Source organism: Oreochromis niloticus, linkage group LG5, assembly GCF_001858045.2.
Source record: "Oreochromis niloticus isolate F11D_XX linkage group LG5, O_niloticus_UMD_NMBU, whole genome shotgun sequence".
Lineage (NCBI taxonomy): Eukaryota > Metazoa > Chordata > Actinopteri > Cichliformes > Cichlidae > Oreochromis > Oreochromis niloticus.
In genome coordinates this window covers 23,356,035-23,498,914 of record NC_031970.2, presented here as the reverse complement: position 1 = coordinate 23,498,914, position 142,880 = coordinate 23,356,035, and the positions used below count along the sequence as shown (strand labels likewise).

At 40.7% G+C, this 142,880-nt stretch overlaps 9 protein-coding genes and 3 long non-coding RNA genes across 17 annotated transcripts; 9 read left to right on the top strand and 3 right to left on the bottom strand.

Annotated features, from left to right (window-relative positions):
* Positions 1-11,112: 11,112 nt before the first annotated feature.
* Positions 11,113-13,842, top strand: LOC102082008 (poly(U)-specific endoribonuclease). The gene is made up of 9 exons (XM_019358934.2): positions 11,113-11,259; positions 11,370-11,492; positions 11,603-11,722; positions 12,431-12,590; positions 12,678-12,883; positions 12,993-13,106; positions 13,196-13,302; positions 13,394-13,536; positions 13,616-13,842. Exons 1-9 carry the CDS (start codon positions 11,211-11,213, stop codon positions 13,728-13,730), a joined length of 1,137 nt encoding a protein of 378 aa, XP_019214479.1. The 5' UTR covers positions 11,113-11,210; the 3' UTR covers positions 13,731-13,842.
* LOC100709579 (elongation factor Ts, mitochondrial) lies at positions 13,707-19,005 on the bottom strand. Its single transcript, XM_019358937.2, has 6 exons — positions 18,844-19,005; positions 18,425-18,577; positions 18,192-18,320; positions 17,951-18,073; positions 16,691-16,772; positions 13,707-15,008 (listed from the first exon to the last, which is right to left on the bottom strand). Exons 1-6 carry the CDS (start codon positions 18,889-18,891, stop codon positions 14,617-14,619), a joined length of 927 nt encoding a protein of 308 aa, XP_019214482.1. The 5' UTR covers positions 18,892-19,005; the 3' UTR covers positions 13,707-14,616.
* An 8,025-nt stretch (positions 19,006-27,030) lies between these two features.
* Positions 27,031-30,300, top strand: LOC100702610 (poly(U)-specific endoribonuclease). The gene is made up of 7 exons (XM_005469502.4): positions 27,031-27,184; positions 28,773-28,932; positions 29,020-29,225; positions 29,335-29,448; positions 29,538-29,644; positions 29,740-29,882; positions 29,962-30,300. Exons 1-7 carry the CDS (start codon positions 27,136-27,138, stop codon positions 30,074-30,076), a joined length of 894 nt encoding a protein of 297 aa, XP_005469559.2. The 5' UTR covers positions 27,031-27,135; the 3' UTR covers positions 30,077-30,300.
* A 3,450-nt stretch (positions 30,301-33,750) lies between these two features.
* Positions 33,751-38,116, top strand: LOC100702340 (neurogenic differentiation factor 4). 2 transcript variants are annotated; one of them, XM_005469503.4, is made up of 2 exons: positions 33,751-34,307; positions 36,337-38,116. In XM_005469503.4, the coding sequence occupies exon 2, from the start codon at positions 36,343-36,345 to the stop codon at positions 37,330-37,332; it is 990 nt and encodes a 329-aa protein (XP_005469560.1). In that variant the 5' UTR covers positions 33,751-34,307; positions 36,337-36,342; the 3' UTR covers positions 37,333-38,116. The 2 variants fall into 2 exon arrangements, with proteins under 2 accessions (XP_005469560.1, XP_005469561.1); XM_005469504.3 differs by having other exon boundaries at positions 34,296-34,352.
* A 7,311-nt stretch (positions 38,117-45,427) lies between these two features.
* On the top strand, positions 45,428-73,598 carry LOC100702076 (zinc finger protein 385A). Of its 2 annotated transcripts, none has more exons than XM_013269222.3 (8): positions 45,428-45,919; positions 61,279-61,424; positions 65,177-65,287; positions 70,197-70,377; positions 70,545-70,874; positions 71,365-71,552; positions 71,636-71,722; positions 71,841-73,598. In XM_013269222.3, the coding sequence occupies exons 1-8, from the start codon at positions 45,907-45,909 to the stop codon at positions 72,072-72,074; spliced, it is 1,290 nt and encodes a 429-aa protein (XP_013124676.1). In that variant the 5' UTR covers positions 45,428-45,906; the 3' UTR covers positions 72,075-73,598. The 2 variants fall into 2 exon arrangements, with proteins under 2 accessions (XP_013124676.1, XP_013124677.1); XM_013269223.3 differs by lacking the exon at positions 45,428-45,919 and adding an exon at positions 49,714-50,143.
* Positions 73,599-73,667: 69 nt separating this feature from the next.
* Positions 73,668-77,313, top strand: LOC100701805 (G-protein coupled receptor 84-like). The gene is made up of 2 exons (XM_003441309.5): positions 73,668-73,737; positions 74,282-77,313. The coding sequence occupies exon 2, from the start codon at positions 74,293-74,295 to the stop codon at positions 75,484-75,486; it is 1,194 nt and encodes a 397-aa protein (XP_003441357.1). The 5' UTR covers positions 73,668-73,737; positions 74,282-74,292; the 3' UTR covers positions 75,487-77,313.
* Positions 77,314-82,464: 5,151 nt separating this feature from the next.
* On the top strand, positions 82,465-85,015 carry gpr84 (G protein-coupled receptor 84). The gene is made up of 2 exons (XM_003441308.5): positions 82,465-82,755; positions 83,545-85,015. The coding sequence occupies exon 2, from the start codon at positions 83,556-83,558 to the stop codon at positions 84,777-84,779; it is 1,224 nt and encodes a 407-aa protein (XP_003441356.2). The 5' UTR covers positions 82,465-82,755; positions 83,545-83,555; the 3' UTR covers positions 84,780-85,015.
* A 785-nt stretch (positions 85,016-85,800) lies between these two features.
* LOC112846935 (uncharacterized) lies at positions 85,801-91,828 on the top strand. The gene is made up of 2 exons (XR_003220156.1): positions 85,801-86,108; positions 91,626-91,828. It is a non-coding gene; the product is annotated as an uncharacterized LOC112846935 (long non-coding RNA).
* On the bottom strand, positions 88,078-104,403 carry stat2 (signal transducer and activator of transcription 2). Of its 3 annotated transcripts, none has more exons than XM_019358931.2 (24): positions 104,232-104,403; positions 97,040-97,171; positions 96,806-96,950; positions 96,306-96,401; positions 95,623-95,715; positions 95,386-95,464; positions 95,148-95,227; positions 94,902-95,053; positions 94,633-94,791; positions 94,444-94,533; positions 93,633-93,692; positions 93,475-93,495; positions 93,291-93,384; positions 92,990-93,037; positions 92,810-92,893; positions 92,558-92,656; positions 92,299-92,434; positions 92,046-92,098; positions 91,760-91,845; positions 90,999-91,135; positions 90,700-90,888; positions 90,563-90,617; positions 90,266-90,357; positions 88,078-88,880 (listed from the first exon to the last, which is right to left on the bottom strand). In XM_019358931.2, exons 2-24 carry the CDS (start codon positions 97,168-97,170, stop codon positions 88,651-88,653), a joined length of 2,409 nt encoding a protein of 802 aa, XP_019214476.1. In that variant the 5' UTR covers position 97,171; positions 104,232-104,403; the 3' UTR covers positions 88,078-88,650. The 3 variants fall into 3 exon arrangements, with proteins under 3 accessions (XP_019214476.1, XP_003441521.1, XP_025763106.1); XM_003441473.5 differs by lacking the exon at positions 104,232-104,403 and adding an exon at positions 97,514-97,672 and having other exon boundaries at positions 88,170-88,880; XM_025907321.1 differs by lacking the exons at positions 90,266-90,357; positions 104,232-104,403 and adding an exon at positions 97,514-97,673 and having other exon boundaries at positions 88,696-88,880.
* Positions 97,844-117,643, top strand: LOC102080359 (uncharacterized). Of its 2 annotated transcripts, none has more exons than XR_003220155.1 (6): positions 97,844-98,501; positions 115,737-115,857; positions 115,994-116,087; positions 116,232-116,276; positions 116,766-116,838; positions 116,937-117,599. It is a non-coding gene; the product is annotated as an uncharacterized LOC102080359 (long non-coding RNA). The 2 variants fall into 2 exon arrangements; XR_269234.3 differs by lacking the exon at positions 97,844-98,501 and adding an exon at positions 112,167-112,251 and having other exon boundaries at positions 116,937-117,643.
* Positions 117,164-126,255, bottom strand: LOC100700985 (glycoprotein-N-acetylgalactosamine 3-beta-galactosyltransferase 1-B). Its single transcript, XM_019358933.2, has 4 exons — positions 125,702-126,255; positions 125,304-125,574; positions 122,313-122,977; positions 117,164-119,986 (listed from the first exon to the last, which is right to left on the bottom strand). The coding sequence occupies exons 2-4, from the start codon at positions 125,527-125,529 to the stop codon at positions 119,687-119,689; spliced, it is 1,191 nt and encodes a 396-aa protein (XP_019214478.1). The 5' UTR covers positions 125,530-125,574; positions 125,702-126,255; the 3' UTR covers positions 117,164-119,686.
* A 5,902-nt stretch (positions 126,256-132,157) lies between these two features.
* On the top strand, positions 132,158-139,225 carry LOC106097947 (uncharacterized). The gene is made up of 5 exons (XR_003220283.1): positions 132,158-133,104; positions 133,271-133,330; positions 133,421-133,511; positions 133,678-133,835; positions 136,044-139,225. It is a non-coding gene; the product is annotated as an uncharacterized LOC106097947 (long non-coding RNA).
* The last annotated feature ends 3,655 nt before the right edge of the window (positions 139,226-142,880 follow it).

Below are 142,880 nucleotides of genomic sequence, written 5' to 3'. Positions count from 1 at the left end.
CATCAGCAAACAAAGACCTCCCAATACCCTCAGGAACATCAGAAAAAACATCATCGATCATTATAACAAAAAGCAGGGGACTAATCGCACTGCCCTGTGGTGTCCCATTCTCAACCGTGCACTGACTAGAAATTGTAGACCCAATTCGCACTTGGATCTTCCTACCAGATAAAAAGTCTTGGATCCAATTGAATGCCCTGCCACCAATACCCAATTTGCGACATCTCTTGTTAATGTTCTGAATAAAAAGGTTAAGGACATCTTCACATCCTACAGAAGTGAGCAATCTTATGAAAGCTCAGAATGTCATTGACGTCCACGCTGTGGAAGGAAGCTGTCCAGGGACAAAAATGTTCAAGTGAATTGCTTATTGCACTTCTGCGCCACCTAGCGTACCAGAGGACAGCTGCTCTGTATTGTCAGAGCCAGCCCAAGGTTTTGAGGAGCCTTGGGCAGAATTTGATCTTTGGGCCCCCGTCCCCAGCTAGTCCTACTATTAACTTTTTTTTCATGCTTAATTATTTATGCATTATACATATTAGCATGTATATGCTAACTGCAGGACTGTTTTGACTGCACTGATTGGACTGTTTTTGAAGCTGCATCTGATAACTTACGACTTAACGCCCACTCACATCCTGGGCCATCTGACCTCAGGAATTCACATGACAAGGTGGGGCCAGGTTTCACAATGAGCTCACCCGAAACCTTGGCTGATTAGGTCCCACACCCGCTTTCACACCTTGGCGCATGTGATTAGAGGATCACCAGGGGTCCTTTGTCCCTCCTTGGGGGATACTCCCACTGGGTTTAAATCTGGGACTCTCGGCCATTTGACCTTAGAACTGAAGAAGCTTCTCGGATGAGAGGTGAAATGTCTTCAAGCAACTTAAAGAAGTCCAGACGCTTTTCTTTGCAAACTCCTTTGACTATGATGACCTGGATGAGCTCACGGACACTGTGACATCATACAACAGTTTTTGCGAAGACGTGTGTGTGCCAACAAAGACCTTTTGCACATACAACAACAATAAACCATGGTTCACTCCTAAACTCCAACATCTTCGTAAGGCCAAGGAGGACGCCTACAGAAGTGGTGACAGGGCCCTGTACAAGCAGGCCAGGAACACACTGACCAAGGAGATCAAAGAAGCTAAAAGGATCTACTCCCAGAAGCTGGAAGAACGGCTCTCAGCCAACGACCCTGCATCAGTGTGGAGGGGCCTGCAGGAAATCACCAGCTACAGACGCCCCCACCCACTGTTGAAGCAAACAAAGACTTGGCCAACGAGTTAAACACTTTCTACTGAAGGTTTGAGACGGACAGACTCCCACGCCTCACCCTCCCTCCCCAGAGACACTGCTTCAGACACTGACCCCCAACACACCTTCCACCTCTCCCCCCTTCACCCTCACCCTCTCCAATCCAGTCTCAACGACCACCCCCACCCTCCCCAATCCAGACCCAACGACCACCACCACCCTCCCCATTTCAGACTCAACGACCACCATCACCCTCTCCAATCCAGACTCAACGACCTCCATCACACCTCCCACCCCCCTTTCCTCCTCCCTGAAACTCAGAATACACACTGAGGATGTGAGCCGACTATTTCAGAAACAGAAGCCCAGGAAAGCCCCCGGACCAGACGGTGTCTCACCCTCCTGCCTCAAGACCTGTGCTGAACAGCTGGCTCCCATCTTCACTCGCATCTTCAACAGATCCCTGGAGCTGTGTGAAGTTCCATCCTGCTTCAAACGCTCCACCATCATCCCTGTTCCCAAGAAACCCACCATCACAGGACTGAATGACTACAGACCTGTCGCCTTGACGTCTGTGGTCATGAAATCCTTCGAACGACTGGTGTTAGCCCATCTGAAGGACATTACAGGCCACCATCTGGACCCTCTGCAGTTTGCCTACCGGGCAAACAGGTCGGTGGATGATGCAGTGAATATGGGGCTGCATTACATCCTGCAACACCTCGACCACCCGGGAACTTATGCCAGGATCCTGTTTGTGGACTTTAGTTCGGCTTTTAACACCATCGTGCCTGAACTTCTCTCTTCCAAACTCTCCCAGCTCAGCGTGTCTCCAGCTACCTGTCAGTGGATCACCAGCTTCCTGACAGACAGAAAGCAACAAGTGAGGCTGGGGGAGATCACCTCTGAAACTCGGTCCCTCAGTATTGGTGCCCCTCAAGGATGTGTCCTCTCACCACTACTGTTCTCCCTCTACACTAATGACTGCACCTCCAAGAACTCGGCTGTTAAACTCCTAAAGTTTGCAGATGACACCACCGTCATTGGCCTCATTCAGGATGGTGATGAGTCTGCATACCGGCAGGAAGTTGAGCGGCTGGTACTCTGGTGCAGTCAGCACAATCTGGAGCTGAACACTCTTAAAACTGTAGAGATGACAGTGGACTTCAGGAGACATCCCTCAACTCTGCCCCCCCCTCATCATGTCAGACAGCCCTGTGTCAACTGTGAAGATCACAGTACCACCATCTCCCAGGACCTGAAGTGGGAGACAAACATCAACTCCATCCTCAAAAAGACCCAGCAGAAGATGTACTTCCTGAGACAACTGGGGAAGTACAGTCTTCCACAGGAGCTGCTGATCCAGTTCTACACTGCGGTCATTGAGTCTGTCCTGTGCTCCTCCATCACAGTCTGGTATGGTGCAGCCACTAAACAGGACAGGAGCAGACTGCAGCGGACTGTACGGGCAGCAGAAAGGATCATCGGTGCCCCCCTGCCCTCCATCCAGGATCTGTACCTCTCAAGAACCAGGAAACGGGCAGGGAAAATCATCACAGACCCCTCACACCCTGGACACAGACTTTTTGACCTGCTGCCCTCTGGCAGACGGTACAGAAGCCTGCAGACCAGGACCACCCGACACAGGAACAGTTTCTTTCCCCTCGCCATCTCCCTCCTAAACAGTTGACCTGTCACACTGCTCCCACTCCCAGACTGCAACTGCACCTTATGTACATTCTGTAGTATTCATTCCACCTCATTTCATTTCTGTATTTTATGTATATAAGTTTAGATTAGTTATTTATAGTTGGTTTACACAGCTTTGTGTATGTATGTGTATGCATGTGTAATGTATATATAGACACGTGTGTGTGTGTGTGTTTTACATTGCTGTGCTTGAGAGCCACCATCTACCGGAACCAAATTCCTTGTATTTGTCTGCACATATACTTGGCCAATAAACACGATTCTGATTCTGATTCTGATATGAAATATATATTAGTAGTGTGAAAAGAGTTAAAATAAACCAGCAGGTTCAATATTTTTATTGTTTCTGAAATGTGCAAAAAGGGCAGAAGAGTCCCACAGAATTTAACATAGGCCTAAATGTTCAATTTTCATATAGTAATGAAAATGTAAAGACAGACAATATTAACTAAATCAATTAGAAACTAACTGACTAGAGAGCTAATAGTCCGTTATCAACCATGATGTCTGTGGTTTCCATTCAGCATCACCTAAACTTACCACACCTATACTGAAATAAAGGCTCAGTTGATGCTTCTGTTTAACAACAACATTGTTAGTGAATGTTAAAGATTAATAACTCATATACTGCTTTGTTGTTTATTATATGTATGCTGCTGTTACGCCTCAGTTTGTTTTATTTTGAGAGGGATAAATCCTTTTTGAGACAAGCTTGATGTAACTGACTTGTAAACACTTACAGTTTGCATGAATGTGACCTCAGCTCTGACTGTGAAAACGATAAAACTTTAAAGATGAAGGTTTTAGTCTGTTAACATATTTATCAAAATATTCCACTTTATTTTGTATTAATACATACAATAAGAGAGCTGGTTCTGTTTATAGTTTTCAGTCATGTGACCGACTCACTACACTGGCAGGTACAACATCATAGGAAAAACAAAAGATATAAAGAGAAATTACAAATTTTGGGGAATTGTGATCCATATTCTTTATTTAAAACTCCTGAAAGTGGCGATGTGTCTTCCAGAGCTCCAGTTTGGAGACATCTAGTGGTATTTTGTAAAGAATTGCTCACCTTACACTGCTGCCAGGATAAAAGTTTTCAAAGTGCAAACAGCTATGTATATTCTTGCTCTTGGGTAAATAATGCAGCACTGTGGGAGGTAAAAAAAATCAATAAAATTGTTCATGGTTAAAACAACATTAAGTGCTACATGTTACGGTTTGTTGACTTTGACATTTAAAGTGTAGGGCCAGAAAATTTCTGGAAGTTTTAGTTTGTCACATTAATGTCGTGTCATATCAGTTAAGTTAACCGAGTATTTTTACAATGTCAGCTAAATCATTCCTATAGTTTAAACGAACGCCACTGACAGGCGGGCTCGCTGTGGAGAAGCAGGGATTGGTGGGATTTTAACATGTAAAGTGAGTTTAGGAGAGATGTGCTTTTGTGTTGGTGCCATACTCTCTGCTGTTCTGGCTACTCTAAACATTGATTACTGCATCTGATAGCACAGCCTAAATGCAGTATCTTCCATTTAGGCCAAGTTAAACTGGAAGAGATTAAAAGAATGGCTGCACAGTGAAAGGATGGGTGGGCGTGTCCCAGTAGTTGTCATGTCACGTGAAAACTATGGATTGATCGATACTGAAAATGCAGGGTCTGTCAACAGAACACAAAGCAAACATTAAGCGCTCCCTATGTCACCACCTGATGACGTCCTCGCCAGTCACAGCTGCTTACTGCACTGCACAACTTGAAATTTCCCAAATGTGCTTGACTGCAGTGATAAACAACAGATTACTGACCATCGAAGCAAAATTCAAATGTCTGGCACAGCAGATGGTAAACAGTTTGTCTTTAGAAGCAGATCACGATCGAGTTTGTTTGGACACAGTGAACATAGTTAACGTATTAAACCACCTGAAAACACACCACAAACTGCAATCTAATGAATGCATGAAGGGCAAGAGCAACAATGCAGTGACTGCTGATGTGAATCGTCTGTCAACTCAGACATCCATAAAAGCTTCTGTTACCTCAGTGCAAAGTAAAAGCCTCAAATGTATTAACAAACTGTTATCTCAAATAGTATGGCTCTGAAAATTAGCTTAACCTAAGAGTCACATTCTTTTGCATGAACATTTTAAAGCTGAAAGAAAATTATATATAAAAACCAATCAATTGATTTTCAACACAATTCTTGCTCTTAATAAAGAGGATGCAATTAATTAATCCATAAGTTTGGAAATATCTTTGCAAGCGCAGATAAACATCAACAATAATTTAGTTTAGCTTGGAATATCAAGCTTAAGACTGCATTATTTTCTTCATTACATCAATGTAAATGTAATGCATATTGCAGCTTGCATATTAAAGACAAAAAACAGACAACCGAGTCTACAATTCCCAAGGGATCAGCAAAATTATGCAGTAGAAGACTGGAAAATGTTGCCTGGTCTGATGTGTCTTCCTGCTGTAAAATTTGGGTAGTAGGGTCATAATTTGGCATCCTGCCAGGTATAATGCTGTTGTTCACACTACACACTAGACAGCCAACAACTGCTCAGTAGTCACTGTATAATCTAATTAGTTCCCAGAACTAATTAGATTATAAAAAAACTATGCAAACTCGTTGCCTCAAAAAATTGAGTAAAGCACTTAAGATGGCTAAGTTGGGGCAACTTATTGATTTTGAGTATGCATTGTGTACTCGGTGACCTTTAGCGTGACAAATCAAAATATGCTCCCTTCATTAAAACTATTTTTCCACTATAAAATATTATTGTATTAAAGGAACTCAAAACTGTCTAATTTTTTTGTCCCTCGTTTCATCATTTTAAAACATTTTCAATATAAATATTCAAAATCGTGTTGAAAATTTGTCGATCAAATATAACGCTGCAGGCTATAGCACTATAGCACAGGCTACAACTATAACACTACAACATTTTATGTGTTTCTCAAAGGTTAAAAGCCCAAAGGCTAAACAGCAATTTTGTAGCACTTTCCAGAGTTTAAATTTTAAAAAATCAGGTTAATCTGGTTGAAAAAATATTCAAAAAATGTAAGTTCTATTTTTATTTGGCATGAACCCTCATGTGTACTTTAGGGGTAGGAAAATCAAACATTTACATGTCATCAGGCATCCCAAGAAAAATCCAAACCAGTGTTTGTTGCAGATTTAGTTTTCTTTGTAAGTGAACTTCGTTTCAAGGCATCGATTCTTTCAAACTGAATTTTTCCAGGCTTTAAATCATGATTGCACTCTCAGCCAGCGAGTGCATTTGAGCATGTGATCTCCACATGATGAGAGATACTGAAATGTGTAAGCTATTCTGGGTTATCTCACATAAACCCTGTGAAAAACAGCATCTGGTCATTCAGGTGGAAAAATCAGAGAGGGTCCCATCATAATGCATAAATGTACTTCAAATGACTTTGATGGAAATTACATTATTTTTCAAGGCAAATTCCATATATAAAAAAACAACTTATAACATATATGTTATGAGCTTTGATATTTTTTATGTGTTAAATCTCCGTGTGATAACCAAATGTAGTTTCCATTGAAGAGAAAAAAACTGGAGACCTTTATCGTTAAATAGATCAATAAATATTAAAAAAGGGATCAAATATGACTTTATTCATATAAATACATAATTAATTAAGATAACACCTCAAAAAGCACACTGGTGTGTTTTGCATAAAAGGTGCAATTGTGATGAAGTGACATGACTTATGGGTCTGGGTAATGTGAGTGCTGCTTTCGGATTGTTCGAGTGAATTTGTAATTCATTATTTTCTTTTAACCGCACACACACTTAAACAACATAAAGACCGCGTGCTCCTTCGTGGTATGCCTGGCATTCCTGATAGCACACAACTTACAACAATAACACAAAAGACTGCTTTCAAACAAGGTCTCACAGCTGGCGTGTCGGTGTATGCGTATGGACTGGTCCCAGCACCACACTCCATAAGGGAAGAAAACTTTAATAATCAATGTACAGCAGCTGTACTAACCAGCTCCACCTGGCACTGCTCCCTGAACTCCCTCAGCCACCTCTCTTTATACAGCTGAGGAAAACTACAGTCCACCACCACATAGACTCACTGGCTGACTTAGGTTGGGGAACCAGCCTGTTTTTGTGTTGCAGTACCAAGCTTCAAATAACAGCAAAACTCACAAGGTGTGTAATGTGTACCAGTCGTAGTGACAGTGGACTTGAGATAGTGAGCTCCAACTCATCACATGTTGACACTTCTTTACACGTCATTTTTCAACATGCAGGACAAATGTTTCAAAGAGATGTTGGCTCAAGCCATGGCCATTTTTTAACCTAACCAAGCAGTTTTCTTGCTTTTCTTCAGATACAAAAGTAATCACTGAGTGACAACAAAGTGGAAAGCATGAGCTCTTAATTTGTCATTCAAAACACCATCTCTCACTCTAACTTCTTATTTTTATTGAGCGTCATTTGCTAACAGGATAATTTGTTCCAATGTTGCAACAGTTGGTGTTTCAATCCAAAGGACACTTTGTTTGGAATGACATGAATCTTGAAAGCTGTGAAGCTAGATCCAGATGGAGCCAGTGGCTGGACTCCTTCATTCAGTGGAGTCACTGCAGTTTGACATGGTCTCAACAGAGGGTGGTACTAGTTTTCATTCTGCATACTAGTACTGCAGAACATTGGTCATCAACCAGATTGGCAGGAATAATTTTATGTTATCCATCAGTCCGTCCGTCCGTCAGGAACATGAGGTCCATGAGGTCAGGAGACTGCGAGTGGTTAACCCCAGGAAAGCTGCCGGCCCCGATGGCATCCCAAGGGCTGTGGTTAAAGCCTGCACAGACCAACTGGTAAATGGCCTGTATTTGTATAGCACTTTTCCAGTCCCTAAGGACCCCAAAGTGCTTTACACAACCAGTCATCCACCCATTCACACACTGGTGATGGCAAGCTACATTGTAGCCACAGCTGCCCTGGGGCACACTGACAGAGGCGAGGCTGCCGGACACTGGCGCCACCGGGCCCTCTGACCACCACCAGTAGGCAACGGGTGAAGTGTCTTGCCCAAGGACACAACGACCGAGACTGTCCAAGCCGGGGCTCGAACCGGCAACCTTCCGATTACAAGGCGAACTCCCAACTCTTGAGAGTTGGGAGAGTTGGGAGTGAGGATCACTGGTAGTGATCCTCACAAGGCTTTTCAACCTCTCCCTGACTCATGCAACATTTCCCACATGTCTGAAGGCCTCCACTATCATTCCCATCCCCAAAAAATGGTATAGACACCTCGATGACAACAGACCTATAGACGTCACGTCTCAGCACATCAGAGACAATCTACCCTACCCCTTCTACCCTCACCAGTTTGTTTACAGAACAAATCAGTCCACAGAGGATGCCATCACCATCACCCTTCACAGAGTGCTGAGCCATCTAAAGAACTGGCAGAGCTATGTGCAGATACTCTTTGTGGACTATAGCTCAGCGTTCAGGGCCCACAACTGAGAACAGGCTGCACAGAGAGTAATTAACACGGGGGCACACCAAGTTGTTCACAAGCCAGCCAAGATACAACTGCTCCAGCAACTTGTGGGTGTGCCACAGAAAGGCATCCTAATCAGGTGCCCAAACCACCTCAACCACCATCATGCTGCAGCCCATCAGAATCAATGGGGAGTGTCCAACTTCAAGTTCCTGGGTGTGCACATAGACACAGACCTCCAATGAAGCTCAACAACCTTGGCAGAAGTAAAGAAGGCCCAACAGTGTCTCCATTGTCTGAAAATCCTAAGAAAAATGGACCTGAAGAGGGAGCTGCTGACCGTCTTCTATCGTTGCTCCAAGTGTGCTGACATACTGCATCTCTGTATGGTTCTCCAGCTGCACGATGGCACACAAAAAGGCACTTCAGAGGGTCATTAATATGGCCCAAAAAATCATTGGACATTCTCTTCCCTCCCTGAAGGACCTGTACAGCACTCGCTGTCTCAAGAGGGCACGCAGCATCCTACAGGATAGCACACACCCAGGACACCGGGTGTTTAAGCTGGCAGAAGATTTAGGTTGGTGAGGTCGTGGACAAACAGACTCAAGGACAGCTTTTACAACAGGGCAGTACCCCTAATCATTAACAGTTGACCTGATTGGCTCCCTTCCTGGACTTTTTTTTTTTGGAGGGGAAATAATAATAATAATATCCAATAAACATTCACTTATTCTTTTATTTATATATTAAGTCATTCCTATTTTTTGCTCATACATTTCTTGCACTTTTAAGAAAATCTACTTTAAAGTTGTTGTGTTGTGTTGTGTTGTGTTGTGTTGTGTTGTGTTGTGTTGTGTTGTGTTGTGTTGTGTTGTTGTGTTGTGTTGTGCTTGGTGCCGATGTTGGACAGTTTCCAACTTCGTTGTACTATTGTACTCGGTATGACTGTGCAGTGACAATAAAGAGTTATCTTATCTTAACTGCCTACTTTCGATGTGGAGAAGCAATGGCTGTACTCTGCACCATTGCGAACGTATACATATAAGCATTTAATCTCCCGGTTTAAATTTCTATAAGTCCCACTTTTTTAACGGTGTAGTTAGCATTCATGTGAATTGAATGCAGTTTCCCTCTCAAGTTCAGGACATGATGCTGAAGTTTCCTTCAAGCACCTTGAGAACTTCTCTATAAGAACAAAACACAGTCCCCCCTACCACGTCCCCTTGGAGCTCAACCACCTCTAAAGGTGCTGTCAATTCATTACCGACTGTGTCATCAGCTGCTGACATACATATGTGTGCTGCTACTAGTGGGTTCCCATCATCAGGTTAACAACACTATTGTTTTCTCATTTTAATAGAATAGAATAGAATAGAATGCCTTTATTGTCACTATACAGTTGTACAATGAGATACAGAGCATCTCCTACTCAGTGTAAACATGCTGGGGGGAGGGGTACAGTTCTCCAGCGCTATGTACATATGGGCAGTATTAACATAGGGAAAAAGATATATATATATATATAAAATGTACAATATACAAGCCGTATTTAAAAAAAGGAAAAAGAAAAAAAGAGTAATAGTAATAAATAGTGTTATTTATATACAGTTGAGTTATTGCACATAGAATTGGTATAAATAGTGTTATGTATATACAGTTGAGTCAAAGGAGTTTGCAAAGAAAAGCGTCTGGACTTCTTTGAGTTGCTTGAAGACATTTCACCTCTCATCCGAGAAGCTTCTTCAGTTCTAAGGTCAAATGGTGGGGAGTCCCAGATTTAAACCCAGTGGGAGTATCCCCCCACAGAGGGACAAAAGGACCCCCTGATGATCCTCTAATCGCCTGAGCCAAGGTGTGAAATTGGGTGTGGGTCCCAATCAGCCAGGGTTTCGGGTGAGCTCATTGTGAAACCTGGCCCCACCTTATCATGCGAATTCCTGAGGTCAGATGGCCCAGGATGTGAGTGGGTGTTAAGGCATCTGGGGAGGGAACTCAAAACTTTTCTTTGCAAACTCCTTTGACTACAATGACCTGGATGACTGAGAACCTTCACAGACATATATACAGTTGAGGTATTGCACATAGAATTGGTATTGCACAGTGGTGGTCCATAGAGGAAGTGGGAAGTGGGGGGCTGTGTTATCGGTGCATGTGTGAGTTCAGGGTGGTTATCGCTTTGGGGAAGAAACTGTTTTTGAGTCTGTGGGTTTTTGTGCTGATGCACCTGTAGCGCTTCCCTGAGGGAAGCAGGCTGAACATGTTGAAACCAGGGTGGGAGCTGTCCTTGATAATGTTTGCTGCTCTGCTGAGGCAGCGGGAGGAATAAATGTCCATCAGGGAGGGGAGAGGGCAGCCGATGATCTTTTGTGCTGTCTTAAAAGCTGTGCCCTTCGGTGTGGTTGGGTATATTTAGCATTTTGGGATTACCCAAACAACAATAACCACAGACTCTTCTTTAAAAACGTGATGCACCTGCTGCCATATTGGTGCCTGCTGGTGTGGTCAAAATGTGTGTGTGGCCATCATGTTCCAACATGATACTACTTAGGAGAATTAAAGCTGAGTAACCTGTGCAGAGGTGCTCTGTCACTTAACTCCACCTCAAATGGTCCCTGAACCAGTATGCCCTACCTCTCTGATGGTAGTTGGGCAAAAACCACACCCCACTTTGATATAAAGGAAAGGCCATAGCAGTCAGTTCACCTAGATATCAGGCTGCTGCTAAGCCAAGATGAAGGTCCTTGCTGTCCTTGTACTCTGTGTGACCCTGGGTTTCAGCAGTAAATCATTTATTTTTTAACCCATCTTTGCATTTTTATTATGATCATATTACAGGCAGAACAAGGATGTCAGTGTGTTTATGACACCAGTCTGTCCGGTTTGTTTCCAGATACGCTGGACTCGTGTCAGGGACGATGTGGTTATGGAACAGACAGCAATTACTCGTGCCAGTGCAACCCAGCGTGTGAGCGCTACAATGACTGCTGCTCAGACTACGCTGCAATATGTAAAGGTATGTGACAGAAGCAGACTCTTGATGATATTTGATACCAAAAACATGTGCATTTGCCATTATTAGAGTTTGTGGTAAGCTATTAGTATCAGTATTTATTTTCCTTCTAGCTTCCACATCTTGTAAGGGCAGGTGTGGTGAGAGTTACAACTCTCAGAACGAGTGTCACTGTAACTCCCTGTGCCCCCAGTACAACAACTGCTGCAGCGACTACAACGAACTCTGTTACAGTAAGACCAAAATATGTGTTGTGCGTAGCTGACCGGACTAAACAACAAAATTTATTTGAATTATTTAAGTGTAACTGTGTTTTGACCACTTATATTTTAGAGTTAATTTTCTTTTATAAATCGACACATTCAGAGTCATGAAGCTTTTTATCATCATGTAGATGCACAATGAGAACTAATTTTCTTAATTTCTTTCTTTTGATTTATTCTAGTTGTAATGTAGTATTTTTATACTGTGCCATCCATCCATATTGTGCTTTTGCTACTTTTCTTACCGAAGGTAATCTAAACACTTTTTATTGGGTTGTGGTGCCAGTCGCTCATGGTCAAAGCTTTTTATTTGATTTTTTTTAGTATATGTCCAGCAGGTGTCAATGTTGGACTACTTCATATAATGAAAGGAGAAAGGTTCAGTTTGTTCGTTCTTTAACTGAATTTGTTGCCTCTATGTTGAGTATTACCCAGTGGTGGAAGATGTATTTTGATACATGAAAGTAGCAATACTAGAGTCTAAATATACTCCAGCTCTCATTGTGGAAAGCTGATGTTTTATGGTTTGTGTGGTGATCCAAACAGCAGTTTAAATGTGATGTCTGAATCAAGCAGAGTTAAAACACACTGTTTTTAACTTAACTTAGACTTATTTACTTTCCTGTTATCTGTACTGTGACGTCTGCAGTAACACACATATGTGCATGTATTTTGTAGATGCGGGTGGTGCGGTAACTGATGCAGAGATCAAGTCTATCTCTGAGAGACTTTATTCTCTGGACTCAAACAAGGCTTCAGCCTCAGTCTTGGTCATTGACCCTCAGGCTCTGGTGGCCAGCTCTCAGACCAGCTCTGAGACAGATCGCTCTTCGAAGCCGTGAGAAAAGCCCTTTTATCAGCACAGCAATCTCTCACTACATAGCAGTTTTTCTATGTTCTAAATCTTTTTTATTTCTGCTTTTAGCTTGTTCAGCTTCCTGAACGAGAATGTTCTCTTTTCCAAGCCCACCTACGCTGCTCTGCTGTCTGTGCTGGACAACTACAACAGGATGACTGGACAGGCGGAGAACTTCAGCTCTCAGCAGCTGGCTGAGCAGGACAAATTTGTCAGGGAAACCATGTCCAACACTCAGGTGGGACGGGAGCTGTTTGCTTTTCTCTACAACAAGGGTAACATATTTTTATGCATAATATTTCACCTTCACGCATCCTCGGCAATACTTGAAGGTTGGGTACGGTTATCCTCATGTGTTTTCAATGTCTGTGTTTATATCTTAAGGCATTTACAAATCAGAAGAAGACTTCATTCAGGACCTGAAGATGATGTGGTTTGGTCTGTACTCTCGCAACAACAACCAGCTGGACTCCAGCGGCTTTGAGCACATCTTTGCAGGTTCGGACAGAGCAGATTTCTTTTGAACATCTCATTTATTTGAAAACGTAGTTTCTTTTTTACTATTTTAAAACCACATTCTCTAACAGGAGAGATCAAGGGAGGAAAGGTCTCCGGTTTCCACAACTGGATCCGGTTTTATCTTCTTGAAAAAAGTGGAAAGCTAAACTACTACAGCCACAGCTTCAATGGGCCTGTAAGCACTGGCGATAAAATTCTAAAAGTACTCTTTTAGTTTACGAAGAGCACTGCATTCATTTTTTTCTTTTTTTCCACTCTTGCTTCAGTGGACTACATTCCCTGATGTCTTGGGGATGCAGTTCATGTGGGACGGCTACTACAAGCAGGTTGGCTCTGCGGTCATTGGCTGCAGCCCAGAATTTGACTTTGCCATTTACAGCCTCTGCTACATCACTCGTCCTGGAAAACAGTGAGTAAATGTTCACATCCTGTGACGCCTTATTGCACGTGGATCTGTTCTGATTTCTGCTATCTATCATCATCCTCAGGTGTCATCTGAGCGTGGGAGGGAGCACGCTCATTATTCAGACTTACACCTGGGATAATTCCTTCTACGGAGATGGGAAGAAGTTCATTGGCTCGGCCTATCCCGCAACCCCTTAGGGAGTGAAACTTCCCCCTAAACAATAAGCAAACTGCGGCGCTGCCTGCAAGTGTTTCATTACACTCATTATATAATTGTTTTGAAATCATTTTCCCAACAGTAGCACTTAAATTCAAGTCCCCAAATGAGAAGATGTAATGTGATGTAAATTTGTCTCAACATTCCCTGCATCCTGCAATAAAACAATACAGAGCAATAAATAAAAAAATACTTTATCTCCTAATGATGGTTCAGCCATCCGGGAGGGTCTCAGAGTAGAGCCACTGCTCCTGCACATTGAAAGAGGCCATTTGAGGTGGTTCGAGCATCTGACAAAGATGCCTCCTGGGCGAGGTGTTCCAGGCATGTCCCATCGGGAGAAGGCCCTGGGACAGACCCAGAACACGCTGGAGATAATATCTCTTGGCTGGTCTGGGAATGCCATGGTGTTCCCCCGGACAAGCTGGAGGTGGTGGGCTTCTCTTCTTAGGCTGCTGCCCCCGCGACCCGGCCCCGGATAAGCAGAAGAAGATAGATGGATGTAAGTTCAGTTAGGTTACAAAGCAAGAGGTTCGTCATATATAGAGATAATTTTTGATAATTTTTGAAAATAATTACTAAACCACTAAACCTTTTCATTAAAAAATTTATATTTATGTGTCAAAATACAGAACACAGAATAGTGTATAAAATTAAATACTAAGACAGGTTTTTCAGGAAAAAGATTTTATTGTTGGATTGGTCATTTCATCAGGTACCAGTGTTTGTGGGCGCACATACTCTTTCAAATTCATGATGCTGTGTGACTGTGATACCTCAGTCTTAGAGTACACAAAAACCTGAATTATATTCACACACAAAATAAAGACATGTCAAATTCAGCTGGATGAACAATTTCCCCTCTCTTCATTCTGCGTCTTCAGTCGTCTCGCCGCATTGAAATCGGACAAAGTCTAGCACTCGAGCCTGCTGACCTCTGAGGAACTGTGCCACAGTCCTGCTGGGGTCTGCCAGGAAGGTCTGAGGCAGCAGGCGTGTCTCACTTTCGCCACAGGGCAGGTCATCCATGTTACCCAGAGACAAAGGGGACTCTCCGACTATATGCTGTCCCAGTTTACGACCTAGCATTTCCTGCTCTCCTTCCTTTCCACCCTGAAATATGACCAGGGCTCCATAACGGCCCATGGCTACCTCGGTCTGGGTGCTGATGCCGCCGTGTACATATGAACCAATTTTCCACTCAGCAGGGATGCCCACCGTCACTGCCCGCTTCAAAGACATGTTCTCACCAAGGCGACCTGAGGAGCAAGAGGCACCAATATAAAACCGAAGCCTGCTGAAACAGACTGTTCATTTTCATGTTATTAAGCAACAATTCAAAAACTTGACAATTTCAAAATTTGTTCCGCTTATATTTCTATTTACATTTTTTGTTTCAAACCAAAACAGCTGTATTTATTCAACTTTCAGATAAGCACTCCTTCCTGACAATCTGACAGCACCTAAACATGTCAGCTTCACACTTGAATGAACAACCTAGCAACTTTTCTGCAAAACTTTAACTGCCTAATAACATCCAGCCTACTGCATCAATTTAACAGCCAAAGTCTGAATGTATCGAGTTGTAATATTTCATACACTGCTCAAGAAAAGTTAAAGGAACACTTTTTAATCAGAGTATAATATTGGTCTGGTCAGTGAAGTAGCAGAGGGGGTTGTTAATCAGTTTCAGCTGCTTGGTGTTAATTAAATTAACATGGTAATATGAGGCAATATCTGGACCCCTATAGAGGTTACACAGGTAGTCCAGCTCCTCTATGATGTAACATTCGTATGTGTCATTGTCAGAAGGATCGCTGTGTCTGCCAGAGAGCTGGCTAGAGCCGTAGAAGGTCCTTTAACCCATCAGCAGGACCTGTCTCTATGCTCCTTTGTGCAAGGAGGAATTTGTGCACTGCCAAAGCTACAACGGGCCACTGGTGTGAATGGTAATGTGTCTGAGCAGACAATCAGAGAGACTTCATGAGGGTGGCCTGAGGGCCTAATGTCCCCTAGCTGGCTCTATGTACCGTGGAACCCAGTTGGCATTTGCCATAGAATACCAGAATTGGCAGGTCCACCACTGGCACTGTGTACTTTTCACAGATTAGAACAGGTTCCCCCTGAGCATGTGTGACAGATGCAAAAGGATCTGTTGAAGCCGTGTAGAAGGTTATGCTGCCTACAACATTGTTCAGCATGATTGGTTTGGTGGTGGGTCAGTGGTGGTATATGAAGGCTAGGCAATGCCACCCTGACTCCCATTAGCTATCCTTGAAATCCTTGGACCCATTGTCAGTCCCTACACTGGTGCAGTGGATCCTGGGTTCATCCTAGTGCATGAAAATGGCCGATATCATGTTGCGAGAGTTAGCAGACAGTTCCTGGAAGATGAAGGATTTGATAGAGCTGACCGTCCCCCACACTTGCCTGATCTAAATCTAACAGAACACCTCTGGGACATTATGTTTCGGTCCATCTGACCCCACAAGTCAACACCTCAGACTGTCCAGGAGCTCAGTGACACTGTGGTCCAGATCTGGGAGGAGATCCCCCAGGACTAGTGAGTACCATTTTGAGTTGCTGCAATAAAATTTGGTAAGACAGACTACCCTGCCACATAATGTTTTCACTTTGATTTTAAGGGCATCTTTGAATTCAGGCCTCTGTAGGCTGATAATTTTCCTTTTCATCAAAGAATTTGGCATCCTTATAGATATATAGATACATAGATATCCAGCATGATCCCCCCACCCCATTGAGATCTGATGTGTTTTTAACATATTCCTTTATTTTTTTGAGCAGTCTAAATGTGTGTACCACATTTCTCTCCATCTTATATTTCTGTTAAGCTCAAGCATAAAACTGAAACGTCTGAATAACAGAAAACCATAATTTTAACAAATTGCAATGTTATATGACCCATGTGCAAAGTACTGACCTATAGTGAGAGCCACCTGATCAGCTAGTGAGGTTCCTTCACCCACGCTGAGTTTGCTTAAGTCATCGCTTGATAGGACACTCTGAAAAGAAAAGCCAGTTTGTTAGTGTAAGGACTGCTAAACAAGGCTAATGTGTAGTTTAGTGTTTCTTCAGGAGTGTCTAAGTGACTACAGCAGTGATTCCTAAAGTGTGGGCTGGGGCCCCCTGGTGGGCTATGAAAGTTCTGCAGGTGGGCCACAGTAATGACACAAATTCAGTTTGAAATTACTCACAAGTATGTACAGTCACCCATTTATATAAAATGTATTTATTTACACAAAAAGGGAATGTAAACTGGTAATGGGATGTGGTTACTTTGCAATATTATGCATTACTCTGACTTAAATTTACTGCTCTTGTATTAAAGTTGGTGTCCCAGTGGCAGGTGGGCCACCCATTAGCCTAATACTTTGCATATGACTGGGTAGCATCAAAAATTTATAGCCAGAGGCGTGTGAGGTTATTTATTTTTTTTTAAATACAATTGTTCTTAAAGAAAATGCAGCACTTTAGCTCATATTTTGATTAGAGTGAAGATTTAAGGTTGGACCATGCACTGGCTTCATTTCTGTGATCGGTTTGTTTCATTCCACCTTGGGTTGGACACATGATTATGCAGCTTCAGGTTGGCCTGGTCAAGAGGAACTATCTAATTAAGGAGATGGGTAACATCATCAGCGTTTCCCAGGTTCCCTGAAGCATCCTTGAAGGAAACTGCAATATTCTCTCATCTGGCATGTGTTGTAAGTGTTACTCTGTCAGCACTGACATGTATATAAACCCTGGTGTATCAAAAAGTTGTTGCACAAATCAGTTTTAAGAGTTCAAGTACTTGTGTGGCACAACAGGATGTTCAACACACCACAGTTTCAGTTTAAATGAACGACTAGCAGTGTTTGGTCATGGCTGTACACAGCTCACGTTTGCCTGAAGCGGCTTGACCAGTTGCCATGCTCATCCCTGTAGGTGCTCCATTGCTTGGTGTCATGTTGATGTACCTCATTGCTGATGTATTGTTGTGCGTTTTTTCTGGTTCATACCTACTCTATTTAAAACATTTTTATTATGTTTTGTCTGAAGGCCACATGCCAAATCATGTTTAGTTTAGACTTCACCTACCTCCAAGGTGCATAGAAGTCCATTGCTCTGCTTCCATTAACATTTATGAAATAAAAAATAACATTTATTTCTACTCCCAGGCCTCAGCATGCATCTTTACCTTCACATATCCCGGCTGACTTTGAGTTTTATTTCTGTGGTGGGCCAGGGTGGCAAATGTCACATCCTTAACCAGCTGCTGGAACTTCTCATTGCGTGCCACAAAGTCTGTCTCACAGTTCACCTGCATCAAAAAGAACAGAGAGACAAAAGACCAACTTGTTGAGAAAAAAAAAAAAAAAAAAGGGAGAAGAACTAGGAGGAGTAGGTAGGCTAGTGAATCCCCACACCAGTGGGCTTACCTCAACCATTACTGCAGCTTTGTCCCCCACAAACACGCCGATCAGGCCCTCTTTGGCTTTGCGACCTTCGAGCTTGTTTGCTTTGCTCCAGCCCTCCTTCTGGGCCTGCTCATGCAGCCATGTCTCTGCCTGAACATTTGCCAAATTACATTAAAAACAGTCCCACAGGTCATTAGTTTCAAAGACGTAACAATGCTGAACAGCACCTGACAGAGATTAGGAGAGGCCCTCACCTGTGCTACGTCATTATCGAACTTCTCCAGGGCTTTCTTACAGTTAATGAAAGTGTAGCCGGTGCTTTTCCGCAGTTTCATGAGGAGGGCTTTCTCTGCTGCCAGCAGCTGACATCCCGTGTGTAAAGACTGCACATGCTGGCCAACACTGACCTGAGAGACACAGATGAGAAGCACACACCACAACTTCAACAAGTCAGCCACATTTATGTCTTTGAGGACCAATCAGATGCCAGTTGTCACAGTAAACACCAGTTTATAGTAAATTTTGCTTCTGCTGTGGTATCAAGTGGCTATGAAATGAGAATGAATTAGCAAAGTTAACTCACTAAAGATGCCCCACAAACGCTGGAGGCTTAATCAGCGAGACAACCAAGACGAGTTTAAAGTTAAACGTCAATCCTGCGCTTACCGCTTACCTTTGCGACATCTCTTGTTAATGTTCTGCATAAAAAGGTTAAGAACATCTTCGCATCCAGCAGAAGTGAGCAATCTTATGAAAGCTCAGAATGTCATTGACGTCCACGCTGTGAAAGGAAGCCGTCCAGGGACAAAAATGTTTGTTTGCTTATTGCACTTCTGCGCCACCTAGCGTACCGGAGGACAGCTGCTCTGTATTGTCAGAGCCAGCCCAAGGTTTTGAGGAGCCTTGGGCAGAATTTGATTTTTGGGCCCTCGTTCCCAGCTAGTCCTACTATTAACTACATATTTTCCATGCTTAATTATTTATGCATTATACATATTAGCATGTATATGAAATATATATATATTAGTAGTGTGAAAAGAGTTAAAATAATTGAGCGGGTTCAGTATTTTTATTGTTTCTGAAATGTGCAAAAAGGGCAGAAGAGTCCCACAGAATTTAACATATTAACAATTTAACAAATGTTCAATTTTCATATAGTAATGAAAATGTAAAGACAGACTAGATTAGAAACTAACTGACTAGAGAGCTAATAGTAGGTTATCAACCATGATGTCTGTGGTTTCCATTCAGCATCACCTAAACTTACCACACCTATACTGAAATAAAGGCTCAGTTGATGCTTCTGTTTAACAACAACATTATTAGTGAATGTTAAAGACTAACAACTCATATATTGCTTTGTTGTTTATTATATGTATGCTGCTGTTACGCCTCAGTTTGTTTTATTTTGAGAGGGATAAATCCTTTTTTGAGACAAGCTTGATGTAACTGACTTGTAAACACTTACAGTTTGCATGAATGTGACCTCAGCTCTGACTGTGAAAATGATAAAACTTTAAAGATTAAGGTTTCAATCTTTTAACATATTTATCAAACTATTCCACTTTATTTTGTATTAATACATACAATAAGAGAGCTGGTTCTGTTCATAGTTTTCAGTCATGTGACCGACTCACTACACTGGCAGGTACAACATCATAGGAAAAACAAAAGATATGAAGAGAAATGACAAATTTTGGGGAATTGTGATCCATATTCTTTATTTAAAACTCCTGAAAATGGCGATGTGTCTTCCAGAGCTCCAGTTTGGTGACATCTAGTGGTCAGTTAAGTTAAGTATTTTTGCAATGTCAGCCAAATCATTCCTTCAGATTAAACAAGCCGCCACTGACAGGCGGGCTCGCTGTGGAGAAGCAGGGATTGGTGGGATTTTAACCTGTAAAGTGGGGTTAGGAGAGATGTGCTTTCGTGTTGGTGCCATACTCTCTGCTGTTCTGGCAGCTCTAAACATTGATTAATGGATTTGATAGCACAGTCTAAATGCCTAAATCCAACATCTCCCATTTAGGCCAAGTTAAACTGGAAAAGATTAAAAGAATGGCTGCACAGTGAAAGGACTGGTGGGCGTGTCCCAGTAGCTGTCATGTCACGTGAAAGCTATGGATTGACCGATACTGAAAATGCAGGGTCTGTCAACAGAACACAAAGCAAACATTAAGCGCTCCCTATGTCACCACCTGATGACGTCCTCGCCAGTCACAGCTGCTTACTGCACTGCACAAGCTGAATTTTCCCAAATGTGCTTGACTGCAGTGATAAACTACAGATAACAGAAGCAAAATTCAAATGTCTGGCACAGCAGACGGTGAACAGTTTGTCTCTAGAAGCAGATCACAATTGAGTTTGTTTGGACACAGTAAACGCATTAAACCACCTGAAAACGCACCACAAACTGCAATTTAATGAATGCATGAAGGGCAAGAGCAACAATCCAGTGACTGCTGATGTGAATCGTCTGTCAACTCAGACATCCATAAAAGCTTCTGTTACCTCAGTGCAAAGTAAAAGCCTCAAATGTATTAACAAACTGTTATCTCAAATAGTATGGCTCTGAAAATTAGCTTAACCTAAGAGTCACATTCTTTTGCATGAACATTTTAAAGCTGAAAGAAAATTATATACAAAAACCAATCAATTGATTTTCAACACAATTCTCTCTCTGCTCTTAATAAAGAGGATGCAATTAATTAATCCAAAAGTTTGGAAATATCTTTGCAAGTGCAGATAAACATCCAACAATAATTTAGTTTAGCTTGGAATATCAAGCTTAAGACTGCATTATTTTCTTCATTACATCAATGTAAATGTAATGCATATTGCAGCTTGCATATTAAAGACATCAGCTTTGTCCAAGTGTTCACTGGAAACATGTTATATTTGCAGAAAGAGACAAAAAGAACCAACTTTCATTCTACCTAACAGCAGCATGTTAAAAAGCATCAGATTAAATTAGGGTTATAATATGTGCAATGATAATATTCATTTTCTGTAAGTTTTCCTGTGACACTATGCAAAATTTAGAGATTTGGGCTGTTCATTCAGCCCACTCCTTAATCGTAAATTTCATGTAGACATTGAGTGTTCTAGGGATACGTCAGATGTTTTCTGGCAGAGGGTCCGTGCCATGCCCTCTGTTTGAAATACGCTTTAAAGCAACCACACATCAACACTACATATGAGTGGGTGAAGCATCTTTTTGCAGCCTGTTTTCTGTTTACCATCCGGGGCTGGAGGCCGGGAGGAGGAGCTGGCCGTCTGGCCATGTCTGCTTCAGGTCCTGGGGGTGTGGGGGTGGGGGTGTCCTCACACCCAGCATTAGACAATACATGGAGAAATCTTATGAACACCTTATGAAGTGCGCTCATGCACACAGGTACTTACAGACACACACTATCTTGGACTGTTGCTGGCTCTAAAAATATCTTGTATTATCAGTACTGTGTGCTGTTAAGTAACATTGCCACTGTTATTTATGCATATGTTGGTTTTTGCTGTGGTTTCTCTGCTGTTTTCTTTTTCTTTTTTTCTCAATGGGTGCTGAAGCATTTCTCCTCTCTCTCCCCTTCTCTCTCTTCTTCTCCTCTATTTTTCTCTCCTTGTGTTAACCATCTCTTGAACTTCACTTTCATCCCCCGGTGTTTTGCATTGTGATTATAAGAACCAAAATTTAAAAAAAAAAAATTGTAACAAGGCTCTAATGAAATATGACTATCAAGTGGACCATTATAGTATCTTATATACACTTGCTACAACCAAGCTATACAGGAGAAGAGCATCTCGTCAAAACTTGAAGCAGATGGGCTAGAGGAGCATAAGACCATAGAGGGTGCCACTCGTGTCTGATAAAAAAAAACAGACAACCGAGTCTACAATTCCCAAGGGATCAGCAAAATTATGCAGTAGAAGACTGGAAAATGTTGCCTGGTCTGACGTGTCTTCCTGCTGTAAAATTTGGGTAGTAGGGTCATAATTTGGCATCCTCCCAGGTATAAGGCTGTTATTCACACTAGACACTAGACAGCCAACAACTGCTCAGTAGTCACTGTATAATCTAATTAGTTCCCAGACCTTAAAAAAAAACTATGCAAACTCGTTGCCTCAAAAAATTGAGTAAAGCACTTAAGATGGCTAAGTTGGGGCAATTTATTGATTTTGAGTATGCATTGTGTACTCGGTGACCTTTAGCGTGACAAATCAAAATATGCTCCCTTCATTAAAACTATTTTTCCACTATAAAATATTATTGTATTAAAGGAACTCAAAACTGCCTAATTTTTTGTCCCTCATTTCATCATTTTGAAAATTTTCAATATAAATGTTCAAAATCGTGTTGAAAATTTGTCGATCAAACATAACGCTGCAGGCTATAGCACTATAGCACAGGCTACAACTATAACACTACAACATTTTATGTGTTTCTCAAAGGTTTAAAGCCCAAAGGCTAAACAGCAATTTTGTAGCACTTTCCAGAGTTTAAATTTTAAAAAATCAGGTTGATCTTTTTGAGAAAATATTCAAAAAATGTAAGTTCTATTTTTATTTGGCATGAACCCTCATGTGTACTTTAGGGGTAGGAAAATCAAACATTTACATGTCATCAGGCATCCCAAGAAAAATCCAAACCAGTGCTTGTTGCAGATTTAGTTTTCTTTGTAAGTGAACTTCGTTTCAAGGCATCGATTCTTTCAAAACTGAATTTTTCCAGGCTTTAAATCATGATTGCACTCTCAGCCAGCGAGTGCATTTGAGCATGTGATCTCCACATGATGAGAGATACTGAAATGTGTAAGCTATTCTGGGTTATCTCACATAAACCCTGTGAAAAACAGCATCTGGTCATTCAGGTGGAAAAATCAGAGAGGGTCCCATCATAATGCATAAATGTACTTCAAATGACTTTGATGGAAATTACATTATTTTTCAAGGCAAATTCCATATATAAAAAAACAACTTATAACATATATGTTATGAGCTTTGATATTTTTTATGTGTTAAAGCTCCGTGTGATAACCAAATGTAGTTTCCATTGAAGAGAAAAAAACTGGAGACCTTTATCGTTAAATAGATCAATAAATATTAAAAAAGGGATCCAAAAATGACTTTATTCATATAAATACATAATTAATTAAGATAACACCTCAAAAAGCACACTGGTGTGTTTTGCATAAAAGGTGCAATTGTGATGAAGTGACATGTCTTATGGGTCTGGGTAATGTGAGTGCTGCTTTCGGATTGTTCGAGTGAATTTGTAATTCATTATTTTCTTTTAACCGCACACACACTTAAACAACATAAAGACCGCGTGCTCCTTCGTGGTATGCCTGGCATTCCTGATAGCACACAACTTACAACAATAACACAAAAGACTGCTTTCAAACAAGGTCTCACAGCTGGCGTGTCGGTGTATGTGTATATATGGACTGGTCCCAGCGCCACACTCCATAAGGGAAGAAAACTTTAATAATCAATGCACAGCAGCTGTACTAACCAGCTCCACCTGGCACTGCTCCCTGAACTCCCTCAGCCACCTCTCTTTATACAGCTGAGGAAAACTACAGCCCACCACCACATAGACTCACTGGCTGACTTAGGTTGGGGAACCAGCCTGTTTTTGTGTTGCAGTACCAAGCTTCAAATAACAGCAAAACTCACAAGGTGTGTAATGTGTAATGCATCAGTCGTAGTGACAGTGTGACTTGAGATAGTGAGCTCCAACTCATCACATGTTGAGACTTCTTTACACGTCATTTTTCAACGTGCAGGACAAATGTTTCAAAGAGATGTTGGCTCAAACCATGGCCATTTTTTAACCTAACCAAGCAGTTTTCTTGCTTTTCTTCAGATACAAAAGTAATCACTGAGTGACAATAAAGTGGAAAGCATGAGCTCTTAATTTGTCATTCAAAACACCATCTCTCACTCTAACTTCTTATTTTTATTAAGCATCATTTGCTAACAGGATAATTTGTTCCAATGTTGCAACAGTTGGTGTTTCAATCCAAAGGACACTTTGTTTGGAATGACATGAATCTAAAAAGCCGTGAAGCTAGATCCAGATGGAGCCAGTGGCTGGACTCCTTCATGCAGTGGAGTCACTGCAGTTTGACATGGTCTCAACAGAGGGTGGTACTAGTTTTCATTCTGCATACTAGTACTGCAGAACATTGGTCATCAACCAGATTGGCTGTTATCCATCCATCCATCCATCCATCCATCCATCCATCCATCCATCCATCCATCCATCCATCCATCCATCCATCCATCAGAAACAATAGGTCAGGAGGAGACCGCGAGTGGTTAACCCCAGGAGAGCTGCCGGCCCTGATGGCATCCCAAGGGCTGTGGTTAAAGCCTGCAAAGACCAACTGGTAGTGATCCTCACAAGGCTTTTCAACCTCTCCCTGACTCATGCCACAGTTCCCACCTGTCTGAAGGCCTCCACTATCATTCCCGTCCCCCAAAAAACTGGTATAGACAGCCTCGATGACTGCAGACCTATAGACCTCACATCTGCAGTCATGTAGTGCTTCGAGCGGATAGTGTCAGTGTCAGCACATCAGAGACGATCTACCCTACCCCCTTGACCCTCACCAGTTTGCCTACAGAGCAAATCAGTCCATGGAGGATGCCATCACCATCACAGAGTGCTGAGCCATCTCGAGAACAGGGAGAGCTATGTGCAGATACTCTTTGTGGACTATAGCTCAGCGTTCAACACCATAATCCCAGACATCCTCACCAAAAAACTGGACCATCTTCATATTCCCCCTGTCACCTGCTCCTGGATCAAAGACTTCTTCACCAACCAGCCTCAATCAGACCTACTCGGTCCCCACCTCTCCCCTCCCCTGACACTCAGTACCAGATCTACTGCACACTTATGAGTGCACACCAACCCACCCAACAAATGTCATCGTCAAGTATGCTCTTTACATCATTGTGGTTGGGCTCATCTCTGATGGAGATGAGACAGTGTACAGGACGGAGGTAGAGAACTTGCCCCGCTGATGCTCAGAAAATAACCTGACGCTGAATGTCCTTAAAACAAAAGAGCTCAGGAGGCACAGGTAGGTCCACTCCCCCCTTATTATAAATTGAAAACAGGTGGAATCTGTCTCCAACTTCAGATTTCTGGGCACCCACATCTCCACCGATCTCACCTAGACCCACAACACCAAGATACAGCAGTGGCTGCACTTCCTCCGTGTCCTGAGGAAGAACAATCTGGACCAGAAGCTGCTGCTGGCCTTCTACCCCTCCTCAGTGGAGAGTGTGCTCTCCTACTGCCTGGGTGTTTGGTACGCAGGGCCCACAACTGAGAACAGGCTGCACAGAGAGTAATTAACACGGGGGCACACCAAGTTGTTCACAAGCCAGCCAAGATACAACCGCTCCAGCAACTTATGGGTGTGCCATAGAAAGGCATCCTAATCAGGTGCCCAAACCACCTCAACCACCACCATTCTGCAGCCCATCAGAATCAACATGAAGCGTGTGGAAAGGGTGTCCAGCTTCAAGTTCCTGGGTGTGCACATAGACACAGACCTCCAATGAAGCTCAAACACCTTGGCAGTAGTAAAGAAGACGTGACAGCGTGTCCACTTTCCGAAAATCCTCAGAAAAATGGACCTGAAGAAGGAGCTGCTGATTGTCTTCTGTCGTTGCTCCATTGAAAGTGTGCTGACATACTGCATCTCTGTATGGTTCTCCAGCTGCACCACGGCACACAAAAAGGCACTTCAGAGGGTCATTAATATGGCCCAAAAAATCATTGGCCATCCTCTTCCCTCCCTGAAGGACCTGTACAGCACTCGCTGTCTCAAGAGGGCACGCAGCATCCTACAATACTGACCAGGACACTGGGTGTTTAAGCTGCTGCCGTCTGGCAGGAGATTCAGGCTGCTGAGGTCCCGGACAAACAGACTGAAGGACAGCTTTTACAACAGGGCAATAGCCCTTTATCTATTTATCTAGCCATTCCTATTTTTTGCTCATAGCTTTCTTGCACTTTTAAAAAATTTAAAAGTTATTGTGTTTTGTTGTGTTTTGTTTTTTTTAGTTGTGCTTGGTGCCGACGTTGGACAGTTTCCGACTTCGTTGTACTATTGTACTAGGTATGACTGTGCAATGACTATAAAGAGTTATCTTATCTTAACTGCCTACTTTCAATGTGGAGAAGCAATGGCTGTACTCTGCATCATTGCGAATAAGACACAAGCATTTAATCTCCCGGTTTAAATTTCTATAAGTCCCACTATTTTAACGGTGTAGTTAGCATTCATGTGAATTGAATGCAGTTTCCCTCTCAAGTTCAGGACATGATGGTGAAGTTTCCTTCAAGCACCTTGAGAATTTCTCTATAAGAACAAAAATCCAGTGGAGGCCTGGAGCTCCAGCTGTGGGGAGGTGAGGGCACTTTAGTTTATGGGGTGCCACAGTCCCCCCTGCCATATCCCCTTGGAGCTCAACCACCTCTAAAGGTGCTGTCAATTCATTACCAACTTAGTCATCAGCTGCTGACATACATATGTGTGCTGCTACTAGTGGGTTCCCGTCATCAGGTTAACAACACTATTGTTTTCTCATTTTAAAAGCTGTGCCCTTCGGTGTGGTTGGGTATATTTAGCATTTTGGGATTACCCAAACAACAATAACCACAGACTCTTCTTTAAAAACGTGATGCACCTGCTGCCATATTGGTGCCTGCTGGTGTGGTCAAAATGTGTGTGTGGCCATCATGTTCCAACATGATACTACTTAGGAGAATTAAAGCTGAGTAACCTGTGCAGAGGTGCTCTGTCACTTAACTCCACCTCAAATGGTCCCTGAACCAGTATGCCCTACCTCTCTGATGGTAGTTGGGCAAAAACCACACCCCACTTTGATATAAAGGAAAGGCCATAACAGTCAGTTCACCTAGATATCAGGCTGCTGCTAAGCCAAGATGAAGGTCCTTGCTGTCCTTGTACTCTGTGTGACCCTGGGTTTCAGCAGTAAGTCATTTATTTTTTTTTTTCCCTTTTGTCTGCTACACTGCATTAAAAGGTAAAGGTACGCGACAGAACCAGACTCTTGATAATATTTTATACCAAAAACATGTGTATTTGCCATTATTAGAGTTTGTGGTAAGCTATTAGTATCAGTATTTATTTTCCTTCTAGCTTCCGCATCTTGTAAGGGCAGGTGTGGTGAGAGTTATAACTCTCAGAACAAGCGTCACTGTAACTCCCTGTGCCCCCAGTACAACGACTGTTGTAGCAACTACAACGAACTCTGTTACAGTAAGACCAAAATATGTGTCGTGCGTAGCTGACCCCACCTCACGTGCCAGACGGTGTCTCTCCACTACTAGCTGTTCAGTTTGCATTCTACAAAATCTTCCACTACCAGCCCCTGTGTTGCAGACACCTGGTTGCTTTCACACGGCTAACAAGTTCCAACAAGCAGCAAAACAGCCGGCTGTGGGGTCCTGCGTCGCAAAATCTGAATTTCTCAATCTGTCCTTTATGACAGTAACATCATAGCTGAATCACTAATTACATTTTAGGCAATTCTCCTTATTTTGTATATTACATTTAAGGGGATAATTTCCTTCATTAATTTGGGAGTTTTCGTTCCTAGTTAGATTTTAGTTTAAAATGATTAAATATATTTTAAAAAATACAATGAATTAATGCTGCAAACTAAGATGAAAAGAGTGTTTTAGAATGATTTAAATTTGTGGGGCTCTTTGAATTGATAAGGGTTCTACCAAAAGTGGATACTATGCTACTTTTATTAATTAATTTAACTTATTATCTGTCATAGATAAATAAATAAATAGCAAATTTTATCTCTGAAACTCTCATAATTCATCTCAACGCCCTATTATTTATCTTGGAGGGCCGACCTTTAGGTTGGGGACCTCTGGACTAAACAACAAACTTTATGTAAATTATTTAACTGTAACTGTGCTTTGACCACTTATATTTTAGAGTAAATTTTCTTTTATAAATTGACACATTCAGAGTCATGAAGATTTTTATCGTGATCCAGATGCAGAATGAGAACTAATTTTCTTTATAATTTCTTAATTTCTTTCTTTTGACATATTATAGTTGTAATGTAGTATTTTTATATTGTGCCATCCATCCAGCCATATTATGCTTTTGCTACTTTTTTTGCCTAAAATAATCTAAACACTTTTTATTGCCTTGTGGTGCCAGCCACTCATGGGCAAAGCTTTTTTTTTTCTTTTTTTTTTTAGTATATGTCCAGCAGGTGTCATTGTTGGGCTAGTCCATATAATGAACGGAGATTAAAAAGGCTCAGTTTGTTCTTTCCCTAACTGCATTTGTTGCCTCTATGTTGAGTATAACCCAGTGGTGGAAGATGTATTTTGATACTTGAAAGTAATACTAGAGTACAAATATACTCCAGTTCTCATTGTGGAAAGTTGATGTCTGATGTGATGTCTGACTCAAGCAGAGTTAAATTGGACTATTTCAGACACTGTTTTTAACTTAACTTAGACTTATTTACTTTCCTGTTATCTGTACTGTGACGTCTGCAGTAACACACATATGTGCATGTATTTTGTAGATGTGGGTGGTGCGGTAACTGATGCAGAGATCAAGTCTATCTCTGAGAGACTTTATTCTCTGGACTCAAACAAGGCTTCAGCCTCAGTCTTGGTCATTGACCCTCAGGCTCTGGTGGCCAGCTCTCAGACCAGCTCTGAGACAGATCGCTCTTCGAAGCCGTGAGAAAAGCCCTTTTATCAGCACAGCAATCTCTCACTACATAGCAGTTTTTCTATGTTCTAAATCTTTTTTATTTCTGCTTTTAGCTTGTTCAGCTTCCTGAACGAGAATGCTCTCTTTTCCAAGCCCACCTACGCTGCTCTGCTGTCTGTGCTGGACAACTACAACAGGATGACTGGACAGGCGGAGAACTTCAGCTCTCAGCAGCTGGCTGAGCAGGACAAATTTGTCAGGGAAACCATGTCCAACACTCAGGTGGGACGGGAGCTGTTTGCTTTTCTCTACAACAAGGGTAACATATTTTTATGCATAATATTTCACCTTCACGCATCCTCGGCAATACTTGAAGGTTGGGTACGGTTATCCTCATGTGTTTTCAATGTCTGTGTTTATATCTTAAGGCATTTACAAATCAGAAGAAGACTTCATTCAGGACCTGAAGATGATGTGGTTTGGTCTGTACTCTCGCAACAACAACCAGCTGGACTCCAGCGGCTTTGAGCACATCTTTGCAGGTTCGGACAGAGCAGATTTCTTTTGAACATCTCATTTATTTGAAAACGTAGTTTCTTTTTTACTATTTTAAAACCACATTCTCTAACAGGAGAGATCAAGGGAGGAAAGGTCTCCGGTTTCCACAACTGGATCCGGTTTTATCTTCTTGAAAAAAGTGGAAAGCTAAACTACTACAGCCACAGCTTCAATGGGCCTGTAAGCACTGGCGATAAAATTCTAAAAGTACTCTTTTAGTTTACGAAGAGCACTGCATTCATTTTTTCTTTTCTTTTTTTCCACTCTTGCTTCAGTGGACTACATTCCCTGATGTCTTGGGGATGCAGTTCATGTGGGACGGCTACTACAAGCAGGTTGGCTCTGCGGTCATTGGCTGCAGCCCAGAATTTGACTTTGCCATTTACAGCCTCTGCTACATCACTCGTCCTGGAAAACAGTGAGTAAATGTTCACATCCTGTGACACCTTATCGCACGTGGATCTGTTCTGATTTCTGCTATCTATCATCATCCTCAGGTGTCATCTGAGCGTGGGAGGGAGCACGCTCATTATTCAGACTTACACCTGGGATAATTCCTTCTACGGAGATGGGAAGAAGTTCATTGGCTCGGCCTATCCCGCAACCCCTTAGGGAGTGAAACTTCCCCCTAAACAATAAGCAAATTGCGGCGCTGCCTGCAAGTGTTTCATTACACTCATTATATAATTGTTTTGAAATCATTTTCCCAACAGTAGCACTTAAATTCAAGTCCCCAAATGAGAAGATGTAATGTGATGTAAATTTGTCTCAACAGTCCCTGCATCCTGCAATAAAACAATACAGAGCAATAAATAAAAAAATACTTTATCTCCTAATGATGGTTTCTTTCTGACTATCTAGTTGCATAAACAAAATGGTAAACCAGCAATTAATCTGCAGTGAAACCTTTCAGAGAAGTCTCTCGGAGCATGAGAATGTGGCGATCTCCCAGGGGCACGATCAAGCTGTGCCTAATGGGGCAAAAAATGGGCGTTTACACACCGTGAACGGGCACAACGCTGACACTAACCTTTCAGTCATAAGAGCGTGTGCACACTTGACACAATTGCTTATTGTCTTATGTAAGAGCAAAACAAAAAAAACGAAAACAAAATGCAGTCTTTTGCAGTATGAACTATAGAAACAAAGAGACATTAACAGATCTTGTTCTGCTTGACCTGCTCTGAACAGTAACCACCAGCTAAACCTGTTCTTATCAGCTGTCCATAAAGCTGCCTGTGTGTATAACTCCCCAGTGCGTGGGGTTAAGAATGTGTGTGTGTGTACGTGTCTGCGAGTGTGCGTGCGTTTCTGCCTTTATAAATGGATGTGTATGTGTGTGTCCAGCTGGTATGGGGGTTGATTTTACTCTTTCACTCATCTAGGGTGACTAACAGGATAAATTCTGGTCTGCCGACAGAACAGGGGGACACACTTGCTGCCCTGTTTAAAGAAAGTATTACAGGAGGTGGATCTGCCACTGATCCCATTGTCCACCAGTCTGTGTGCATTCATGCAAAACAAGAGCACAAGACCAGTCAGTCTGCAGGAAAACTCAGCCTTCAGCAATTCATCTGATTTAGGCCTCACATGCAGTCAAAGTGCTGCAGCAACATGACAATAAAGTTCGCCCAGGGAAGAATTTCTCTTGCTATTTTGTCAGACCATATTACATTTTCTTTGCTGGTGGCTCTGGAAATTAGAAGAGTAAATCTCCTCTCTTTTCACTCTGCCCTCTTTTTTAAGCCCCAGTGGAATCAAATTAAATCACAGTGGGGCAAATAAAAGGGGGAGAAAAAAAAAGATTCAATTGTTTCTTTTGTCACTCACACAACTTCATAATCAAATTATAGCTGGCCACCCGCCAGCGTGTCCTCGCATCTCCCTCAAATGGGCTTCTCCTGGCAGATCTCGTGAGCCACCTGACTTTTGTTTTGTAATTATATTATCCCGCTCTCTCTTTCGCGTGTTGCGGCTAATGGCTGAGCGGGCTAGCCCAGCTGCACACGCAGAAACAAAGCTGCTTATGGGGGCCAGACAATGGGCCTGTGGAAAAGGGACGCCTGAAGGCGGTCAGCCAATGAGCACGCTCAACAGGGGGCCAGCAGGGGTTTAGGAAAGGGTTAAGGGGGTTTAGGGTTCAGCCACAGGGAGAGAAGGAGGAGGAGGAGGAGGAGGAGGGGAGGGGCGTCTATTTTACCCAGTGGTGGGGTCCATCAGTGAGATGGTTAGTAGAAAGACACATGGTCACCATCACCCCTGTCTCCCCAGGGTCGATACTGGGCTGGAGGGAGGTTCAAGTTTGGCTTAGAAGACTGGCCATTTCTAAAGTTGATGGGGGACCATGAAATACAGAGCAACATTCATTCTCTGGCGTTGTTTTGTACGCTTTCCAAACAATTTGAAGACCGTATTGTTATTGCTGTTACCGGTGGTATAGATGTTGAAATGGATACTGACATGTGCAAAGTGAGAGATACAATCTCAGTGCACCGATACAACCTACGGCCATATCAAATTACATGCGAGGCTACTGCTCATATAGAGAAAAAAAACTTTTTGAATGCTACACATGGGCTCTATCCTCATCCCCAAACATGAGAACACACACAAACACAAACACACACAAACACACACTGTCTTCATGCTGTGGCGCTGGCATCTCTCTAAGGAATTCCAGTATGACAGATGGACAAAACCCACTTTCCCCACTGTCACACACAGAAACACTGGGGATTCAGAGGAAGGTCATGTTTGTGTGTGTACTGAAGTGAAGTTTTATCTGTCCTTCTTTTTTTTTATTATAACAAATTCCCGTCTCATACCTAGAGAAGGTGAGGAGTCCTCTGAGCATGCGAACATGCTGAGTGGGCTGAGCAGCCAGTGGAGAATAGATGAGCATCTGAGCCACAGACTGTTAAAATATGAGATATGTTCAAGCAAAGACCATCTGCAGCAGGACTTCATCATGTGTGGCCAGCACATAGGGATCAGGGGACATCATGGCATACATACGAGCACCACTTGTCAAACATAAAGATTGAATAAAAACTGCAAGTAGGTCGCATTTAAATAGAATTATTAACAGGCTAAGAGAGAGGTTTTTCAAGTTCGGATCAAAGCTCTAAGAAGAATAATGAATAAAATTTATTCTACTAGGTTGTTACAAAATGTTTTACAAGCATATGCAACGGGGACACGAGGCCTCAGCTATCATATTCCCCTGCCGGTTCCACTCTGGGGATGTAAGAGACCCAGCTCTGCTATTCCCATCTCAGGCTGCAGGTGTGGAATAGGACAGGAAAAGACGCAGGGGGAGGAGCATGGGGCAAGGTGGTCGACTTGGGAATGAATATAAAGTGAAAGCACATAGTTTGGAATTGCAGATTACCCTGTAAACTATGTTAAGGTCCCCTGTTAGAGCATGTGGTGCTGTTTTTGCATAGCATTCCCAATCTCACGCTCTCTCTTTTCTCCAGTTTAAAAAATGACAACAATCAGCAAGACAATTTGTCATCCCCACTTTTTGGAGAACTTTGGATGGTTATGAGCACGCGCCTATTTACATCTGGATTGCTAACACTTTCTTTCCTTGAAATAATCTGACTTTAAATCATTGTGTGAAATTTGCCACCTACTTGATGTTACCTGTATATTAGTCGAATAAAATGTAAAATGTACAGTCACAAGTGTTTTAGTTGTGATTCTTAGTCAGCTGAAAAGTTAATGTAATCTGTAAAATCATTATTAATCTAATCATTAGTGTACTTTTTATACAAGTAAATATTTTATAACAGCCGGTTATTCAAACAAATAAAAAGTACTGGGTACAAAGTCTTCATATTTCCTTGTCTTTAAGACTTTCAGCCACGTTTCATGGTCCTCATCACTTAACAGAGTGATGTGGCTGAAGCGCTCCTACAGCAGGTTCTGCGGTCAACAGTGAATAGAGCTGGCATTCATATAGTTTTTTTGTTTTTTGAGCAAATCAGAGTGAAAACTGTGTTGCAATTTGCTCAAACTACTGACATAAAAGTTCAATACAATAAAAAAATTACTGGACTTTTCAAATTCAAGGTTAACTTACAGCTATTGAATAATTCTGATAAGCGGAGACATTCATTCATTGTCAGTGAATGTGGGTTATGGTGCTAAGCCTCAATATTCAGACACCTATGTCCCGCAGAGAGGACGAGGGGGGCTGGAGCGAGTCTCGAAGTCACATTGCTCATTTAAGCGCACACCTCAGGAGACCAAACTTACCCCTTCTGGTCAGAGCGCCTCTCAGTTGAGGTGAACTTGTTTAACAGCCTCATCTCCACAGCGCAAAGGGCCGATGCTGGACGAGGGGAATGGCTCAAACACCTGCTCACACGCAACTCCGAGCTGTCACATACAGTTAGGCTCACGCGACCGAGCGCGTCTCCCCTCCGTTCACTGACATCATGCTGCGGATTTGGCGGCCGCCCTCGCGCCCCAACAAAGGCCCGGGCCTCCCCTGTTTGTCTCGACTATTTCAGTGAGCTTATGCACATCTCTCACACGCGCGCTCGCGTGCGCGCAAGTCTTTGAGCTCCAGGGGCTACAGCCACGGGCCGGCCACGCGCGAGCTGAAGCGCGTCAACAGGAATTGGATGGGAGTGGGAGGAGGAGGAGCTTTAACGTTGAGGTTAAAACCCGGAGCCCCCGCAGAGTGACCCGCACTGAGAGGCTGAACAGCTCCGCACAAGGAGACGCCACGGAACTTCAGCGCTGCTTGATGGACGGTGTGACCGAGCTGTGATCCGTGGAGAAAGGACAAATATCATCTGACAGACTTCCTGAGGCGGACACATCAGCACTGGTATGTTTCATAGCGCAGCCGAGAGAGACTCTGCAGGTCTCACATGTGAGTGAGTCAGTGTGGACACACTGTTTACACGTAATTTACATCTTACAGGCAACTTGTTTTCAGTTTAGAGAACCCGATTTTTTGGCATAGGGATTTTATTTTGAACTAAAGCAACTGCACGTAAAGTCAACAAGAAATTAATATATCTAATGAAAAAAGTACAAAAGGCTTATCTTAATGTACTTCAGCAATAGCTGCTTAGGCACGCAATTTGTGGGGAGACATTAATATTTCTGCTTTTGAAAATGTCTATTTGAATTCAGACTGAGCCCTCTGTCAGGCTACTGATCTGCGGGATGTCGATCTTTCATTTAATCCCATGGTCGTTGCTTCATCCACGGAGTAAATCCTGTGATGGCCCAGATTAAAGTCCTGTCGGTGACTTGCTGGGGCATTACCAGTTCACAAGTTGACCGGGATTACCCAAAGAACAAGAGAAGGGGAGAAGACGGGTAAAGCAGATAATACATATAGGGGGAAAATTTATGTAGCTATAAAGGCATTAAAAGCCATCACCTCGCTCTGCTGCTGTATAATGTTTTGACCAATCAGAAGTACATGAGGCTGAGGAACGCGCATCAGGAACTGTCCGGTGCTGAAACCGTCGGCCCGTTTGAGGAGTTATTTGTGCAAAAATAATGGTTTTAATGGTTATTGATGTTTATTCCTTGTGACTTAAGACTTGCATTCACTAACCCCAGGTTACAACGGCCATCAGACCCCTTAATTCACCCCTTAACCTTCCCTAACCTTAACATCTGATCGGACTTCGGAAAGAAGGCCTCAAACACAAAATAGATACAGTGAGTCGTATAATTTTTCTGGGAAGTAAGTTTAGTTATGTTTCTAGATGAAGAATCTTAAAATGCTGAAACCTACAGCCTATATAAAATACCACTTTTTTTATTTGTTCTAAAATAAAACTTCCTGCAGGAGGGCAAAACAGAGAAAATGGCTGTAAGGGGAAAAAGAACAGGAAAAGTATTTTTTCGCTAATCAAAAGATCTTACAGCAAAGAGAAGCAAACAGGGACAGAAAGACACTAGATTTTTATACTTGCTTAATTTCTTTCATTTAATTTGTAAACTTTTGATTTTTTATTTCCACTTCCGTTGGTGAGGTTTAGGAGATGATACTAAAATATCCTTGAACAGTATTAACCACCTACTACATTTTGTAGTCATACATGATTAAAACAACAGTCAGAAAATAGTAACATTAGTGGCAATGTCATTACAAAATTATTTTATGATGCATTAAAACCATGATCCAGAAGAGATTACATGTTCCTTGAAAAACAAACGAGAATGCTGTTGAGCATTTGTAGGAGGTGGGGCTGCTAATTATGGGTAACACACCTTTATTATGAAGCCAGGAAAGATAAACTGCTGATCACCTGCTGATTTATGAAGAGCTGCTTACTCCACTGGAACACTTATAATCTGAGACAGGTCACCAAGTTCAGTCCAAACAAAAGCTGCTAAGTATTCCTCTTTATTGGTGGTAAAATAAATAAATAAATAAAAAGTTAAAAGGAGCAAATTCACATGTGAAAAGGCTCTGATCAAAATATTACAGAAATAAATATATTTCAGTGCATTATAAATTATTCAGAATTAAGGTAATACTTATATAGGATGACCTCATTGACCAATAACCTAAAGTATACATTCCAGTTTAATGCAATACTTTCAACAGCACATGAATTTAGGAAAAGAAAAACAACATTTTGTATTATCATATTTTTAGGATAAACAGATAACATTCATAGAATTACAAAACAAATCCTCGTGTAAGTACAGTCACTGTATTACAGTACTCGTGTTGAATGCACTGCTTTATATAAAAGAAGAAGCTGGAAACCAACAACAAAGAATTTGACAATGATGAATCTGAGACCAAGGTCTAATAAACAATACTGTCTGTTATTATTACAGAATGTGTGTGACAAAGATGTCCTCTATTCTCCATTTTTTGGCAGATTGCTATGATGATAAAGCCATATGTTAGACAAGGGGAGGGTGAGGAGGTCGTCAGCCCTCTGCAGTGGATGGACGGAGACATGAGCTCACCTGATGGGGATCCATCGGCTCCATCGCACAACTACAGAACAGGTGACGTGATCCAACAGGCCAGAGAGATGGGGAGTGAGGATGCAGAGGAAGATGAGGAGGACGGAGAGGAAGGACCAGAGGATGAATCAAAACGACGAGGGCCTAAGAGAAAGAGGATGACCAAGGCCCGGCAGGAGCGTTTCCGTGCAAGGCGAATAAAAGCGAATGCCAGGGAGCGCTCGCGTATGCACGGCCTAAATGATGCACTTGAAAACCTGCGCAGCATCATGCCCTGTCACTCCAAAACACAGAAGCTGTCCAAGATCGAGACATTACGGCTGGCCCGCAACTACATCTGTGCTCTGTCTGAGGCTCTGGAGGGGGGCCTGTCCACAGAAAGCAGGGCTTTCATGGAAACGCTGTGTAAGGGACTGTCACAGCCCACGACCAACCTGGTTGCCGGCTGCTTACAGATGGGACCAGCTCCGGGTCCTGGGATGAGGCCTGAAGACAGACATGGAGGTCGGCCACCACCTACTCTTGGTGGCATGGTGAGCTACTCCTCTCCAGGACTGCCAAGTCCCCCATATGGCACATTTGACTCAGCTCACCTGCTTCACTTGAGGGCGATGAAGGGAAGACCCTATGAGAATCACTCACCAAATGAGTACAACGCTGGTGGCGTGGGAACCCCTCCATATGACGGCCCGCCTACACCACCTCTCAGCATCAGCAGCAACCTGGTGCCCAAACAGGAACCTTCACCTCACTACCCACCTTCCCACCACTACTCTCCCACCCCTGTGGAGCAGGTGCTGTATCATACACAGACCGGATATGATGTACACTTAGAGGGGCCATATGACTCCTATCATCCACCGCACATGCCCCCCCGACAGATTACATCTGTCTACAGAGACTAAGAAGGATCGGGAGAGTCGGTTCCACATCAGCCTTCAGTACGACTTGAAGGATGGAGTCCTGTCCTTCACAAACACTCAGGCTGATTTAAAGAAGGTGGCTCTCTCTCAGTAGACAGACTGGTAGTCAAGCACTGTAGAGTAGTTTGTTTTTTAACACTTGTGGAACATTTGCACAGTAGATTAGCACTTCTCAGCATTGCTAGTATTAGAAAATACTTGACTTATACCAATAAATCGTTTTTCAAAACTCATTTACCAAATGATGTAAGGACATAGCAGGTTGCTACTGTCCAGCTGCCCGGGTACTGTAAAATAAGCACTTCTAATTAAGCTTTGGTAACACCAGATATTATTCCACATAAACTATTTTTAATTTATTCATTAATTTAAGACGGTGTAAATTGATTTGTTTCTGATGTGTGTGTTTTTGTTTTTATTTGTACATATTTGCAGTCCAAGCTTTTCTTTGTCACTTAGACTCATCCATCTAATCTCTCATCCTTGTTTTGTGTCCAGTTTTTTTGTTCCATTATATTCAAGTTTCACATTTGAAACCATTCGTTTGTGGGGATCTAGCTGATCTTCCGTGGGTAATGACAAAAGAGAGAGATATTTGTTTGTTTGTCTTTATTTTTAAATTTTCTGTAATGTGGAGGTTTGCAAAGGGGATCGCGGAGAAGCAAAAATTGTAATTCTCAGGTTAAAATTGTAAAGAAACTGCAACATATGACTGTTTTTCTTTTCAGTCTTGTTTCTATTGGGACAATTGATGTTAATAAAATACTGAAAGTTCAATTAAGTCTGTTTTTTCTTTGTTTAATTTACTATTTGATGAAATGTTTTATTTTTAGGCATATATACTCATCAAAATCCATCGTTTAAACACTACCAACATTAACACGCCTTGTTTACTTGCTACTTTGTTTCTCATTTTTCTCTCCAGATCTCTGTGGTTTAGCGGCACTAATCCCCGGTGCCGTCTTTTAATGAAGGCCGAATGTGCGAGGCAGGATTGCAAGATAAAGATTTATGATTAACATGGCTGCCCGCCTGCTTAGGCTTTCTACTTCTCTGACATTGCGTTGGCATAATCCTGCCCTGACATCCACCCAGGCCGCAACTTAACACTTGTATTATACACATGTAATAAATACATTTCCTTACAGTTCTTATATTATTGACCTTTCATGTTCACACACAAACATTCAAAAAACATTTGAAATGCCTGAATCAAATTTGAAACGCCTGGAAATGAACAGCCAGAGTGAGAAAATGATGAAGATAAAAGCAAAAACAAGAGAGATCTGATCTGAGAGCAGCCACTTATGATGCTTTATAGTCCTTGCTGGTCACTTTAAGGGCCACCCACTGAGAGGTCAGGGAGAGGGGTCAAGAGGTCATGGGTCAGTGGTGGGAATGGTCACTGAAGGAACACTGGTCACCGGTTGCATCATCACGCTGCCGGTCATCTTTCTGTGTGTTTCTGCCCTGCCTTCATCTTTTCATTCAGAGCAGCGAGCGTTAAGTATGACGTTAGAGGTTATATTATGGCTGAAATGCTCCTAATCCCGATAAACACGCTGATGAACATCCCACGCATGACCTGCACTGGGAAAAAATATATCGCTTTGTTTTCACGAGGATTAGTATAAGCCTGTGTGTGTATTTGTAATGCATTTGCACTTCTAACCAGGAAAACAAGGGACTAACTTTGAGGGGGCAGGATGAATAACAAATAGCAGGACATCTCTCTGCTTGTTGGAGACACAGACTATCCCCAGACAATTAACATGCAGAGTCTTCCTACATGATAAATGATGGACGGCTGATCGACCAGCGCCTTGAAAAAAAAAAAGGAAAAAAAAGTTTTGTCATTTGAAAAAGACACTTCTGCACACAGGAGAAAGAAAGGACTGCATTCACCCTTAACCTTTTGACCTTCGACCCTTCTGACATTTAATATCAACGATGCCTTTTCTTGAATAAATACAGAAAATGTTCACAGTGCCTCATTTACATGTAATGTTTTGAATAATTTCCCAATTATGTAAATTTTCCCAAAGGAAACTTGCGGCTTGACAAGATTTATATGAAAAAATGAGACAAATGCAACAATTCAAGCACAGTTTAAATCAAGCGCCATCAAGTCTTAGTAGTTAAGGGAATAGAAAAGGGCTTCAGTCATATTTATGAAAGCAATAAAGTTTTTAATATATCAAGAGTTTAATTGATCCATAATTCTTGGCTAATGTGTTTTGAAGTTCTTTCCCACAATTGTTATCTTTGCATAGTATGTTTCAGGAGATATTAAGGAAACCACAGACAATAAAGCCTTAAAATAAGAACAATAAGTGTATATATTTGTGTCACTCTAGCATCATATGGGACAGCAGCTTCCTGCTGCCTGAATATAAGTACCAAATTACCTAAAGAATATGTGTTCGCTTATGTGAATCCACAGTTTGTGCGTCTGTGAGAGAGCTCACGTCACGTGTGGATGGTGGTTGTGTTATTTGGGATGAAACAGTATTAAGCAGCTGATCAGAGCTCAGTGTCTGAATGGTGTCATTTACTCGTTAATCCAGAGGAGAGAGGGGCAGTCAGTGCAGCAGCTCCTCTTCTCCACTTGCTGCGCAACACTATGCAGCTGCAGCGCGCTTACTCAACCCAGCATCTAATGCACGCTTAAAGAGATCCTGTTTTGGGAGAAGCTGAAGAAAAATGAGTATTCTGTTGTGCATATGCTCATTTTTATTTGTATTTTATTAATTATTATTATTTTGGATAACAAGAGGTCAAATTATCAAAACAAAATCTATAACGAAGGGGGGAGGAATCGCACTGCCACCAAGTGGTAGAAGTTGATTCCTGCAATATAGGTATCAGCTGCATGAGATACAAGCATTTGGCCACTAGGTGTCAACATTACACAACTTCTGCAGTCTTGATCTTGGCTGAAGTCTGTAAAGCATACTGTATTACTAAAAATACAACAATCATTTGACAAAGACACATTTGGCATCGAGTGACTGGCATTTGTTTACACACACTCTCCTGGAAAACCCCTCAGACTTAATACAATGGAGATCAGATAATTTCTCAAATACTTCCTTTGCGATGACTGTGAAGTTAGACACATAACAAAAGAGACATTTGGTGAGAACTCCTCTGTTAAACACAGTGAGCCAGCAGAGTGAGCAGGGAGTGGGAATAGAATTAACCTATTTACAAGTAAACTGGTTGATGGAGTGTGTTTGGATGAGAATAATCAGGCTAATGAAGCTACCTGGGGACTCTGCTCTATCAGAGAACTGCATGCTGTCCTCTCCATCCAGCAAGCGATCATATCAGAGTCTAATTATTTACCGTGAAAGGACATGAAAAAGGATTAATCAAGGAAATCTGACTGATTAAATCTTCAAAGCCAGCACTGAAGTGCATCGGCTATTAGGGAAGAAGGTTGTGGTCGGGGCTTTTATCAAAAAAAAGAAAAAGAAAAAGAAAGAAAGACTGTGCTCTCCAGGACTGTTGGCATACTGAGTAAAGGAGAGGAAAGAAACAAAAAACATGGCAAGAAAAAAACAACAGCTGGCACGATTTGAAGCAAAAGTGTTTTTTGATGCTTTTTTTAAATGCTTTTTGATAAACTTACCTTTTCAGAGTTAATGAGGCAAACAATGTGTTTTGTTTCTGATGAAAGTGGAAGCTAAATATAGAAACAAACACACTATTTGATTAGTTAGATAATTAAAGTACTCCCAGATGGCAGTAGTCTCTCCTAGCAGGACAATGCACACGTCAAAGAAACATCTCAGGAACACCAGAAGGAACATCACCGGGAGCCTTGCAGCACTGAGCTGGTCTCCGAATTCCTGAGAATGCGATATGATTAAGCATATGTAGGACTCAGTGGAATAAGCATGACAGACTGGAGCCCCATAACCCACAACCCACAGCCCACTGGACCTGTATGATGTACTACCAGCATCCTGGTGCCAGACCTGATAGGACGCCGCTATGAGGGCTCGCAGGTCAGCAGATTTAAGAAGATAATATTAAATTATACAGCTGACTGGTGTACAAACACATTATAAAGTGTTTTCATCCAGTTTTTAAAGATTTACCTTTGCACGTCATACATAAAATTTCGAGAAATACTTCATATTTGTTTAACAATAAATGTGTACAGATACAAATAAAGTACTTAACAAATTTGTCAGACCATCTGCCATAAAAACAAGAAAACAAACATTTTTGAAATCTGAAACTCATTTAAAACTAAACATTGTGTTGTTAGTTTTATGGTTATGTTGTTATGTTATTCAAAAATATAATTTTAATTAAAGCACTTAATTGCATTACTGTAATTATCATTACAGAAACATAGAAACTGATTTTGGTATTTACCAAATCTGTTCATTTAGGGCAGCTGTGGCATTAATTTGTTAAGCGCCGTATTTGTGTGTACATATAAAACTATATTTGAGGTATATATTTATACTAGTATAGTTTACTAATTATAATTTTGCACTTTTACCTAAGAAAGAATCTCTTTTTTAATTACTCTTAAATGGATAAATTCTACTTGTAATTGATTACTTTTACTTTTTCCTGTATTTATTTAAGTTTATAAATATTTTTTAAGCCGATTAAAATGAATTTGTTTCAGTATAATTCCAGTGGTCAGTGGTGTGGGAGAGAGGTTAGCCAAACCACATGTTTCTGCTCAAGCAAAAGTTTGTGGGTTGAAGAAGAAGTCGCATCAAACTAACCTGCTGCCCACATGGAAGGAGAACAGAGACGTGAGCAAACACTGAAAATCCATATATAGATCACTGAGAGAGGAATGCAATGCACTGCATTACTCTGCAGGATGTTATGGTGAGCCATCTTATAAAAGTTTTATGACAGACAGAGATTAGTTAAAGAGCAGAGGACAGGGCAGTAAGAAAAGGGCTATGTGTGCTTGTTTTACTCACGTCGTGAGGACATGCATTTGTTTACATAGTCATATTGTGGGGAACTTGAGTGCCTTTATTGATAGTATATTATAAGTCGTTAAACTGTAGAAAGGGAACGTGGTTTAAAGGTTAGCATTAAGTAAGTGGTGGTTATGGCTGGGGTAAGCAACCAGGAAATGAACATAATGTCCTCTGAAGTGATGCAAACTCAACTTTGTGTGTGTGTGTGTGTGTGTAACTGTATCCGCTGATGAAATGTGCTTACTGCTCCAGTTTGTCGTCCTTCCTCACTGTCCCTCAACCTAACCCCTCATCTGGCGTGGTGCCAGAAGCTGTTGGTGTGTCGCTTTGTCCATAATAAATATGCAAATGAAATAAAAGTGAATATGTCTGCCTTAAACTGGGATATAAGTTTACATGAGCACATCCTTAGAAGTGTCATAAAGTGACCCTGCCAAGACTGACTGGACGCTACCATTAAGGCTTTTACAGCTTGCATTAAACACTTGGTGTTTTTAAACAGCCTGTCTCATTTACACAAGAGCACTTCACACACTGAGTGTCTTTAAACTGTTCACATCGTTTTAATAGACTGTAGTTAGCCACGCATTTATTCCCCATATTCCTCAGGTGACTACTTGGAGCGCACAAGGCAGACTAGAGATCAGGCCGTTTAGCGTATCAGAATTAGACTGACATTTACTCGACATCGGGCCATGCGTCAATCTCACCTCAGCCCTTGCCTCCTTCTGCTCCACCTAATACTCCCCTACCTCTCCAAAATGACAGTTGCAAGCACATTTAGGACATCCGATCTGAATCTACACCTTAACTGGCAGAAAGCAGGAACCAACATGGTAGCGCACAGGAGTCCCACAGTATCATGTTTGTAAATTTTGTGTGACTATCTTCATCTCGCAGCCATCCACATTTAATTTCACCATCTCAGCTATACCAGTGCTTCACTTTAGATGTTTCAGTAGATGAGAAATGGAACTGGGTGGCAGAGAGGCTGAGAGTGTTTTGGATTTGCAGTGGATCAGCATTTTAAAGAAGGCCACCTAGTGTAAAATTTACCTCCTGATGTTCGGTGCGTGATGTGAGTGAAAAAGCAGAGAAGTGTGGCACCAGGAGGCTGATGTCCTCAGGAAGTTGCACAAGTGGAGACAATCAGTGCTTTGTCATCCCCACTATACTCCAGTGATTACTGACAAATCCGAACTTTTAATATCCTGATTAAAAGTTTGGAATGATGGAGACGGGAGAAAAAAATAAATATTAAAACTAAAGTGCACCAGTTAAACTGGTCATTATGCAGTATTTACCTGTAAAGCTGCATCAGTTAATGTTTTGATAAAAATGTTGGTATAACCTCTGCAGATCACATGAGCTTACTGTCTGTGATTTTGCAGCTGTTTCTGTTCACTTCTTGCCGCTCTGACTGGATTATTTCCAGTAGATTCTGACAGGTGTTATCAGCTCTGATGAACTCAGAGTTGATACTCTGGCAGCTACAATTAATTCCTGCACAATCAAAGGACACAAGCAGAGCTAAAACAGAGCTCTTCCACAGTGTGTCTTCTGTCCTGTCTCCCTCCCCTCACCCCCCAACGGCAGATGGCTGCCCCTCCCCGAGCCTGGTTTCTTCCTGTTAAAAGGGTGTTTTTCCTTCCCAATGCCGCCAAGTGCTTGCTCATAGTGAGTTGGCTGATTGTTTGGGTTTTTCTCTCTACTATAGTAGGGTCTTGAATTGAGCTGAACTGAATCAAACTGAATTAAAAGAGAAACCAAATGAATGAATGTATGAATGCTTATGGTGGTATCTCACAGTCATACACTATATATAAAAGATGGAATTTTCTATAGTTTTTTATTATGTTTTTGAAAACTTAACTTGCTTGTTAACTTTTTTCCCCAAACCATATGTTGTAAGTAAAGTAGTTGCACTTTTCTATTGCAGTCTTGTGTCTGTATCATTCTGTTCTGTCTGTTGTTGCACTGCCTCTGTTTTGTTTTGTTTTTTTCGTAATTTTTCCCCACTTGCACTTTATGTAGTGCTGTGTTGATTGTCTGTTATATGTCATATGTAGCATCATGGTCTTGGAGGAACGTTGTACTGTACCACTTCGCATGGTTGAAATAACAATAAAGCCACTTGACGTCACTTAACTTGACAGCCACACCACTTTTTGCGGCTAGAGGAGTCGCCCCCTGCTGGCTATCAGTAAGAATCCAGAATTAAGACACTACCCCACACTGGTTTCAGTTTCTGCAGTCTGTCTTTAGAACAGCTTTTTAATGGCCCTTTCAAGTGAACAGACTGTCACTTAATGCAGATTTAAGATAATTTGCACAAAATCATTTATGGATAAAATGACAACAACTTAAATGCCTGCTTACTGGCTGAAATAAATATAAAATGAGATTATTCAATATACTGATCTAAAGCATTTAATAGGGGTCTCACTTTTGCAAAAGTGCCCAAATTGAGGGCTGTTCAAAGATAATGATGTGAAGCTAAAATGTTGTAAATCTTCATAAAGTTCACAGTAATAATGATTGAGTTTCTAGCAACTTAAATTCTTACATATTGTCCATCTGTAATATATATAAGCCTCTCTGACACATTTGTCAAACTGAAATTCTTCAGCTTGTGGATAACAGGGATTAAACCGATAAGTAAAATCATCAAGCACATGTGGACAGAGCAGGATTTGAGCAAAGGGTTTTGACGATTGTGTAAATAACTCGGGCTTTGCTCGTAACTCATTACAACAACCCGGTCATTCAACAAATGAGTGAAAGAACCCTGTGGGGCAGAGCCATTTGTGTGGGAACCTGTTTCAAGATCAAACAAGCAAAAAGAATACACAGTTTATCTATCCATAAGCCATCTGTTCCATCCACCAATTATACTTCCCTTTGCTTCACCATGTCAACAACTTCTTTCAAGTTTCAGTGACTTTCCACCATCTTCAAAACACACACACACACACACACACGCAGACTTCAGTCCTTATTTCCTCTGATCTGCCATCCGTTGCTGGGTCTCCCCTCCTCTCTCCTGCCCCTCCTTTTCCGTACACACACTCCCTCTCTGCCTGTATCTCCCTCCTTCCACAGTTGTCCTCACATATTAGGTTCCCCCGTCCTAAGAAGCAGAATTAGCCACTGGAATCTTGTGCACTTGTTTCCTTCACTCCCGGCAAAGCGGTGACAGCATGAAAGGAAAACACAGAGAAAATACAGACAGACACAGAGTATTACAGGCTTTTTGAAACGAAGAGGATAAAGAGAGCGAGAGAACGGAAGATGAAGAAGCTGAACATCAAGATGCTTGTCGTTTGATGCAGCCACACTGTGGGCATGTGGCTGCCTGCACCGAGCATTTCCTTCTTCACTCCCCAGCTGACTGGTGCCAGTTCTGCGCTCACGACGCTGAGTGTTTATTTATTTATATTTCTACAATAATGTGAGCGTACTTTTTTTTATTCCACTCAAAGAGGACGGTATCTCTGTGGTACTTTACGCTGGCTGACACACTGACCTCCGGACTCTCTACTGGTCAAAGGAGCTGGATCGCATTGAGCATCGCGAAGCGCAGAAGCAACCAATGTGGGGCTCAGGTAAGATCATAACAGACTACTGAGCAATGCAAAAACACCCACCAGCCTGAGTTTGCTTCCTTTGATCAGCTTAAGAAGAACTGAGAGGCTGGGTAAGCCGGGATCCCCTCATTACTGCAATATTCTGAGCAGAAATAAAGAGCGAGTGACAGTGGCTACACGAGGCTTTGAAGGTTTCTCTCTTTGATGAAAGTTAGGCCAGTCTCCTGCAAACATCAGCACGCAGGGTCAGATAAGACTTTGCACTCACACCTGGTGTGACCCTCGGCCTTTTACACGCTTCACTGATATGATGCAGGAAATGGATGATGGAAGAAGGAAGCTGTATAGAAGGAGGAGAAAGAAAGAGAGCAACCTTTGGCGTGAATAGATAGAACAGAATACTTCTTTGTTTTCCCTGACATTCTTAAACAAATTGATAAGCAGAACGGTGTGCACACGCAAAAGATATCAGTAATGTTTGTTATTAAAATGAAGACATTTTGCCCGAGGAAAGGCTAGTCACAGCTAGAGCTGTGTGGGGGTAATTCTTGTGTGCCCAATGTCAGCATATTCTGATTCTAATTCTTTATATATACAGCAGTTAAAATGCATTTGGACTTAAAGCACTTTAAAGTAAAAAAAAACAAAAACACTTTATCTTAAGTTTGAGAAGAAATTGATCACCACAGTTAAGCTGTATGTTGTAGTGAAAAAGAATTGTTCAATTGCGTCTTATAAATTTGAATTTTTGATAAAAAAAAGTCTGCTATTATTATTCGACTCAACAAACTGATGTAGTAAACAGAATCTAAACCACTCTGGCGTCTCGGTTAATAGCATGTGAAGTATAAGACACCAGTTTTTGGGTGCTCACATAGAGGGAGCTGATTGCAGAGCTGGCCTCTGCTCACATTATCTTTACTTGAGTCCCCATTACCTTCCATCATAGTTATTCCAAGTCTTTGTCTTCACAGATGTGGTTAAAAAAATCTGGTTAAAAATGTAGTAAGTGCAAATGAAATTATTTGTTTATGATCGCATAAAAAATGCTTTAATAACACTAAAATATTAACATATATATATTGCCCCTTCCCCCATCAGAGGGCACTGTAATGTACAACACACGTACTGATGAAGTGCCCTTTACTCCTTTACTGCACACAGACCTGTGTTTAGTCCTTGTGTGTGCCTGTTTGTGTATATTTATATACAGTGCATGTTGGTCATTTAGTTAATTCAAGCGATGCCTATTTTAACCTCCACGGTGCAGTAAATTCAGTAGATCTTCTCTCATCACGTCAAAGCAGAAATACACTTTACATTATATAGCTTTATAACTAAGCGTAGCTCAAGTTAGTGTGTAGTTCATATGTAGAACAAAAAACAAACAAACAAAAAGACACTTAAGCTGAATGTGACATAATTTGCATTTACTTCATCTGCATTGTCTGTTTGGCACAAAAGCCTGTGTTGGGTTACCAAGCATATGCTTATGGCTATTCTAATGGTATCAGAGGAGGACTGGCAGAACACTTCAGGCCTCACCGCTAAAAATTAAACCTAAATTGGACTTTTCGACAAATCTGTCGACACAGTTATGGCCTCCCGGGAGTGTATGCACATATACACAGGACTACTGAATGTACAGTATGCAACTAAACTAAACTAAATGCAATCAAAACTTTAATACTTTATTCTAAACATAATGGGGGCTGTGCGAGTCGTGTAAAAGACTAAGTACACCCTTCCTGCTACCATAGAAATTCAGAGGGTAAGTAGAACTGATCAAACTTCATTAACTGATTATCAGCAAGTGTGAGCACCTCAATACAAGTTGGTACTGAGGCAGTTTGCTGGTTTGCCACAATGCTACAATCCCACAATCTTCCCAGGATTGGACATCCCAGGAAACTCACCCCATGGTCAGACTGTGCTATGCTCAGAGAAACAGCACAAAACCCAAGAGCTACATCTCAGACTCCACAGGTTAAAGCTAAAGCTTCACTGAAACTGATTCATGCAACAGAAAAATGATGCCAAGCACAGCAACAAATGTTACAACACAAAGGCTGAAAAAGAGAAAAATCAAGGAGCTGCAACAGTCCAGTCACATGCCAGACTTAGTGTCCAACAGGTGCATAAATGAATGCCTGGAAACCTAATTGAAATGACGCAGCACTGTAAAGAAAAGTGGGCCAAAATTCCTCCACAACGACATGACAGACTGATAAAATTATACAGAAAACAAAGTTATTGCTGCTAAAAGTGGTTCTACAAGTTACTGAATCATGGAGTGACTACATGAGTCCTGTGAAAACCTTTTTCATAAATGTACAAGAAATATTTAAATGATTAAAAATTACATTAAATGATCCTTTTGGTTGTCATTAACTCCACTGTATAATTGATCAGTTCAGCAAAGATATTCTTTCACACTGACAGAACTTTTTGTTCTCCGAAAACCAGAAAGGCTCTTTATTAAGTAAACAAGGCAAAGACTTAGCATAAATCCCCAAGGACATACACATACAGACACAAACACACACGCACAGACACACACATACACAGATGGGATAGTTCGTCACATGAGCTCTGAGGTCCGATTTCATTTTCCCATGGTGACATCCATTAAAGTCATGCTGTGTCTGACCCTCCACCCTCAGACAGCCATATTAGCACCTGGCCCATTGGCCACAACAATACACCTGCCTGCATTATTCAGGCTGACTCTACTAATGAGGAAACCTTATCACACACACACACACACACACACACACACACACACACACACACACACACACAAACTCTACCCTGGGTTCAAGCAAACTTAAACACAAACAGACTGACACGCAGCATTATTTGACTTACTTTAGGATGACTGTTTAATTATGTAAAAATGGACCAGATCGTGTTGCCTAAAGCCCGAACAAAAGAGTTCATGTGACAGCCCGATCTTGTGGGAAAGTGTTTGACGAAGGCTCGCACATCCATTAGCACAGCATACACTTGAAATTCATTGTTCTGGTAAATGTTGGTATAGGAGTGCGTGCAGTGAGCTTAGTATTTAAGCTCATTCAGCACTCTCTGCCGCTGCCTGTCAAACAGCTGTCAGCTCCCTCCTTCATCCTGCTGTTTCACCATATCTTCCACATTTCCTCACCTTACACTTTCATCCCCGAGTCAGTCTGCATTAACCTCAATTTCTCCTCCCCTCCCCACAATGCTTCATCGAGTCTCTCAAGCTGTCAGTCTCTACTGCGCCTCTGCGCCCGCTCTTCTTTTTGTCTCTTCGCACACTTGCCTGCAACAACACCGTGAACTCGGTCAGCATTTTCCAAAATGTACCGCTGATTTTTGTGTATACACCTAACAGACAACAGACAGGTAGAGGGAGAGAGCAGAGGAAAATCTCAGGAGGAAATTGTCAGGGCACAAAGACATATTTCAGTTTCAGATGTTGTCGATGAGAGTGAAAGTGAGACGAGGAGAGGGGTGTGTGTGTGTGTGTGTGTGTGTGTGGGGGGGGGGGGGTCGTCAATAGTAAACAGGAGACAAAGGGAGACGGAGAGAAAGAGAGAGCAGAATCGACAGCAGCATTATCAGTCTGCGTCCTGATTCAAACACCCCAAGAAAATGTTCAGTTCCAGCTGCTCTCATTGGCTAAACCTCCAGCCAATCACAGCTTAGAAATGCAAGGTGCCTTTAGGTTATACCCAACCCCAAAAATATGGTCGAGAGAGAGAGAGAGCAAAAGCGAGAGAGAGAGATAGAGAGAGAGAGAGAGAGAGAGAGAGAGGGAGAGAGAGAGGCATGCTGTAGTGCAGAGGTTCCTCCTGTGAGGCAAGCCTCCATCTCTCTGGTGTTCCTCCTGCTGGAGTGAATATATAACAGTGAATAAATTACAGGCTTCATTGCAGTAGATTGAGTGCATGCTGTGTTGCAGTCAGGGTTGCTGTGTTTCTCCTCTGGCAACAGCTGCCTGAGACGTGTACCGAGACCTGAAGGAGAAGAAGAAGGAGAAGTATCTAATGTGGATGAGGGACACTAAGCGGGAGGGAAGACACAGTGTAGAGAATCAAAGTGAAGGTTGTGATGTTGGATGTCTTTTCCACATTGAGTTTTGAGAACCAGAGAGGGGGGCGCTTAAGATTTGAGTCATCCTTGTAGCTGATCAAGGAGGAGAGGAGTCAAGCAGGAAGATAACGTGGGAAAGAGAAGTGGGAGAATACAGCATGATCTTGGGTAAGACAGCATTAGAGGGCTTTTTCCTCCTCCGTGCTCTCATTGATCCGATTGATTTTGTTTTTCTTCTACACAGTTACATTTCTGTTCTGATGAGATGATCACTTGTGAATGGCGCAAACTTTTTATATGCATTTATGTGATGTTTTCTTTGACATGCGTGATCAATGTGTCACCCTGTGTGAAAGAGATCTGTAGGGTCTTGTGAGCAGGCTCGCTTTGCTCCAGTTCATTTGACTTTGTGTGAGAACTTGACTCTCACACTCACCAAGTACATTAGATGATTTTAGTCAGTTCCAGGGGAAATAAGGACATGCTGTCTTTAAAAAAAATATGGATCCCACAAAAAAAAATCAATATTGCACAATGAATTAGAGAAGAGACCTTTAACCAAATTAAAGCGATTAAGGAAATATTCCAAATTCCTATGAAAATGTATTCATTTTAAGTAGTCTAACATGACCCTAAGCTGAGGTACTCGTTCATTATAAAAGAACTTAGTGCATTATGTGATCAGTTATCTCAGTTTCTCTTGGCCTAAGGCATAAACGCACTCACCACTGACAGGGTGCAAGACTGCATGTCATTCATCAGTCTAATCCTCCGCCTTGCCAGCAAGCTTCATTATGGAACAGATTCAGGAAACTGGAAATCTGGCTTTTAGATTCAGTTTTTAAAGGAGAGTTTTTAAGATCAACAACAATGCTGGCTCACTTCCCTGTGGTCGGTACGTACATTACTCCAACATAATGCTCAAAGGTGTCAGGGGACAAATCAGCATTAAGAAGAAGTATAAAAAGGTCAAGAAAGCAGTGTGCCATAAAGCTGCATAATGAACTCCAACTTCAGTCTATATAAAGGCTGTTTTGTATGCTTGTGTACAAATTGAGTTTGGATTATGTTTGTGAAACGCATTTACTGCAGTCAATTGAGTTATGCTGATGTTTTGCAATCTGCAGAATATTACAGTAGCTCTTCAATGCCCCATCCAATAATGTCGTGCACTGCACTTTTATTCAAAGGCTAAAACAACCATCCTTTAGATGCAATCATGTGACGCAGAGGCGTATAATTTAGAAACATATAATTTAGATGATGTTTTCCAGTTCCAGCCTTTTATCTTGTTCCGTTTATCAACACTAATCCATCCTTCCTCACAGTAGATTTGATTAACCACTGTGACCTTGTCCCATGTACGTGTGCGCTGACTAAATATTTGACTACTTTATTTTTGTTTGCTTGCTCTTACCCCTGCTCGAGTCTTCCTGTGATCTGAGTGTGAGCTTGAGCTTGTGGTAATCCTTTTCCCAGTGCAGAAGCTTTAACTCCGCATGCATTAGACACTAAACGCGCTGACACATGATCACAACAACATGGGCTGATGGGATTTTATAAACTGTATTAGTTTCCTTTTCGAGAGACAGAAGTAGCTCCAGATACTGAAATAGCAACCATGAAAGGCAAAGGCAGGAACAGCAAAGATGGAGGGGATGAACAGGGAAAGCCTCCACTGGTCTACAGTCCCGTGTCTCCCTTCGCTCTGTCTCTACGTCCATCATTTACACCTAGTTTTAATGTCTTTTGATGAAAGGAGGAAAATCAAACATGTTGATACAGTCAGCCTCGCAGACTAGAAGAACTGTGCCGAACCTGGCTCATCTCCCTCGATGCAGAGCAGAGGAGAACACAGTTTAGTAACTCTTGTGTAATTTTTGTGATGAATATTTCAGACCCAGAGGTTTTTATTTATTTAAAAGTGAGCCAAGGCTTCCTCTAGTCTGATGCAAAGACCTCAGTCAGCACTATATAAAAGTTCACATCTTGCATCACACCCAGACACACATAGACGAATTTTCCCCGCTCATCTGCGGCCTCCAAAGGAATCACAGGTGCACGTTGACCCCGATAAACAACATGACCTTTAAATCCAGGCGATGCAATGAAGGGTGAAAAGTATTGGCATTTTAAATGGAGACAGAGGGCTGCCACTCTGTGTTCAACAACCTGACACACATTTCATATGTTTAAGAAGCCTGAAACTCTTGCAGAGGAGAGCGGATTGAGAACTGCAGGACTATACGGGACTATATGCTGACAGCAAATGCAGCAGAGATGCAGGACATCAGCAACTACCTTTTATCACCCAAGGAGCTCATGCAGTCCAGAAATTACATTTTGTTTATCTAAATTACAGTGAGATAACAGTCAAACCTCTGCATTAAGTGGCATATTGTTTCTGGATGTATCGTTGTTATTTGTTTATATAAACTGCTCGAGGAGGACTGTGCACAAATGACCCGTAACTCTTCCTAACCTTACGGTAGTCCAAACTGACATAAATGGGTCACTGGACAATGAAATCAGAGTGTGTCATTTTGGGGGACACCAGCATCTGCGGTATCGTATGAAGACACAGCAAAAATGCTTGTCACCATCGCTTTTTGCGCACTGAGTCTGACAGCGTGTCATGTGATGCTGGCCCACAATAGCCTTGTTTACCCACCTGTAAGTATTGCAAAATGAAAGAGGAGTGATGGTGGAACTGTGAGAGGGGACCAAAAGTGGTGACCCAGGAAACAGGGCAGCTAATCACAGTTTGGTTTATAAACTGTAATCAATGTTACTGAAAATCCCCAAATTGTCCAATTTTCATTTTGCAAAGAAACTCCTTATGCCTGAAGTCTGTAAACCTGCAGCAAAAGTAATGATAGGTGATGTTGCTGTTAGATCAGGAAATCTCATATGTCATTTTGGAAGGCAATGACACATTTGTCATTAAGTTTGGAGCTCTTGTTGACCATAATTATACAGTTAAATACTCTGAAATCTACAGCACAAAACAGTAATGTCTATCATTTCCTGATTTAAGGACTCCAAAAGTAGCATGAGGACATGGGCTGATCATACAGTTGTTTATTGTTTATTGTTCTGAAGTTATGCACACTATGTGCGGCACCCGCCTCAGTCTTACCCTTGCGTGTTGCTTTAAGGCCATGCTATAGCATAAAACCACACTCTCCCTTTTAGACTGCAATCAAATCCCAAAATACAACCGGTCATTTCATGCTTCTGTGGAATAAAACCTGTGCTGTATGTATTTCAGCTGTATACCACACAATCCTACTTTGTTCTTTGTGACTTTTCTATGCATCGAAGATCAAGTATTCCTTTCTTTTGTCTGTTTTCTTTTTTATAAAATGATGATGCATCTGGCTGCTGTTTGTCTGATGCCATTGTTTTGTATGTGCATTTTTACTGAACGTGTTTGCTTTGGATGCTCTTGTGTGTTCTGTGTACTTTTGGTTCTCAGGTTTCTGTATGTCTGTATCTACGGTGGTGTATTATTCCACCACCCAGCAGGTGTGTAAATGATTTGAGGAAAAAGAGGGATAATAATGTGGGGCATGGCTGCTGTTCATGTTGTCCTGGTGGATCTCTTAATGGCCCTCACTTTGCTCTGTGTAGCTTTGTGCTGCAGTGCCCTGTTAGAGCCTCAATGGTGCGACATCATGCCTGCGACATAATGAAAGACAAAGTTGGCAGTTGGATTCGAGCTGTTCCAGCAACTCCCCAAAGAGCTGAAGCCTGACAGGAGCTGAAGAACGGGCAGATGTTCACCAGTCTTTTTAGGAAACAAATCTCTTCAGGATGCAGCATGTTGACATCCACACAACCATGCAAAAGACTGAATGCACTGATGCAGTTTTAACATTAAAACGCTTATAGTTTAAAAGGAAATATCTGTATCGGTCAACTTTGTAGGTGGCAAAAGGGAAACTTGTGAAAAGGCCACAGTGCTGTTAATTGGAGAAGTAGGCCTTCTAATTGACATACGGATGCTTTTTTATGTCATTACATAAAAAGTAATGCCTCTTCTGTTTCCAGTTTGTTAAGTAGACTTTGGTTTTACTTTATTACTATTATAACCTCTTTGTGTGTCTTTAATGGAAACATAGTAGATAACACCACTAATGTTGTTGTTTTTCTTGAAGACAGAATCTTGAAATGTTGCAATTTTGGCCACAAACTCAGGCTTAATGGGAGAATTTCCTAAACACATGGACACAAAAGGAGATTGAGTTTCTTGGCTGACAGCTAGCAAACACGAAGACTTCTAGTAAAAAAGACTGGAAAAAAAAGCCTCTCATAATCAGTAGCAAGTGAGACGATAAACATATATTACTAATATTCTTAAGGTTCATTTATTAGTATTTGGTGATTTGGTTCCTGTGGAAGTTTGTTTCCACCACCACAAAAATTTGTAAGTCGAAATTTTAGGTTAGTATAAACTTAGTAACCTGAAACTGAAGTTATGGATCTGGAAATTTTGGCTTACCCAGAAGTCTGACTGGCAAGCTGTTTTTTCAGTGGTAGCTTTTGTAGATTTGTACTGGCAGAAAGGAGAAAGCTTGCAGCAATATTACAGGTGCTTACAAGCTGAAAATCGGGCTTCAAAAAGAATTCATCAGGAAGTGCTTGTCCCTTGGGGCAGGCTCTAAGAATACACCCCCAGACATGAGCGCATGGGTCTCTGATGTAAAACACGTTTATTAATGTTAAAAAAGAAGTTATGAAAAAATCTTGATGGGTGACTTTCCCATAAAGTCAACTGCACAGTGAAGGGCCGTTCTGGTGATGTTGGTGCCTTTTGGGTCATTTTAACTAGCACTCTACTGATCTAATACCAACTAAGCACAGGGCCAGGATTGCCAATATCAATACCGATAATGATACTTTTAACCTATAGAGGTAGCTTTTGTAGGAAAGGCCAGTGTGCCATGATTTATGATAGTTAACACAACAAAACACACCTTTCAGGCTATAAATAAAACAGATGTGACTGTCAACACAAAAAGATACAGATAGAAATTTTTCATAGTGGATGTTTTAGGTATAGTCTTTCATTTCCCAATAATAATAATAATAATAATAATAATAATTTATTTAATACAATTCACTGGGCTACATACAGAACTTAGAGAATGGAAACAAAATATTGATCCTGTCGCACTAGTTTTTAACAGATGCCAATACCAGCATTGGTATCGATACTATCAATAATCAATATTTAGACTGATCCACCCTCCCCTAATTTTAATAGTCACATGACAAATAATTGGTTTGCTGTGAGTTAATTTTACCCTCAAAGAAGTCTGAGCTCCAGTTTTAGTGAATGAAATTATAGTATTAAGCAGATATCTTTGCTATTAGCTGATCTTGCAGCATTAGCTGATAAATTAGCATCTCATTCTTTTCTCCATATATTGTCACTTCTGGCTCAGAAACAATATGGATGCAGTCATTATTGAGGCTTCAAAAACTGTTGTCTACAAAGAATTGAGTGACGTCACAGACCTACATCTTATATTTACTGTATACTCTTTGGGGTAAGCTTTAAGCAGATTGCTCAGACACCTCACAGGAGACACTCTTTACTCTGATACACAGTTAAACTGACTTCTACCAAAAACAAGTCATGGCATGTAGCCGACCCACTAGAAGAGACATAGCATGAAATTGCTCATCCATGTAAGCGTTGCATGTGACTTGCAAAGGTTAACCCTTTGCAACAGCTGTAGCCTACTTGACTTGACTCCTTCCAGTATTTTTAAATCAATGTTTTTAACCAGCATGTTCCACGCTGTGGTTCAGCTGCATGGAGTACGACTGCTTCCTTTAGGTAGCAGATGGCCTTTGTTCTGTACATTAACCCGCAGGTCGACATGGCTCTTTACCTCCTCTGGTCACCTTGGACTCACCTCAAAACATGCGGCTCCTTCCCCCCACAACCCCCACCTCCTCCTCTGATGCCTTCCTTTCGCCTCCTTGTCCAGACCTCCTTTTCTCGCTCAATCGACTCGAACCACTCAGCCCAGTGCCATTAGTTCTCAGCTTATCATCTCCAGTTCCTTGATAATCACTTTTTTTTCTTAACCTCTTCATGGTGAAAGACTGTGAAAAGACTTGAGAAATCATTTACAGGAAAATATCCAGACAAAATAATGTCCTGCATCATTACATAATAATTTTTAATTTGAATGAGAGCAGTGAAAAATCTGCAGAGGAAGAAAAAAAAGTCTTCGGTAATTACAAACACTGCATCAAATCAGAGACTGGAGCTGCAGAAGGACTAAGGAATCTCAAGAGCACTGCATAGCAGGCACGCACACGCACACACACACACACACACACACACACACACACACACACACACACGTTTCCACTGAAAGAGGACTTCAGAGAGTTCTCTGGGAGGCGGCATTTAAGCTTGGCCACTGGGGCGCAAAGCATCTATCATTAAAACAAAGTGCAGACTGAAATCAAATGTGTTCTCCTTCTCAAGCACTTGACTCTCCTCTTCACTGTGTCCTTTCCAGATCTCACACAGACCAACACAACATTAATCAGAACCCAGCCCATAAATTACCCTTTTTTTTAGACCATCATCTATTCAGACTACAAAGGTTTGTGTGCGAATGCGAATGTGTGTACCGTCGTCTGTCCCCCCGCTTAGGTTGAAATAGCTGCCTTTGACTTGAGGGTAAGCTGAGCTGCAGTAAATTGGATTTCATGCTCAGTCCTTCACAGGAGCAGTATGCGACACTAAGACAGACCCATCTTCCCTCTGCATTCACGACAAAGTTAGCGCTGGGGTTCTTTAAAGGTTGGAGCTTTAAACACAGTTGCATGACTTTTTTTTTTTCCAGGATTGGTTTTAATGTCAGCTCTGCCAAAGTGTGGCAATTACCAACTCAGCATTTCAGCTACAAAACTGAAAATGTTAGTCGTAAATCACAGACACACCAGTGGTGTCATCTGCGACCAAATGTTGGATCAGCTCTGTCTCGCATTCCTTTGTACTTCAACCTGAGGGAGAAAGCCAAACCCAAATGCAGTGAGCCCAGTGGTTTTCTGGTTATTAGACACCCTTCCACTACACGGTTGCCTCTGTCTCTGCTGCAGTGACAGCAAGAGGGTTTTTGTCAGGAGGCAGGCTGGCTAATCCACCACAGACGCTCATTTCAGAATTATCTGTGCACAGCAGGCCATTTAGATGCAGATGTGACGCGGCTGGCATCGTGTGCTGGTCCTCTTGAGCGTGGAGCTAACGGGCCTGGATAAAGGTTTCTTTCTTTGGTGGGAGCCTGCAGTGTCTTTGCCTCTCATCAGACTTCATTCTGGCAGACAGCATGTCACACAGTCTCCTGTCCCCTTCCCTCCTGGTCCCATCATGGAGCGCGAAGATGGAAGCAAGCAGGGAATACAGAGAGGCTCCTGCGACGCCACTGACATTGACATTACCTCTATGATCATTAAACCTGAATTGGCTAAATGAATTGCCAATTTGAGAAGCCTTAGTCACAGCATATTGGTGTGTGCACCGCACGCCTGTGTGTGCACATAACAGGGGAGATAAGATTCCATCTCTGGTTGTCTGTTTTTCTTTTTCTTTTTTTTGTCCCTCCTCTGCTTCTCTTCATTTCTGTCCAACTACCTCTCTCGTCCAATCTACACAAAAATTCAATAAGCTATTACACAGACATTGATCTCTTTCTCACACAAACATTTGCATGGGGGGGGTAGTAAAGCAGTGAGATGACGGTGCTGTCTGTTCATTTCAGTGGAGAAAGGGAGCTGTAGATGGTGAGAACTGGATTTATGGAGTTTGGCAGCTCTTTAACACTTTAACGCTCCTCAGAATGTGTCCAATCAATGCTCTCCCTCCCTGCGTGGTCATGGCATTCTCTTATCTGATGTCATTGTATATCACTCAGGAGCTGGGTAGGTCAGGGGACGATGCTGCTACGCTCACGCTGAATTGGGTGGTGCAGAACGTGGCACTAAAAGCAATGTGCAGCATTGTTTTAATGCATCACTCTACTGTGTCTGCACTGTAAATACAGATTTATAATAGAAGACGTTCTTTGACCTTTAAATTGTAATATAGCATAAAATGAGCTGTGGATTTACCAGAAACGTGCCGGGAATACATTTCACCAGCCAAAGAGGAAACACAGTGATGATGTCTCTCCATCGCTCCACACAGCTGAGACGCTATTGCCCTATTATTTGCTTGGCAGGGAATTAAACTGTGCTTAATTGCATTCAATTTGGTTTTCTACTTTTTGAATTTACCCTTTTGATCAAATAAAGAACAAACAGAATTTTAAGTGTAACAGGAAGAAGGAGAGTTGTGAACTGATGCTTGAAATAAGTATTATTTACAGTATGCTGCATGTAACCCTAACCTTAGCACCAGCCCACTAAAATAGCTTGGTGGTATGTTCATGAACATTTTTGTCATTTACACAAACACAGTCCTGTGGCTGTGAATACATCCTGCTGCCTCGTGTTAATCCATGTCTGAAAATAGTTCTCAAAAAGCTACTAATGCTACTGCTTTGGGTGCAGCCACTTGGACACCTCCCACTGGTTTATGAGCTCTTGCTTCAACTCGATGATTTTTTCTTTCATCATCTTGTTTTTTTTCTCTTTTTTTGTAAACCAGATACTACAAGTGGAAGGGGATTCTCACTGAGAAACCAAAGACACCACATGCTCATACAGCAGCAGCTGGTCAATCACCAAGTAGACTTGGCTCAAGGCATTCCCTGATTCATTTTCCATGTGACTAATAAATTGGACCATATTTCACAAACGGAACATCATGCTGTAAACTAGTGAATGAGAACAGAAAGCGTCACACACTCATGTCCACAGACAGTCTCTTTCCTGTGCAGCCACACAACCACTAATGACCTCGTAATACAGTGACAGATCTTTCTCATCTACACTCACCAGCCACTTCATTAGGTACACCTAACCTTCATCAAAGCATATCTAATCAGCTAGTCGCGTGGTCGAGACATGGTCGAGATGATCTGCTGAAGTGTGAATTGAATGACAATGTGGAAGAAAGGCTTATATAAGTAATTTTAAACATTGCATGGTTGTTGGTGTCAGATCCAGTGAGCAGCCTAGGAAGGAAACAATAACTGATATAACTGCTCTTTGCACATATGCTATGCAGAAGCGCACCACATGTTAAATCTTGAAGAAGATGGGATATAGCAGCAGAAGACCACACCGAATCCTGTTTCCTGTCACCTAAGAACAGGAAACTGAGGCTCACCAAAATTGTAAAATTGAAGACTGGAAAATCTTTGTCTGGTCAGATGAGTCTAAATCTCTGCTGCAACATTCAGATGGCAGCGTCACAATTTAACATAATCGGCTTCAAACCATGGATCCATCCCTGCCATGGTTAACGTTTAATTGTGCAACTTTTTGCATATTTGGGCCTCCAGTACCAGTTGAGCATCATTTGAACAGCCTACTGAGAATTGTTGCTAAGAAAGAAGGAGGAAAGGAAGGAAGATAGCTAGCTAGATATATAGATAGATAGATGTTTATATTATATTCCTTCTCTCAGTATCTGTTGTTGGGCAGTCCCTGATGCCTTCCTGATGGTATGGTGTGTGAAATGAGATGTGCCACTCCAGTTTTTTTTATCCTTCACAAATCTTGCTGCGTTTTTTTTAAAGAGGTGATAATGGCCACCATTTGAGCTGTGGGCTTTATGTCTGAAGGACATTTCAACTGCAACCTGTAGCCTTACACCTAATTTTTTTCCATAATATCAAACACTCTCCTTCTCATGCAGCACATGTAAAAGTATTCCCACATGATTAACAATAGCTACAGCTGAGCTTTACCTGTCACAGCCTCCCAAGGACGCTGAAACACCCTGAAGAGGAATGCCAAAAGGAAAGACTTTCCCCTCCATCTATTTCTGATCCTGACAGTAAATTCTTTACGTCTCCCCTGTTGTCAGAGACGGGAGCCTCCTCTGATACCAAAATAGTCTTTTCTTCCCCTTGTTTTGACAAGTGACCAATTTTCTTTTCAAAACTAACAAAACTGTTAAGGAGCCTAGTCATCACAAAGAGGCAGCAATAAAAGGAGATGACTGCATATAATCTCAAGAGAAAAGATTATACAAATTCTCTCTGGGTAGCTAGATTGGGCCTGAAGCGTCCTGCTGGTTTTACACTGGAGAAGAATAAGTAGTGGGAGCATAAGTGGAAAACAGAAAGAGGATGATGATGAGGAGGAATGGAAGAGCTGGTGCTGGAGTGAGAAGAAGTACAGATGAGGGATAGAGAGCCAGGCAAACAGAATAAGGGACCATGAAATAAGGATAGAAAACTGTGGTGTGAGAGACAGAGAGACACTGGGAGAAATGGAGAAAAGACAGATATCTGCAGCACCCGAGCTGCGAGGCTTAAGGAGCTTAGCTCTCCTGCCCATCACAGAAAAGTCTTCAAGTGCAGGCGTTCACTGCTGCTGAGCTACTACTGAGAGAAAAGTGAGCAGCAAAAGCAAAGAGAGGAGAGGTTTGGGTGATGAGTAGGGTTCAAATGTGAAAAAAGGCACAGAGGATGAGGGAAGCACCGGATTTTGTTTTGATACAGTGAAAGAAAAAATGTGTTAGAACTTGTTGGATATGTTTTGACATTTCTGGAAAAAAACAGCTCAGAGTTATACACTTTCTTCACTTTTATTTTAATGAGGGCACACGTCCAACATGGTATCATTTCAAAAACTCATTAATGAAGTGTCATAATATTAATTTTTGGCCCAGATCTGGTATTGATGTTTGAGCAAGCATCAAGAAATTTTAAAGAGCATTTTCTGTGAATTAACAAAAACTGTCTTTTATAATAAAAGGACAGTGTGGGCAATGAGCTACACATTTATTTCTTACACTTTAAGAGTAGTACTTACAGTTTTATTTTATATAAGAGCATTTATTAAAAAATGAGACATATTATTGAGACTGTACTTCTTTTTCTTATCTTAAGACATTACAGGGATTAACTGTGTAGTTAAACTTCCTTACAGTGACAGAAAGGGGGAATTTCACAAGTCCAGCCTACTTAGGATCAAAGTGGGCTGTATGTGGCCCACCATGTGAAATTAGTTTGACATTCCTGGTGTAAGCTCGTTTTCCAAAAGGTCAAACTACTCCTTTAAGAAGAACGCTTTATGGTTGCCATCTTTTACTAGAATGTGTAATTATTTATAGTTTTTTTTAATGTTTTCTAATATTATTGTTTGCACATCTACCGCAGGAGGTGTAAACCGCCCAGGGCCTGTCCCGGCCTTCCTCAGGAGCCCACCTGTCATCCCACCTCCACTGGATATGAAGCCGTTCCTCCAGTTCCCCCTGGAATCGCCTCACCCAGCCAGCATCGGCCTCTTCCACAACTTTAACACAGTGAGTGCTCACAGGCATTCCTGTGCATATGCACACAGAAGGCGCCTGGGATTTGTTATCACTTTGTTTCACTTAACGGGAGAGTTGGTATTCAGTTGTGGCTCCGGAGCCTCGCGAGTGAAGACAAGTGATAAACTGATAAGGGATTTATAGTGTCTAATGCAAAATAATAAGGTGACAGCTGTTTGCTTTTTATTCAGCACAGTGAGTTTCAGTATAATTGAGAAAATGCCCAAGCGAGTGGTTTACAGCAATAAAATGAGTTACAGCTAATCAATCGTATAAGAGGCACGGGCTGTTCTCCACAGTCAGCATTTTCTCCAGCTCCCTCACATTTCTAGATTGGGTTTCATGTGAAGGTCATTGTGGTGACAAAAGGGGACGGGTGAGCGCCACCCACAGACACACACACACACACACAATCAGTCAACTCGGGCAGAATGACCCTTGTGCAGGTTTATGATTCATCCTTTATCATCAAGGGCATTGAGTGTGGCCACTAATTCCACAGCACTTTCATGCAAATCATTCTCTGTCTGCACAGTAAAAATTTATACAAGTCTACAATACTAAAACACTCTGTGTGAGTCACTTTAACATCTACTGTCATCATATAAGATAAGAGGCTGCGGGAGCTTAAAGGACACAGTGAAAGGCAAACTGACAAAAACAGTTGATTACAGTGATTATTGCTTCAAACTGAGTTATGTTCCTGTTTGGAGTTAGCTCAACCTCACCAGGTTTACAGGCAATTTCCAAATACCTAACATTCTGCAGAGCCTACAGTAGGTCCAGCCTTCTCGCACTGAGACTGCAGAGTACTGCGCTGTGTGGTAAGAGCTCTTTAAATTGCTCTTTAGAGCCACGCAGTCCTAGGTCATTAGTCCAAAACAATTCAGGCAGTTTTACAAAAATGAAGACTGCCTTATTTTACACCATTCAGTGGGGAAAAAATACACATTTCCATGGTAACAATCTGCCGTTCCCATTCAATTCACATAATTATGGTAATAATAGGGTCCAAACAATGACAAAAAAAAGAGTTAATTTAGGCATAAAAATGCTACTGTTCATCTGGGCGCCTGCCTTTGAATTTCTCAAACTAGCTGCTGGGACATTTTCAAAAGGAGTGAATAGAGCAGAGTTGCTGAGGCTCTGAAGCGGTGGCACAGCTGGCTTTTTTTAGTTTTTTGGGGAAAATGAATTCTCAGCAAATTTGTGCTTCGGTACATAAGAGAGTCAAGAGCTACACAGCTCTGCACAAGAAATAAAAACAGATGTTGACGAACACTAACTATCAAGCTGCGCTGCACCCTCACACTTCTGTAGACATTACCCTGCACAGGTGCATGTGAGAACACAAATGTCTAACAGAGTCTTTGTAATGTTCACGTGTGAAAGTGGCTTTAGTTAGATCCAACTCCTTAGTCCTCCTGTTTTTATAGGAGGAAGTGTGCTGCGTTCAGAAACATTTTATAACTTGTTAACAGCAAAGCCAGTTTTATGTTATGCAACATAGAGGACAAGAGCCACATCCAGGCAATGTATTTATACTTTATAAAAGCTTGTTTAATACTGTAGAAAACAACCTTCAGCCAGGAGTTCAGTATTCCCATGTCAGACAGCCTTGTTGACTGCCGGGAGCTCGATAATTAGACTTCAAGTGCAAATTTGGTTTCACTTCATAATTCAGTCTGACATCATGTTCTTGTTTAACTGCGTTCGGTTTGGAAGGGGACGTTCGTTTACACTAAGAAGTCAACAGCAGGTGACATATCTGTTCCTCAATTTCCATCAACATTAAGCTGTGGCAGCTGATGATTTCGGTGTTATCCTCTCTCAATGATGACTTGCAAAAGCCCCTGTACCAGAAATTACATTTTTGCTGCACTAATGAGCAAAGCAGAAATGCAGGACACAATTTGGAGGACAAGAATGTACCTAGCTGTCTTCTTTAGTTTTCTTGATTAAAGCAACGAAACACCAGGGATCCACAGACAAAATCTAAAAACCTTTGCACGGCTACTTAACCAGTTTTGGTGGAGCTGCTTCCTAAAGTGTTTTTGCTCCCACTAGATACTGAAGATATATTTTTGAATAGAACTCTGTGACCTATAATGTAAAACATCACCTCTTTCAACAAAGATGCTTTGCAATCCTATCATGAAACGCTTCCAGCCTTTTATTATGAAATATTATCTAAATCAACTTTAATGTGCATGCTTCTACCACTCTATTTGCTGTTGATTGCAATTAAAGATTCTTTAAGCTCTCTGTCAGCTAAGCTATATGGTTATGTGGTGCATCCAAAGCAAAGGTTTATATGCAGCCAGATATGTGGGAAGCATCTATAAAGTGTGAATTACTGGTGCAGAAAAAGCTCGACTACACGAGGAGAGTTAGAGTGAAAGAGAAGATGAAAAGTGGAGTAATAGGTTAATGAGTCCATAAGAGTTGGGACAGAGAAAGAGATCCTGATGAGAACAGGTGGTCAAAGAAAGGCAGCGAATGAGACGCAGTGATGGGAGACTACAGAGAAAGACACAACACACACGCACACATTAAAAGGCCCCAGATACATACCCACATGCACAACAGACAGGTAGCGCTGAGCTCACCCAGACGCAGCGCTGGCACACGGACAACTGAGCAGATGAAAACAAAACAAATTTGGAGGTGCTGCAGGTCTCCACATGAAAAGCACGAAACAGTCAAAAGATAAACCGAAGAGCTGACGTCACAGGCAAGAGGGGGAAAGACGTTTAAGTCTGTAAATATTTCTAACAATAGATTTACACCCAGTTTAAGTCCTCAGACCAATTACACCATTTCCCCTGGTGCCTGCAGCTTCGCAGTGTAAACAGTCTCTCATTTGGCAACATGCATCCAGTCTGAGAAGGAGATGAGAGGTGGAGTAAAACCACAGTGGAGTTTTGGCTGCTTAATGAGGGCAACACCCAGCACTGCGGTTTCCAAACCCTGCCAAAGGGTCAGAGAGCTCACACGAGTCCAATACGGTTGTCTAAAAATGAGGCAGTAAAGAGTATGACATGGCATATTTTTCCTTGATCTGGAAATGACAACCATGGAGATTATATTTATGCATATTTTTTTAAGTTAAGAGTCATATTTTTTATTATTTGGAACTCATCACATGTCTGCCTGTAGCTTTGATATTAATGTCTCATCTTGTGGTAACCCATTAACTCTTTTACTCCGTTGTTATTTACTTAAAAAAAATCATCCAAAATGCAGCAAAATTCAAAGAAGCATTTCTATCTTTTCAGAGTACTGCATGGAGAAATTACTGCTTCTTGTAATACTGTGGTATGTAGGTTTAAAAAAAGGAGCTTTTTTTCTGCACACATAGCAGTGTAGAAATTCTTGGAGATTGTGAGTCTGTAATTAGGCCCCTCTAACCCTAACATGAATTAAAGCGTTTGAACGGCACCCAAGAACTCAGGCACAGACAGCAGCACCAGCTGCTGCAGAGAAAACACACACCTTCCTGTCCGCATCAATCACTGCTCCCTCTTCACTTCACTCTTCCCCAACTCTATTTTATCTCCCAGCCTTTCTTCCCCTTCAGAGGCTGTCATTCACCTGCACTTTTTCTTCAGCGCCTCTCTCTCTCTCATCCACATTCACTCGGCTGAACTTTTGAGTGCAGTGCGGTTAGGAGAAGCACTGGCCTCTGAATTTCTCCTGTGGTGCTGAATCTTTGATGTGACCTCTGGGCTGTCTCTCCTCAGATGGACCCTGTCCAAAAGGCTGTGATGACGCACACCTTTGGGCCACCTATGATGAAGACAAAGCGGCCAATCATCTCCTGCAACGTCTGTCAAATACGCTTCAACTCAGAGGTATGACAACTTTCATGGACATAAAACTCCTACTAACTGACCGCTTGCAAAATCCACAACACAGACAACAGCTTTTTTTTCTAATAGCTTAGCTTAGATGAGCAGGATGCTGGGGAAAAAGTGACACTCAAACACAAAAGCATCCTAGTTTTAACTGGATTATTAATCAAGCACACTTGAATTGTGATTGTTCCTCAACCTGCTACATCAGCACCTGTGTGTCCTTTTATGCAGAGACCTTTAGGTTAAATAGCTAAAAGCTTAAGTCTGTAGTGGATGTTCAAGATTTGCACATCCACTGTGGAGTGCTTTACCACGCTGTGGAAACCAGTGCTGAATGCTTCTATAATAAAATTTAGTCTAATGTTAACAGCTCTGCTTCTAGTTTTTATTGGATTAGGGAAAGTTTTGCGTGCCAGGCTTGTTAGCCCATTATTTCAGAAGGTTTTGAGTAGTGTTGCTGCAGGATTTTAAAGTTTGGTGGGTGTAGCAGTAAATAAAAGGATGGGGTTAATAGAAAGTTAGTTGGTTAAAGACATCATGTTAAAATATTGAATATTGGAATTACTTCAATCCAGAATTGAACTTGTACTCACTGCACATGACCTTTTAAGTCTGCAGTCTGGACTTGAAGTTGGCTGGTGATTGACTGCACAGCTGGAGAAGGTGAAAACTTAGTTCACACTTTAGCAGCTCCATTTTTAGCTTGTCCACCAAAAAGTGTGGGGGAAGGAAGGGAGAGAAATACCTGCTTGCTTCACCTGTGCTGGAATTCTCACACATTCCTACATAGTAGTATTAAAGTTTCAAAGGAATGTTGTCTTAGATAAGTTCCCGATTATCCCGATTAAGTTTGAAAAACATTTCTTAGCTGTTGACAGCAAGCTTGTGACTGTAAGTGTTCCTTATCCCACTCTGACGAGGCTGTTATTGACATTTGTACGACGTGTTGGCTGGTTACAGTAAAGCAGGAGGATGGAGTCCTAGAAGTTTCTGTATTGCTGATGGGGCACATTTGTGGCACGTTATGACTAACAGGCGGCGCCTATGCCAACGCAAGGAAAGGGGGGCTGAAATAAAAGAGGCCTGAAGTGATGAAACTTTAGAGGAAAGATTCGAGTGTCCCCCATTAAGGAGGCAGTAGTGTTAACTGAAGTTGAAAAGCAAATCATTCATAATGTGGGCAGCTACTGGATGACATGACCGACGAGTCTGCGCCTGTCTACTCCTGGGTCTGTTACAGTGAGTGTGCACAGGGAATACATTTTAGTGATATAGGACTTTCTTTGCATAGAAAAATATGTATTTGGACAGACCATTTCTTGGTGAGCACACTTCTTCTCAAGCTGTATCTCTACATTTTTGTATTTATTTTGTGCCAATATTTGTGCAAAATGTGAAATAATCCCAGAAATAAAAAAACACGTCAGTTCAGGACGCAAATATCCTGTCTTGTCAACAAAACGCTGGGGCTGCATTTGAATGATTGATGCATTCGACACTGACAGAGCTTTCAAGGATGGAAAAATCCTGGTGTTTATGACTTGCCGCTGTAACCTCTAACCTAAAACATGAGCAGAAATCAAACAAAAGCCTGATATACAAGCCTGGCTAAAAATATGATTGGATTCCAGGGACGAAGTGCTAAATACTTGCACTCTAAATGCAGTGGTGTGTAAAGGACACAGGCAGGGAGGGAGTCATGTGAAACTTGTGTAACACTGCCCTGTTCTCTCTGTGAGGGGCCGCTTAATTATATCTCCCCTGCTCAAACCTTGCGTGTTCTCACATGGTCGACATTATCATTATTATTATGGGGGTGGGGTACGTGTAATAGGGAAGTGTTTTAATTCTCTTCACCATGTTCTCATTTGCATACCTGTGTGTTCACTGAAATGTGCATGTATGAAAATGCTCATGCAGGTGTGTGTGGATGGCTTATCACGTGCCCGGGACTTCTAATTCTGAGCCACCTGTTTGTCCAGCCTGCTGCTTTACTCATGAGCTGGCAGCGTGCATCTGCTCTGCTGCAGCTCTACAACACTTTCCAGAGTAACCTGAGAGTCTGGGAGCTTAAAGCATAGTGGACATTCTTTAATAATGAAGGAATACTCTACTTACAGTGCCGTACTTGGCTTACTCATGCTGTCTGGTCTGTGCCGTGGCTCTTAAGGGAATACGAAGCGAAAGCAAATTGCTTGATGGTGGTCACTGGGAGTCAGGTGCCTATCACTGCTGCTCCACTGTAGTCCCACACGCTGTAATTATAACACCGCAATTCATTTGAGGCCACAGAGGACAGATTAGCCTGCCAGTGTGTTCAGCTCAGCTCTGCTGCAAGGTTGACGTCACACCATGCTGCATTAGCCATCGTCACCACTGCTGTAACATGCTGGACACCTCTCTCTCCCTTTCCCCATCTCTCCTTGTCCTCCTCGGGCAGATACAAAATCATGTTTCATTACTGTCTCCCATCAATCTGGCAACTTTTCTCTTTTCTTTTTCCTCATCGGTTTTCATGTTTCCACTTCTCCCTCTGTGGGGGTATACTCTATACCGTGTCTTTCTCTTCACCTCTCAAGCCTCTTTCCACCCCCTCTTCCTGTCACTGCTGTCTGTCCTCAGTAGATTTGGCTGCTAGACCAGCTCTATCTGCTTTCAGTGCCTTTTGTCGGTTTATAGATAAAACATCAAAGCACATCCTGCTTATAGAGAAAAAGGATTTTAGGGACATTCACTTGCTCTCATTTTCTCCTTAAATCCCATTCCCACTTCTTCATTCATCTAAATTCTCCTTTCCGTTGGCTCTCACTCAGCTTCTCTCCATCCATTTCACCTCCTATGCCCAACATAGTTTCTGTTTTATCATATATTGTATTATTTACCTTTCTTCTTACATAAAATACCCTCACTGACATTAATTACTTTGGATCCTGTAATGTACTGTGGCCCCACTTCTGATGCTGTCAGGATGTTTTCATGCATGAATGGATGGCAGCCCTTCATTGATTTCTTGACATTGAAGGTCATTAGGACAATGAAAGTATCAAAGCACAAGCAGCAAGAAAACTGTTGGGTTGCAGAAAAAGATAAAAAAAACAAAAACAAAACATGAAGGCCGGCAGCACAGAGCCTGGGTTACAACAAGAGAGGCCACTGGCTATTTCGGCCTTCGGAGCTCTCTGTCCTTTGTTTGTCGAGTTGTAGGCCCCTCATCTCCTGCCTAATTGCAGGGAAGCACCAGCTGGGGGAGTAGAGTTACACAGGCAGAGCTATATCTGCCTTTCTGTCATCACCAATCAGGATGAGGGCTATATGGGTAACTATCATTGGCAGTTAATACCACAGGCTTACAGAGGCATGCTGGACACGTCCCAGTCGACCCTTTGCCTCAGAGCCCCAACATGTACCTGGCACACGCCTCATGTGGGTTTCTCAGCCTTTCTATTGACATAATGAAACAGATCTAATTCCAGAAGGTGTTTGCATGAGCATAAACATGCACATAGAGTCACACACACAGTGTCATATTACTGTATTAATAAGGAGCTTACAGGAACTATATTTGTACCCTAACACCTCACCCTTTCCTTTGATTTCACTTGATGGTGACATGGACATGAATATCTGAACTTGGAGGCTTACACTGATTTCTGTATCAGCGAGGAATATTTTCGGATGTAAATCATGCACCACATGATTTACATCGAATGCCAAAGTGAAATACCAGCACAGCAAACCTTTTGTGTAATGAGGCAGAAAGTAAGGGCATTGAGATTAGTGCCCAGTGGACATATTTGTAATAATTGTAACCGCAAACCTTAACCTCTATCAAAAAAAAACAAGATAGTGTTTATGAATATGCAGAATCTGTAGAGAGGTTTCTAGTACAGGAACTTGTACAGTTGGAAGACAGAACAGGAAGTTATGGTCTGAATAGCTGCCGGTTACACTGGAAGCTCAAAAGAACAAGCTGTGACCTCAGTGCTCTAAAAAATAAACAATTACAACTAAAATAAGTACGGCTTATGTAGAAAGTGGTAAGCTCATGAAATATTGTCTTTTCTGTGACTTTTTAGCAATAAAAGCCTCAGTGATGAAGTCATATAACTGACATATAAAATGTTTGTAAAAGGAGCCTTAATGCAGCTCTGATATGGCTATGAATGTGCACACATTACACGTTAAATCTGTGTGTTTTCCAGGGAATCCTTCACTTCATAGGTGGGAGGAAGTGAGGAAATGGCAGACCTATAATACATAACTTGTCTCCTGTTGGATCCTGAAAACTGAAATGTAAAATCCCACATCCCCACGGTAGATCTTTAAATGCCCATACCTCTTTATGCTCCCTTGGAGGATCAGCTTGGAACTGATCCTCTTAAGTGCACATTCGTGGATGCAAACTTTTCGCCCAGCAACTGACTGTCAACTGTCACACCTCACCCACAGCCCCCCAGCCCATTTCAGATTATCCCACCGCTCAATAATCATCATCAGCTCAGCAGGCCAGTGCTGTGATTACAGCAGTGCTGAAGGAAGACAAGAATATTCTGGAGACTAATCTTTGCTGACGGCCTCATCAGTGGTGCATCATTACCCGTCACAAAAAACAGCTCAACAGACGTTGCATTACTCCTTCAGCCTCTATACATGTTTCTGCACTCATACAGAAACTTGAAAGAAGACAATCATGTTTCTAGTCTCCATACCAAAGATTTAAATGGGGTACAAGATTGCAAGATGGTAAATAACACTTAATAAGCCTATATGAGATACTTCATTTGATGATCTATTAGAATCTGCTTGGTTCAATATGGAGAAAAGACAACCAAGGTGGTGGGCATGTGGAAATAAGGACATGAACATGCCATGTTAAAGTGCCATGTGCTTTACTCTTGTTTTTCAGAGCCAGGCAGAAGCCCACTATAAAGGGAACCGTCATGCTCGAAGGGTGAAGGGTATCGAGACTTCCAAAACAACCCGTCTCCAGGATGGTGACAAGCAACACCATCCCCCTCCTGCTTCACCCTCCCCACCAGGCCCTTTACCATCCAGCCCTGAGCCTGATCCTAACAATAATAAACAGGGTAAGCATCGCCTCTCAAATACAGGAACCTGTCATGAAATGTAAAGTGAAAGTATTGGCAAACTGGTTTATCTAAAAAATATATTTTTTCACATCAGGAGAGTCTGAAGGTTCATTTTGTTTTTTCCTAAATTATTCACTAACAGGAGATCTTTGTGCTGTTTTCAGATGACAATCAGTCCTGTCCCAACTCTAAAGAGTCACCGTCAACCCCTAGCTGCCTTCCTACTTCCACACCAAGCTCAGCAGATACAGAGTGCCCCCTCTTGCCTTCTGTCAACACGCCTTTGCCACCGTCTCCTTCCCCTTCTGCAGCCCTCAGTACACCCTCTGTGGATTCAGCAGCACCAGCAGCAGCTGGTCTTCCTGACACCCCGTCCCCAGCACCCAGCCCATCTTCAGGAGAGTCGGAGGAAGAGAAAGCCAAAAAGCTTCTCTACTGCTCCCTTTGCAAAGTGGCTGTTAATTCCCTCTCACAACTGGAGGCACACAACAAAGGTTAGTCCCAGGGGAAGTGGACAAATTGTGCAGCTTTCAGAAGCGTCTTCAGAAACACTGAAAAATGCCTCTTTAGAAGTTATTCTTCACTTGTTCTGAGTGTCATGTTTGAAGAAGTGAAGCAGCTGCGTTACTGCCACTTAGTGGTGAGAATGTCAGGTTAAAACATGGTAAATGGCAATTGATAAAAACCTTAACACACAGCACCTACACTTAATATTGTCTCACTCAATTATCTATCATAAAGTCCATTTACTGGCTGTTCTGGAGTTTTTAGTCTTGTTACATAATCCTCTGGAAGTTTAAAAAGCTGGTGTTCAGATTTCGGTTGTTTTTTATTCATTTATTTATTTATTTTAACCACTTGAACAACTTCTTATCCATATGGGAGACTCTTGCTTTTGGATACATCAGACAAACAACAACAAAGATTGGAGGGGAAAAAAATCCTGGAAGATGCTCACTCTAGTATTCTTTTTGTTGTTCCTAGGTACCAAACACAAAACTATTCTGGAGGCTCGAAGTGGACTGGGACCGATTAAAGCTTACCCACGCTTGGGTCCTAAACCCAGCCCTGAGCAGGGAGGGGAGCTCTCCTCTGACCCTAACACTCAGGAACGCACCTTCCACTGTGAGATCTGCAACGTCAGAGTCAACTCTGAGCTGCAGCTTAAACAGGTGAGGAAAACACCTCAAAATAGACCCTGAGTGAATTATATGATCCCATATCTGATTTTTTGTTTTTTTATTTAATGTTCCAGCATATATCTAGCCGGAGGCACCGCGATGGAGTCGCAGGGAAACCTAATCCTCTTCTCAGTCGGCACAAGAAGCGCACAGACTTTATGGTATGTGCTCATTTTTATTTACATGCAACACTTCTCCCTCATAAAATCATCCTCATTTAGGTTTAATCTTAAAAGGATCAACAGCTGAAGTCGTTTCTCTATTTGTTTGTTTTTAAAGGAACTTCCAAAAACCCTAGGGGCTGGACTTTTACCAAATCCTCTGGCTGTTGCTGCAGCAATGGCAGCAGCAGCGTCCTCAAATCAGCTGGCACTACGTCCTCCCGGCCCAGCCTCCCATCCTCATCCTCACCCCCATCACCACCTCCTACAGGGAACACCCCTCAGCCTGCTGAGGCCAGCCCCAGGACCCATCCGCACCACACATGGGCCAATCCTCTTCACTCCTTATTAATGCTGAAAGAGCGAGGACAAATCAGGAAGAAGCACACTGTGAATCGGAGGCCGGTAACCACGTGCCATCAAGAGCCAAACCAGCTGGTGTTTCTCCAGCTGGTTTTTCAGGATGATAAAAACATGAACATGGCTCTTAATGGCGCATTGTGTAGCGATATACGTTTCCATCCTCTCCAGTTTCCATCAAGCATGGACTTCTTTGAGCATCCTCCAGTCTGCAGCTGACTAAATACCTGCATCTGTCATAAGATCCACTACATTGGACTGAAAACCCTACCTCTCTTAAGTTTATGGTTCATCTGCAAGGATTCATTACATATCCAAACGTTAACAAACATGCCCGCTGCAGTTAGGTGTAGTAGTTGCCTCTGATGTTAGCTGGTATCCATACTGTAGCTGTAAGAGTATAGTGGATTGTACCACTGTAATTTTTTCTATTTTTATTTTTTGCTTTTGTAGCCTATGAAGAGAAGAAGGTGCCCACAGTGATGATACAATGTCTGCAGTTTCTGGCAAACATTTTCACAGCTGGCTTTTGTCTGTATTGTGTCAGGTTTACAGAAATAAGGGGTGATAAGAAGAACAGGAAATACATAGTTGTTACAGGAAGTCTTAAAGCAGAAGTGAGTATTAAGTAATGGTAATCATAGATCATTGGCTACCGATGCACTATGCAGCTCTTGGTGTTTATTCTTAGGGTTCTAAGAGGAACCACAAGTTTAGACATTATAAGAAACAGAGAACAAGAGGAAATACCCGTGCTAACTCTGTTAAATCCCCTAAACTGTTTTTCTGATGATCTTCTGATTATCCCCAAGTCATCACAGATCGTGTACATAAAAGTCTCACAAAGCACACAAGCGGTGAGAAATATAAGTGAAAATGTCTTCATTATTTTATCATCTACACAACACTGTGGAAAACAGAAAATTTTCAGTGTCTTAATGGACTGACTTTCACAAGCCGAGCACAGCAGGACAGTCGTTGACTCATGGCTTCTATTGCAGTTTGTGCACATTAAAAAGACTGCATTTCACCACTATCTGAATGAAGTGGAAACAGTGTGATGAAAGACACCAGCATTGAAGCAAAAAGGACCACATGCACAGATGGGAAGTTGTATGCAAAAAAAAACTTTTTTGACAGTGTTACAGGTTTGTGTTGGGATAAAAATGTTTTGTTTGTCTGCTCTGCCTCGTGTGCTCCAATCTGCATCACCCAAAGTATCCCAGTGAAAACTGTTGGCTTGCGAAACTTTAGAGGGAAGCTTTAGGAAATGGAAACTGTAGCAATACTTTAAGCACTCCTGCTAACTTTTCTTGTCAACTGCAATAAAAAATGTCTTCAAATGTGATAAATGTTATTTAGGATTAGGGTACTGAAACGTTGCTGTAAACGTAGATTAATAAAAAATAATAATAAATGGTTCAAGTCTGGGATTCCTAAATGTTAAATCTAAGTAAAATTATATATATTAAAAAAATCATTAAACTGAATTTATGGTTATAACAAGTGGTGACTGGTGTTTTTTTTCCCAGTTATTTTAAGTGTGCTGCAACACATAAACAGGAAATCTCACAATCAGAAGGCAAGAAAACTAAAGAGAATAACATCCCCCCAATCAACATATGAAAAGAAAGGTGGAAGTCGTCAACTTTACGGTGAGAAAATTTAACTGCATTTTATTAGAAATGTTTGAAAGTCTGAAGTTTGAAAATATCACCTAGGTTAGAGCTCTTATGAAACTAAACCTTAATTAGTTTATCAACTTTCTGTTAAGTTAAAATGAAAGTAAACGCTGATTGTTGGTTTTGTCTGTTTTGTTACTGCATTTTGTTGAGGCAGATATTCCTTTAATAACCTATTATTAATAATAATTTTAAGTATTATTACAATATTTAACCATCTGTTCCCAAATAAGCAGCTAAATAGTCATTTCCTCTAGTGAAAACTGCAGGTTTTTTTAGTTGAGAACTTTGTTTGAAAGCCAGAACAGTGTCACTGCAGATAGTTAAATTGTTTTGTTTACAATTGTCATAATTATGTTTCTTTACTAACCATCAAAACCCAAATGATTACATTTGTTCACTTCACTGCACTGCCCGAAACCTCGAGGATTAGCTAACATTGAAAATTTTTGAGGTGAGGGCAGGCAACAGGATTTTGTTTACTTATATTCTGATTCCTATCTTCTGTTTATATTAGTTGACAGAATAATGATGAATCAAACAAACCAAACCAAGGACGCTCTCTCCTGCTACAGTCCTTCTGTTGAAATCTACCGGTACTTTGCCGCTCTGTGGGGATGTGCTGTAACCATCACGGGTACGGTGGGGAACCTGATGACTATTCTGGCTTTTGCCTTTGACCCACGTCTGAGGACTCGCTTCAATGTGCTCATTGTCAACTTGGCTGCAACTGATCTCTTGTACTGCACCATCCTGCAGCCCTTCTCCATCGACTCCTACCTGCACCTCAGGTGGCGCAGCAGTGAGCTGTGGTGCAGAGTCTTCGGCCTGCTCGTCTGCCTCTCCAACTCGGTTTCCATTTTCACTCTCTGCCTGATAGCATTGAGTAGATATCTCCTGGTTGCAAAGAGAGTTATGTTTGACCGTGTTTTTTCTAAACGTGGTCTTGTTTTACTCCTCGTCTCTGCGTGGACGTTCAGCCTGGTCAGCTTTGGTCCACTCTGGTCTGTCTATGTGTTTGTGCCACAGGTGTGCACATGCAGCTTCCATCGTACCCGGGGTCGTCCTTACACCACCATCCTGCTAGCATTCGGCTTTCTTGTTGGCCTGAGCTGTGTTGGTGCATTCTACCTGCTCATTTACAAACATGTCCTGGTTGCAACACAAGCTCTGCTCCGCTACAGGTTCAGCCAACAGTCATCCATCAGGAAACCAACACCAGCTCAAGAGACTAACGATAGCAGTGTAAATTCTGTCATAACAAACTCGTGCGGCCAGGCAGAACTGGTTCAGGGCATAGAGGCAGCTGGTGAAAAGTCCTGCCAGTCTTCTCAAAGTTCACTTAAGACCTTAAAAACTGAGCCCCCATCTGAAGCTGACCTTGCACCACCTACTCCCACAAATGCAGCGCTGGCATCACACTCGACAGTTGCAGTGGATGAAAAGGAAATTAAGCACATAACACGGATGTGCTTAACTGTTTTTCTGTGCTTTGTGCTCAGCTATGTCCCCTTTCTGCTGCTCAACACAGCCGACAAACTGAACCACGCCCCTCAGTTACTATACATGTTCTTTACAAACCTCACTTGGCTCAACAGCTGCATCAACCCCGTGCTCTATGCTGTCATGAATCGCAAGTTTCGACAGGCCTATCACATGCTGCTCACCAAGGCTGCTGAACCTTTCACCCACCTGTGTATCCATCACACAGATCAGAGTTGATAAAACTTAAAGCAGACATTATAAGATGGGAGACATGCTAAGAATGTTGAGCTGAAATCAATGGAAGAATTTCAAAACAGCAAAAATATCAGCATCAATTTCTCTTCAGGGTGGAAAAAACTTTTTAAAACTTTATTTTCGGGGGGTGAGAGCATTTTTTTAAAATCTTGTTTCTATTCTGTACATAGGGTTTATGACAGGGCATTTTCAGCCTTGCAGTACAAAAATATGTGTAGTTCAAATTTTCCTCATTTTAAATGCCATAAAAGGTTACTAATGTAAATAAACAATTTGCTCTAAATGGACATGACTTCATTTTGAATCTTTGCAAACTTTGTACCAAATCTCAAAATTGCCCTGTTGTGTGTCTGTCTCAGCCATAGTTCAATAACTACTAACTTTTAGAAAGAAAAAAAATCATAATCACCCCTGGCATAATTGTATATCTGTTATAGTAACACACATAGAATTATTCCAAGATAACAATATCTTTCTATACATATATTTCTAAAAATTTGGACATGTAATATTATTTGTTAAAAAAAATCTAAAAAAAAAAAAAAAAATAGCTGTCTATGGTGTGCCAATTTTAAATTGGGCAATTCCAATTGGAGAGCAATATTTAGCTAAAGGGCCCCATTCAAGGTTATGTAGCTGAGGAGCCACATGAATCCCATGACACTCATACAGATTAAGTTTTGTTGACCTCATGTTTAAAATGTATATTTCTCAATATAATTACAAAACCTTATGTAAATGTATCTTACAAAGTGATGACATTTAAGTTATTAGTGCCACGGTTATAAACTGTGCATAAGTGTGATGAATGCGTACCTTATTTGGAGAAGAAAGAACTGAAGGAGAAATGAGTAGAAGAGACTATAAAGAAGTGATAGAGAGCAAATTTACAAGGATCCAAGCAGAATATAAGAGAAGGTAAATCAACTGGAAATGTTGCATTAAAATAGAAATTAAAAATATCACTCAGGTATCTTGATGACTTCAGTGTGAGTACCAGCTCTACTGAATGTCTACCCACTATTAAGTATTAGGATATGCTGATGCTGGGCTTACCTATTAAAACTATTATTATTACTACTTTTTTAAAAAGAATAATAACTCAGTAATTTAAAAAAACAATAATAATCCTTAATCATCTTTACTTTGGTAATTTATTACATTGACATTAACCTATTGTCTACCATTTTCCAAAGAGGTATCATGAAAAGAAGAATGAAGGAAACTGAAAAGTGTGTTAACTGTTCAATTCATAACATCTCTAAAAGTGTATTTTTTAACAAAAATCATATTCATTAATGTTGTGCATATTTCTTAAAGTGAAATTAAAATGCATTTTTCAAAGATGTTAAAATACATGAATGTAATCATGAGATTGAGTGCATGAGCTACGAAGAATCAAAGTTCTTTCTGAAATTTAGGCGTCATTTAATAAGTGAAAGTTTATTTGTTGCGATCAGTACATTTGATTGATGTATTGTTGATGCAAAGAATGACTTTCTCTATCGATGTTTAAATAAATACTTCACATATTTGGGCCCTCAGCACCATTTCTGTCCCTTAGTGTGACATAATGTTCTCTGGTGTGACTTTCATAAAATTACCAAAAAAATGCTTCTTTTTTTAACTTCTTTTTTTCTATCATTATCTCACCTGTTAAGGAGAAGATGGGGTACATACAGACATATACAGTATAGATGTACATACATAGTAAGATGCTTGAACTGCTCAAATAACGCCTGGAGTAAATCTGAAATATTGGTTTTTAGCTGTAAAGCATCCTCACTTTGATGGCGAGCTTTATAAAGCACATATATCACTATATTTAATGTTTTGTGTGTTTTATTGGCACAAAAGGAGGGTAAATGTGTAATGAAAACTGGTATTGGATTGTCTAACTTTCATTTTAATGATTTGGGACAGAATTTCAAAATCAGGTTGTAGGTTACAAATGTAGATAAATGTTATTAAACGTTCATCAATCAGAATATCACCTCTGTCTTATCCTTTATTTCATTAATTAAAAGATGGCAATATTTCCAAGGTGGAAAAAAAAGTTAGATTTAGTTTTAGTGTCCCCTAATTAATTTAAACAACTTTGGTATTAGTTTACTTTTATTCACACTGAAGTAATTAGACACATAACATTTCTTGCCCTTTTTAAATTTGAACATTCGAAGCGAGTAAACAATTGTCTCCCATTTCATAGGTTGCATTTGCATGTGCTTGTCTTCTTGTCACAGGTTTAGGACATAGTCAGAGAGCAGTTCTGCTGTTTCCACGTGTTAGTGAAGCCTACACCTCCCCCTGGTGGTCATCTTCAAGAAGCGTTAACCTGTCAACTGTGCTGATGAGCTTTGTGACAAGTCATATTACTTAGCAGACTGTTTGTAAAAGCTTTTCACATCCACAGAGTAGTGGACTTTTGTGACACTGAAAGAGTTCACTCCCCACCCCCTAATACTCATGTACATGTATTTGCCGTAAGAAAAAAAAATCATAAAGTCTTTATACAACTTAGTTTCACTTCATATATTTCCCTTTGTAGTCCACACCCCACATGTAGTACTTTGCTACCCACCAGTGGGGCCTGCCCCTAAGTCTGAGAACGACCGTTGTTGTGGTTTCTGCTGCTAATTTTACCCACTTTCACCTTGCTTGGTCTTCTGGGAGAGGTGGTGGGCACACTGGCTTTCATTTGATTCTGGTTTTAAACTTAGGGAGGATTTTTCTTCACTTCTCCAAAACTGAAATGATCTAGATTCAGTTGCTTCCGTCTCTTCCATCTTGTTCATATGTATGACTCAAAGTAGGTTTAGCTCAACAGAACCTGCAACGCTTAAAAATATTTTCACAGAGCAGAAAATGTCAGAAAGCAGCGACAGAGCCAAGGCACATCCGTCCACTTTGATCAAATAAAGAATAGAATTTCATTTGAAACTAAAGGTTTTATTAATCAGTCACAAAGTTATTAGGAACATCAGGGGGGCAACAAGAAATAATCACAAATGTGTAAATCGTGCAGCTGCTCAGAGTAACATCAGGCTGCTTTTCTCCTCTCAAATTGTGTACAGGAGCATGTGTGACAGTGAGTAACCATGGTTACAGGGGACGCTCTGAAACTCATGATCCCCAGTAAAAGATCTCAGGTTATTATATCCCTCTAAAATAAAGGCTGGGCTCAAATACTGAAACCTAGTTATATATATATATATATATATATATATAGATAGATAGATAGATAGATAGATAGATAGATAGATAGATAGATAGATAGATAGATAGATATACTGCATGTGTATGTGTGTATTACTGTTGTATACTTAATAACACTGACACCATTTATTATTTATATATTATTTATTTCCATAGGAACTAATATGTGCACTATGTCACTGATGTTATTTCAGAAGTGAAAAATGAACCCTTCTCCTGACTGCATTTGGTGTAACTTCCCTGTTTATGTTTTGTTGTGCTTTTCAAAGATATGCATGTCTGGCATTCGGTGCATGCCATAAAGAAGACAATAGAGGTTAATGTAATCTGTTATGTTCCATTTGATACTACTATTCTACAACCACTCTGTAAAGTGTAAAATAAATACAATGTAGATACATACAATGCAATGACAAAAACAATGTAAAAGGGGAGTGATTATTCAAAAATAAAATACTGGGAGGAGAGCTGGAGAATGAACTGAACCTGGTGTCACAGTACTGGGTCATGTGACCCAGTATGTGGGTTGTTAATGTGTCATTTTGTATTCATTTGTGTTCTAGTTTCAGTTTAGCTCATCCAGTCAATTTCTAGGTTGCCATTAGTCCTTTGTTTCTTAATTTCTTTGTGTCATCTTCCCCTGTGTTAAAGTTCCCCTTGTTGTTTATTGTGTGTTATTGGTCATGTTTCTTGCCTGCCTGGTTAATGTTGTCAAGTTCGTGTCATGCCTGCGTCTTGTCATGTTTTCCTGTTTATTTTGAAAGTCCAGTTTCCATGTCTTTGTGTTTTGGTTTACATTTCCTGTCCATCATTATGTTCATCCTAGTCAGCTGTCTCCTCATGTGTCTCCACTTCCCCTGATCACCTTATGTGTATATTTAAGTCCTTTGTCTCTTACTGAGATCCCTTCCCAGACGCCTTAATGCCCACTCACATCCTTGGCCATCTGACCTCAGGAAATCACATGATAGGGTGGGGCCAGATTCACAATGAGCTCACCCGAAACCCTGGCTGATTGTGACCCACACCCGTTTTCACACCTTGACTCATGTGATTAGGTAGAGGATCATCAGGGGGTCCTTTGTCCCTCTTTGGGGGTAAACTCCCACTGGGTTTAAATCTGGGACTCTCCACCATTTGACCCTTAGAACTGAAGAAGCATCACCTCTCATCCGAGAGACTTCTCGGATGAGAGGTGAAACGTCTTCAAGCAACTTAAAGAAGTCCAGATGCTTTTCTTTCCAAGCTCCTTAGACTTTGTCTCTTACTGTTCTTTGTCAGGTCGTCTGTTATCCTCACCACAGATTTCATAGTTTTCCCTCATTGTTTCACTGTGTTTCATAGCATTCCTAGTTACTCTGTGTTCATAGTTTTTCATAGTTCTTTCACAGAGTGTCATAGTCTTTTAGTTTACACAGTGTTCTTAGTCTCCTTAGTTTTCCTAGTTTCAGTGTGTCTCTAGTGTTGTTCTCATGCCATCAGCCACAATAAAGGCTCGCTTTATTTTTGGAAACTTAGTTCTGTCTCCACCATGTCTGCTTTTGGGTCTACCTCATCGACACACCGGCACACCCCGCCATGACACCTGGGTGTCTATTGTCTTGTATAGTCTGGGAGATGATTGGTCTGCTTGGTTGCACCCCAGGGAAAAGGGTAACATCTCCTGGATCTAGGTGTGGTTTTCTCCTCTGGGGGCGAGGGTACCTGGACCTGGGGTACAGAATATGTTTGGGGAGTGTGATTGTGTGTATAGTGTCTATTTGTTTCTGTCTCCACGTTGGGTGAGTGCCAAGTATTTGTATATGTGTGCATGAGGGTGGGAATGCACGTTTGTGTCTGTGTGTGCCTGTTAGTCTATGTCTATATGTCAGGTCAGCTCTCCGACTCCACGCCTCTGGGAACATCCCAGGCACTCCAAGGTATGGATGCTTATCTCCCCTCACCACACTCCCTGTCGGTGGCTGATGCCCTCAGGTGTTGGTGCGTTGGTGGTTCTTGGTGTCCGGGGCTGGGCGCTCGTGTACTGGCTCACTCCCGGCTACGGGGCCTGGTAAAGTTTTAAAATTGAACTAAATACTGTAAGCATACTGTCTCACAAATGAATACATCATCATAATTTTTCCTTTTTTAAAAAAAATGCTTTATTTCTTTTGCTTAAAACAAATAGTAACAAACAAAAAGAACTCAAATTGTGCTTATGGGTTATTTCAGTATTATTGCGTGACTTTAACCTTTAGGCAGGGCATAATGCTTGATATTTTATATTCATTTAAAAAGGTGTTGTTATTAAAAGACAAAAGTCAAAATACAAAAGATTTCAGGGCTGCACAAGGCCCCCGGTGTTTCATTATCCACTTTGTAACATTGCTGTTAAGGACTTTAAATAATGAACGTTTGTTAGTATTATAATAAGCAAGTAAAGTAAATTTATTAAGCATTTTCACAGACAAACAGTCACAAAGTGCTGCACACAAAAAGCATAAAATAAACAAGAGCATCACCTGGCATAACAACCTCTTTGGGGGGGAAACTCCCACTGGGTTTAAATCTGGGACTCTCCACCATTTGACCTTTAGAACTGAAGAAGCTTCTTGGATGAGAGGTGAAGCATCTTCAAGCAACTTAAAGAAGTCCAGATGCTTTTCTTTCCAAGCTCCTTAGACAACCAGTTTAAAAAGATACAATAAGACACAATAAAAAATCTAATAAAATCTTTCAATAGAAATCCTGTTTTTAAAAAAGTCATAGAAATAGCATAGTTACAGCTGTTCCACCGCTTTGTCAGAGATCTGAGGTGAACAGAAAAACTGTCTCCAGGACATAGTATTGAAAGATGTCAGACTTAATTTTCACACTGCCAGGTCAAGACCATGTTTCATGTAAACACAAGCTTTCGGGAACCCTCTGAGGTGCGCAGTGGCAACAACATTCAGACACTCTCCTTTTTGTCCTTTTGTCCTTTTACTGCCACACAGTGGAAAAGTCTAACTTAGGAAACAGGATTTGCTTAATAATACATGTCATATATGTTAAAAACATCCTCTGTATTAACTGACTCAGCTTCTTTTTTTTACCACAACTTTGTTGCAATTCTGTACTCAACGAGACAAAAAAAATACGTCACGGACAATTTCAGTACTTGTTCTGCATTTTCTTGTGACTCACTGCTTACTGCTCTGCTTGTATTTTGCATTTGAGACCTCATAAAATGGTGTCTATTTACAGAAACAGGAAACTATAAAGGGACAAATTTGTGGTTTGGCGGTAACACTTTTATATGCCCGTTACTAACCTGCAGATGCAAAGAGAACACATTTGTCAGTATGCAGCTTTTGATGTTTATGTTTCCTGTCCAAAGCAAATGAGAAAATTAATTAAAATACCTCAGATTGGACTGGACTATTTAGGACTTAGATTGTTGTACATTTTTCACAGGATTCTATTTTCACTACTTGGATCAAATGCTGTTTCCCCCCTTAAGTTGCTCTGTCATGCCTTTACTGAAGTCACCATCAGTTGCTGCCTTTTTTGGTTCTTAGTATCTTGTATCTGTTTCAGTTGTCATGAAATAACAAGGGAGTGGCTCACCTAGTCATTAAACTCCACATCGGTCAACTGTCCAATTAATCTTCTGAAAGCAGACAGCTGTGTATAAAAATGTAATTCATAAAATAATGCAGTACCTTTTGATTGAAGTACTGTACAAATGTGAAGTACTGTACTGTGATAATGATCAAAATATTTCATGCCATGCACACATAACTCAGATAGATAAGAAAAAATTTTGGACATCTAAATATTACATCAGAAATTAGGAAAAGGGAAAAATACACTCAATCTTGCTTCCCAAATTTAGACAACGGAAATCCCCTGCTTCATACCGCTTCACAGTGTAAAGGGTACTTAAGCAACACAGAGGAGACACATGCACACAGTAGCATCAACAGAAAGAGAAACATTCAGCGTGGCGGTGCACTGCAAAGAATTACTCAGCTACATATTAACAGTCAGAACGGGGACCAGAAGCATTTTAAGGTGAGAACTTTTTTCTTTTAATTGGTCATGATTTTCTTTGATTATTGGTAATAACTGTTTATGATCATCTTTAACTACTGAAGTGTTTTTTATATTAACTCTTATTTTTGGTTCAGTTACATTTTAGCTTCATTAAATGCAGTGTTTCCGCCATAAACTCTAAATAGAAGTTTTAAATTTGAGTTCAGTTGAAAGGCAATTTAAGGGTTGCATTAAGTAAGCTGAATATGGCTAACAAAAAACACAAAACCAGTTTCTACTTCATTGTGGTTAACACTGCGGACATTTTCGGGTGACAGCGTTAGATTAAATCAGCCACAGCAGAAAATTATGTTTACTAAATTGATTGATCATTAAATGAAAGATTTTCCTAAAACTACAAAAATCAAAGCACAACAAATATAATCACAATGTGACACAAATGAATGACTGTAACAGAAACCCAAAGTTTTCATGTTGTAAATGCCTTGCTCTTATGCCCTGTAGCAGGGTGGACACTGAGCTATACATACCACTACTGAAAGTTAAGGAAGTGGTAAGGTGACACTAATTCACGCTGTTATATAAAGAACAAAGGGACTGACACACTGCAAGTACCTGAAAAGTGCACACCTGCAGTTCTTCATATAAAATATCTTTGATCAAGCGTTCCTGCTCTTCACAACAAAGTAAATGAGCGGTGTTTCTACAAAAGGAAGTGGTTAACTTTGTGATCCACCTGTAGTTTCCCTTTTAACTGTCAGTAAGCACAGTGCAAAGACATTAACCAGTGTTTTAATTCCTGTTTAGTTGACAGAATAATGATGAATCAAACAAACCACACCGAGGATGTCTTCTCCTGCTACAGTCCTTCTGTTGAAGGATACCGGTACTTCGCTGTGCTGTGGGGATGTGCTGTAACCATCACGGGTACGGTCGGGAACCTGATGACCGTTCTGGCTTTCGCTTTAGACTCACGTCTGAGGACTCGCTTCAATGTGCTCATTGTCAACCTGGCTGTCGCTGATCTCTTGTACTGCACCATCCTGCAGCCCATCTCCGTCGACTCCTATCTACACCTCAGGTGGCGCAGTGGTCATTTGTGGTGCAGAATCTTCGGCCTGCTCCTCTTCCTCTCCAACTCGGTCTCCATCATTACCCTCTGCCTGTTAGCAGTGGGCAGATATCTCCTGGTTGCAAAGAGAGCTGTGTTTGACCGTGTTTTTTCTAACCACGGTCTTACTTTACTCATCATCTTTGCATGGGCGCTCGGCCTGGTCAGCTTTGGTCCACTCTGGTCTGTCTATGTGTTTGTGCCACAGGTGTGCACATGCAGCTTCCATCGTACAGAGGGTCGTCCTTACACCACCATCCTGCTATTTTTTTATTTTTTTATTGGTCTGGGCTTTGTTGGTGCATTCTACCTGCTAATTTACAAAAAAGTTCAGGCTGCATCACAAGCTCTGCTCCGCTACAGACTCAGCCGCCGGTCATCCAAGACAAAACCAGCATCTTCAGTTCAAGGGACCGACGACAGCGGTGTGGAGAGTGGCATAAAGACATGCACCTCTGATCTGAGCAGCCAAGAAATATCCCAAAACATGGATGTGAAAAATCAAGATGTGACCTGTGAAAAGTCTTCCTTTTCCACCACAAGCAATGACACAGCCTTAAATTCATCAGCAGCAAAGAAGCCTTCCACTGATATCATCGAAAAACCACTTACAACCACACCTGCTAAAACAGCTCACTCATCGCATTCTGCAACCTCAGGGGATGACAGTGAATTCAAGCGTGTGACACGGATGTGCTTCACTGTTTTCCTCTGTTTTGTGTTCTGCTTTGTCCCATTTCTGTTGCTGAACATAGCCGACAAACAGAACCGCGCCCCGCAGGTATTGCACATGTTCTGTGCCAATCTCACCTGGCTCAACAGCTGCATTAACCCTGTGCTGTATGCCATCATGAACCGCCAGTTTCGACAGGCCTATCATGTGGTGCTCAGTAAGGTGGCGGCTCCTTTTACCCGCCTCTACGGCAGGTAAAACGTGTCGCTACTAGATCCTGATTCCTTGGAACTGAAATTTGCCCGACATACAAAACTGCTTTTGTGATTCTTCTTATTCATGTTACATTACAGCTCTTTAATACGCACAAAAATCTTAACTATTATATTTTTATATGTTGTCATCCTTAAATGGAAGCTGTTGTACTTTGTATATACCCAAAACAGAACATGTGTTTTTGTTATGTAATAAATTATATTTTGTGATACATTTTACATTGTTGTATTTGTACATGTTACACATCATTATCTTATGTCACTTACATCATATTAAAAAACCTCCAGGATTACAAAATTAGCACAGGATATTGCTTTTCAATGCAACACTCCTTATTTCAGCAACTCAGGAACTTAGGACTCTACGCTGTGTCTCAATTCTGTACTGCCTTTGCTGATAGTGACTAATGGTAAGAATAGGTCAGGTCATGCAGCCTTTAGGGTAATATGTGGGTGAAACGTGCATGTACAAACATGTTCGGGTTATCAGTGTTTTACTCACTTCGGCACAAAGGAAGTTGATGGAAAAAGTGCCAGAAGCAGCAATGGTTAATCACAATGTGAAAGTTGTGACACAGCATACAGTGGCTTGCAAAAGTATTCAGTCCCCGTGAACTTTGCAACTTTACTGTCACATTACAGCTGCAAACATGAATCAATTTTCTTGGAATTCCATGTGAAAAACCAATACAAAGTGGTGTACACGTGAGAAGTGGAATGAAAATCATACATGATTCCAAACATTTTTTACAAATAAATAACTGAAAAGTGGGGTGTGCATAATTATTCAGCCCCCTGAGTCAATACTTTGTAGAACCACCTTTTGCTGCAATTACAGCTGCCAGTCTTTTAGGGTATGTGTCTACCAGCTTTGCACATCTAGAGACTGAAATTAAACTACTTTTGATATTGAAGTATTTTTTTCTGTGTGAAGGAAACCATTAACATGGCTCTTGCTCTTGGACATGCTTAACCTTGTCTCCTTGTTAGAGGTGGGTGAATCGATCTAAAATACCAACACTGCTATTGGTATTGGATACTAGATAGACAGATAGATTTTTTGCAGATCTATTTATTACATCAGAAATTAGGAAAATGGAAAAATACACTCAGTCTTGTTTCCTCAAATTTAGACAGTGGAAATTCCCTGCTTCAAATCATTTCACAGTGTAACGGGTACTTAAGGAACACAGAGGAGACACATACACACAGTAGCATCAGCAGAAAGAGAAACATTCAATGTTGCAGTGCACTGCAAAGAATTACTCAGCTACATGTTAACAGTCAGAACAGGGACCACAAGCATTTTAAGGTAAAAATTATTTTTTTTTGTGGTAATGATTTTCCTTGATTACTTGTTTACGATCATCTTTAGCATTGAAAAACACACTGATTCTGAATTTTTAGCAAATTGAACAGTAAAACAAAACCAGTTTCTGCTTCAACACATTTGCAGGTGACAGGGTTGGATTAAATCAGCCACGGCAGTAAATCATTTTTAATAAATTGATTGATGATTAAGTGAAAGATTATTCTAAAACTATAAAGATCTAAGTAAATACATGAATGACAACGAATGTCAACCACAACGAATGACTGAAACAGAAACCCAAAGCTTTCATGTTGTAAACAACTTGCCCTTTTCCCCTGTAACAGGGTGGACACTGAGCAATACAGAACTGTTATTGAAAGTACAGGAAGTAGCAGGGTGACACTAATTCATGCCATTTCTTTTTTTGTTAAACAAAAATATATAAACTATTATCACTAGACATAGCTTGTAAATCTTATCTAGAGTCAGCCTTTTGAACCAGCCTTTGTTTCTAACCTCTAAGTTCAGTATGCAGCCCACTGAATTGTGTTAAATAATTTTCCCTTATTTTGGAAAATTCACAACACAAAAACATTCACAATGAAAAATGTCACGACTATTTTATTTATTTCTTTAAAGTTAACCCAAAGTGCTTTAGAGACAAGGACATTTACACTCCAGCTCTCCAATAAAACCTAGTTTCAATTTTCTGACTAGTTATGGATTTATTAAGAAAATTACTCACAAATAATTAAATTATCAGCTCCATTCCTGATTTTTTTCTGTCAGCTTTATTAGTGAACTTTCTTTCTCTCTCTCCCTTACTCTATGTGCAGTCAATGGATCACAGCTGTGATCTGTGACATAACCCAAATACAACCAAAAACAACCCAAAACACCTTGAAATTATTACAAGGGGAACAGAAACATGGTAAACAGTTTCACTTATTGGTTGCAGGCACGTGTTGCTAGTGGTGACCTATATTGAGCCTCTTCACTGAGGTTTGCACCAGTTTTGCCCTTAAACAAGTTATGCAACAATCTGTGGCACCTCGGACTAACCATGCAACCTGGGGGAGGGTTTCAGCCACTGAGTATGAGTCTCAAGATGACAATCAGAAAAGTAAATTTGGTATTCGCATCCTTAAAATCTCTCCAGCAAAATAACGAAAAATGACATCTCAACAAGGTCGTGTTTCTTTAAGCATTAAGCGATCAACTCAGTCACATTTTACTAATGGGAAAGTAGAAAAGAAAATAATATTTCAATGTGACACTTGCAATTTTCAAGAAGGAAATATTCATCCTCTTTTTTGTGATATTTCATGGTTGTTTGGCCATGTAACTAATTTTGAACTTTGCAACCTGAAATTAGGAAAAACGAGTATTCACTGACCTTTCTCCTTTGTTTTGGGGCTTTCTGTCATTGAAATATCTGTTTCTTAAGTCAGCTAGCTTACTACTTACTATGAAAGGCAACCTCATGGGTGAAAGATGAAGCCAACCCTGTGCCACATACTGCAGCTCCTCTAGCTGCCTCTAGATTGCAAACTATATTATATTCCTCCTCCTCATATTCATTAGTCTCTCTTAATTAGCTAAAATGTGTGTCTATATATTGTTTACAGAGAATTGGTGAATTGCATAAACAGACAGCCAAAAAATTATTTGCTCTAGTGATTAAAATTTAAGTACCAATTAGCAGACATGTGTGATGCAAGTTTAAAAGCCAGCTAATGACTGAGCGCTCCACCCGTTGTTCAAATAGAGCTGCAAAAAACTAACATGATAGCATGACTTTCATGTCCAGCCTGTTTATGTGCTAATCAGCAGAAAATCATCATAATAGTCAAAATATTAGTTCTAGTCCACAATCTTTACAGGTAATGAGGTGCAGGCTAAAAATATAAAACCAGCTTCCTACATTTGTTAATGTACAATTTTTATTAATAATCAGACTACACATTTCTTCTTTACTGGTGCTTTTATTGTGATTTAAAAGACAGTGTTACTATAAAAGGACAAACTAAAACAGGAAGTGGGATGTTTATGTGAATTTGATCACGTTGTAGGTGCCAATATTAACACTATGACAAAAGGGTTCAAAATAAACGATACAATAAATTATGTGCAGTCTATGCAGTAATAGCTCATACAAACCTTACCCGCCTCCTTACCTGGTCAGTTTTTAAGCATGATTTAGACTTTATGCCTAATCTTAAAATAATAAAGTATGGACTGATATGAGTCCGGCTCATTCAACGTTCTTATGTGTATCTCTTCATAGAGCAGTAACAATAGTTTAGGATTCACAGGGATGCTCTATAAATTTATACAGTGCACAAAATCATCAGCTATGTGTGATTTTCAGGGTTATCAGATGGGCTGTCGAGCATTTCACATGAAAACAGAATTAAAAGCAAACTACTTCATTTATGCTGGATTTGCCACGTGTGCCACATTTTTCTGATAGAAATGCTGTACTGTGTGTAAAGCTAACAAGTGCATTATGTACAGTGATATGGTTGAATACAAACAGAAGCTAAGGGAAGCTGCCACAGGACTGTGGGAGCAGACAGTTAAATCCTTGAAGGCTGAAATCAGGCAGAGATTGGTCGTCTTGCAGGAGGTCGTTGTCAAAAAGGTTTGGATTGTTGAGATACATCAGCAGATCCTGCGGCGGCTCTGGGTCTACAACAGAGCCATTCATCATGGGATCAGGGTCATAAGATTCCAGTGGTGGCGTCAGAGGATAAAGATCCCCGTCTTGTTCTATGAGCGAAGAAGGAAAAAAAAAGAAGTTCAATCTGTTGTCATCGCTGTGTAGTTTATTTATGCTCTCGCTAGGGAAATGAAACTGGAAAAAACATGTGATGTGCTGTTCAAGCCCAAAGCAGAAAATAGAGAATCACAGGAGCTGATTTTGTACAGAACATTTAAACGATGTCTAATTTAGGTTGTTTGCTGTTTGTTTGTTTTTTACCTCACAATAGCTCAGTTGAATCGATACTAAATACAAATATCACATACCCTTTGTAAAGGAATAGTTTATTTTATGGCATATTGGAAAAAACAAAAATGAGCAGTTTAACCATCGGTAAAATATTTAAATCTGACAGAAAGTGTCTTTTAAGCTCAATAATTTACATGTTAATGAATAAATAATTAACCCTGTACATAAAAATCCTACACGTGACTAAATCTGACTACTACTACACCCTCACCCCCATATTTTTCCGTCATAAAACTCAGACATGCATAGAAAATACTGTTAATATTATTTTCCTTCTGAACCCAGAACCACGGAAATATTAAAATCCGAGAACATCAAGTCACTTAATGAGTCCCTGTTGCACTCTACAGTTCTCTATGACTTTAACCTTTAAAGCTTGAAGAGATCCAGCATGCATCGCAGATGAACAATTGCAAGTGATGAGAACAGGACTTGTAGGGATCAATGCAAACAGGGCAAAAGCACTTTGAGCAGTGTGAAGGACAGCAGAGAAGGTGACCTCAAAGGGGAGATCGCAAACATTTAAATCAGGTATGATTTTTGCTTGTTATGAATGGGATCAAGCAAAGTTTTGATTTGACCAAAAAGTCAAACATAATGTACTGTAAACATTTTTGTAGTAATTAAATTAAGAAAATATAATTTGATTGTGAGTTTTAGAGGTGCAAGTATGTATATTCCTTCAAAAATGCATTTTCTCAAAATGTTTGCATTGTCACACATTAATAACTTTTATATTTTTATCTTTGATTTCAGTAGTAATTTTAATAGCGACCCCAAGCAATGTATTTTAATGTAAAAGGACCAAAAAGCAGCATGAAAAGGCAGGATAATAAAACGTGTTAGCGATTGTATTGCTTGGCCAGAACAAGGCTTTATGTTCACTGCACCATGCTACGGCACATGTTCATGCAGCAAAAGCAGCCAACATTCCCACAAAAGTTCAATTCAAGGATAAAAAATAAATAAATCTTTTAAAAAGCTGTCACCTGACATCTACTGTATTCAGACAGCATGCTACCCACTGATTTCATGCACTGCAAGACCATAATAGGGATGGTGACAGAGATTTTTGATGAAGGGTGAGTAATTTGTTTGACAAGGTCTTAAGCTGGATTGGACAGCAAGGAGAGGCATGACTCACCAGCTGCCTCTCCACACAGGCCATTCATTGGCTCCAGGCCTTCACCCTGTGCCATGTCAGAGGGCATGGGTGACCTAGCCTCCAGTGTGTTCCTACATGACCAATGATAAACAGTCATTACAACCATTAGCTCATGACATAAAAAAAAGGTGTGGGTATACCACTTTCGAAGTGAAGTGCATTTAAGTTTGTTGTATTAATGGGTTGGGTTTTTCTTTTCTTTAATTCCAACAAGCAAGACACTATAAATCAGCCTGAATGTATATGGAATGTATATGAATGTATATGTATACTTACTCCTTGGAAACAAACACCAGCTTAGTTTTGATGTACTTTATGTACGGACTGTCCTCTGGAAAAAAAAGAAAGAGAAATTTGATTTAATGGGTCATCTGCAGGACTAACTTCAATAATACCTGAAATGGTGGCCTTACCTCCACTCTTCTCAGTGTAATACTTTCCAAAAGCCTCATTTTTCGGGGTGTCCGGATACAGGTAGAGTAGAGGATTTTCTGGGACATTTTCAGCTTCTAAGATCTGGAAATTTCGAATGATTTCATGGAAGGGAATCTGGGAAAGGTCAACTTTGGTGAAGGGCTGGACTGTCTTTACATCAGGCTCACCTAAACAGACAGTGGATGATGTATTAAACAGGTTACCCCGACCACTGTGAAATGCAGCTTAGTTGTATTTCTATCTGTCACACAAGCAAAAAAAACCCCCAAAACCTCACCAGTCACAGTGATTTCCACCCAGGAGAAGGTAATTCCCCCAATGACGCTTTCACTGAAACGCAACAAGAACGTGCCTCTCTTTTTCTTCTTCAAGAGAGACTTCTCTTTGCCTTTGGTCACAAAACCCATGATGAGCCTGAAGCACAAAAGGAATTTTATTTTAAAAGGCAAACATTTCAGGTTTCATAGACACTGAAGTTATGAGCTAAACTGGGCCATGCATATTAGTAACAGAGTTATCCAGATTACAATACTGACAGTTTGGCATGTGGCTGGATTCTTTTAATCTGCTTAATCATTAACCTGACACTGCTGTCAGGTTTTCAAATACAGATGGCTACTTTTCTTTACTTAAAACAGAAATTTGTTGATAACTTTTGGAGGAGAACCTGCAGGGTTTTCCAAAAAATTATTAAGATCCAATATAGTTGTCACGAGTTAAGTTACAATAATAAGAGGTACCTATTTGTTCTGTGTGACGGACAAATAATACGCAAGGTACAGTACTGTGCAGAAGTCTTGAGCCACATCTCATTCATCTAGAAAGTCAAAATTCCTTGTTATTTTTTTGTAATTGTGTAGGCTGTCTTTCAAAATTTTTATTTGGACACTGGTTTGTTTTTCAGTCATTCTCAGTCCAGTCCTTGGAGCTAACCATGTTCAGAGGTAAACATGTTCATGTTTGTTTTGTTTAACCCATTAAAACTGACCTATGAATCATTCAAGCACAAAAGCTTCTAAGAATGTATAACAATCATACCCATCCCTCCACAGGTCCTCAAGGTATGTTTTCACCATCATCAAAATGCCATCAAACCACACCCAGAAAGTGTCAGGAGTATTCTCCTGTAACACAAACAGCAGAAAATGTCATTTGGATACACCTACAGACCTGTGTTCTCTCTAACGAAAAGCTCAGATATATTTAGATGAGATGTAATAACTGTTTTTAGTGGTAAGGCTTAAGGTTAAATTCCTCAAGACTTGCAAAGTATGGCTTTAGGGATTACAAAATTTAAAAAAACAGTAGCTTTTAGGACTCTTACCTTGGTAAATTTTGACCATGGTACTGTGCAGCTGTCATAGTTTGGCTTTTTGCCTGGAGATTAAAAAAAACGATGGACAATTACAAACATGCTTACAAGCCACAAAGGACAAAGAATTATGTCAGTCTTGTGCTAGAAGTGCTACTATCTATAAATGTAAAGTTTGCAAAATCGAGATACATTTTAACAGTACATGAAAGTAGGTGTTGTCAACAATGAGCAGAATGAAGCAGAACACGGTGGAAGAATTTACCAAAGAGCTTGTTTGCGATCATTTCCAGCTGAGTGCCATCCAGGCCACGTTTTGTGGCTGAGAGAAACTGCCAGCTCAACATCTCTCCAAACTGAGGCCAAGTAGCTGCAGGAGTGTTGGCGAAGAACATAACATCCTGGAAAAAGCAGACATATGTACATGATATGTACACGATTAATTTAGTCTGGCCCATAATTGTATTACAAGGGAACTTGACTGCAAAAACACAGCATATCTGCCAGTAACAGTGACTTGTCACCTTGGGATCCTGACTGAGCATGTTGAACCAGAGGACAGACGCCCAGGCACTTTGCTGCTGGCTGGAGTTTGAGATGATGACCACAGGGAGGGTGGAGGCCTACAAGTGTGTGTGCCATAAAAAATATAGCTTCTACTTAGGTCATAGTTCTGTCACCAATGCTTCAAATTAATGATTAATTTTTAAACGGAACTAATGTTCTTTATCTGTGACGGCAGCCATATAACATGAAAAACGCAGAAGAAACTCCACCTGCAGCTCAACAGAGAAGCCTTTCAGCTCAAATACAGTGTTGAAGTAGATGATATGCAGCTCCTCTGTAACACTCAGAGAAATCTATAAACAAGAAAGTAACACACAAATCATTATTCCTTTATTATAATGTAAAATTAAGAAGAGATGGTATCAGCAGGGTTATCGATATTTACTTACATCACTGACTCCTTTGCCACCACCTCCTGATTTCTGCTCCTTCAGAGTCTACAGACAAATAGTATTTATCAATGAATTAGTAAGATTGCACACACAGTTACTCCCAAATAACATATAAAAATTCTAACCTGCCAGTAAAGGCTGTATATTGATATAAATTTTATTTTTTGAATTACTCGAGTGTAGCTGATGTGTTATATGTTAAATATGTTGTTAAATATTTGGTTTTAAACCGTTTTTGTGTCACAGTTGTATAAAAGTCTTTATATCGAATTGCTTATGAATTCATTATTGAATATACCAGATGTCTGAAGTCTGCCACCATGCCTCCATTCGTGCTCTCAGCCATGTTCAAGGCCTTAATTTTAGTCCCCAGGACATTGAAACGTCGATACCTACAAAAACAGGAGGTTTACTAAAAACAAGTTCACAGCAAATGTCTCAACATGGCTTCTGAAACTTAGATGTAAATGAAAAAAACTTGCCCTTTGATCTGAGGAGCCTCCCTATATTCAAAGGTGAGAAAAAAAACACAGCAGCAGTGATCACAGGGAGGAATTAGACATCTTTCTCTAACGTTAAATGCTGGAAGTTTGTTTTAAGGGTAATGAAAACAACTACAGGTCTGAAAGAGAAAACTTACTTGTCCATGGATACATCCACTTTCATGGAGTGGTTCAGTTCCGGAAACTTCACAAGAAGTCTGAAATGGTTAAGTCAGGTGCAAAATGTTAGAGCTTGAGAAATATGAAGATGACGAAGACAAAAATGTGAAAAACAGGAAACCAGGAACGCTCTCAAGGTCACAGCATGGAAGACAGCCAAAGACATACTTGGGAAGAAGATGAGATGACTCTGCAGGAATGCAACAAACTTTCAGGCTTACTCACATTATTTCACAATTGATTCTTTGTTTACATGGTGGAAATAAAGGCCAACAAAACCACTCTCTATACCAGTCTGTTTCTATAAAGATACAGCAGCTTGATATGCACATTATCCTAATAAGTACAGCATAGTACAGTAAGATAAGGGGCGCGCAATGTCAAACATATAGTTTTACTTTGTGTAATATGCTGAGATATCTATAATTTAAAATTAATTAATTATTTGTAACTTTGTAATATACTGTATTATTTAATTTGGTTTAGTTAGTAAATGTTCTTACTGTCTTGGAGCAAAATAAAGTATTCTGATTCTGATATTATTTACTGTAAGCTCATTAGTGGCTCTACAGGTTTAAACATTTTCCTACAAAGCAAAAGATCCAAGTTCAATCCCAGGAGGAGACACAAATCCCTTTGGGGTTGTGCCAGCCAGGACACCCAATGTAAACAAAATCTGCCAAATCAAACATGTGGATTAGGGAGCAGCTGACAGTAGCTTTCTTATTAAATGCAGGTAAGTCCATCGAAACACTGCACTGCACGCTGATTTCTGTGCTAGGCACTGACCTGGCTTTGACAGAGAACTGGACATTTGTGCGGAGAACCAAAGATCCTTTCCCCTGAGGCATGGACGGCTGAGTTTCAACCACAAAGGAGCTAAATGTAAGAGTAAAAAAAAAAAGGGAAAGTCATTTAATTGCCTAAAGAATACATAAAAGTGAAAGAGAACATCATAGGGTGTCCTAAAAGAAGTACCTCTTGAGTAAGTCTCTTAGAAGAGTGTCCACTCTCTTCTGCAGCGTGGGGTTTTGGGCCTTCACAGGGTCATTTTCATAGGACACTTTTCCTACTAGCTCCTCCAACTTAGTAAGAAACTCCCACACCTGGAACAGACACACTGCCACACAGCTGAACCTAGATATTCACAAAGAGAAGAGTATTTATTTTAATTTGATGCAGATTTTAGAGAATGGGGGGATGGACTTTGGAAAAGCAAATTCAGCTCAAAGAGAGAATAAACATACCACTTTTCCAGTTGATCCAGGCAAACATTGTCTGGAGCACCAATGCATGCTTTCTGCTGCCTCCTCTGCCACTCCACCAGCTCCTTCTTCACAAGCACATCAATGATGTCCTGAGTCCTGTCCAGAATATTATTCAGGCCTGACAACGTGCTCTAAAAAGTGATAAGATGAGATAAGAATGTAAATAATTAAACAACTACAATAAAACGTTTAAGAATATATTTAGGAATATTACTGACTCCATACCTTCCTGCAGTCATTCAACTTGTTGACAAGCAACTGAAGAGCTCTGATCTGTTCATTTTTCCTGGCCTCGTCTACCACAGCTGCGTAAAAGTTTCCATGGTGGGATGAAAATTTCCACATAACAAACACCAAAACAAAGAGTACATGTAGCTCTGATTTAAATCTGTTTTAGATTTATTACTCACTTTCACAGACATTAAAGCATGCAAACATAACCAGATTATTTTCATTTATTTACCTTCCAACTTATGGGTTTGGTATTTAAAATCAAACTCATCTTGCTGCTCCTCCAGACATATGATTGTATGTTCCATACACTATAGCACAAAAAAAGGAAATGAAAGAACTGTGACATGTTTTATCCATATACTGTAAGGTGACCTTGAGGGTCTGAAAGGCGCCTATAAATAAAATGTATTATTATTATTATTATTATTATAATATAAATAATAACACAAAGCAACATAATCTTCACCTGCACTTCATTCCTCAAGCCAGCCAGTTTACGTTCAAGGTCCTGCTGACTGCTTGTCTCCATTGCTTCTGGCTCAACTTGCAAAAGCTGGACCTAAGAAAAAACAAAGGAGGAGCTAATACCAAGATCATATTGCCTTTCAGATGTAATACTGGGTGAAGCTGTCACAAAGGAAATAGTAAGTGAGAGTGTCGTGTAAAAACTGCTGGGGGAAAATCTTCAATTTTTAGCCCACACAATGAGTTTCGTGGTTCTATTTCGCACACGCAGCTCTTTTTGAAAAATTGAATGGATAAAACTAAAACAGGATAAAAATTTACACTAGGCTCCTTAAAAGTTTGCATTTAATTTTAAACTTAAAAGCTGAATTGCAATACTACAAACACTACAGCTAACGATTCGAGTCATAACAGAAAAAAGCCAAAACATGGCAATGCACCAATAGATCATATGATATAATGTTTTCCTGTAAAAAAGAAAATCCACATACAGGTATATCCAAGTGTGCAAGTGTAGTGTTGGGGCACTATTTTTAGCAGAGCATTACCATTTTACGGCACATGCTAAATACCTAATGCTTTTTCTGGGTTTATTTCTTTTCTTAAGGCACTTAGCTACATTGTTATCAAAAGTGGCTATACATAAAGTTTATTTTAATTACCACAATGAGACGTTACACCAACCTTTTCAGCCAGTTCAGCGCTCTCCAGGATTTCCTTCTCTTTTTCCAAAAACCAAAGGATGGTGGTTGCCAAAGCACATGGATCATCCACATACCTCTGTAAGAGAGAAATGGCAGAGGCCGGAGGTCACATGTGTTAAAGTATATTATGTTACACTGATACAGTATATAGGCCAATTTACTGTGCAGACTTACTGAAGGACATTAAAAGGCTTTTTTTTACTTTTGTCACTTTTTATAAACCTTTACTGTCATATTATCATTTATCATCACCCAATAAAGGATTGATAACAGGTTAATGTTTTCCTATGTCTAAATATCTCTCACTTGGCTTATTTTACAAGCTAAAATACTGTGAGGACTAAACAGGAAATTCCGAGCATGTAAACACATAAGCAAATCATGGTAAATGGAGTGGTAATTCTTAAGACACTATTATTCAAAATGTGCTTTTCCATTTTAAACAAAAGACGTCACTGGTTGCTCCTTTACTGAACACACCTGAAAGTTCTGCTTATAGCGCCTAATGTTGTGCTGCAGTAAAAATGACTCCTCCTGGACAAAGCGGCTGTGTTGGATGTCCAGATTCTCAAGCAGGACCTGGAACAGCACCATAGCAAAGGCATCGTCCCGTGCTGCCCGCTGCCTGCAGAAAAAAAAACATAATAAAAGGTTTTCACAGCCTTACTCACTTACAGTAATCATAGAAGCTCGTTGAATCACAGGATTCCTTACCACTCCTGCTTCTCTATCCAAGGGGCCAGGTAGTGCCGAACATCCATGGGTAAAGCATCTCTGTCATAGAGCTCGTGTAACTGCTGTCGGTACGCACTAGGAAGCTGTCTCAGTCTGTCCCACTGCGCCATACTAAGGCACACAAACAGCCGGCAATCATATTAAAGACTGGATTCCAGTCAACGGCAACGAATGTGTATCTATAGCGGGTTTTAACTTGCCACCCTAGAGTGCGACTACTTTACAAACAGTGCCATAAAGAGTAAAGTGGGCGAATTTGTACCAATATGAAATCAACAGCTGAACGAACAACAGATGACCGTAGACCAAGTCCTTACTGTATGACGTGAAATCCGTGCACACTGTTTTAAAGCGCCACTGAAAACCTAAATTTTACTTTATCTGCAGGTTAGCTAGCTGGCGGAAAAAGTGCCAAGACCACAAATACCCGTCGATAATGACACATTTACTCACCTCAGTGCAAGATGTCAGTGCGAATCCACTTAGTATACCTTATTAGCTTTCCGCTAGATTAAGACAATGTGCATATCTAGCTCTTCCGTCGAGCTACTTTTGAACGCTGCTAAAACAAAACAACTGTCAAGAGTAAGCAAGCGTGTAAACTGTTTCCCCGTCGAGTCTTTATTTTACTGCTTTTTCATTGGATATCTATTTGTCCCGCCCAAGAAGACCGTGACGAGTAAACTCCTGACGACATTTTGGCTCTGAAAGAATTTCCACCAAAGACAGTTAAAGAGCCGAAATGTCGCGACAAGACTCGCAGTTTCCTCGTGAGTTCAGACTTAACGCCTGATTGGTCAATCCGCGGACATGACCACGAGCTCTGCTGGTTAATGCTTCTGTCAATCTCTCGCGTTGCATGGCAGTGAGCAAAATAGAAACTTACGGCCCTGTAACCAAGAGATTTCACGAGAAATGACGTCTCGAAAGTGACCAAGTCAAAGAGGAGCATGTGACTCACAACAAACCTCAGAACAGGTTGTGTCTTCGTAGAATCATCTGAGAAGAGGGCGTTTTTTATTGTATTCCCACGTTCGCCGCTTTATTCTTTTATGCAAACACAATGAAAATGAAAAAAGTACCTTTACGTTTATTGGAGTAAAATTTCAAACGCATGACGTTTTATCCTTCACACTACTACTAATAATAAGACTAAGAAGAAGAGTAGTTGGTGATTTTGACCACCAGTGAACTAAAAAGTTGACACACATGGAAAGTCTCCAGCCCTTTGTGCATATTTCTACTACAGCAGCTGCTCCCCAGAGGTGGCGTGTAACGAAGTACAAGTACTTCGAAGTACAAGTACTTTGTTGCTGTACTTAACAAGAATTTAGAAAAATCAGCATACACAGACTATTTGTCATTTTGTGTGCAGTTTGTCACACAGTGTGTTGCTAACTAAAGGCCCAGTGGAGATGAAGAAGAGAGGTTATATTTAAAGGTAAGGACTGCTCAGTGGTATTTACTTGCAAGTCCTCATGTTTGTAAATCAGAGATTGGGTCTGTGCATGTGACATTATGTTTTTCATACTGTGAAAAGTGCTGAAAAACAAAATCTTTGTGTTTTTAAAGGTTGAAAGAAAATACTCAGCATTTTACTGCTCCTTTATCCACAGGGGGCTCTTCGCAGTGGGTGGCTCCGCATGTTTTGATTTACAAACCAGGGATATTTTTGCGACGACAACACACTGTATTTAATGTGTTTATTCTCTCAGTTTCTACTGTCACCAGTAGATGTCACACTTCACTCATCAAAGAAATGAGGATGCCAGTTTGGATTTTTTTTTTTTAATTTTTTTAACTTTGACTTAAATGCGCCATGCAGAAATCATTATGTGTGAAGAAATTCCTAAGTTCTAAATATAATTTCTCTTGTGCAAATCTAATATAGTTATTGTTGTTAACTTAACCATACATTCTATAGGCCTATTGGGCCTATCAGATTAAATATTTTGATTCTTATCCTTTTTTCAGTATATTTATAGTCTGGCAGGTTATTTTAAGCTGCACAGTTAAAAATTGTTCACTTATCAGTTTGATGTACATGTAAAGACAGCAAAGTTCAGCTCTGTTTATGGTGATCACCTGGGCATCCAGCAAACGTATTGCCCCTGTGAATAAATAACTTGCGAATATGTTGTGTAAGAATATATTGATCAAGTCAGAGGGAGTTAGGCAACAGACAGGCAACACTCTGCCCTGGTCACCGGTCAGTCACAGGTCCAGCACCAAACACACACAAAAAAAGAAACACAGTGGGTTTCTTTGTTTTAGCTCATAAATAAACTGCATCAACAGAGAGAACAAACAAATTCACAAATGTCTCAGACAGCTGGAATTAAATAGAAATTTGAGTGTATCCTGTAAGCTGATACCAAGGAGCATTTCTTAGATCTTAATCTAATTCGCAACAGTGTGTCCAACTGCAAAATGTCAAGGCCCTGAAAGTGAAGCAGCTAAACAGAACTTTTCTCCCCCTTGAAGGGAGGCAGTATGTAATCAGTTTGGTTTGTTTCTCTGTCTGTCTGTTTGTTATCAGCATAGCATCCACTGTTTTGAAGATATCAAAATTTTGTGTGATGGTAGATATCAATAACAGCTCGAGCTGATTTAATTTTGCTGAAAATCGGGCCAAGATTAAGGTCAGGGTCACCCCAAATGATAAAATCAGTGAAAACTTTAATTTTATCGACAATTCTTTATGGCTTATCTTCAAATTCCACAACAGCATACTAGGCCTCGGATGACATGAGTACCTAGGATGGCTAAGCATTTGACCTTGAACTTCAGTGTTAGTGTTGACCTTGAAAAAAATGTAAATAAAACATAAAGAGTTTTATTGATTTCAGTCAAGTCTGCTCCGGTTATATGGGTAAAGATAATAAAATACACCACAATCACACACTAACACATCTGCACTTATGGCCAGTTTGTGTTATCTGTTGGAGTGTGAATGTTAGATAAAAGTCCTTAGGTATGGCAAAAAGCCTTGTATGAATGTGTGTGTGTGTGCACATGTGTGTGTGCATGTGTGTGTGATCAACTGACTCATATTTTTAGTAAAAAGCATTTTGAGTGCTTAAATGAAGGCGCCTTATAAGTGCCAAACCCCATGCCACTTATTTTTTCTTTTTAAAGTATTATGTAAATATTCTTTAAAGCATCGCTTAGCGTCAGCTGAAGTACATATACAGTTTAAATTCCCACGATTAAGACTGTGTTACGTATGTACCATAGTTCAGTGGTTCCCAAACTTTTTTTGCCAGGCCCCCCTTTTTTACAAGAAAAATGTTCGCGCGCCCCCCCCGCACAAACACATCCTCCAAACACACACCCCCATATTTTGTTTACAAACTCCATTGCGGTTTATTTCACACCTCAAACATTTAGTAAACAATTAAGCAAATACAAGTAAACGGCAATAAATTACAGGTAGTCATAAAATATAGCCTACTACTAACTCTTTTACGCTACGTCTACACCTACACGGGTATTTTTGAAAACGTAGCTGTTTCTATGCGTTTGGGCTTTTCGTTAACACGTAAACGGCGTTGCGATTCACCGAAAACGGAGATTATTTAAAACTCCTTTTTTGCGTTTACGTGTGGACGAGGATTACAGAGTTCGTCACGCAGCGTCAAAGGTATGTGCCTCTTTTCACGTCACGCTGTGCGCCGCCATTCTGCAATTCATCTCATGTAAACAATATTGTTTACATGAGATGAATTGCAGAATGGCAGATAGAGACAAAATACTGTTACTGTTAATCTGACTATCTTCAGGTTTTACAGGCTTACATACACACACGCAGTTACTGTCCCTGCATTTAGAAAGGCAGAGGCGTCACGGTGTAATTATTTTACGTGTAGTTGTTTTTTTTCCTGTGTAATAATATTCAACATTGCTATCAATACATTTTTCAAAAAATGCCTCTCTGTGCAAAATGGGTTTAAACACATAAACAGCTGTGGGATACTGTTTGTCCGTGATTTGAACAGGGGGAACAAATTACGGCAGGATCAGCCTGATATTATTTGTATCCCACTGTAACTTTACTGTATAAAGAGCTAACATGTCCAAAATGTCAGGAGTAGTTAGTTATTACAAGAAGTGTTTGTGAACTAAAAATCAAGAATGTGGGATACTGTTTGTCCGTGATTTGGAGAGCCCAGCGCGTGCTCCCGACGCAGGGAAACTAATTTTGCAGGGGAGACCTACCTTGGCACTTGTGCAGGTGAAGCCAAAGGGAAGAAAATATGCTTCACCATATTTTCTAGTCTTTGGCTTGGAAGGAAGTTGGTTTGGAAACATATTTGGCGATGCTTCATCTCCTGCTTTGCGTTTATGTGGGAGCCCCGTCAAAAACCTGTCCACAGTGTCCAAGCGCTCTTTTTTTTTTTTTCTTTTCATACCGCGCCCCCCTGCAATGGCTCTGCGCCCCCCCTAGGGGGCGGGCCCCACACTTTGGGAACCTCTGCCATAGTTCAACACGAGCGTGCACATTAAATATTTTCAGCACAAAAAAAACAATCTGATAACATTATACACTGCCACCAGTTTAATGTAAAATTTAATAACATTTACAGAAAAAATATACAGCAACAATATTTTATCATGACGCTAGTGTCCCTGCAATTACATCAGAGCTGAGAATATAACTGCGACCTAACAACCTGACTGTAGGTTTCAGCTGAAGGAAGAGATAAATTTAAAAATAAAAGATGATAAACAGAGACGGGCAAAATCAAAGTGTTGAGGGATTGAAGGTTTTGTTTCCTGAGACCAGTCTTCAGTGTTGCTGCCTAATACGATTAACTAGTAAACTACTTTATAAAGTATATACTTAAAATATTATTTCTAAGCAACGGCTTAAAGCTTACTTTTGAGGTTATAAATTATTGGATCTGTTTTCAGCTGATGTGGACAGTTTTCATTCTGTGGAATGACTTTTATTTCATTGTTAGCTTACATTGTCTCTCTCGTATTAATTTATATATGCAGACAAATTGGGATCTGTCTTAATAATATTTTTTTGTTGTGTACATCCTTACAAAAAAGAAAAGCTAAATTCCCTTTAAAAACTTGAATCTTAAAATCCACTGAGCAACACATTAATGTGTAATCTTGCACTGCAAATCATCACTAATAGTTACTATGCAAACAGGTAAGCTATCAAATATTGATCCTCTACCTTTACACTTATGTCAGTATTTATTGCCAGAGCTTAAGAGGGTGATTCATTGATCCTTCAGTCTATGGTGATGATACCCTCCTCCGAGCTGAACTGGTTCACCAGCATGTCATCTTCCTCCTTCATGGAGTTGAGCAGATACTTGACCCCAGCTTTCACGCCGGTCTTCACCCCTGCACCCAGAGCATAACCTGCTACACCAGCAGTCCCACCCGTGGCGACCATGAGGGCATCTGTTCCGAGGTCAACGGCGCTCAGGATGGCTCTCTCCTTGGCTGTTTCAGAGCAGTTGACTGAGGCGTAATACACAGCTGTGCCAAGGTTGTAGAGTGTGCTGACTCCAGGGATCCACTCCATCACACTGTACACACGCTGCTCGCTTTTGTTGATGCAGTTCCTCTGGGTGCTGCGTTTCCACCGGTGACCAGTTGCTGCTGTGGCGCTGCACTGATGGATCCAGGTCTCAGATTCTGTGGATTCAGATGGCAATATGTGACTACCTTTTTTCCACACCGCCTGGTACATTCCGGATGTGTGACGCCCACTGGTCACACCAGCACACAGGAATCCCAGTCTTTCACAGCTGCTCACAGCATCCTCCAGTCCACCTGTGCCTCCCTCCACAGTGTTTCCTATCAGCATGGTCCCATTTACTCGACTCCAACCCTCGCAGTGTCCCTCCTGATTAGTGTTGTCTTCTCCCACGAATGCCAGCTGCTCAATGTTAAACATCACAGCTTTTATGTGTCGCTGAGTTTGATCTCTCCCTGAAGGCAATGATGCTGATGTGGGTGTTGGTGCAGCTGCTGATTTGCTCATCCTCCGCTCTATTAGGCCCTCTACCTCCATCAGGAGCTCCTCTGTATCAGCCACTCCCAGCAGATCATACAGCTTCAGCAACAAGGTGTGTGCTTCCTTTGGGCACCCTGCAACCACCAACACAGGCACCAAAGAGAGACCCAGCAGCTCCTGGGGGAACATGGAGGACAGCGAGTCATCCACAGCACTGGCTAACAGCAGCTCCTCACAGCTGATGTTCCCCTGAATGTGTAAATGAGCTTGAATCTGCTCCTGAAGCTTCGCCCCAAGGACCGATGTCATCCGGTGGGCAGATCGGATTCTTTCAGATTTTTCCTCAGGTGAGATACCAGACTGTACTTGGGATCCCAGGAGAGAGTCAAGATTCTGTTTGGACACCTCCTCTACAGCTTTATGGGTGTCACTTCCTGGAAGCACAGTGCTCTTTTGCGCCAAAGGAGGTGGGACCCTGCACAAGGCCTGTTCATTCAGCAGGAGCTGGATCACAATCAGCCACTTCAGCTTGGAGGACATCATCCTGCTTTAAAAGAAAGCTTTTCCAAAGCCACTACACTATATCGGAATAGTAAAAACAAGGAAAACACACCAAAAACATTATGATTTATCATTGTATGTGCTGAGCAAATAGTGCAATTGAGGAAATAGGTTTTTTGGTTAGTTTGTCATCATAGCAAGAGTAAACCAGTGTGTCTTGCAGATGAGTTTATTATTTTTTAGCTGCCGTGCAATGTTAGCTTTGTGGTGTTAAATCCTTTGCTGCAGACACTAAGCAAATATTTACTCAGTGGTGTTTATGCATTTGCAAAGGTACGCTGTGCAGTAAAATAATCTTACTAGAGGAACATTTAAATCCTGAGCAAAAGTGCTGTTTGTTAAAAAAAAAGAGTTTATTGCACTGTAACTTTAATGAAAACAATTTGCTATTAACAAATCTATTCTACATCTAAAGTGATTTAAAACAAAAAAAGCAAAAGCAGTAAAAAAAATTAAAATTTCTTTTAGCAAAGCAAGAAAGAGTCCTTAAACTGGCCCCTCACTTGGAGCTGAAGCTATTGCTCATGCCCTGTTTAGTTCTCTAAAACAACTAAAACAATTTTTTTTTACATATTGTTTTACCAAAACGTCTTTTCATCCTGTTCCATGTGTTTATCGTACACCTACCTTATTAATAATCAGATTTGGTCCTGAAGTCCTGAGCGTGTGACCAAGATGGCTTCACCATGTAGGATGCTTTTTGTTTTCCCCTTTTTCCCTTTTCTCCAAACGTGCATAGTGATCTTCTCTCTCTTTGCCTCCAATGAGAATCTCTTTCTTTACACATGACATCCCACAGCCCTCCCTCTGTATCATCTGTCTTTCAACTCCCTCTTCTCTTTGGCCTCATTGCTCAACAGGGAGATCAGGGCTTGAATATTGATTCACGTGGGGGAAAGTCCATGTGTTCCAAAGCAGTTTTGTTTGTCTGCCCTTCCATCCTCTCATCCTCCCCGCCCCCCACCTAGTGCCTTTGCTCCCCCTGTTCCCTCTCACACAGTCGTCAGGTTTTGTTTCTGACCCAAATACTGGAAAGAAATCTCCCTTCATGCCGTGAGCGAATTTATCTCTTACAGAGCCAAGTGAAGGAGGAGGAGTGTGTGTGTGTTTCCTTTCCCTGTGCCATTATTTTACATCCTAATGCATTACGCACTCTGCTCCATTTGTTTTTGGTTTTTTTGCCCTGAAGCTCTATTGACACACAATATAACGCTAGTAAAAGTCCATCTTGCACCAAGAATACTGCAGTTTTGTCCTGGAGCATCAGTGTCTTTCAGAAATGTGACTTTATCAGATTTAAGTCTTTACCTTTATTACATTTTTAAAATTACAATCTAATGAATTGTAATGCCTGTTTTTTTAAAAAAAACTGATTTGAGGCTGGAACCATGTTCAGAAATAAGCACATATCCTGTTTTCAGTTACTATTTGATCGGCATTAAGTACAAAAGGAACCTCTCCCTTTATCCAAAGAACTTAACTTCTTGTCCTGATCCTATACCACTCACTCATTATGACTACTCTCTTTCTTTTGCACACCCATTAATCTTTATTACACACCCACTTCTACCCTTACACAAAAATAGCTTTACCCTGTTAGAATCCTGCAGAACTCTCCTCCACGTTATCACCCCTTTTGTACAAATAACAGGGATAACCTTTATTGGGTAAGGAACCGTATTCGATGACTTAAATAGACATTAAAACTGGCCTCCCCGGGACTCACTGTGAGGTTCCACATGGATTTCTCCCACTTAATGAGCAAAGTGAGGTTATGTGACAGACAGTGATATTATTGCATCTGACCAATCAGTAGTGGACTGAAGCAGGTCAGACTAGTTCAGTGTCCTTCCAGAATTTGGAAAACTGGGTTTTTCATTCCTAAGTATTCCCACACTTATAGTTTCCAGTAGTAATAGGTTCCTGTAATACGTTCCAATAACACTCTAGAGTTCCATGTATGTCAATGAGTGTGCTATAAAGAAATAAGATCATTCAGAAGCAAATTGTCCAACTAGCCTAAAAAAATAAAAATAAAAAGGTTAATTAGTCATTTAATCAATTAATCAGTCAGTTCAGGTGTTCATTGGTCCTGTTGTCATTCTTGTGTGTCTGGTCATTCGGTAATATAACATTGTGCACACACATGAAATTCAGAGCTGCTTCAAATTAGAGGATAATCAATAATATCATATGAGCACTGTGTTTTGGCCCATTTATGTTAACCAGTAATAGTTTTTTTAAGTACGGCTACGCTATTAGGTCAAGAAGACATGCTGAAGCTCTGCTGAGCATCAGCATGAGAATGAAAGATGACTTTGAATCTAGTGTGGTTGTTGGTGCCACACTAGCTAGTCTGAGTATTTCAGAAACTGCATTTACTGAGATTTTACTACACAGCCATTTCTAGGATTTAGAAAATGAGCAGAAGTTTAGTAGCTTGTTGAGGTCAGAGGAAAATGGGCAGACTGCTTCAAGCTGATAGGAAGGCAGCAGTAACTCAAACAACTACTCATCATAACCAAGTATATAGAGAGGAGCATCTCTGCACACACAGGACATCAGATTTTTAAGAAGATGTGCTACAACAACAGAAGACATCAAAGGTGTTAGCTAATGGTGTGAAAAGATTTCCATAGCACACAACGTTTGATCCCTTTATGATCACAGTATTGGCTGCCCATCTTTTAATGGCTGCTTCCAGCAGGATAACAAGCCATATGACAAAGCTCAGATCATCTCACATGTTAATGAGTTCACCTTATTCAAACAGCCTCCACAGTCACCATATCTCAATCCAATAGATCACCTTTGAAATGTAGTGGAACAGGAGATTCACATCATCGATGTGCAGCTGACAAATCTGAAGTTATCTGATGCTGTCATGCAAATGTGTAAAAATGGACATAAATCTCTGAGGAATGTTTCCAGCACCTTGTTGACTCTATGCCATTAGAATTGAGGCAGTTCTGGAGGGAGAAGTGGGTTCAACCCAATAGTAGCAAAGTATACCTAATGAAGTGGCATGGTATACTGTGTGATAGGAGGATTTCTTGGCACTAGGGGGCGATGTTATCATGGAGGACAACGGGAAAATTAGCTTTATCATGGGAGCAGATTTCAATATGAATAAAATATAGAAGAAAATCTGCTAATTCTCTTTTCAGCTGATGTGTAATCAGTTGTGTTAATTAATTTTCTAAGTTGTTCATTGACCAGCATTTCTTCCAAAGTTTACTCTTCTTTATTCAAATAATATAATGTTGTTTTATTAACTCCAGATCTTCTCTATCTTATTTATTCTTTCCCCTTTTTTCAGTGTTTTGCTCATATGCCTATGTTTTCTGTTCTTTGGATACTGTAACTGCTGGATATTGTTTGTTAAGACGTTTTACCATAACTATAACCTGTTTTACTTGCCACAAAAAGTTGTGAGAAAACAAAAGGCACGCAAGTTAAAATACTTTCTGAGAAAGTCGTCAAAAAATTCTGTGAAGAACTCTGTCTGACCTTTTTTTGTTTTTCATCTTCTAGGGTATTTATAGTAACAGATAAGATCATTACATTTATGAGCATGTCTTTTGAAAAAGGGTAGAACTATTTAAGCCCAACAAAAATAAATAAATAACAAAAAACAACAAAAAAAACCAAACATGTACAATCTGGAAGAACTTCATGGGCCCAAACGACAATATGAACAACCTTAGCCTCTATGAGTAGGAGATACCTGGGAGATGTGTTAAATAGAATAAGTTTCCCTGTTTCTACCAATACCACCTCTGTTTAATAGTAAATACAAGACAGAGAGGGGGAATAATGGCCTTATAACATTGAGTCAAAGAGCACTGACTTATTAAATCTGTTGTAAAAAGTCTGAACAAGAAGTAAAAAATTTGATGCAAAAAACATTAAGCACCTGGATGTTTCACCCATTTTATAATATTAGTATTAGTTGCTGACTATTTACATCCCAACAGAACAGAGTTGGGCTGTGGTAGAAGGGGAGATTGACATCATGGATGTGTAGATGACAAATATCGAGCAACTGTGTGATGCTGTCATGAACCAAAGTTTTAAAAACTTTGTTGAATCTGTGCCATGAAGAATTAGTGCAGTTCTAAAAGAAAAAGGAGCTCAATCGAGATAACAGCAAGATTACGTAATGAAGTGACCGATGAGTGTTCAACACAAATATATGACACTCTTGCCCAGACACAGGAAACCAGTCCTATTTAATGTGGTTGATAAATAATGTAAGATGTTTAATTACAGGACTGCTTGCTTACACAGTAATTTCTGCAGGGAATTCAGTGGAAATGACACATATGGATGGGATTAAGACCCTAGGGTCCAATTAAAAATCATCAGAAGCGTTTTCATGTAAGTGGAGCACTTTACTTACATCAACAGGTTCTGAACCACAGGTTTTTTAAGCGCCTGCTTCACTCTCATTCCAGAAAAGTTAGGCAGGCTAAGCCAGTCATGTTTCAAAATCATGACAGGGAGGAGTCGTGGAGTAAAGAAGGCATGAAACTTTGCTCAGTATCTGTCACCTACTCCACCTCCGTGTGACTGTCTCATTAAAACCTCCACTCGCATATTATAAGTAAAAGCTTTAAAAGCAGTTTGAGCCGCCAGATATAATAGGTCCTGATTAAAAAGAATTTTACCACAAAATCAAGGTAATTCAAAAACAAAATCAGAAATCTAATATTTGCTTCTTTTTTTTTAATCACAGTCAATGGAAAAAAAAATGAAAATGAAAATTAAACAATGTAATTCATTACTGCTTGGAATATTGCTACAAAACAAAAAAAAGAAAATAGCTGGAAGCCCCGAGGCTGGAGTCTTATCCTACGTTCTCATCACTCAGTCATCAGAACAAGGTGCAAACACCGGTTTGGGCAATGCATGACTGAGCACAACTGCAGCCAGACATATTTGAAATACATGTTTTTTAGATAAGTAGGTACAGCATTTGTAGTTTCTTCTGATGGTTCTAGTTATTGTGAAGTAATGGCACAAGAAGTCTCTCTGCAAGAGAAACTCAATGAGCCAAAGAGCTTCTAAGTCTTTAATTAAGTGTGATTGATTCAGTCTCATGGGGTCAGGAACCATGAGCACACACACACACACACACACACACACACACACACACAGGCACTGATACACTGATTACTAATGAGTATTTGTTTTTGTGAAGTTAGAAAAACTTCCTCTATTTCCTTATTAAACTTTTAGATTTATTGTTGCAATAGAATATTTTTGCCTATGGCAAAACTGGATTCAAAGTAACTGAGGTAAAAAAAAGAAAAAAAGAAAAAGAAAAGCTCAGAACTTTTATGTGTGTCTGAAAGAAATTGTTTGATTGCAACCATGAAGGTGGAATAATGATAATAAATCATATATCAGTATATGGCGCATGTCTGTGTGTGCGCTTGGCCAGTAACTAAACAGCTTCAAAGCCCTTCAGCGAAAGATGAATTGTTCTCTGTGCATTTCATGCTCTGTACAAAATGAAAGCTTTAACATTCTAGAGCAAGTTTAAGAGATGCTAATACCAGGTTTCAGCAACTATGGACAGAGTTAGCTGGGTGATGCCTATTGCTAACTGCTAGAGTCATTTGAAAGTAAATAAAGCTATCAAAGCATTATCAATTTATCAAATTAACCACTGACAAATTGAATAAAAGTGTTAAAAATATTTTCCATTTAAAAGTAAAACAAAAAGAAAACAATGAAACCAATTGTTCTGCATGTAATGAGTAGGCTATCTGTAGGGGTGTTTCTTCTGTCTCAACAAGCCACTGATGAGCTGTTGGCACTGTAATTTAATTCAGTTCAGTTTCATTTATAATCTGACCTAATCACAACAACAATCACCTCAATGTACTTACAACAACGCAGAGAAAACCCCAACAATCAGACAACGCCTTATGAGTAAGCGCTCGGCGACAGTGGGAAGAAAAAACTTCCTTTTAACAGGAAGAAGCCTCCAGCAGAACCAGGCTCAGGGAGGCCATCTGCTGCGACCAGTTGGGGGTGAGGGGTGGGAGACAAGTGAAAGACACGCTGTGGAAGAGAGCCAGAGATTAACAATAACTAATAATAAATTTTGGAGAGTGAATCCAGAGAGAACGCATAGTGAGTAAAAAAGGTGACTGAAGAAGAACCATTGCATCATGGGAAGCTGCCAGCAGCATAGGCCTGTTGCAGTGTAACCAAGAGTGGATTGAGAGTCAACTTATCCAGTCTTAACTAGAAGATTTATCAACAAAAAAAAGAAAGTTTTAAGACCAATCTTAAAAGCAGAGTGTGTCTGTCTCCCAAATACAAACTCACAGAGAGAACTGGTTCCACAGGAACTAAATGCTGAAGGCTCTGCTTCCCATTCAACTTTTAAATACCTTACGAACCACAAATAAGTCAGCAGTCTGAGAGCGAAGTGCTCGATTGGAGTACTGTGAGGTCTTTAGGATGAGACGGGGTTTGATTATTTACTCTAATTTTAGAGATGCTACACAAATGCAAGAAAGCAGTCCTATATATTTGTCTAATGTGCACACTGAAGAAGATATCCTGGTCAAAAACAAGTCCACCTGGTTAGATACCACGTTTCTTGGATTTTTACAATAACCTTAGTTTTGCCTGAATTTAGAGGTCATCCCAGTCATTATGTCTCTAAGACACTGCAGTTTAAGTAATAGCTTAAATCTTGCATGTGTCATCTGGCGTCATGGATAACTAAAACTAGGTTTCATTTTCATAGTAATGACAACATACGGTATGTTTTATGGCATATGGTAAACAAAACTACCCAAGGGAAATATGTCTAATGCAAATAGAGTTTTTCCTAGCAACTAGCAACCATTTCTGTGAAACTCTGTGGAGCTAATAAACTGTAGTGTTTGAGAAACAGGAAGGCTGACTGACATGTTTGACAGGAGATAATAGTTAAAACTTTAATGTGGTGATGTCACTCATTACATTAAAAGGAGCAGCAATGCTAAATAATCAAACACACACGCATCATTAAATTTGCTCTTGTGAATGTCTGTCACTGTAACACGAGTCATCCTTAGAGTAACATGCAACAAATATCCGCAAGCTGCACCGCCCTAAAAAGTTAGTTCACACCCTGACCACAAACCTAAACTCTGCCTCTTCAACTCATATGCTTCAAACATGTTACTGTAAGCCATCTGACACTTTGTGTTTCATTTTCTTTAAGAGCACGCATTTCAGTGACAGAGAGATTTCATGTGAGAGATACAGAAGAGTAACTCTAACAAGAAAATTGAGCAAAACCTGTTGCACATAATGAATAGATAAAAAAGTATGATTCATTTTCTGATAGCTGCTTCCAGCTGGATAATGCACCATGTCACAAAGCTCACTGTAGTCATATGGCCTTCACAGTCATCAGAGCTCAGTTCAACAGTGCACCTTCGGGTTGTGGTGAAACAGGAGATTCTCATCGTGGACGTGCAGCCGACAAGTCCTTGTTAAATTCTTCATTTTTGCCCAAAGAATTAAGACAGATTTGAAGCAAAAGTCTAACTGGGTGGTAGCACAGAGCACCTAAGGAAGTGGCCAGTAAATGAATGTATTACAGAAAATAAGTAAAGGTGTATTATCACCTGTACTATGCTGATTACTGTCATTAATACACTAGGTGAACAAATACTGAAGATGTAATGTGTGACAATTTATGAGATTTTCACTGTTCAGACATGCCTTTTCATATAAGCGTCATCAAACTTGAATTTCAATTTTTGTTCGTGGAGGAAGAAGTCACTCAGAAGTCTTCAGCTTGTTGTTGCAGTTGTCATTAACTCAGAGATCGTAGGAGGTTTGCACTCTGTCGAATTACAACTAAGCCAGTGACACCAGAACAGTCTGTAGGGCGTGCTCTACTTTCCAAGTCCAGACACACAGGACCATTACACATAATTTCCTGGGGCATATAAACTCACCCGTACATCATCCCATGGTTAAGTTTATTATTTTTAATATCATTACTGGAAAAAATCTTATGTCTTCTAGACTCCCTGTTATATTAGAATTCTTAATCCTACAGTAATAATAAAAGGAAGGTTTTACTACTTAGTGTCATTAGGCCTTTTTCCTAAGTCATGGTAACTCCCAGGAAGTAATGTACACCATATACCACATTAAACATTTTCTTTTAATGTCTCTTTCATTAAATAAGGAACGGATAAAGGTCTGTACACAGTTCAGCATACAAATAAGCTCCAGATGACTTTCTTTTCTTCTTTTAATGTTTAAGCCAAAGTTTTATCCACATGAGGATGAAACATTTAGCTTTATTGTGATATTTGTGCAGATTTTTTGCCTGTTTCTTTCTATGTCTTATTGAAAAAAAAAATCCTTTTTTCAATGAGGAACGTCTAATGAGGCAGTTACTACAAATTATGTGTATACATGTGTGCGCGCAAGGGTGGGACAGAGTTTTGGGTGGTGGGTGGAGTGCTAATTGGATTAAAAATGAACTCAAGCTATATAAAATTTGAGAAAGAGAAATCCTGCTGTGTTAAAAGACTGGCTTCAACGTGACATGGCGCTGCTCTGATGCGAAGTGAAAAGCTGGAGTGATTGTTGGTTTATACGTAAAGATCAGCTCAGGGTAAGATTTTTTACACTTTTGGTTTGTTACATGAGTCCTTACATGGCTGACTGCATGAATTAAATTATATTGTGGGATTATGTGATAACACAATACAAAATATTTTAAACCATTTTGACTTAAATCATAAGCAATTAGGTCAAAATGTATCACTTGATGCACTGTACTTATCTGATTATTTAAAACTTGCTATTTTATTCCTTAATTATTCTTATTTCTAGCAGCCAGTTGAGGTGGGATGAGGTGAGAATGGATAAATATAAGTATGGGTGAACAGCAATGGAATGATAGCAAATGAAAATAATTGTCATACTATATGCACAAAATATGGGATACACATTACAGCTGCAGGAGCTGCTCAGACATTGGAAATCCATGCCATGAAGCTCCTAGCACAGTTTTTGTGTTGATGCCAGAAGAAGTTTGTAGCCTTTCAGTTATTAAGTCAGCACACTTTTGTCCACCTCAGGACTCAGCGACTGGTCATCACAACATGGTTGCAGCTGGGATAGGCTGCAGACTATCCAAGTTGCCAAAGGGCAAGAGGCAATCTACGCCCTGGAAAGGTCACCAGTCAGTCGGAAAGCTATGACAAAGAGTCAGACAACTATTTGCACTCACAATCACACCTACAGGCATATAGAATTACCAATTAACCTAACACCAGTAATTCCATGTCACTGGACTGCGGGAGGAAGCAAGAGTACCCAGTGCTAACAGTGGCATTCACCCATTCCTTCATAAATATTTGTAAAGGTGGACTGCGTGGCTACGTATTTGACTTACGTCTTTGAATACAACTGAATTCAAAGATTAAGAGGTGTGACACAATACTTTGTCTACATGGTGTTTGCTCAGTCAGTAAGCAGCTTTCAGATAAAGTTTTTATCAACAGTAAAATGTTTCAAAGGTTAGCTCCTCCTCAGACTTCTGAAAGGAGAGAAAATATAAATGTAAACAATAAAACAGGAACTGCTCACGTTGACAAATAGACATGTATTTGACATATATTTGACAGAGACTGACAATAGACAATGCCATCCTTCTATCACTTATCTGGGTTTGTGTTGCGTGGACAGCAGTTCGAGCAGTGAGTCATTCTCAAGCCATCTGAGAACTATGATCTCTCCAGCGAGTCCTCAGTCTGCCCTGAGTCTCCTCCCGTGGCAGACAATAGACAGTGTTGTGTATTGTGCATATCCAGCTGGCATAATTATTAGTTCAGAAGGTGTTAGAGGAAACACTGAAACAGTAGTGTTTAATCTGTATTCTGTTATGAACACACTAGAGAAGGTTTACTGTAAGCTTGTGCTTCAGCTGTAACATACAAAATTCAAGAGGAATGCTCATGAAATTCTGGAAGAATGTCATGTTTTCTGGGGTATATACCTGAATCCCACAAATCACAAAACATTTAAAAAATTCAGTCAAAAATGCATCACAGTCAACAGACAGAGGAAAAAATAATATGAAATCAACCACCTGCTATGAGGTTTAGTTCACCTTTAGTTTTAAATACCAATGCCACAGCAGATTGTATGTTGTGTGCTTTATTAAAAACTAGTACTTTAGGTCTGTGTAATTTTATTGGACAGGGAGCTCATCATTTTGTATTTTGAGGAGGGCGTTGTCTGTCATATCTGTCCAAAATATTCCATATTTGTTTAACTGATTTTAGATCTGTTGTCCTTCAAAGCCATGGCATCATTTTCATAGTCATCAAACTAGTTAGTGATCCCTTTGGCCCTGCTGAAAAGACCACTCTGATCAGGACAGAAATGTTTCATCAAGTGTCATTAACAGATAAATGTGGCACTTAGGGCAATTTTGTGCTGATTTGCTGACCCTCTCCCCCAAAAAAGTCACGTTCTGTAACTGTCTCTGGTCATCAACTGTCCCACAGCAGAACAAAGTCACAGATCCCATCATTGAAATTGCCAAGTTTTCAATGTGTTCCTTTTGGTTTTCTGCATAGCGCTCTTCATGCTGTTAACAGCATGAGATTTACGTTCCCTCATTTGAAGCACAATAAAAGGGAACAAGTGAATTATTTTATGGAGAAATGGCTGTGGTCATGGACAGCAGAATAGATTAATAGATTACATAATTAACACGAGAGTTAATGGACTTTATATAATGGTGGTGATGCCACAGAAGCAAATTGAAGCTTTACTAAACCAGTATTAGGCCTTTAGAGGCTCGTAACATAATATTTAAGGGTAACCAGTGGGAAGATAATTGCTATGCATCTAAAACCTCGTTTTATCTATCCATGAACCAAGATGACACACATCAGTTAGTTAAACTGCATGAGTGTCTTAAAAGACATAAAGACCTGGATGATATCAGATTTCCTGCTTCTAAAGTCAAATCAAACTGAGGTTATTGCACTAAGCCGTAAAAATCTGATGTCCAGCCAGATGCTTATTCTGGATGGCAACATCCTGTCCCAGAGTGATGCTGAAAAACTAGTTCATACATTTGTTACTTCAAGACTGGACTACTGTAATTCATCATTATCAGGATGTCCTAAAAACTCCCTGAAAAGTCTTCAGTTGATTCAAAATGCTGCAGCAAGAGTACTCATAAGGACTAGAAAGAGAGAGCATATTTCTCCTATACGAGCTTCTCATGTTTTGGTTCCCAGTTAAATCCTGAATTGAATTTTTAATCCTTCCCCTTATATGTAACGTCTTGAATAATCAGGCCTCAGTAAGACCTCACAGTACCATATCACTTTGAATCGAGCTCTTCACTCTCAGACTGCTGGCTTACTTGTGGTTCCTAGAGTGTTTTAAAGTAGAATTGGAGGCAGAGCCTTCCATTTTTAGGCCTCTCTTCTGTGGAACCAGCTCCCAATTTGTATTCAGGACACAGACACCCTCTCTGCTTTTAAGATCAGGCTTAAAACTTTCCTTTTTGGTAAATCTTATAGTTAGGGCTGGATCAGGTGACCCTAAATCCATCCTTGGTTATGTAGGAATAGGCCTAGGCTGCTGGGGGCCAACTGCCCAGGATGAAAATGACACAGGAACTATTAGAAGCAATTATAGGCATTGCCTTAGGTTTGCTTAACTATTCAGAAAAACGGTATTGAATGTTTATATTTGAGCCAAATGCAAAAATAGATGTGCTTTAAACCAAATACTCAAAAACTCATATTTTAAGACACTCTGGGGTCAACAATAATTTGATATGCATCATTCATACAACTATATGAAAACGAGTGCCACAGTTCTGCACAAGGCAGATGAGTACCACTAAGATAAACTGGTGCCTTAAAGATTCAGTATTTAACTATACTCAAACAGCTTTGCTGCATCGTTGTAAGCTGAAGTTACACAACACATGGCTAAGTGTTGTAGAGGACAGTTCAGCAGAGAACAAAGACCACCTTAACCACAGATACATGGAGACCCATCTGATTCCCTAATGTGTAAAGTCACTTGCAGCTTAGTTTGTTTTTCTTTTTACCTTTAATCCAGTGATTCACCGTTCAGTGAAGTGATGGAGAGAACACATTTTTCACTGGTTGCATTGAGTATCTTCATCTTACTTACTGTGAGGTGTTGGTGTGAGGAAGAGGCCTACAGTCCACTGACAGAGGTATGACTAAGTCAAATGAGATGCACTCACATTTCCGCGCAGAACTTCTGAGCCACTGCAGCAAAAATTTTAAATAAGAAGTTGAAAAAATAACAATACTGAGCAAAAGGCTAACTTGTTTTCACTGTCCCCCAAGGCTGGATCAGACAGTGATTTGAAGAGATTTGATGACATTGGTTATGACAGCTTTCTGGGTCTGATGGGACGGAGAAATACTGCTCCGACAAACAGTATGCCAAGAATTTTTGCTTAACTTTTGCTAAGAATGAAACTCATTTAACCTGTAGTTGTTTTAACATAAGAAGCAGCTGAATTCAGTTTTAAACAAGTGTTCATCATTGTGCTTCACTGAATGCAATATTTTTCTTTTGCAGGGCACACTGATCACAGCCTTGCTGATCTGTTGGGGTGGAGAACAAGTGAGTGCCTTTGGGATCAGTAGAACAGTTCTTACTATATATTACCAAATTTCCCCCTGTGGGACAATTAAAGGATTATTCTATAGAAGGAAGATGTGCTGATAAATGAATTAGATGCATTTTCCTAAATCTCAGCTCACTTTTAAGCACCTTCAGAAGCACTTGTTGGTTAGGTTTAGGCTCCAAAAACAACATGGTTAGGCATAGGTGTTAAAACAGTAACAGTAAACCACATTTGTTGACTGATGAGCTGGGAGCAACTGATCATTCTCAGTCAAATCAAGAGGCAGCATTACACTCTCTACAGCCTCTCCACACCCTTTCACACCTGTTACAGGGGCTCAGGCTGAACCTGTGAAAAGGTGGTGGATAGGCCAAGTTTGGTGTTCTGTGTCAAGTGGCAAATCTGGTTCCACGATGCCTGGCAGTGAGCAGTGTTTCTTAAGCAGTGTAGATAACATGAAGGCACTTTACTTTTCTTTACAACAGGTATGACTAGTCTGCGTGGACACAGGTATGCACAGAAGAGAGGAGGCAGTTTCACTGATCATTGAAGGCTGAGGTAAGAAACCTGCTCACTTGCGAAAAAAAGACAAAAGAAAAAAATGTATCTTTTTTGTACAAATGTTTTGACTGAACTTTGGGGTTTTTTCCCCTCAGGATGGACTGCTTTGTTTAATGGAGACATGACACATGCTCAACCCTCATGGTGAAACTTCGGCTCTTCCATCGTGCTGTAAACCCTCAGGGCTATTGTACCTGCGGACAATGTCCATCCACCCATCAAATATTATTCACAGTCATAGTAACCCTGCATGAATGTTCCTCTGCTGTGATGAGAAAAATGCTCTGACATTATGCAAATACATGTGAACAAAAACAACATATACAATAAAATATGCATTTATTTATAGTGATTAAATTACCATTTCACTAAAAACAGTCCTGCACAGCGATTACATTACGTGTGCTCACACATTAAAATGAACTCATATCCACACTGAAGTGTATCGACTCAATTAAGATTTCAATTCCAACATAAACACATTTCAAATATAAATATAGCACTGTACACCATTCCCTTTAAGAAAACTCTGAAATGAGAAGATTGTCAAGGACTGCCCCATTGGAAATGATGCGGCTGATATCAAATGTGAGCGTGAGCAGCCAAAAGAAAGATGAGAAGAAAAAAAAAACACATGCTCTGGTGAACATGCATGTATTCATGCGCATACTACAGAAACCAAGTGTAAACACAAAGTTTCATTTGAAAATAGCAACCTCGTACATTTTTAACCTTGAAGAAAACGTCGTCAAAAAAAATAATAAGAAAAACAAAAAGAAATGGCCACTGTTCCATTAAAACATTTAGTCAATCTGCAGATAAAAGTCAAATTCCTTCTGCTCCTTTCAGCATTTAATCTCGCCTTTGGTGATTACTGCATCTACCACAGGTTTAGTGTCTGGTTAGAAACTAGCAAAAGAGCTGTTATTAATTTTATTTTATTTTATACATGTACAAAGTGTGCCAACTTCTAATGAGGCCTGACTGGCAAAGAATTTCAAAACAACACCATCTTCTGTTTAAAAAAAACAACAAAAAACAAACAAACAAAAAATTCACTGGCCTGAATGAAGGTCACACATATTACAACAGAAGGAGTCGGTAAAATAAAACACCCATCTGAAACAACACTCTCTTCACGCTCATGTCACAGTGCTAAGTCAAGTGTGCAGCTAATGGCTGGCTCATACAATCTCAATTTACAAGGCACAAGCTAATGACTCCACTGTGGGAAGATGCAGAAAACTGTGTGCAGCACGTTACACAGAAAGGTAACTATGTGCTGTGGGTGGGTTGATTAAGATCACTTTTCATTCCAGAGAAGAAAAAACAAGTTTGACTAACTTGTTCTTCATCCGGCTGAAGACGTTCACACACAACCAGCGCTACTCAGAAAGTCCGTGTTAACTGAACAAAGTCCTCTTAAAAAAAAACAAAAGCAAACAAACTACCAGTGCCGTGAGTCACTGCACAATTAAATAAAAAGCTCTAAGTCTCTAAGTCTAAGTCTCTAATTAGCCCGTCCACATATAACAGCTCAAACTGCCTTCACTGTTGTCTTGTGTTGAAATCTTTGGCTGCACTGTAGAAATTTAGATAGCTGCACCTGATACCTCATTATTGAGGAGTATGCAGTCACAATGTTTTCCTACAATACATTTAGTAATGTATGACATCTTTTATATCAAATATTAATACAATCAGTTGCCAGTTTATTAGATACACCTAGGCACACATGTAATAAGTTCTTCTTTCTACACTAGTTTCAGACACATGTTTTATGTGTAGCTTGAGCATTGCACAGCTGGATAAGTTAATTAAACAGAAAGCACTTCATAATGGATTCTGTTTCAGCTCTCGTCTACCTAATAATCTGGCAACTGAGTTCATTTTTAATATCTGTTACTGTTTAATTAAGGCTGAATGTGTGATAAAAATTTATTTTGCCAGATTTTGAGAGTATATACATTGCTATTTAACCATCCATGGGACAAAATGTTTCATTTTATAGAGAATAAAAGATTGACCTATTCGTCACTTTTTTAAAACTTTTTTTTCACTATTACTTGGAAAAATGGGAATTTCAAAAGAGATCCACTTTGCTTTTAGGAAAAGATAACAGCCGTTTTTCACCATTCCTGATGTCTGGTTTACCAAGAGATGCAGACTAATGGGTAAATAAATATTCCGAGTTAAGTGTAGCTAATTCACTTAAGTAAACCTTTTAGACATATGCAAGGTCTTGGTTTAAAACATATCTTCAAAGAAAGAACTTGTCAAAACACAAAACAACCAAAACTAAAAAGTAAAGAGATGCTGCCCTTGTATTTTATGTGAAAGGGCTTTTAAGCACAACCTTAAACGCTAGTGTTTGGGAGGCATCAAACTCTCGTAAACAACAATGTGATCTGACAAAAACCAGGTTTCAGGCACATATAGCTATGAGTGTGAACTGAAGCATAACAACTCCAGCAAGCATTAAAGAGCGGTAGAGCAAGTGTTTGTGGGACTGTCGTGGTAAGAAATGAAAGAACAGAAAAGTAATTTTTTTTTTTTAAATGCACGGGAAATATCGGTTTACTTTGTTTTCAGAACAATAGAAAGGTGTTTCCTGTTATGGAACAATCTGTAAAAACACCTGACAAAACTGACATACAGAGCCACAGGTCACCTTTTAGCATGGAGAACACCCAGTCTTGCTGTCACAGTTCACTAGCAGTCTAAGAGGACAAGGATTTTATACTTCACTTTGATTATCAGAACGGATACCCAAACAGTCAAAACCCCAAATCCACCGCGAATCCTAATGATCAGTACCCTCAAAAACTGCCACAAAGTCCAACTGTTATTTACCCTCGGCAGCAGGAGGACCATCTTTACCATCTACAGGAGGGGGATCTTCATTCTGTCTCTTGTCAGTCCTGGATAGGTCTGGATGGATTAGTTTTTGTTCCAGCTTTTTGTCTTTTTTCCCAGCATCCCAGGATTCTGACTTCTTTATCCTGTAGCCAGGTGGGGTGGGAGGCTGATAGCGATATCTGTAGCCAAAGGCACGCAGGTGATAGGTGTAATATTCCATTAAATACATGCCTACAGCATCCACGTAATGGAAAGATACTGAAATGTCCGAGCAGCAGTTAGGACCCTAAAAAAAGAAAAAAAACAAAAACAAGATATGGTTATTAATACACATGAAAGCACGTTTGTTGTGTGAACAAAAGAAAATGTCAATGTGAATGGGTGGAGTACAAAAGAAGACTAATTGTCTTGTGTCAGAGCATATATTTATGCTTTATAAATCCAGAAATAAATGCAAGACTGCATCAGTTTGGTTAAACAGTAGGGCAGTAACAAAACAGCAGTACTCAGCCCACAGTCTTGATGCGATATCACCATTTTGTCGGTCTAAACACCATGTGTATAAATGCTAGTTGACAGTGACAGTGATCATTTTCGAGATGCTCATGCGGATTATGATTTAACCAGGTGTAGCTGTGCTAGTTAATGACTGATTAAAGAATGCTAGTCTGTTTAAACATATAATGTTAAAACTAGAGATGGCACGATACCACTTTTTTATGTCCGATACCGATATCATAAATTTGGATATCTGCCGATACCGATATGAATCCGATATTGTGTGTTTTTTCATCAATAAAAGTGTTTTTTTAAATATCTTGCTGCATTTTGTATAAGTTCATACTCAAGTTTAAATAAACAACAACACTAAAGCTATTCTGTTATACCTGTGTGTAAAAAAATACACTGCACCCAAAATATTTCATAGTTCAGCAACACTGATCAATCTAATAAACCTTACCTAACTTAAAACCTAACTTAAACCTGCACCATCCTTCCTATTCTGGTATTTTAAAGAGTACTTAGCAGAAATATTAAGCAAACTAACTAATAGGGTTGCAAACTCCCAGCAAAAAAAAAAAAAAGGGAACCACCCACCCTCCACCTCATGATGCTTAATCGATGTAATCAACTTTAATTTGATGCAGGGTGAAAAAAAAATGCACAGAAATAAATTATTTTTCAAGAATAATTAAATGGATTCAACATCTTTCTTCAACAGAATTGCAGAATTCACAGATGGTACCTTCCCAAAGGAAAAAGTACTATAGCTTACTAGGGTAAATAGACTTAAGAGTTACTATATATAGTAATGGACTTCTATACATTTTACATCAGATTAAAACTTTGGATGTAAGATTCAGATAATTATTTATTAAAAGCTAGATATTTAAAATGAGAATAAGAAAGAAAAGTATGTCTTTGTGCCCCCTTTTCCCTGTTCATGCCCTATCGGCCCCCCTGGCTAAACTTTGCTAGATCCGCCCCTGCACAGTTACCAGCCGTCAGCTACGTAGAAAAAGATCCTGGTGTAGAAAGTAATATTAAATAAATTCTAACAACAGCTTATCAAGCTTAAACGTGCTGCTGTTGTTCAGCCGCTGTTTTCCTCTTTCTGGCGCGAAGTGGGCCAAAAACAAAGAAGAGAGACGGACTCGCGACAGAAAAGCCGATCAGCTGATCGTTAAGCAGTTTCACGATTGAAGTAGCAGCAGCAGAGGGAGAGAGAGAGGCAGTCGCTCCATATATCGGTTGTTAAGCTTAACATGGGAACGCTTTACAAACATTCAGAGATGAACTTACACACTTGCTTTACTTCTCTCTGGGATAACTTCCTCGGAGATGAAATGCTGGTTTGGTAGCCAGGCTACAAATACACACAGCTGCTCTATCACGTGAGGCATACTGCTGCAACTGCTACGGTTATGAGCCGAGTTACGCCGTGTCGCAAGTTTTGTGAGATGCTTTTTTTGATATTTAATGGATCGGATTACATTTTTTATTTTTCGCCGATATCCGATCCAGTAATTTAGGTCAGTATCGGACCGATACCGATACGTAATATCGGATCGGTCCATCTCTAGTTAAAACTGGACCTTTTATGCACCCTTACTGATTTTATTCTTGGACTCTACTAGAGTAGCTTTGCATGATCCAAATTTTAAATTCATCCGGATTTATCTTATACTGGACCGTTCTTGCAGCCACTCAGTTCAACCACTGTCCTATATTAGCTGCTCTTCCAGTAAGTTTGCTTTCTTCAGACTGCCTGCACCTTGCAAGCAACAGAGTGCCGTCCAAAGCTTCAGCTTTTGGCTTATAGAGATTAAGCATATATACATTAACCTCAATAATGAAAAATCCAGCCTTGCTTAATATTAGCTTCCACCACTGTAACATATGCATGGATGCCAGAAAGAAAAAATAACAAGCATAACAGGTTCACTTTCAACATTGTTCTAGTATGGAGTGAACTGCACATGTATCCGAATATTTGATTTTTTTGTAGGTGAGAATTCTGTTAAAATATTAATAGTGTTCAGCTTTCTTTAAACCTCTTTAATAGTGATGTCAAGAGTAAATACAGTATCAACGGTGTTTGCCACACTTGCCTCTGAGATGGGGTAGTAGCAGTAGCTCCAATACCAGAAGCTCTTTGGAAATTTGGCAGTGAGGTGCTGCTCAAGGACAAAGGGATGAAATGTCTCCCTATGAAAAGAGTCTCTGGAGTCTCCAGCCAGCACCCCAACTTTCTCCATGCACTGCCCCATTGCCAGGTCCTCTACAGAGGTAGTATGAGTACACTGTTTGCTTTTAAAACCTTCTACAAATCTTCGCAAAGCCTCTTTGCTCAGTACATAGCCTGCACCACCGCTCATGTAGCCCTGCTTAGTGTAGGGCTTGAATCGTCTGCCGAAGTAAATAGGCTCATCAGGAGTGTGGTTTGCAAGAACCCAGCGCAGGTTGTCCACTATGACATAGGTGTCGTCATCTGCCTTGAGGAACCAATCTGCTTCATCTGCATAATGCTCATAGGCATAATGGTAGGCCCGAATTGTTTTCCAGTACAGCTGATCCCGACCCTCCTTTGTACCTAATCCCACGGTGGGGAAGTCGGGGTCATCCACAGAGCTCATGAAGACCACAATATTGCAATGGCGACTCCAGGTGTACTTCACATGTCGAGTTTTCGTCTCCAGGTTTTTGGGTCCAGTCATCACCCAGCAAAGAATACGCACCTTTTTGTACAATTCATCAGCCATGCTGCTATCCTCACCTGGTAAGGAGACACAGACATTATTATCATTTTACTGACTGAAAAAAAGATGAGTCCAACTGCTCCAGGAACCTCCCACAATTACTGATGGTCCTGGAGGGTAAACTAAAGGAAAGACATTTTGCTCACATGTTGTTGTTGATGGCTGTACTTCCAGGCTCGCAAATACACAGTACAGAAAAAAAAGACAAGATTTCACATTTAATTTGCTGATGACAACATGGAAATATTGAGACTAGGTGTGGTTGGCAATAATCCTGTTACAAAAAAAGCAGTGCAGATCAGTGCAGTGCAACAGCTATTTAGATAAACAGTTTGGGCAAGTTACCAGTAATTAATTATTTCACTTTAATTTCACATCAAACCTGAGTACTCAAGGTATATTTGCATATACTAAGATACCAGATTACAGGAAAAGTGGGGATCAATCAGGTAATAATATGCTTTCATGCACTACAATACCCCATGAAGTCTGCGGACCCCTGCAACATTTTACTATAGCATACAAAATCTGTCTGCCTGCGAGCTCCTCCAACATAATCAGGAGTGGAGCAACCAAAATGTGCACATATGTGGTGTACATCTTAAGCCTAGGAAATGTATGAATATTAATATGAATTGCCTGGCAACCAATGGGTAAAAGAATCCATTTCAGCATTTATGCACCTATATCATTTTATAAAAGTATGATATAATTGATTGGTCTGATAAGCAGTGTAAGCTGATCAAACCCTTTCCTTTGAAAGATTCAAAAACTTTATTTGACTGTCTTTCCAGTTTTATCTGTGATCTTCTTTAATAGGTGTGATGGCTGCTTTGAATATTTTCTTTCACTGTTGTGAGTGACTCTGTGTGTATTCAGTTTCGTTTTTCCAGGGAGGACAAAAAGCTCTAGTAACGAATAATGCTGAGTCAATACAGTCATATGTACTTTTATTCACAGCTCAAGCGAAACTGTTACTAAAATGGTTTTACTTACCAGCGGTCTGCTAGAAATCTGCTGACTTAAACAAATTACAGAGAAATGAGAGGTTTTTGTTCCCCTGTCCTGGATTAAAGAAACCAGTCTTCCAATTTACATTACACTAACACAGTTGGCCTCTCCCCTTAAATGTATGCTAATACTCTTGTTTGCACTGTCCCTGTGCTACGTGCTCCTGAGCTTTCCCATCTTTCTCCTTCCTTGTGGATTCCAGGTCAAGACCTGCCTACTGCTGAGCTTCCTGGGGATGTAGTCAATCATCTCCACTTCATCCACATGATTATATGACTCCTTGTTTGTTCTTGTCCACAGTTCTCCCTTGGTAATGTTATAATCTTGATTGGTTATAAGGGATTTATACTTCTTTGTTCTATGCCATAGGTATACTGTAACCGCAAACCTCTTTGAAATCCTAGATTGTGTCCTGACGTGCACGTCCCTAGAAACATAAACACACAGCTGCCTGTAGAGCCCACTTTTGACTACATAACTGCATCATGGACTTTACATAGATTCACATAATAGAGAAAATATTCAGGTATAACACGAAATACTACTTAGCTGTTATAAACAAGGCTTGAGAGAGTTTAGCCTGCAGCAAAGGAAAACAACTGCAATCTAAAACAAATGTAACTTGGTTCTGTTAATCGTCAAATGCAGAACACATTTTTGTTAATCAAAATAAAAAATATTGAAAAATAAAAGACAGATTACTGCAGACATTTTAGTCAAATAAGGCAACAAGGCGACTCAGAACCTGTGACTCAGAACCTAAGTGAATGAATAACGTATAATCTTCAAGAATATAACTATATAGTTTGTGGTCATGTGCAAGAGATAAAGTTTTATAAACCGGACTCAGTCCTTTGCCTTGTTAAGAACAGATGTCCTAAAAGTCTGAAGATAAATAAATGATAAATGAAGATAAAAAGCAGGTCCTCACTTGGCCTGAATATATATTCTTGCTCTGCTTTAAGCCAAAGCATTTAACCCCATTAAAACATTGAAAGGTTTTTACCTATATTTTTAGCTACTGTAGCAGTTTATGGCACTATATACTGGGTGAAAAGCTTTCTATGCTCCACTACCTACACATATAAAGCACAAACAGGGCTAGCAGAAAGTGAAACTGCTTCATATGGGGTAAAACGTACTACAAGGAAGAAGTGAGATTTTAAAAGGAAGTTTTCATTTATGCTGTAAATGTAGCTGACCAAAGTCCACAGCTGAATGCCGTATATTATTAAACAAAACAACAATCTGACATTTTATCAGAAAATTCAAAGTCTGAAACACACAGATTGGTGTTTAATTAAGGCATTAAAGAGGCACATGCTGGCATACCTATGTGATGAGGGTGCTTGAGGTTGAAAAGTGCAGACCTCTCTTTCTTCCACATTTTCTTTTCCTCCTCGAGCTGTTGCTGGTAGTCCTGAATTCCAGCGAAGGTGCCGACTTGCTGCATTGACACGGTCTTCTCAAACCAAAGCTGCCGCAGAAACACGTACAGCGTGAGGGTTCCCACCACGAAGCCCGCATAAAATGAGATTCTGGGTCCGAGGGTCTTCATGGTGGACCGGATGTCCTCACGGGCAGTGACTTAACTTGGCAGCAGCTGCGTACGAGAGCAAAGGAAGCATGGACCTAAGTTTCACTACGAGGGTCTCGAGCTGTAGACGCGTTGACTATGAGCATAATGGCAAGTGTTTGTCACTCCCCGTTAAAAGGTGTGGTTTACTCACCAGCGTTAACCTATGAACCATAGCAGCTTTATGACAGCACAGTTAGTCCATACGCGTTGAAACACTTCCTTGCATAAAGCAGCGTATTTCTTTAGGTAGCTCTGCTAGCCACACTTGCTAAGTTAACACGTATGATGGTCGGTGAAGGGGTGGGGTAAAAACCTGCTGGGTAAGCTAAAAAATGTGTATATTAACCGAGAAAATAAAATCTCCCCGGAAGAAAAATAGAACTAAGTACAATCACAGTCATAACCAGTTAATCAGTTGCTCCAGTCCTGTGTATTGGGACAGCTGGCGATAGCTAACTGGCTAGTCCGTTATTTTTCCGAGTGCTAACGTTAACTTTCCATCACGTCGCGGTTACACGCAGCCAGAGGAAACGACCCAGCCCACCGACGGGCTGAAAAAAGATCTTGACAGGAATAAAGTCAGAGAGTTTAGTCAAACTGTCACGCAGATTACAACAGTACTACTAATATTAGACGAAACACTGCAAGAACTACATCTAACTTGTCTGCCCGCTTTCTTCCGTCTAAAAAAAGTTACTTCCGGTCAATTTATTCAGACTAAAAGCGCAGACATTTTCACATAAAGGAACATGAAGGGTGGCGTGTTTTCTTTATAAAATAATACGTAAAGTATAGAGTTATTTTGTGGTGTTTAGTAGTTTTGCAAATGGAAGATAATGTAGACCTCGAAAATTGAAAACAACTTTATTTTGTATTTCTCTGTTACGTATTTAACATGGCAACCATAGGGCAACGGGATGTAAAAAGAAATGAAGAAAAAACTTCAAACGTTGCTCAAATACATTACTGATATAATATTTCAAAGTGTTACAAAGGCAATAAATGAAACCCTTGTGAGCTAAGAAACCCACTTATAATCATTTTATAAGAATGTATCTGGTAACAGGGGTGCAAATAATAAAAGGGTTGAATGAATGTATTACTTTTATTTATAGATTATGATATACCACCAACCAATAAATACCCAGGTGTTTTTTAATAATGCTTGTTTTGCATGCATGGTAACAGGGTTGCAAATCAGTGCTAATATTAGTGTTTTCTCAGAAAAAGATGTGAGTTGTGGAATATATTTGACTGTGAAAGTTGAGCATAAATATAGTTATATAAACAAAGGAAGGAAAGTCTGGTTACAGTGACACATAGAAAATACAAAAAAAAAAAAAAAGGACTGACCTTTGGTCTACCCATGGTTTCAACGACTGGATCATGTGTTGACCCCATTACTACTTCTTTGTCATTTCACTCCTATGTTTCTTCCTTTTCTAGGCTAAATGGATTTCGTTAACAGGGGTGCACATATGTGGTAGGATAAAACTTGCAGTGCATAATTACTGTTCTTTAAAATGTGTTGATATTAAATGAATGAATTTAATAATTATAATAGTCATGTATCAACAAAATTAAAGCAGAATGTTAATTTAGAACTTATTTTAACTATTTGGCACCCAATTTGGCTATCATTAAGTTGGGAAAATAGAAACACCAGTTTGAATGGCTATTTTGTATTTTTAATATTTTTGATCCACTTTTTAAATAAATAGTTCTGCATTTTTTCTCAGGGCAAACTTGTTGTAACTTGTTGTTGTCAGTGTTATAAGTGGTTCTGAATTTCCCTCACTGAAGGCTGCCAATAATGTGGCTTAGAGGACAGGTCAGAACAAGAACTGCAGTCAGAAATGTCCAGTACACGTGCTGTTACAAGCAGCTTTATTGGTTATACAGAAAAATATAAATCAATTAAAGAAACACATCCACTGGTCCCACTAGGGATTCACTTTGGAAACATGGGGTGCAGACAGAGGTTGTGGCACAGTCTGAAGCACTATTAAAATGACCACTCAACCTAACTCAGAGATCACACTCTAATACTACTGCACACAATCCCACAAGAAACCCAACTGACCCCAGTGAGCAGACAGGCTGCCACCACGAAGCCCTAAAGACAGCAGGGATAAAAATCACTAACAAATCACTACTTGAACAGTAAAGTGTCCCTCCAGTGAGATTAAAGTGCGAGCAGTGGCCCACAGCTCATTTAAGTTTGAGACCCCTGCTTTAGAGTATATTTTTCAGTCTCCCATCTGAAATGTACATTCTTTGCTCTGTCATTAAGTAATTTGTACTCGTTTGTCAAACATTCAAACCAGAAGAAGTTTGGATTTCTCACCAAAAAAGTGGTTTTATTTATATCTGGACATACTACATAAACTAGTCTATTTCTAGATATGTATATGTGTATGTAAATCTCTTATGTCAGTTGCACACTTTTAGTCATGTCATTATTGTTATCTTTAATTTTACATATTTGATTTTGGTGTTGTCTGTGAAGGTTCTCAGTCATCCAGGTCATCGTAATCTAAGGAGGGTGGGAAAAAAAGCATCTGGACTTTAAGTTTCTTGAAGACGTTTCACCTCTCATCTGAGAAACTTCTTCAGTTCTAAGAGCAATTGGTGGAGAGTCCCAGATTTTTAAGCCCTATTGGGAGTGTTCCTAAGAGGGTCATGGACTCACTATTAATCCTCTGCCCAATCACATAAACCAAGGTGTGACCCAAGATGTGAGTGGGCGTTAAGACTTCTGGGAAGGGATCTCAAAACTGGATTATAGATGGCAGACAGTTGGTGTCATAGGCACAAAGGGTTCACCCGTGAGAGTTCCACCTTGGCTTCTGTGATTAGGCAGAGGGTCAATACTGGGTCCACGACCTTCCCAATAAGATTTTTTAAAAGTCCATATGCTTTTCTTTCCAAGTTTAGCTATAACGCCTGATTCGTCAATCCAGGTTTCTATCAATCTCTCATGTTGTATCACAGTGAGCAAAATAGAAACTTATGGTACTAGTTTTAGAGATGGCACGATACCACTTTTTTATGTCCGATACCGATACCGATATCATAAATTTGGATATCTGCCGATACCGATATGAATCCGATATTGTGTGTTTTTTCATCAATAAAACTGTTTTTTTAAATATCTTGCTGCATTTTGTATAAGTTCGTACTCAAGTTTAAATAAACAACAACACTAAAGCTATTCTGTTATACCTGTGTGTAAAAAAATACACTGCACCCAAAATATTTCATAGTTCAGCAACACTGATCAATCTAATAAACCTTACCTAACTTAAAACCTAACTTAAACCTGCACCATCCTTCCTATTCTGGTATTTTAAAGAGTACTTAGCAGAAATATTAAGCAAACTAACTAATAGGGTTGCAAACTCCCAGCAAAAAAAAAAAAAGGGAACCACCCACCCTCCACCTCATGATGCTTAATCGATGTAATCAACTTTAATTTGATGCAGGGTGAAAAAAAATGCACAGAAATAAATTATTTTTCAAGAATAATTAAATGGATTCAACATCTTTCTTCAACAGAATTGCAGAATTCACAGATGGTACCTTCCCAAAGGAAAAAGTACTATAGCTTACTAGGGTAAATAGACTTAAGAGTTACTATATATAGTAATGGACTTCTATACATTTTACATCAGATTAAAACTTTGGGTGTAAGATTCAGATAATTATTTATTAAAAGCTAGATATTTAAAATGAGAATAAGAAAGAAAAGTATGTCTTTGTGCCCCCTTTTCCCTGTTCATGCCCTATCGGCCCCCCTGGCTAAACTTTGCTAGATCCGCCCCTGCACAGTTACCAGCCGTCAGCTACGTAGAAAAAGATCCTGGTGTAGAAAGTAATATTAAATAAATTCTAACAACAGCTTATCAAGCTTAAACGTGCTGCTGTTGTTCAGCCGCTGTTTTCCTCTTTCTGGCGCGAAGTGGGCCAAAAACAAAGAAGAGAGACGGACTCGCGACAGAAAAGCCGATCAGCTGATCGTTAAGCAGTTTCACGATTGAAGTAGCAGCAGCAGAGGGAGAGAGAGAGGCAGTCGCTCCATATATCGGTTGTTAAGCTTAACATGGGAACGCTTTACAAACATTCAGAGATGAACTTACACACTTGCTTTACTTCTCTCTGGGATAACTTCCTCGGAGATGAAATGCTGGTTTGGTAGCCAGGCTACAAATACACACAGCTGCTCTATCACGTGAGGCATACTGCTGCAACGTGCTACGGTTATGAGCCGAGTTACGCCGTGTCGCAAGTTTTGTGAGATGCTTTTTTTGATATTTAATGGATCGGATTACATTTTTTATTTTTCACCGATATCCGATCCAGTAATTTAGGTCAGTATCGGACCGATACCGATACGTAATATCGGATCGGTCCATCTCTAACTAGTTTGTTTTTTTTTTTTAACTTTATTCGATAGAAGATAAGATAAGACAAGATAAGACAAGATAAGATAAGATAAACCTTTGTTCTTTTTTCATTGTGTGGGACTAATAAAGTACAAGAGCTGTAGCTACCTCAGTAGCACAAAGACATAAAATATATACTGTACAAAATCTTTTCAGAACTTGAACACTAAAGGAATGTAGATATGCCAGGGTGAGCAATGAGAAAAAAACAACTACTGAGAAAGTTTTTTCCCCCCCCTTTCCTCCTCCTTTTGTATCAAGTACCTTTTTGAATATTTAATTGAGAGTAGAACAACAACATCTTAACTGCTTTATGATTAGAGGAAAATTTGGTAGTATCAATATAGTTATGGAATTCCATCATGAAAATAAGGAAAATGGGTTTTCTGTTCAGAACCTTACATTTGTGAATATGAAATCTGGTCCCAAAAAATGAAAAAAAAAAAAAAAAAAAATAGAATAGTAAAACAATGTTTTTATTTTAAAACTCTACACATTCAATCATACTTGGAAAGGGGTTTGTGTTCATGACTGAGGCTTACCAGCAGGTGAGGATGGTTAACAGGAGGGGAGGACAAGTTCAACCAATAAGATAAATAGATCACCTCAGACACACACACATCAAAACACCCAACTAGGGAATCAAATGTAGTTGCTGCGCAAGCGGCGAGGCAATGTGCAAGGGCTGCAAACCCAAACAATACCAAAGAATAAACCAAGAAAAACTTAAAACAACACAACAAGAAAAAAAAAGAAAAGAAAAGAAACATACTGCGAAAAAAAGCTCCAAAAGCAGCTCCAATATCTGCAAAATGACAAGTTGCATTTAGTGGAATGCCACTTTAAATTCGAAGCTGAGTGCACCGGCAGCTTACATATACCTGGCCCACTAAACTACTCCATTTGGACAAAAGAGGAGCGCCTCCCGACCCAGCAGCAACAGGTGACGCAACATGCCAGTGATTTCTACCGTGCAAGTAGTCCACGTCAGGATAGTTTAGGCCCAAGACTAACAACACTGCAAACAACGCAATGCATGAATCTTCTATTGTATTGTGTGCGCCTGGGGAGGAGTGGTAAATTTCCCACTTCAACAGCAACAGGAGATGCCACAACAAAAGTGGACAGCAAAGTTTGATTAAGCTGATAAAACATCCACAACTTCTGTGCAATGGGTACAACATACACACCATGTAAATGAATGCGCCCGTTTACAGGAGCCGACTAAACAGAAAACGACAACAGACGCTAGGAAATTCAACGTTCTCATATACACAGCGCCCCTCCTGGCAATAGGTCAACATATTGAAAACAGGCATTGAGAGCAGGGTGGCTGTGGTCCAGCTTCCCCTGCACCTGTTCCAGTTCCCTGGTTGAGGGTCACTAGGGCCCGACCGTTTCCAGTTTCTGCTCCCAGGGCAGCAGTTCTCCAGCCTTTCCCTGTACCAGTACCTCGGGTGAAGGTGCCCAGGGCTCAACTGGTCTTTGCTCATGTTCCCGGGCCAGCTGAGGCTCCACTCATTCCTGGACCTGTATCTGTTCCTTTGGTGGGGACAGCTGGCATCCAGCCATTGCCTGTGCCTGTCCCGGCTCCCACACTGTAACAAAAGTCAGTAAAATATACAGCAAAACACCGTCAAATTCCAACGGTAATGGAGCGTAAAACCAAAAACTTCCTTTTACTGTATTAAATAGATTGAATAACCGTTAATTGTGAGACTGGATAAAACTTTGTTTTTTACTGTAATAAAATGTTGAAATTATCAATATTGTCTGTGAAAACAAATAAATATGCATACATTTTACAATTAAATATTGTAATGTTGAAAATGTCTGAAAAACTTAGATTTTACGGTATTATTTGAGTAAAACTACATCTTTTGGGGTTGTGCACATTGGAATTCACAGTATAAAGCTGTAGATTTTTAAGCAAACAAAAACGTTCATTTTTACAGAAGCAAGATGTTAAAAAATAGGCTCCACCGTAATAATACAACCAGTAAATACCATTTAAAAAAAAAGAAAAGAAAAAGCAAATATCAGCAGTGAAAGACAATAAAATTGATAGTTTTTTTTTTTTTTTTTTTTTTAAATTCAGATACTGATATACAGATTAAAAGTTAGGCCTGCAGCATATCATTGTTAACCTTCTGATAAAAAAAAATCAACAGCAAAAGAAGATGTTAAAAATAAAGTTCATGGTTGTGAATAAAATTGATTTCAATAATCTTTTTTAATTATTATTTTAAAACAACTTTATGTTGTTGTGTTTCACGCCATATTATCAGACCACCTTAAGTGGGTCCGCCTTAAATTTTGAGTTTGTGTGATCGCTGTTGATTGGTAGCTAAACTGCTGGTAAACTGTGTACAGACATTTTACGTTCGAATTGCAGAGAAAAAAAAATTCTGGTAGCAACATTGTGCAGTATGAGCGAACCATTTCACCAAAAAAAGGGGAAGCAAGGCAAGACGTGGCTGCAGCGGTCTGCAGACGTGACTTCTGATCAAATTCGAACCTAAAGAAACAAAGAGCGACATTACATTGCGGGATGACGTCACCTGAAAATGACCAATAGCGCGGCGCGCTGCTGAGCTGTGTGCCAACCGCTCTTTTTTTCATGCAGGAGACTCAAGTTGGCTTCGCTAACGGACACAGTTTTGAACTTGTATATTAGCGCCATTTATTGCTGCTTGGACCACAGCATCTTCGGAATTTGTAGACATCCTGGCAGCTTACAATTAGTTCGAGGTGAGGTGAGTACATGCAACTTCAAGTTATTTCTGTTATCAAAATCCAGCCCAGCGTTTATAGATAATTTTAGCAGTTCGTTTTTTATTAGTGAGGTTGTGAATTTAGTTAGCATTTGTGAGTTGACTTAGCATTACTGTTGCAAGGGAAGCATTGCTCTGGATTAGTTTCTGTGTTTGGCGTGCTTAATTTGCTAGGGAGGAATTACCAAAGTACATGGAGTTATGTTAACCTGTAATTTCTGTGGTAAGGTAGTTCAGTCATCAAGGGGCTACGTGCTTCATTGTAAACTGCATCGGAATGAGCCACGTTGTTTCTTTCGGTGTATTGAAGCAGGCTGCAAGCAAACATACACCAGGTATGGCGTTTAAGGCTCATTTTTACCGAAGACACTCTGCCCCCACCCATGTCACTGGTGTGGCGGTGGTTTCTTCGTTTACATGTGCAATGGCGATGTGTGAACGTCAGTGTCAGAACTCTCTCTTTATGATTAAAAAGGTTTGTTTTGTTCCTGCCCTTTTCAGGCACTGAATTTGAGCAGAAACCATAAGGATACTCAAAGGACCTGTGACTCTCAGGAAATGGTGAGATTTTAGGTCATAATCTTTTTTTCTTTTTTTTCCATTAAATTCATTTTTCCCTTTACAATATTGCTGTTTTGTTTTTGTAAACAGCATCAAATGAGAGGGACAGATGAAACAGTTTCAAGACAATGGCAGGAAAAACATGCTGAAGATTGAAACAAACCTTGGCTGGAAATATTTGGTATGTGTTTTACCGTAAATCAAATTGTTGAAAAACATTCAGCTACACTGCAACACAGGGAAACTTGATTTGCACTTATTTTGTTACTTTAATTTCTTGTCTAATTATTTTTGTCAGTTATTATTGTTTATGGTGTATGCCCTTCTTGTTTTCTTTCTGAATGCAGAAGGTATCTAGCCAGTCCACAATGAAAGCTTCGTTGCACCCCATGAGTCTTCTGGCAGAAATGATGGCGCCTGTATTCTTTGGTTTCCCTAAACATCACACCCTGCCTGTTTATACGAGGCTCTTCAATTAAGTCTGCACCCAAAGATTCAATAAGAGGTAAGCAGTGGTATTATTCAAGTTTTGCTAAAGAAAGATGGACACGAGACACTAATCTTAATCAGCCGAGCTCAGGTTCATGTCCAGGTGAGCAGTTTCATACGCTATAAAATGTAGATTGAATGATAGGTCTCATCACCATGCATTCAGCCATTAACTTCAAGTTCTATGATAAATCAATAGGAAACTTAAATACGTTTTCCAACAAATTATGATTGTGATTAGGGCTGCGTTGTCTGCAGGGAGTGCAGAATTATTAGGCAAGTTGTATTTTTGAGGAATAATTTTATTATTGAACAACAACCATGTTCTCAATGAACCCAAAAAACTCATTAATATCAAAGCTGAATGTTTTTGGAAGTAGTTTTTAGTTTGTTTTTAGTTTTAGCTATTTTAGGGGGATATCTGTGTGTGCAGGTGACTATTACTGTGCATAATTATTAGGCAACTTAACAAAAAACAAATATATACCCATTTCAATTATTTATTTTTACCAGTGAAACCAATATAACATCTCCACATTCACAAATATACATTTCTGACATTCAAAAACAAAACAAAAACAAATCAGTGACCAATATAGCCACCTTTCTTTGCAAGGACACTCAAAAGCCTGCCTTCCATGGATTCTGTCAGTGTTTTGATCTGTTCACCATCAACATTGCGTGCAGCAGCAACCACAGCCTCCCAGACACTGTTCAGAGAGGTGTACTGTTTTCCCTCCTTGTAAATCTCACATTTGATGATGGACCACAGGTTCTCAATGGGGTTCAGATCAGGTGAACAAGGAGGCCATGTCATTAGTTTTGCTTCTTTTATACCCTTTCTTGCCAGCCACGCTGTGGAGTACTTGGACGCGTGTGATGAAGCATTGTCCTGCATGAAAATCATGTTTTTCTTGAAGGATGCAGACTTCTTCCTGTATCACTGCTTGAAGAAGGTGTCTTCCAGAAACTGGCAGCAGGACTGGGAGTTGAGCTTGACTCCATCCTCAACCCGAAAAGGCCCCACAAGCTCATCTTTGATGATACCAGCCCAAACCAGTACTCCACCTCCACCTTGCTGGCGTCTGAGTCGGACTGGAGCTCTCTGCCCTTTACCAATCCAGCCACGGGCCCATCCATCTGGCCCATCAAGACTCACTCTCATTTCATCAGTCCATAAAACCTTAGAAAAATCAGTCTTGAGATATTTCTTGGCCCAGTCTTGACGTTTCAGCTTGTGTGTCTTGTTCAGTGGTGGTCGTCTTTCAGCCTTTCTTACCTTGGCCATGTCTCTGAGTATTGCACACCTTGTGCTTTTGGGCACTCCAGTGATGTTGCAGCTCTGAAATATGGCCAAACTGGTGGCAAGTGGCATCTTGGCAGCTGCACGCTTGACTTTTCTCAGTTCATGGGCAGTTATTTTGCGCCTTGGTTTTTCCACATGCTTCTTGCCACCCTGTTGACTATTTTGAATGAAACGCTTGATTGTTCGATGATCACGCTTCAGAAGCTTTGCAATTTTAAGACTGCTGCATCCCTCTGCAAGATATCTCACTATTTTTGACTTTTCTGAGCCTGTCAAGTCCTTCTTTTGACCCATTTTGCCAAAGGAAAAGAAGTTGCCTAATAATTATGCACACCTGATATAGGGTGTTGATGTCATTAGACCACACCCCTTCTCATTACAGAGATGCACATCACCTAATATGCTTAATTGGTAGTAGGCTTTCGAGCCTATACAGCTTGGAGTAAGACAACATGCATGAAGAGGATGATGTGGACAAAATACTCATTTGCCTAATAATTCTGCACTCCCTGTATGTATCACTTTTACATAAGTAGATTTAAAGGATAACTATTGCCAAAACGCAACCTGGGCTGTTTTTTTTTTTTTTACTGTATCGATTTTGATGCGCTCAAATTTATGCCCCGGCCCCCTAGTATTCCCATTCACTGGCTATTGACCACAAAACAAAATCACGGTCAATCTCAAAAACGGCTTGTTTGTCGTAATTATGCTTTTAGATATATGTTTGTCTCGTTTACAGTTAAAAAAAAAAAAAAACAGCCCAGGTTGCATTTTGACAATAGCTATCCTTTAAGAACTGTATATTTTACACTTAAGAAATCATTTATCATTAGATCTGTTTTTGGCAGCACGTTTTGTTCATTTCTGTGCATTTTGCTCAAGCACTGATCAAACTTTGTCCATTTTTTGCTGCAGAGGGGATCCTGCCAGTCCAAAGTGAACTCCTGATGGACATTGAAGTACTCCTGCAGAGCTTGTATCTTCGACACCATGCGCATTAGAAACTCCACTGAGTCCTTTCCTTCACCAAGGCAGGACCCAGTGACTCATTACTGTTGATAGGTCAGGGGCAGGTAATATTTTGTTTCATGTTTATTCATTCCTCCATGGATTACCAGCCATATATATGGACACATGCTGTATTCTCAAGATCTATGCTGTTTTGTAGGAATAGAGAAAATGATATGTTTAGTCTGTTTTCAAATGGTATGTCAAATTTTCTCATTGTTTATCAGTAATATTCACTACCTTGGTTATATATGAGCATCTTTAGATTTTTCTATATTTAGCGGTTGCAAATGTAAAATGTACGGTAAACCATTTATGTTCCTCATATTGTACTGTATTTTAAGCGGTAAAATACCGGCAGCTGTGGTTGCCAGGAATTTACCGTAAAATGTATCTGGTCAAAATAAAATGCTGTAATTTGTTATACAATTTCACTGTTTTTTACTGTCAAAGGTTTTAATAAGGTTTAACATATTTCTGTTATTTTTACAGTTATTTACAATAATAGGGTCTATCCTATTACTGTTAAATTAACAACAAATTACTGTAAATATTATTATATTATAACTTTTTTTTTTTACTGCAAATATCCGTAAAAAGCTATGGAAAGTTGCATTTTTTACATTAAATTGCTGAATAATTGACAAATATATTTGTTTTTTTTCTATCATGATTTTGGTAAAATAATACGTTGTCTACCTTAAAATTTAGGGTTACAAAACCAGTATACCGTATTGTCTTTTACAGATTCCACATTTTTTTCACGGTATATTCCTGGCAACCACAGCTGCCGGTATTTTACCGTACATTTGACAGTTTTTTTTTTACAGTGCAGGGTGAGGGGGGCAGTGACCCAGCCTACTCTTGCACCTTGTACCTACTCCTCAAGTGGGAGTGGCAACCGTCCGATCCACCCCGGCACCCGTTTGTGTTCCCAGGGTGAGGCCAGCCGAGGCGCAGTAAACCTCTGAACCCTAACCAGTTTCTTGGGTGAGAGCAACTTATGTTCGGCAGGTGCCTGGACCCATTCCCATCTTCACTGGGGGCTCAGGCAAGTCCATCCAGCTACCTCTTTCGTCCAGTCACCTACAGCCTCTACGCCGCCACCTCCTTCTCCAGCTGGGGGCTCAGGCAAGTCTGTCCAGCCACTTGTGGCCTCCATGCCACCACCTGCTTCACCAGCTGGGGGCTCAGGCTGCCCGAGGGCCTTCATCTCCATTGCCAGCTGCCTGCAAAGACACCTGAAGAGTTGTATCGCCTCTGGTCCCTTGTAAGGTGTCACTGGCAATGCAGTCAACCTCCAGGTGCAACACATCACCACCGCCGGCCCCATGGCTGGCCCCCTGAACTGTTTCACCTGTGCCATCAACCTCTGGTTCGACCCCGCTCAACTGCTTCTTTCCTGCAGCCGGTCGCAAAAATTGTTATGTGTGGACTTTGTTTCTGTCATGATCCTGGGCCATGTTGGCCCAGTATTCTTAGTTTTCATGTATTTTTGTTCTGTATTTACGCCATGGTTCCTGGGTTGCACTGTTAAGTTGTTCCTTATTTGATTTCCCCTTGTGACTTTTACCCCCTGTGTGCTCCTCTGTGTATCTGTGAGCTCTCGTTTCCCCTCCTTGTATTTTATTCCATGTTTTCCCCAGCCCATTATGTCCGTGCTCTCCCGTGCTCTCTCTCCTCCTGTCTGAACCTCTGTGTACTTCCTGTTTTACTTTGACAGTCTCTCGTCAGTATGCGTCATGTTGTGTTCACTCCTGCCCTGTCTTGTTACGATTATCTGTGTCAGCTGTGTTCCCCATGTGCTCCCACTTCCCTCGTTTACCCTCTGTGCATTTATGTCCACGTCTCCCTCAGTTCAGTGTCGCGTTCTCCCTCATGACTGTGTGCCCCTCTGTGTGTTTCCTCGTGAGTCAGTTCCTTAGTACTTCCCAGTTTAGTTTCATGTTATTTTGTATCGCCTTTATCTTTTGTCAGCAATAAAGCTGTATTTTGAGTTCAGTCCTGTATTCCCGTGAGTTTGCGTTTGGGTCCTCATCCTGCCTGCACACAGCCTAATCATGACAGAAGAACACGACCTCGACATGGACCCAGCAGCTCACAATCCCTCCGCTGAGCTCCGGGCGGATTTAATTTACACGGTGGAATACCATTGCCAAGAGTGGGTAGCACTGCCAGTTCCTGAATACCAGGAGTTGTTAGCCACTTGCTTACAGAGGATGGTTTCCGGACTCCCCTGGCTATTCGGCACGCTACACCCCCTCATTCAGGACTTCCTCGTCTCCACCGTACATATCCGCCCGGAGCTGCCTCTCCAGTATGAAGAGTCGGAGGACGTTCAGCCCGGTCCGCTGGAGGATTTGCGGCCCGGCTTGTCTCCTCCCTCTTCTCGACGAAAACGGCGTTCACGCCACCGTCGCCCAAGTACAGCTGAGCTGGCTTCACCCGTGGATGAGAGTGACTGTGCATCACACACTCAGCCCAAGTTTTATGATCCCAGACTTCATGACTTATCCACCACTGTGAGTAACTCTGTTTTGCCCGCCATTGTGTTGCCTGAATTGGATAACTCCGCCACTGTGTGTTTGGACTCTAAAGACGTTATTCTGAGTGACACCTCGGTGCCAAGTTATTCACCAGCTGTCCTAACTAGTGATCTTTATGTTCCTGAGCCATCAGATTCTTGTAATGCTCGCAGTGTTTCCTCTGAGTTAGCCAGTATGAATGTTTCACCTGTAGAGTTAGCTGAACCAAAGACTGTTATTCTACACCAGACTCACCTACATACTGCTACCAGCATTGTAGCCCCGCAGAACTGTTTTACTCAGCCTGTACATTCTGAGGTTTCCCAGTCTGAGCTCAGCCACACACCACCACCATCATCAGCTCTAGATGTAACAGTGCATGCTGAGGAGCACAAACCATCTGAGACTGAGTGTTCTGTAGCTGAGGCTCCTAGTGACTGTTTCATGTTCCAATCCGTTTTGTCTTTTGACGTGTCCAGTGTGGCCCAGTCAGCTCCACAACCAGTGATTAATCCAGGGGTGTCCAAACTTTTTTCACTGAGGGCCACATACATAAAAATATAGGAGGGGCTGGGCCACTTACTAGAAATTAGGTATATAACCTTAACTGTAGCATATTAAAGTTAGAAAAATCATTTAAAAGTGGTCAAATGTGTTATATTGTTGAATATAATTAAAGACAAAACTGCTTTCATCACAGCTTTCCATAAATGGATCTTTATTAATTTATTCAGAAAAAGCTTTGGTAGCTCATTCTCAGAACAGCAGTAGATTTCCTCTTGGACAGAAGATTTACAGCACAGAGAAAAAACAATAAAGGGGAAAATGGGACGGGTACATTTCAAGCTTGTTATTTAAGTGCTTAGCAACACACCTGTTAACGTTCGTTTGAAACGATTATCAGCATTAACAGACTGAACTGGACTTAATAACAGGAGTGCATATAATTTTAGTGAATTATTCTGGTGAGTATCAGCTGCGCTGGGTATGTAAATCGGGCCATCCAGCTGCGGTGCTGATCCGACGCCACTCGTGCCAAAAATCCGGACAAATGTCACTTGATCAAGGAGCAAATCTGCATCAGATGAGATCAGCTGACTTTGCGTGTGCGTGCGCTGTGCACAGCGGTGTGTACTCTGTGTGTTAACAAGAAAAACACATATAAGAAAGTAGTGTGCAAAAGCAGGGTAGTGACAGAATTGATGCGCATTATTGATATTTGAAGCATGTGTACCTGCACATGCATGCTTATTAACACACCGGTACTGTGGAATATATTTTTACTCACCTAAAGCGCTCGTGCTCTCGTCCACTCCCCGCAAAAAAAATTAGCAGCTGTGCGGCGTCTGTGGCATCGGTGCGATGGAGTAAAAATCAAAAGCACAAGCTTTATCAGACAGTTGCAGTTTAATGTTGGCTGACGAGTCTTCAATGCGTGGCACAACTGTACTTCTGGACATGCTGACGTTGTTGAAGTCCTGCACTTTTTCCGGGCACTTTATTTCGGTGACTTTAACGAGGCCGTGTTTTATGAGGTCTCCATCTGAAAAAGGCTCGCCATGTCTTGCGATGAGTTGGGCGACCTCATAGCTGCTATTGGAGCCTTTTCCTGGACAATTTGAGCACGAAAAAAATACTGTTGCTGACCCCGCAGGATAGCTACCCTTTGCTTTAATTTCTGCTCTCGCTCAGCACCAGTGTAGGATGCATAGGCCTGATGTTTGGTTTCATAATGACGTCATACATTATACTCTTTCATAACTGCCACAGTTTCAGTGCAGATCAAACAGACACACGTCCCCTTGAATTCTTTGAAGAAATATTCACTCTCCCACCGTGTCTGAAATTTTCTGCACTCACTTTCTACCTTTCGCTTCTTTGGTTCTGCCATGTTTAGTAACTTGGGGTAAATTTCTTCTGTGATTGTCCTTTTTGGTAGACCAACTGCCTTGATCAACAGTAGCTCCCCCTGGTGTTAAAACTAAGAAGTGCAATACACTCAAGCAAAAGTTGAAGTGCGGGCCATTTTCTATCCTATTTATAAAATTACTTGAGGGCCAATTAAAAATGGACCGCGGGGTGCATTTGGCCCGCGGGCCGGACTTTGGACACCCCTGGATTAATCATTCAGTTTCTCGAGTGAGTGGTAACAAGATGGCCACTTCCTTCGTCAAGCTAGCCAAAAGACTGGGGTTAAGCATTACAGAGTTGGCTGATTAGGTCAAGTTTTGTGACCCACGGCAATGCATGCTTGATCCTGTTCACTATTCCTCTGAACCTGTTGTTGTGAAAACTGTTGTGGGTGTTACTTCGTCCCTGGACTGCGTGGTTCCCCATCCAGTTAGATCTGAGTCAGCCAGCCGTGTCAGTTCACCCATGGACTGTTTGAAAATTGATTCTGTTTCTCAACCTGTGACTGTCATTCCATCCAAGATTCTGCAAGGTGCTGTCTCTGGCGTTCCCCCTTCTCTGACCTGTGTTAGACAGCACACTGTGCCTCAAGAGACAGTTGTTGATGTTGTCTGTTTTGAAACTGCTTCTGTGACTGTCTCTGAGCTAATCTCCTCCAGGTCCACTAGCTCTAACCTGAAGAGTTTAAAAGCAGTGGATTTTCTAGGACCTGCTGCTTGCTTTAAACCTAAATCTCCTAAAACTGTGTTTGGCACCATCAACCTCGTTTACCCAGTGACTGTTACTGCTCCTGTGCTCCGCTCCCCACCTCCAGTTCCTATTTTCAGGGCAGCGTGGGCCCAGCTTTTCCTTGCACCTGTATCAGTTCCTCGGGTGAGGGTGGCTGAGGTCCAGCTGGTTCCTGCTTCTGTCCCCAGCATGGCAGAGGCTCTGTTCATCCCTGCACCCGTACCTGCTCCTCGGGTGGGGTTGATGGACACCCAGCCGTTGCCTGCGCCTGTTCCGGTTCCCCGGGTGAGGTCAACTGTGACCCTGCCGACTCCTGCACCCGTCTCAGTTCCTCGGGTGGGAGCAGCAGAGGCCCAGCTAGCTCCTACACCGGCTCCCAGGGTAAGGGCAGCCAGAGCCCAGCTCGTCCCTGCACCCGTGTCTGTTCCTCGGGTGGGGATGGCTGGTGTTCGGCCAGGCCCAGTACCCGTTCCTGTTCCCCGGAGGAGAGCAGCCAAGAATCAGACACCTGCTCAGTCACAAGTTCAGCTACCTGCTGATCCACCATCACTACAACCATAATCTCAATCACCACTACAACCCGTGCTTTTATCCATAGTTCAGTCATTAACTCTGTCACCAGCTCAGTTAGTAGCTCAGCAACCTGTTCAGTCACTGCCACCCTCTGCTCGAAGGTCTTGTGAGCTCACTCAGCCAGTTGAGGACTGCGCGGTGCTGACAAACTTTGGACAGACTGTTTGCCCTGCACAGCCCCAGCCGTTGCATCCCACGCCGACAGCGTGCCCTGTGCAGCTACAGTTTGCGTCCCCTCAGCCAGAAGTCTCCGCACCTGCTGGCTCTGCATCTGTTCTCGCTGGGGGTTCAGGAGAACCTCTCCAGGCGCAACCTCTCCTGGGGGCATCTGGAAGCCACCCCTTGAGGGAGGGGCTCTGTCAGGGTGCTGGGTCTTTTGACTCAGCATTTTGAGGTTATTGGGTTTTTGTGACTTTTTGTATTTTAAAGACAGGTAAAGTTCCAGTTTTACAGTCAGTCTTAAGTTTAGTTAGCTTTTGTTTTTGGGTTTCTATTGTATGTGTAGATACTAAACCTGTTGCACCAGAATGTCTTGGTTCTTTAGATACAAGGGGGCAGCAAGCGAGTCAGAAACCAAGGGCACAAAGATAAAGCAGGTCTGGGCCCGTGGCTCGATTCTCCTCTGGCGTGGCTGGCTGCCGGCAGAGCCTGCGGGCACACCACCACAGCCCCCTCTGGCTTCTGCACCGTGGCTGCTGGGTGAGCCCACATCTGGGGCTCTCCTCAGCTCTTTACAGGAGGGTGATACAGCTGCCCCCTGGTGGCCCTTCTTGGGCTCTCGTGCTCTGGGGGCGCTCTGGATGTCTGTGGCCTGGATCTCCTCCATGCCTGCTTCATGCCCTGGGGGGAAGGGCTATGGCTCCCAACACCCCCTAGCAGATAGTTACATGGAGAAACCTTTTGAATACACTTGCATTAGCACACACAGGTGTGCACACAGGTGTACACACGGGTGCTCACAGACACACACTATATCTTCCTTGGCTGCTGCCTCAAAGCATGCCGT

Coding starts and splice junctions, on each gene's coding strand:
- gpr84 (XM_003441308.5), top strand. CDS start 83,556: ATGATGAATCAAACAAACCACACCGAGGATGTCTTCTCCTGCTACAGT.
- LOC100709579 (XM_019358937.2), bottom strand. CDS start 18,891: ATGTTCTTAACCTTTTTATGCAGAACATTAACAAGAGATGTCGCAAAG. Junction 18,321..18,424: donor TCGATAATGACGTAGCACAG/GTGAGGGCCTCT, acceptor GCAAATGTTCAG/GCAGAGACATGGCTGCATGA. Junction 16,773..17,950: donor GTCAGCCGGGATATGTGAAG/GTAAAGATGCAT, acceptor TTTTCTTTTCAG/AGTGTCCTATCAAGCGATGA.
- LOC102082008 (XM_019358934.2), top strand. CDS start 11,211: ATGAAGGTCCTTGCTGTCCTTGTACTCTGTGTGACCCTGGGTTTCAGC. Junction 12,591..12,677: donor ACAGATCGCTCTTCGAAGCC/GTGAGAAAAGCC, acceptor TTCTGCTTTTAG/CTTGTTCAGCTTCCTGAACG. Junction 13,537..13,615: donor ATCACTCGTCCTGGAAAACA/GTGAGTAAATGT, acceptor CATCATCCTCAG/GTGTCATCTGAGCGTGGGAG.
- LOC100700985 (XM_019358933.2), bottom strand. CDS start 125,529: ATGAAGACCCTCGGACCCAGAATCTCATTTTATGCGGGCTTCGTGGTG. Junction 122,978..125,303: donor CAAGCACCCTCATCACATAG/GTATGCCAGCAT, acceptor TCTCCTTACCAG/GTGAGGATAGCAGCATGGCT. Junction 119,987..122,312: donor GCTACTACCCCATCTCAGAG/GCAAGTGTGGCA, acceptor TTCTTTTTTTAG/GGTCCTAACTGCTGCTCGGA.
- LOC100702610 (XM_005469502.4), top strand. CDS start 27,136: ATGAAGGTCCTTGCTGTCCTTGTACTCTGTGTGACCCTGGGTTTCAGC. Junction 29,226..29,334: donor TGCTTTTCTCTACAACAAGG/GTAACATATTTT, acceptor TTATATCTTAAG/GCATTTACAAATCAGAAGAA. Junction 29,449..29,537: donor CTTTGAGCACATCTTTGCAG/GTTCGGACAGAG, acceptor ATTCTCTAACAG/GAGAGATCAAGGGAGGAAAG.
- LOC100701805 (XM_003441309.5), top strand. CDS start 74,293: ATGATGAATCAAACAAACCAAACCAAGGACGCTCTCTCCTGCTACAGT.
- stat2 (XM_019358931.2), bottom strand. CDS start 97,170: ATGGCGCAGTGGGACAGACTGAGACAGCTTCCTAGTGCGTACCGACAG. Junction 93,496..93,632: donor GTGGATGTATCCATGGACAA/GTAAGTTTTCTC, acceptor CTTTGAATATAG/GGAGGCTCCTCAGATCAAAG. Junction 92,435..92,557: donor TGCTCAGTCAGGATCCCAAG/GTGACAAGTCAC, acceptor TGCTTTTTCCAG/GATGTTATGTTCTTCGCCAA.
- LOC100702340 (XM_005469503.4), top strand. CDS start 36,343: ATGATGATAAAGCCATATGTTAGACAAGGGGAGGGTGAGGAGGTCGTC.
- LOC100702076 (XM_013269222.3), top strand. Junction 70,378..70,544: donor TCCTAACAATAATAAACAGG/GTAAGCATCGCC, acceptor TGCTGTTTTCAG/ATGACAATCAGTCCTGTCCC. Junction 71,723..71,840: donor AGAAGCGCACAGACTTTATG/GTATGTGCTCAT, acceptor TTGTTTTTAAAG/GAACTTCCAAAAACCCTAGG.